This window comes from Onychomys torridus, chromosome 4 (genome assembly GCF_903995425.1).
Source record: "Onychomys torridus chromosome 4, mOncTor1.1, whole genome shotgun sequence".
NCBI lineage: Eukaryota > Metazoa > Chordata > Mammalia > Rodentia > Cricetidae > Onychomys > Onychomys torridus.
The window spans coordinates 45,959,669-46,074,811 of NC_050446.1; the positions used below are offsets into that span (position 1 = coordinate 45,959,669).

Here is a 115,143-nt window from a genome sequence, read left to right on the forward strand (position 1 = left end):
CATACCATTGTGTGTATGTGTGTGTGTGTGTGTGTGTGTGTGTGTGTGTTGAAATCAGCACATTGAGTAGGTCATACTACATCCTCATCTTTTGGATGCTAGTATCCATTGTGAGAGTAAGTGGCAGTGTGACATGGTGATAAAGCATGGAAGCACCAGCATCAGAGAAAGAAGTCTCACTCTCTGTGTGACCTTGGGCAAGTCTCTTAGCTTTACCAGGCCTCAGTTCCCCTATGTGTACTATAAGGATCAAAATAATACATATCTATATATGTTATAAAGAATTGTTATCAAAGTTAATATTCCTTTCTTTGTATATGTTTGTGTGGAAATGTGTGTGCATGGCATGGCACATGCATGTGTAGGACATGCACAGGTTGGGAGGCATGTGCTTGTGAGTGCTGGAGGAGGCCAGAGGAAAATGGCAGGTGACCTGTTCTATTGTTTCCCACCGTGCTCTCTTGAGGTGGTCTCTCAGTGAACCAGGCACTATGCTAACAGAAGGCAAGCCCCATCATTTCTCCTACCTCTGACCCCACTGCACTGGGATTACAGGCACACACAGACACATCCAGCTTTTTAGGTGTGTCTTGGGACACATGGTAAGCTCTCTGAACATGAATTCCTCTTACCATAAGGTGTTCAGCTAGGTCTCTATTGAAAATGTTTGGGTCATTCATAATTTATTACATGCTTTGGCTATGAAGGAAACTTCAGGGCAGATTTGAATTGCCTTTACCCTCCATTATATCTGGGCTCCTGTTTTTCCCAACTTACTGATATCCAACATTTAGTTCATGAGTACTTAGTACATGTACAAATTATTGTCAACTCCCTTAGAATGTGAAATAGTGTGGCGGACAGAGTCCTTTACAGTAGCTTGTTTTGTTTTATTTTGTTCTCTGTAGACAAGGATGCTGAAGGGGGGTTGGGGATTTAGCTCAGTGGTAGAGCACTTGCCTAGCAAATGCAAGACCCTGCGTTCAATCCTCAGCTCCACATACAAAAAAAAAAAAAAAAGGATGCTGAGCACAGCCTGAGAACGGAGGAAAAGGATGCCAAGCTTAAGTCAAACTTGAAGGCCTGAGCTGGGAAGAAGCCAGGAAATGAATCTAGGTCAAAAGCACCTAGCCAGAGGCAAATGTAAGCAGAGAGCTCAAGGATACTAAGGCACTAAATTCTTCAGAAAAAAAGAGTGTGTTAGGCCTTCTCTGTGGCTACAAATGAGTTGTGTTCACATTGATTCCAAAGCGATATGGCTCTCTGCCCATCTTGCTGACTCAGGGGCTTGGCCTCCAATTCCAAATGTCTGGGGCTTCCTCGTCTGCCCCAGAACACACTTACTCAGGTTAACCTGTCCTGGCCTCCTTGTCAGTCTCAGGCCTAGCTGATAGGAAACCCTGACAGAATCCTGCTATACCACCGGCTCCCTTCCCCCGCAGGGCTCTCCACAGGAGCCTTGAGGTAGGTGAGGAGCGTCCTCTCCCAAAGCTACAGGCAGACCCTCTGTGAATATGTTCTTCCCCTTTATCTACCTACTCACAATCTGTGCTGACGACCAAAGCCTACCCCACTGAGTTCAGGAAGGGAAGAAAGATGGAAAACAGCCATTCCTCCTGTCTTTTCTTCCTTTATCTCTCAAGTCCCTGAGGAACAAATATTGACCAGCCATTGTGATAGACTGAATGACAAGGTGGTTCCAATTCCCAGCCCTCTCTGTGTTTGTGTCCTTTAGCCAAGGGATTTTCAGTTCACTGCCCTTGAATCTGGCATGGCTAATGTGACTGGAGGGTCAGTTCCGAGTCTGCCCTTCAGAAGCCCTTGAGCTCCCACTAACTCTGTACTCCTCTGATGGACCCTGGAACTGCAGGCTTGGGCTACTGGTTAATAAGATACAGCCTCAGCCAACAGCCAGCCCAGCACCCCAGGAAAGCGGATAGCCCAGGCACTGCCCAGCCCAGCAGAGACGCGTCAAGGCCCTGTTCCTTGTGAGTGGGCCTAGGGAGAGCCTGGGAACTACCAGCTAACATGAGGATCTGTCAATAAATAAATTCTATGCCATTTGAAACTCCTGGCTTCTGGGTTGTTACACAGTATTGCTGTGACAAGAAACAAAAGATACAGTATTCTCCTCTCTGACCTCTTTGCAAATTCAAATACCCAGTCTGAGAAACTGAACAAATAGCCAAACCCTAATGGTCAATCTGGATCCAGCCAGGACATCCTGCCCAGGTTACTAGAGTCTGTGAGAGGGACACTGGAGCGTGGCAGAGACAGTTTTCTTTAGCAGATGGCCAGAGGCATAAGGAAAATCTAGCCAGTTTCTGGGAAAGACTCAGATGGGAAGCAGATATGTCCTGTCCCCTGCTGTTATACCAGATACACCAGTATGCTCTGGTTATGGCCGCATTCCTTTATGCAAACTTCAAGAGCAAGACCATCTCCCCCAGGTTCACCAAGAGTCTTTCTTTTCCCTTTTATTGTAAATAGATTTTTTTTCTTACATAGTAAGTCCTGATTATTGTTTCTCTTCATTATATTCCTCCCAATCACCACCACCATCACCACCACCTCCACCTCCACCACCTCCACCTCCACCACTACCACCTCCACCACCACCTCCTCTACCACCACCACCTCCACCACCACCACTTCCACCACCACCACCACCCCACCACCACCACCTCCACCACCACCACCTCCACCACCACCTCCCTCCTATCTGGATCCATTCCCTTTCTGTCTCTCATTAGAAAAACAAATCTGAGCCAGGCAGTGGCAGCACATGCAGAAGAAGCAGGCAGATATCTGAGTTCAAGACGTGGTGATCTGCAGAGTGAGTTCCAGGACAGCCAGGACTACACACAGAGAAACCTTGTTTCAAAAAGTAATAAAAAAAAAAGAAAGAAAGAAAGAAAGAAAGAAAGAAAGAAAGAAAGAAAGAAAAGAAAAGAAAAAAGAAAAAGAAAAGAAACAGGCTTCTAGGGTATGTAATAAGATAAAACACAACACATTGTAATAGAACAAAGCAAAGAACCAAGGAAAAACCAAGAAAAGGCACAAGAAACAAAGACCCAGGAATCCCATAAAAACACAAAACTGGAAGGCATAATACATACCCAGTGGACCTGTAGGGTATAAAGAAAGAAAAATATAAGTAAGATAAAGTCTTAACTGTCTCAGGAACTACTTTCCTTTGGTCCTTTATCTTACGTTTCTTTGTTTTATTCTTTTCCAGTTTCTTTTTATTTCATCTTATTTTATTTTGTGATTATGTTTTTAGATGCCTATTTGTTTTCTAACGAGAGAGAAATAAAGGGTGTGAATTTGGGTGGAAGGGAGGTAGAGAGAATCTGAGAGGAGCCGAAGGAGAGGAGACTGAAATCGGAATATACCGTATGAAAAAAAAATTCTATTTTCAATTAAAAAAAAAAAAGTCAGGAAAAATGGAGCAGGAACCTGGAACTCTGGCATGTCAAGTTTATAAAAAAAACAACAACTCTGAAACTAAGGAAGACTTTAATGGGAATGTGAGTTTCTTACCACTGAATCTCTTGATTATGGTAAGATTTTGTATCCAACTCCAGTCTCCTGATGGCTGCCCAGGGCTGTAGCCTCCAGTGCTGATGGCAAAGCCAGTGGAGAGACTCTTGTTGTATGTGAAGGCTGGCTCCTGACTTCACCTCTCCACTCCTGTGAACTCTCCTCTTTCATTGGTGCCTTCCTACACTTTTTCCAGGGACTTCCTAGAAAGCCTGGACCCGAGAGACAGATGAATGGAGGTGTGTCAGCTGGTGTAGATGGGATGCTAGGACACCTGAAGTGTTTGTGGGGACACTGTGGACAGAGCTCCTGTCAGATGGGATTCCATACTTCCTTGCCCACAAGCTAGAGCAAAGCTGCCCACAGCCTTGCAAATGACTGTCACAAGTCCCTGAACAGTTAGAAATCTAGGGACTGACAACTAGGAAAGCTGTAGAAAAGGCAATGATAAAATAAGTCACTGACAAGAGATTTCCAGCTCTGCTCATCATGTTGAGTAAAGAAAAATAAGGGCAATCACAGGCTTAAACTGATAGCCTCGCCTCTTTGTTCTGCTGGGCTGAGAGTGAGGGTCGGGGTTCAGTTAGGCCCTGTGAGGTAGTTCCTGAGTGTCTCACCTCCTGACAGTCTCTTTTGGACACGTCAGTGTTAAACAGTTCTGTAAGGGACTTGGGGCAGGAGAAATACAAGTTTGGTACTCCACGTGGGTCTGGGCCATTAATTTACATATCAAAAGCAGGGCTGCAGGCAAATTTGTCATCACTGGGAATTAACCTGCTGTGTTAGTTACTGTCCTTATTGCTGCAGCAAGGTACTTGACAAAAGCAGGGAGGGAGGGCCTATCTTGGCCCTGTAGTTTGAAGTACAGTCCAGCACGGTGGGAAGGGCGGAGCAGCGGGAGCTGGAGGACAGCTGGTCCCATTGCTTCTGCAGCCGGACACAGGGAGATGAAGGCTAATGCTCCACCCACTTTCTCATTTTGTTACAGGTTAGGACCGACCCCAGCTCATCTGGGGATGCTGCCCACATTTAAGCCAGATCTTTCACCTCAATTAACTCAATCTAGACACTCCTTCACTGACGTGCTCAGAGGTTAGTCTCTTAAGATGATTCTAGACCCTGTCAAGTTGACAATCGATGTAAACCATCACACAGCCCCATCTGGATCCAAGTAGGATGTGATATATTCACTCAAACCTTTTCTCATCAACTACAGAATGAAAGACAGCCATGACAGTCACTTTTCACCTCTCTAGCATGCATAGTTCCCAAAGGTCAGAGTAGCATAAAACACAGAAAATATAAGCCATGCCTGGACAGGCAAGCTGAAAAAAAAAGTGAGCTCCCACCATCGTTCTGGACATCCAGATTATGGGGAACTCTACATAGCTTCTGGGCCTCTTCCCAAGGCCTCAGTGTCCTGCCCTGTGAGTGTTTGCTGAACTGGTTCTCACCATCTCCCAGGGGCTCTTTTGACCCAGAGCTGTTCTTTGCTTCTTCAGGAAATAAACTGGATGAAAGTCCAGGGCTGGAACTTCCTCCTTGGTGTTTGACAAGGACTGACGTACTCCAAGCCCTTTGAATCCCGGAAGTCCAGAACACACCCAGCCTGATTGACTGCAGCGTCCAGAATGCTGGAGCATAGCTAAAAGACAAAGCAAAGAGCATTTCAACATGAGGGACCCACTGACGGATTGTTCGGTGAGTAGACCAGTGTGGTCTGTGTGTCTGTGTGGGGGAGGATTTTTAACTGCAGAAATTTGAGACAATCAGAAAGGAGGCATGTTTAGATGTTGGCTATGGTACAAAAGTCTGTAGTTTTTCTTTGGTTTAGTTTAAAATAGAGCTCTCTCGAAAAAGTGACAGTCATAGCTGTCTTTCATTCTCAAATTGGTGGGGAAAGGTTTGGATGAGTATACAGCATCCTTCTCGGAGGCAGACGGGGCTCTTTGAGAAGCAGTATTAAGGCGCACACCAACAGTGCCAACATTGTGTGTGGACTAGATATGAAAGCATGTAGACTGTCTGCAGTGCATTTTGGCTCAGAGATGAAGTCAGGGAAGAAGGTCCTGCCTCTCCACCCCTCACTCTGCCTGCACTTTTTAATCAAATCGCTTAATAGTTTAAGATCACAAGATCCCAAGCACTACAGACCACAGAACAAACTCCCACTCTGTCAGCCTGGTGAATGGTTCATCAATGTGTTGCTCCAGTTCTGAGAGAGTTCTCCAAACACAGAATTGATCAAAAGTCCAAAGACACAGCAGGGTCATTAGCAGTAGTGGCAGAGATTTGACCTAGGAGACAAGATGCAATAGGAATAAAGGGAAGATATATCTATTCCAAAACCGAAGTAATTGAGGATTTTCAATGTCTTACTCCAGGAAACAGTGTTTTAAAGCTCAAGTTGGTGAGCTCAGAAGCCAGGAATTGTAGTCATTGTGGTCAATGTAGTCATTCATATATTTTACTGAAAAAAAGCCTGTGGACAGGCAAGGAAGGTTCATAAAGAAGCCGTAAGACCAGCAGAGGGTTGCTTTCCTTTGGTTTATCCAAACGGCTAGGAAAGCATGGGTTTAGGAGAGATGGAATTGCATCTACTATTGTGAATTCAAGAATCACATGACTGAAGTGAGGCAAATGCCTAAATGCCCAGTAGATTGTAGCACCAGCCCCATTAAGCACAAAGAGATGTGCTTAATGAGGAAGCATTCCAACACTGTTTGCATGATGATACTGAGTGAACCACCACTGCCCCATTGGCACCTGATCCTCAGTCTCCTCTGCATTGGGTAAACTTTTACAGAAATTTGTTTTTCTTTCTTTGAGCTTGTTCCCTATTACATTTTTAAAATCTTCTCCTGTCTCAACGTAGCTACTTGATGATGTTTTTCTCTGGTACGGGGTGGTAAGGTGGGACAGGGATGGGATAAGTTGTGGCAAAAACCTGGTACTACCCATTATTTAAAAAGAAAGCCAATGCCAAGATAGTATAATAGACTAAAGAGAGGGAGACAGGAGACAGCATCAAGTAAGTTTTTAAAGAGGAAAGAAAGGGGTTTGAAAGTCTACCATCTTTTTTTTTTTTTTTTTTTTTTTTTGTAGGTAGCAAAGCTTATCTACCCCTCACCTCTATAGCAGTTCAAAGCTCTACTTCCTGGGGTGCTAGATGATGCCTTATCCTATTCTGAGTATCCCCAAGGATGTTTGTTCTTGTCCATAACTGAAAGCCATGTCTATGGGCCTATTGCCACTGGGAGTCAAGAAGAGGCGGATATCCCTTCAGCCTGAACTTCTAAACTCTCGAAAGCCTCAGAGCATTTATTTATTTATTTGCAATTGTTTCAGCTTTATCAAATGTTCAAGTGGACTTCCTGGCACAATCTCAGCTTGTACTTGGGGGAACAATGCTCCACAGTTTGGGAACATGCTAAAACAAGCGCATGGGTTTCAGATGAATGCTTCAGAAACACTCAGTGTTTTTTATAGAGAACCAAAAACTCCTACTACCTGCCAAATGCCCTATCCTATAAGGCCCTCGATTTGCACAAAGCACAATTAAACATCTTTATTAAGCTGTAATCTTAACTTGGTCCACACCAATGGATTTGTGTATCAATCTCAGTAGGTCAAGAGCAAAGTCAAATAAACAAATAAATGGGGTGAGGATCTATATTTATAGTGTTTCTAATTGAAATGTAGAATTTTCTTCAACTATGAGTATCCAATACTACTAACAGTGTCTAGGACTGTGTAAACAATAAAAACAAAACAAAAAAAAAAAAAAAAAAAAAAACCACAGATTTTTTTTTTTTTTTTGCCAGAGCTGAGGACCGAACCCAGGGCCTTGCGCTTGCTAGGCAAGCTCTCTATCACTGAGCTAAATCTCCAACCCCCAGATATTTTAATATAACAGTGTTATTGTAGGTGTCACAGAGTATTGCTTATTCTCAGCCTTATTTAGCTATTTTGATAATTCTTAAGACTTGTTATTTAGCATATTAATATAAACATCTAGCCTAATATCACAAGCTTAAAAATATATTTTTATAAATATACATGTCTATCAATGTGGTTCTGTTTCTTTATAATCCTGTGGTATTTTGTTTTATACATTTAAAAATAGTATTCTAAGTGAAACATGTTTAACCGAACTCTTAAAGCAGGCCTGGCACAAAAACACTTAAACTACCATTTGGGTCGTGCTTCTGTGAGGGAATGAACTGCTGCTACTCTGGGTCCTTCAACCTCCGGGAGTCGTGACGGTCAAGTCCGCTTTCAAATGCCTGTCAGGAAAGTAAGCTAAAGAGTGCTAAGCACTGCGTAGGGCTGTTAAATAATCACGAGGGTGTTGGAGCTTATTTTTTAAGTGTTTTTTTTTTTTAAGTTCTGATTTTAGAAACGAAAAGAATTGGCTCTCAGCCCTGATGCCTGTGAGCTTATCATTGACTCCTAAAACTATGCCACGAGAAATCTTCCTCAACTCCATGTGCAAGGAAGTTGATAGCATCAAATTCTTCCCAGAGGAAATGACTCAATTATGTTTAAAAAAAAAAATACCACTTTCTCCCTTCCTATGAAAGATCGTAGTAACTAAATTGAGCGATAGTTACAAGCTACCACCAAATGTTTGCATTGTAGGTACTCATAAGGAAGCCAGATAGGAGCCTGTTAGAGTATGCCTCTGCTTCCTACACCTTCAGCTTATTTGTTTGTGAAATCAGCTGCCAAAAGAAGACCAGGCTGCTCCTCAGCTTGGTAACCTGGCTCACATGCCAGCTTGAACGTCTTAGCCTGCTGGTTCAGCCTGGGTCACCAGCTGTAATTGGCAAGGACTCCAAAGGCACCAGTGCTGTGGTCCATGACTCCTGGGAGCCTCTCCTCCATTGAGAGATGGGGAAGGACAAATGGAGTCTGGCACAGATACTGTGAAGCCCATAGCATCTTTAGTATGTGTCGGTGAGATGTGTAATAAACAGCTTCCATCCCTTAGGCCTCTGTTTCATCAGCTGGAAAATAAGAGGAGAAGATAGGAGATGGTACTGTTTCCTTGGTACTCTGTTTCTCACAATTTAAGAAATCCTACCACAAAGCTTCGGATACCAAACAGATCTCTAATAAGTACAAGTAACCCCTTAATTTGAGGGGTGGTGCTTTGAAATAATCAGCACCAGTGTATGAGAATTCACATGGAATCAGTCGCACAGGCTTGGCATAGAAAGAGCACCAAAAAGCTTGGTCAGCTAAATTCAAGTCCGGTGTCAAGGCTTTTTGAGCTCTGTGAAGATCCAGTCCATATGAGCATCCACAGTAATAACATATTTTTCTAGAACAATTAGATTTAATCTTTTTCGGCATTCAAATGGTGTAAAGTCAGAAGGAGCAAATGGTCCAAGTTCAACAGCAGCGTTTTATTGTGTTTCCAGCTCAGATGTCTCGTCATTCCACATGCTGGTGGCCTAGGTGACCACATTGGGCTTTGCTATTTGTTTCTTTTGTAATAGCAACACTTAAACAACAGATTTTGCTTTACAAGTGTACATCAGAAACATTTTCCTAGTGTTGGGTAGGACATGCCTGAATAGAACAGCTGAAAATGTGAAGGATTTTTTTTTTTAAGATTTCAGAAATAAATTCTTTATAAAGGGAATTTAAATAATGATATGTTGCCATATGAATGAAGGTACAGGGGAGAAAGAGCATGCACAAAGAAATTCATGTGGAGCTAGGATATGAACATTGAGCTCTTCCCCGGGATGCATCTGTTGTAGGGCTGGGATATCTAAAAGCTCAATAAGGAGGAAAAGACATTTCAAACTTACTTTCCACATGGCTCTCACTAGAATGAATCCTTTTTCCACTTCTTGATGATATTAAGAAGCCATGTGTGCCACTTGTACCAGGGTATCAGCTCTCTGAGTAAGCTTAGTTTGATTATATTTATTAGCTATATGCAGACATTTGGCTGTAGTGGGTGGTCTACTTGATTTAACTGCCTGACATTTCTAAGCACAAGTCTCTCCTTAGTCTAATGAGGGCATGTTTAGCTCTTTGGGTCTTAACTCTAAGTAAGAGATTGGGCTTCTGTGCTTTCCATACTGTGTCCCATGGAACCTCTTCAGAGTCCCCTCTGACCTGTGGAGTGGGTGGGAAGGGGAAGTGAGACCGGAACAGAGGAGCCAAAGCCAAGGTGGAGAGATTTCACTGCCTCAGAGGAGAGACAGTCTGAGGTTATCTGATCTCACATTCACACACACACACACACACACACACACACACACACACACACACACACGACTAGATAGTCACAGGATCTTCTCTAACATTTAGGTAAATCTACTTTTAAAAAATTGTGTTTCTGTTCAAGTTTGAGTAAATGGTACATGATAAAAAGTCCAGGACCATTGACTCTAAATAAGGAATTCAGCTGAGTAGCTAGAAACAGTCTTAGTATCTCTTTTATTTATGGATGTCTCCTTTATCTCAGTCCGGATCAGGAATTCTGGGGAGTTGCCTGCACACTGAACGTCAGGTCAAAGATAAAGATTCTACCCCGTGTTGTTATAAAAGGAACATCCTTCTTTATCTGATCATTAAATTAAGAACAATACGATGCATTGTCTGGGCACAATGGATCTCAGGAAATGGTTTACTTGAGGTGAGGATCCCTCCGACCTATGATCTGACCAGAGTGGCTGAGGCAGCAGAACCATTGGCCTTTTCTCTGTCTGGAAGAACTTTGTCCATTCACCACTTTGTTCCAATACAAATACTTTCTGTGAAAAAAAAGTACGCTGTATTTACCATCTTCCAAACCCCACAGCTGACAGCTCATGGGTCAACAGAAGCCAGAACTGTGTTTTACTTGAGAAAACCCCTTTCTTTACAAGTTGAGTTGAGGTCTAGAGAAATGGCTCAGAAGTAAAGAGCACCGGCTGCTCTTCCAGAAGACCTGGGTTCAAAACCCATCACCTTCATGGTGACTCACAACTGTCTGTAACTCCAGTTCCAGGGGATCCAACACCCTATTCTAACCTCCACAGTCACTGGGCATGGTAGTACATACTTGGAGGCAAAACACTTATACATTTAAAACAATACAATAAATGAACCTAAGGAAAAACTCCAAGTTGAGATGAAATGCTTTTGAGGGAATAAGGTGTCAGACATCTGCCTTGCTGTAGCTCCACCACTGTAACTGAACACAATTGAGGTCTTAACCCTTAAGAATGTCCTGGCCTCCCAAAACTTGTCCCAAGAAGACTATAGGAAGATGTCTTATAGGGTTTTGAAGGCCGAAGAAACTGGAAACTGCAGTGACCCCAACAGCCCAGTGTACAGAAGCATTTTCAGTGATTCTTATTCAGATTAAGTGGTAGGGATGCCAGTCTTCCCATGCTCCCATCCTCCCACAGTCCCTATTCTCACCCCAAGGCTGCCTTGTGATGGTGATCTGATTCATCCTTTTCTTTCTTTTTCTTTATTCTTCCCTTACACAATATATCCTCCCTGCAACCTCCCCTTCATTCCCTCCTCCCATTCCTCCCACTTTCCCTCTCCCCTAGATCCACTGCTCCCCCATTTCCCTTCAGATAAAAGCAGTCCTCCCAGTTATATTAACTGAACAAGATGCAATAAGACTAGGCACAAACCCTCATATCAAGGCTGGACGTGGCAACCCAGTAGGAGAAAAAGGATTCCATGAAGCAGGCAAAGGAGTCAGAGACACCCCCATTCCCACTGTTAGGAGTCTAACAAAATCCCAAGCTAAAGAACCACAGCATGTATGCAGAGAGCCTAGCACACACCTATGCAGGCTCCATGATTGCCACTTAAGTCTCAATGAGACCCTATGAACCTTGCTTAGTTGATTCTGTGGGCCATGTTCTCTAGTGTCCTTGACACCTCTTGCTCCTATAATCCTTCCTCTCCCTCTTTTGTGTCTTCAGGGTTCCCCAAGCTCTGCTTCGTGTTTGGCTGTGGGTCTCTGCATCTGCTCCCTTCAGCTGCTGGAGGAAGCTGATGGCGATTGGGCTACACATCTCTCTATGAGAATAGCAGAGTATCATGAAGAAACATTTCATTGACTTTTGGGAGGGAGGGGAGTGAGTTGTGTTGGTTCTGAGCCATCCAGTTTCCGGTTCCTAGTCATCCAGGCAGTGTCAAGCATGGGCTTTCTCTGGCTTGGGCCTCAATTTAGGCCAGTCATTGGCTGGCCACTCCCACAAGCTCTGTGCTATCATTGTTCCATTATATGTTGCAGGCAGGACACATTGTGGGCTGAAGGTTTTGTGGCTGGGTTTGTGTCCCAGTCCCCCTACTGGGATCCTTGCTTGGTTACAGAGGATGGCTGGTTCAGGCTCCATATCCTCCATTACTGGGAGTCCTCACTAGGGTCACCCTCACAGGTTCCAGGAAGTTTCCACTGCACTAGGTTTCCACATTGCCCCCTAAATGTCCACCTATTCTAGTCATCTCTGCCCATACTCTCTCCCTCTGTCCCTCTCTCCCTGACCTGACCCCTCTTGTTCTCATCCCCACCTGCCCCCAGTCTACCCACAAAATCTATTTTCTCTTCCCAGGAAGATCCATATGTCCCACCAAGAGCCCTCCTTGTTGCTTAGTCTCTCTGGGCCTATAGATTGTAGCATGATTATTCTTTACTTTACAGTTAATATCTACTTATAAGTGAGTACATATCATATTTGTCTTTCTGAGCCTGCCTGGGTTGCATTGCTCAAGATGATTTTTTTTGAGTTCCATCTATTTGCCTGCAAATTTTATAACGTCATTTTTTTCTAACAGCTGAGTAAATACTCCATTGTGTAAATATACCACATTTTCTGTATCCATGCTTCGGTTGAGGGACATCTAGGTAGTTTCCAGTTTCTGGCTATTAAGAATAAAGTCACTCTTCTTTCTCGACAATTGGACTCCTGGAGCTCCACCTGGGGCCTGGCCGAGGATCTCTGCATCCACTTCCATCAGTTACTGGATGAGAGTTCCAGCATGACCATTAGGGTGTTTGGCTATCCGATCACCAGACTAGGTCACATCAGGCTTTCTCTCTACCATTGCCAGCAGTCTATAGAGGATATATCATTGTGGATTTCAGGGGACCTCTCCAGCACTCTGCCTATTCCTGTTCTCATGCGGTCTTCATTTATCATTAATAACTCTGTTATTCCTTGTTCTCCCTTTGTATTCTTGATCCAGCTGGGATCTCCTGCTCCCCTAAGCTCTCTTTCCCTCGAATCTTGCCTTTCATTTCTCCCACTGTCATCCAGTAGATGACATGTAGATCTCATCCATTTCTCTGTCATTGGGCGATCCCTATGTCTTTCCTAGGGTCCTGTTTTTCTAGGTAGACTCCCTGGAGTGTAAGAGTGTGAATTGTTGAAACCAAGATTGGAAAAAGCACAGGGACAAATAGCCAAATAAATGGAAACACATGAATTATGAACCAAAAGCTGTGGAGCCCCCAACTGGATCAGGCCCTCCAGATAAGTGAGACAATTGAATAGCTTGAACTGTGGGAGGCACCCAGGCTGTGGGACCAGGACCTGTCCTTAGTGCATGAGCTGGCTGTTTGGAACCTTGGGCTTACACAGGGACACTTTGCTCAGCCTGGAAGGAGGGGACTGGACCTACCTGTACTGAATCTACCAGGTTTAAATGAATCCCCAGGGGAGTCTTGACCCTGGAGGAGATGGGAAAGGAGGAGAGGGGCTGGGGGAAAGGTGGGCGTGGGGCGGGAGGGGGGAGGACAGGCTCCACAGAGAAACTCTGTCTTGAAAAAAAAAATTCTATTTAGATCTGTACCCCGTTTTTAACTGGATTGTATGGTTTGTTGGTGTCTAGTTCTTTTCTTAGGACAGTCCATCTTGGCAGTCTTCCCTTGTACTGCCAGTTCTCCTGGTGGGAAGAGGCTCTTATCCTCACTCTTGCTCTGAAAGTGCAGGCCCTCCAGTCCTTCGCCGGCCTGTGTCTGCTCAGCTCCAGCCCCAGCTGTAGATCTGCTTGAGAGCAGAGAACCTAGTAGGCAGCCAAGTCTAGCTTGCCTAAGGCCCCTGGCTTCCTTGTTGAGCCTCTGTGTCTGCTTTGCTATAAGCAGACAGCAGAAACGATACGAAAATACAGCTTAATCCCAGGAGTTATTTCTAAATTAATCAAATAAGAAAGCTGAAGCTCTTATAAAGAACCTGCTAAGTTTTATTGACATGAACTAAGATTTAAACAAATGGAAAGACTTTCACTGTGTTCTTGGATGGCAAATCTAAATGCCATTTTAAAAAAGTTAATTTCTTCTAATTCATATAAACACACAATAATACGATTTTGACTAGGATTCTGACAGGGATGTAAAAAAAACCTTATAATTAGATAAATATTCATATGGAAGAATATATGTCCATGAATAGCCAAAGAAATTATGAAAATGAAAAAAAAAAAACATTGCTCAGAAAGAGCTCATTAGAAGTTTACTGTCTCTGTAACTTAGAAGAGCATGGAGTATGTGTCATTATTTCCTATATGACTGTGATCTTTGAAAAACACAAAATGTTCCATCATTTACAAAAAGTTAAGGATGCACTTGAGTTAGAACCAGGGAAAAGCTACAAATTAGAAACCCTAAATAAAAATGTCTTTAAAAACCATTGTAGGACCAACCAAATGGCTCAGAACTACTGTCATACTTGTGCAAACCTGATACCCTGAGTTCTCAAAAGTTGTCATCTGAACACCACAATGTATGTCAGGATTCATAAGCATGCAACACACACACACACACACACACACACACACACACACACACACACACACACACAAACACGTCATCATCATCATCATCATCATCATCATCATCATGATAACCATATTAAGTAAAATCAAATTTTAAATACCGTTGTATTTCTCACACATACTTAGTCTGAACATAGAGAGTTGAAAGCTTGCATGTTGCCCTCCACACCAGTAGGGCCCCAGGCTCTTCATCTCCTTTGGATCTATGATCTCAGTTCATGGTGTCCCATGTCAAGACTATGTCATAGCAATGCCTATCATTCCTAAGTTCAGGAAGCAAAAAAGAGGAAGAGGGGCCTTCACTGAAACTGGCTTATTGATTTCTGACACATCTATCATAGCATTCAGCCGCAAGTAGCTTGATTCCAGGGTTGCTGCTGAGAGCTATGTATTAAACTCTGGCACTGAGGTATTTTGTGGGATGCTCTGGTACTGTAGGGAAAAAAGTCAAAGGCTCATGGAAAAACTTAATGAATATGCTACGTCACATGGGAATAAACAAGGACACTGGATACAGTGCTTTCCTGTAGGGCTTCTCTCACAACATTATGTGCACCAAAACTTTCCCAGCATGCCTAGAAGGAGACGAAGGAAACCTTCATGGTCATGTGTCTAGAGAAGACAAGTTAGTTTTGCTGAAAATAAAACCCAGAAAACTAAGTTCTGATGACTTTTAGCAGAGATGTAACAGGGGCTACAAACTGGAACACCATCACTGACTGGCTTTACTTACACTGAGGGACTTTGAAATTTGTGAATTGTTGGGTACAAGTTTTTTCAACTCATATTTCAAATGCACCCTTTTTTTTTTTTTTTTTTGACAAATTGGAAAACCTGGCTACACTGGGCCACATTTGCATGGGCATCTGTGGGCCACAGCAGTGTAGATAGCAGCTTCTCTAGGCTGTCTTCACCTTGCTCTCTATCCCTGCCCCCCATGCACAGCCATGCAGATGCCTGATTAATACCTGCAGGCACAGGAGCCTGCAAATAGGCTTCCATAGCCAACACATCACTTGTAAAGCTTTTTGCAGTCTCAACACACTTGGTGTGTTCCAGAAGTTTCAAAATAGCTGCTTGGTACTACAGGCTAAGTATTTCTTACCAAAATGCTTAAAACCACAAATATTCCAGATTTCAGTCTTCTTCTTCTTCTTCTTCTTCTTCTTCTTCTTCTTCTTCTTCTTCTTCTTCTTCTTCTTCTCCTCCTCCTCCTCCTCCTCCTCCTCCTCCTCCTTCTTCTTCTTCTTCTTCAGATTTTTGAGTTTTGTGAATGTATAATAAGACATCTTGGGGATGGGACCCAAGCTTAAATATGAAATTCATTTATATTCTCCATAACACTATACACATAGCCTGTAGATGAGCTTATACAGATCTTTATCATGCCTGTGTTTTGACTGAGACTCATCATTTAAATCAAGTGTGAAATTTTCTGTATATGGTACTAAATCAGAACTCAAGATTTTTATGTGTTTCAATTTCAATTTCAGATTTTTTTAGACAGCCTGTACTGTGGGTCTATCATGTGTGGAGGTTGGTGGGACAAAAATGTAGTAATGTGGTGTCCTATATAGTATGCTTTTGGCCTTCGCAAACCAGAAAACCAAATTCTGTTGGATTATTTGTATTTGACCTAGGACAATGTGGTAACTGAATGAGAATGGCCCCATAGGCTCTTATAGTTGAATGTTTGATTCCCAGTTGGTGGAGTATTTAAGGAGTAGGAGTGTGGCCCTGTCAGAGGAAATGTGCCACTGGGAGTGAGTCTTGAGTTTCAAAACCCCACATCAGGCCCAGTCTCGCTTGTGATCATGTTCTCTGGCTCCTGCTTGTGAACCAGATGTAAGCTCTCAGCTACTGCTCCAGGGCCATGCCCTGCCTGCCTGCCTGCCTCATGCCATGCTTCCCACCGTGATGGTCATGGACTCACCCTCTGAAACTGTAAGCAAGTTCCCAATTAAGTGATTTATTCTATAAGTTATTTTGGTCATGGTGTTTCTCCACAGCAATAGAACAGTAGCTAAGACAGACAGAAATAAACAGCCCAGCTTCAATTTTGGAAAAATTCCCTGGATTTTTTCATAGTCAGCCAGAGGAGACTTGATGTTGAGCTAAGCAGTCATCCAAAATGTGTGGCTCCCTTAGCCACACAGGCTTTTACGATGGCAGTCATCACTACAGCAGCATTCTGAATTATGGGTGTGCTATCTATGGAGGTGGTCATAATTTTCCTGTCATTTTTTCCCCAGTACAATAAAGTATACAAGAGCCTGAAGGAGTTTGCTCAAAATGGAGAGAATTTCTGCAAGCAGATCACATCCGTCCTTCAGCAAAGGTACAAAATGCACATTTGCAACAAGCTATTCTTCCTCTGTAGTTGCAGCTAGTGACATGTCTGGAGGGGTGACTAGAAGCTGTACCACTTTCCAGAACACAGTGTTATATTTTGGTGCTTGAAAAATTGGGTTGAAGAATGAACCTTCTCCGTTGAATATTTATCAACTGGTACCATAAAGATCAGTAAACCACACAGAGGACTTCTGCCTAGGAAGACTCAGCCAAGCCTCTTAGCCTCAAACTGACTTTATCATGCTCCCAGGGTCCCACTCTTACATCTGATGTATAAACCAATTATTGTGCTTTTCACATTGGCCTCGATTATTAGTTTATGTTTTTCCTTCCACCCCAAGGACAGGGCCTATGTTTTACCCATTGTATGAAAAGAACTTCTTAGAGCCTGGTCTTCAATCTTATAGTCATTTTCTAAAGAAAGAATGGATGGATATGAAGCCACCATTTTTACTATTAATATCTCCTCTTAATACTAAGCATGGCTGTGAGTAAAGCTGTTCACTGGGCTAAAATGAGCACATTTCGCTCAGGTAATAAAGGATGGGGTGGTGGGGGATCTGCTTAAAATTAAAGAACCAGAGAAAGGAGTTGGCTTATAAGAGGACATCTAGGTCTTTGCTCTACTGTAGACATCTCTATGATAAATATTCTAAACCACTTTGTAAGAGAGACTGTTGTGTTTTAAAAGGAAACAGTTTCAACTTTAAAACATTGTAGGGCTGGCAATGAAGCTCTGTGATGGAGTACTCGTGTAGCATGTGTGATACTTCAATCCCCAGAGCACTGCCCCCCCCAATTTATATATGTGCCATACAAAATGATACCATGAGTTAAGAGCATTCCTCATTAGCAAATCAATAACAAAAGAAAACATTAGCTTTATCAGAACAATGAATGACTGGGAGAGCTCTAACGACTTTTTATGAAGAAAAACACAAGTTTGTCAAATGGAATAAAAAAGAAAATAAAAGTTTAAGTGAGATATATTTCTATTCTAATAGTCAAACTGCCTTGATTTTCCAAAAATAAAAAGGGAGGGTGCAATCTAAGACAGTGTTTCATCTACAAGAAAATATTTTATAGGCCTCAAAGGAAATTATTTTTAAATAAGACCAGTTAACTATTCTATAAATCCAACTCTTTGCTTAGATAAAAGTGTCTTCTCCCTGAAAAGCAGGAAGAAATATATACTAATTAACCAGGCAGATGGCCCAGGTGGTAGTCATCTGGTCTTGATTATTTAGTGTCCAAGAGTTCAAAATTAGTGCCAGATAGACAGCCATGAAGACAGGTGACGGAGGTTAAAACAGTGTCCACAACTACAGCAGACTCCATGGTGGATTTCCTGGATTGGAGCAGCCAATGTTTCTCCACTCTCTTCTTGTTTTCCCTTATCCGGATGTTCACCTGATGCTTCACTTTCTTCTACAGCCACAGTCCTGGCTTCTTACCTGTGTTTCTCTTGAAGTCCCTTCCCAGGACCAGTACCCGTCCTTTCAATGTGTGAAAGCCGCCATCTCCACATTCTCACGGGGCCAACGTGGAACCTTTGGGCAGTAAAGACATCTCCTTTCATGGTCTTCCTTCCTTATGAACCAGATTTAGAATCTGAAAATCTATTGGATGCTGTAGGCTAAAGTTGCAAGCACATTTCTGAGTTTAAAAACTGCATGGCAAAGTATGGTTATAATAAGACCTGACTTTGGATAATGCTGAACAGCCATGTGGCAGATGTTTTGTAAAGCTAACCTGGAACAGCCAAATCATTTCCCTCAACCAGGATGCCACTGCTTGGGTACTTTATATTGGCTCCTGATAATTGTTCATTTGAAGTGACCCCTCCTACTTAAGATGCCCAAGTGCCTGGGCATGCTCAACTGTTTGACAATGCAGTTAACCCGAGAGAAATATATATCCAGAGAACTGTTTTCTAGTGGACATGAGTACTTTATTAATATATGAATGTTTTCCTCAGGGTGTGCTTTTAGTCTGCTATCTTATGAGTTAGTTAGCAAAGGTGGATGATGTGTCACACCCCTGGATCAGACCAAGTGATGTAATGTGGAGGTCACTACCTCTTCCTCCTGTGCTTGAGCTGACTGAACAAAACTAGTCCACAAGGCTCAGTAATTGCAGTGCACCTGACACATTCGCTTTCACACGCCTCATTCTATAACTTCAGAAATTACTTCCGTAATCATACAGAACACAAAAGGCTGGTTCTTGTTTAAGGCAGTGGTGGCTACCTATAATCCTAGCACTTGGGAGACTGAGGCCGGGGGATTACAAGTTCAAGGTCAGCCCAGGCTAAATAGTGAGGTTGTATCTTAAGCAAAACAACAACAACAAAATAACACACACACACACACACACACACACACACACACACACACAAACACAGACAGAAAAACAAAAACAAAGCTAAAGCTGGTCAGGAGGCCCAGGGGGTAAAGATGCTTGCTGCCAAACCTGAACTCTGTCCCCAGAGTCCAGATGGTAGGAGAGAACTGACTTCCAAAAGTTGTCCTCTGACCTGCACACACACTGTGGCACACTTGAGTACACACACACACACACACACACACACACACACACACACACACACGAGAGGAGGTGTTGGGTGTCAAAAGAAATGGTTATGAATAGCAAAGAAAGGATATTTATTTAATGTGGCCACTTTGAGGGGAGCAAATACAAATAAGGTCATCCAGTGGCCCACAAGACCACCTCCAGGGTGATTGACATGAGGTCGAGGCTGAAGCCGAGGGCAGGAGGTATGCGTAACTAAGCAGTGCTGGTCCAGGTGTGTCTTGCCCAGTACTGGCCCATCACTGTCTCAATTCGAGTCAGTTCTGCAAGGTGGTCTTACAAATCGAATAGTCTGAACTAAAACTCTATTTCAAAGGGACAAGATCCCATTCTGGTTAGTACCAGGGTCCCAGCCTTTACCATTTCTCAGTCTAAGGCTTTGGGAAATTTTAATTTCTTGAGGTTCATTGTTTCAATAGTTTGATAGCCAAAGAGAGGGGTACATGTATCTGTCCTTAAGGGTCTTCCTTCAGCTGCAAGGCCAGGGATGTTTCCTCTTAAATGGGTGGGCTTATTTTATACAAATCAATGATAGATTCCAGTTGCATTAGATATAGGTGAGAAAGCCTCATAAGGCAAGTGAAACAGCGTTCTTGTAGAACATGCATTTTGTAGACATGCAAAATGAGGGTGAAGACACAGGAAATCATGAAGGCGAATCCTGTGGCCAGTATATGGTAGACATCACGGCACTTGGTAAATATTTGCAGATCAGATGAATAAATATGTAAAAAATCACTGAAGATTTGTTTAATGTCATAGCTACATTATCAGAATAAGGATTTCAGTATCCTGAAGGTTTACATTTCCAGACACTTTGCCTGGGAATCTGCTTGGATGCAGTTCTGTTGAGCAGAGTTTTTCATTTAGGCATGCATATAAGTGGACTTACAGTGGTATTGCAACCCCAGATCCTGCCATCTTCTCTAGTTCAGCTGCTTCTTGCTTCCTCCTAATTGGAGGTGACAGGAAACCGCACAGGTTAGTGGAATGACGTTTTACCAGGATAGTCCTGAGCAGAGTTTTTCATTTAGGCATGCATATAAGTGGACTCACAGTGGTATTGCAACCCCAGATCCTGCCATCTTCTCTAGTTCAGCTGCTTCTTGCTTCCTCCTAATTGGAGGTGACAGGAAACCGCACAGGTTAGTGGAATGACGTTTTACCAGGATAGTCCGCCACAACTCGTGGTCGGCACACTCAGCTTCTTCTGCCCAGTGCGTTCCTACCATCTCCCTGTTTTGCAGTCTCAAACTCCGGTTCAACCAGAGACCCCCAGCAGCTCCTACTGTGCTTAAAGTCCAAGTGCTGGGGTTCACTGTAGCTCAACTGCAGGCCGTATTTAAAATGAGAAGGGCACGTTTCCAGGTGCTATGTGTGAGAGTTTGGCTTCTCCCATCACTGTAGCTAATGTTTAAACCAGCTGCGATGGGAAAATCAATTGTTCCGTTGCAAGGAAGCTCGGGAACAGGTTTTCAGATGGAAGACTCACCACCATGGACGTTAAAAGCAGAAGAAGGATACGTGTAGTAGACCGCAAGTGACTCATTGCAGATGTTATCAACAAAAGGGCTAAAAACATGAGAGGAAGTATTAGACTCTGCTCATTTTCTTCCAGCCTCGGCTCCCTTGCCTATTGAACTTCCAGACATTTACTGCAAGTCATTTCTAAAATATTTATTTATTTATTTTATTTGTTTCTTTGTTTCTTTGTTTTACGTATGAGTGCTCTATCTGCATGTATGCCTTTATTCCGGAAGAGGGCATCAGATCCCACTGTAGATGGTTGTGAGCCACCATGTGGTTGCTGGGAATTGAACCTGGGTCCTCTAGAAGAGCAGCTAGCACCCTTAACTGGTGAACCATCTCTCCAGCCCACCCTACAAGTCCTAACTGTGCTTCCAACATATATGTGACAGACTATTGGGTACACACACACTCCCACATGTCTTTTAGAACCACAGAGTGAGAACGGCCAAACAGCTTTTCTCCAAAGCAGATTCTCCTCTTAGACAGATGTATTAACAAGAACCTCAGGTATGCCTAGATGTCTCCATGATGTCTGAGACCATACCCAGCCAAGGCCTGTAGCAGAGATTGCCTGTCCTCATTCCTTCTATCCTCACCCATGGCCAAGATTTCCTGTCGTTCCTCTACATTCCCTTCCTAGCCAGAGGTTTTTTGTTTGTTTGTTTTTTTCCTTCCATGGCCTCCCTTATTGTTCTGGAAGAAGTCTCTTGATCTCTCTTCCTTCTTGGGTGACTGTCCTGCCACTGTGTGGCTCCCCTGTTTACAACAGTGCCTGACTGGCAGAAGCATGGTTGGAGGCAGAAGTGTAATCCGCTCTCCTCCTTTTTATTAAGATGTCCAAGGCTGCATCCTCTCAGAGGAACTCCTGTTTCAAATCCAAGCAGGGTTCTCTCAACTTGCTGGCTGAGGCCCTGTCCTTATCACTAATGTATCTTGTTATGCTGGGAACTTGGAACAAGGAGTCCAAGATGGCGGGCGGGGGGGGGGGGGCGGGGGGGGGGGGAATGTATTTATTTTTGGACCATGACTGGTTTTTAAAAAGTGGACAGAAACATATCAGGCAAATTCTGGTGGGTGTTAGAGGAGAATGGGGACCTTTTATAACGCTTGAGAGCAACTCCCTGGCCTCATCTCCTGGGACATATGTAGGACTGTGTTTGATTAGATAGGAGATAGGAAGTCCGCTGTCGTGTTGGGTAGTAAATTTTATATTGTCATTCACCCTGCCTGAGACCGGCCATTTAGAGTGAGGCAGCCAGGGTTAATAATTAGGCTCTAATTAAACATGACGTCACAAGTTACCGGGTCAGGCTCCATGCTCTAGTCTTGTCCTGGCTTACTATCCTGGAACCCGCCGTTCACACTGTGCACCAGGGCAGCTGGCTGAGGCAGAGTGCTAGAAAGGGAGGGACTGCTTTTGGATTTGGGGCCTCCTCATCTCCAAAGTATTTTCTATTGTGACCTGGATCCTGTCTAAGACCCTTCAGAGACTCCTTTAGGATGAAATTCAGACTCCACAGTGTTTACAAAGAACTTGAGATTTAGACTTCCCCTCTGGCCTTCTCTCTTCCTGCCCCTATGGTCCTTCCCCTCTCCTAACCCAGTCACTTACACCTCCCCCACATTAGCCCCACCACCCAGTGGGCCATTGTGTTATCACAGGCTCCTGTGTTGCCTGGTGGGTACAGCCTCGCCTTCAGCCTTCTGTGGCTGGCTCTGGTAAAACCATTCTTCAGCATTCAGCACATCACCATGGAAGGCTGTCCCTAACTCAGGTCTACGGGTCTCGAACCTCCTCCCAGTCTGTGTGTGGAGTCAGCACACACCTCTGCGGCAGCTCTTACTGCCCTCCTTCGTCTCTCTCTCCACCTGCCCTCATTCTCCCTGAACCAGAGGTCGAACATGGTGGGAGACCTTGTATCCAAAGGGCCTGGTACAGAGCAGGAAGTGTTCAATAGAGACTCCCCCAGTGAACAGATGTAGCAATGTCCGAGTTGGTTTGTACCTTCAGGCAGTTCTAATTAAGAAAGTCGTGTTGGACAAATTCTGACATTGATTCTGACAAAAATCAACACATGGATGTATCTTTGGCACTTGCTAACATGGTACTGTTTATATTATTTTTGAACAAAAGCTAGGAAAGTAAAATCACGGAAGAGGCCATTTATCTAGTATAATCTGTACACCAGGCTCTGCACTAAATGTATCTAACCTTGGTCTCCTTGGCTCTCACAAGTGGTGTGTACACATCTTTATCAGTCCTCCGTTAGTCTGTAACAATATACAAAAGGTGGTTGCTTTGTGCAAAGGCGCCCTTAAAATAGGCAGACAAATTTGGGGCTCTGCTAGGCAAGTCTCAACATGCCCAGGTTGTGCTGAGCCAGGACATCTGTGTCATGAAGCCCAGTGGTTTTTAACTCTGTGTCTCATGAGGTCCTTAAGGAACCCGCAGCAGCTACACTGGGGTTGAGGCAGGCTCTGCGGCTCTCCCGCTCCATCTCTTGGTTATTAAGAACAGTCTCACTTACGTGTGTGTGATAGTATTCATTTGGAGTAAGATTTGGGTTCTATCTAAAAGCCTCTAAAGATTTCCTGTCTTGTCTGCTTGTCCTGACTTCTCCACCGTTTTCTTCCTATTCCTGTGCACAGTGGACACTGAACTGAACTTGGCAATGAGCAGCCTCAGGATTAGAGACTTCTAGCCATTTAGCTTGAGGTCTGCATCCAAGAAGCTCTCCCAGGCACACATTGGCCTTACAAGCTGTTCTCCGGAAGCAGAATTAGGATAATGGATAACGGTCACATAGCTGGTCCGAGCACCGAGTCACAGGAGGGACAGAGCTTTGACCTGATTTTAATCGCCAGTAGCTACCCTGTTGGCTGCTAATTTTTACTTCTGGTGGTGCTGAGGGCCTGAACCCAGGGCCTTGTGCATGATGCCAAATATTCTCCCCAGCTCTACCTGTTAACTTTTAAGCTGGTACAAAATAATTGCACATATTTCTAGGTACAACGTGATAATTTGACATTATGTATACAGTATGTGATGGATAAATAAGGGTAATTAGCATCTGCATGACAGGGCATTTGCTTACCATTTCCTTGTGGGGAAATCCTTTGAAACCCTCCTTTCTAGCTATTTTGAAGTCTACATAGTTGCCTATAGTCAGTCTAGCATGCAGCAAAACATCTGCAGCTGGTCTTCCTGCCTCTCACACTGTGTCCTCATTAACCCCTGTCTCCATTCTCCCACTTTGCCCCCGTAACCGTCTTTGGTAACCTTTAGGAAGTGTGTAGAGTTTATTTGAACTTGAATCTTGCTCCCTATTACAGCCCAGGCTGGACTGTAACTCACTGTGTAGACTAGGTTGGCCTTGAACTCTTGATTCTCTTTTCTCAGCCTCTCCAGTGCTGGGATTATAGGCATGCACCATCTTACCCAGCCTCTGGTACCTTTTACATACAGCTGAATTATGAGCTGTGGCTACCTTTCTAAAGGAATAATGATAAGACTTGAATGGAAAACACCAGTATACTCAGCCCCAACTGGAAGTTGGTTCTGGCTCAGACTGAGAGGTAGAAGGTAGTGTGGGAACACAGTCTACTGAGATTGCTGACATCCTTAATTCAGAGGAAGGCACAGTCACCGGCTTCCTTCAGCATGAGAAGACCTTTGTTCAGTGTTAACTAATTCTTCACAGACACAGAGGAAACCAGAGTACTTTAAACAATTATTTTGTGTAAGTTTATTAGAGCAGAAACCTCTGAAATGAACATAGCCACCTATTCTTATAGCTTATGCTGCATCAAAACAACTAAATCTGAAACCACAGATTTTATGTGCCTTCTCTGGGTCAAAGGCAAGGTTTATTTTAAGATCTAGGTCAAACACTGGTTTTTGACTTATTGGTTGTTTCTCATTATTAGTAATAAAAATATATTGACCTGCCTTGCATGCTGAGAGGAAACTAAAATGTAAATGGGTGGAAAGTCAAAGTGTCATTTCCCCAGCTCAGAATCTTTAAAACTCACTGGAATGTTCTGAGCTAAAGTTAGCCACCATCAATTTCACACATGAAAAGGCCGTTGCTTGGGCAAGACCTCTTCTTCACTCCTGTTACAAGGGGTGTCTGTAGAGTGGAAGGAAACAATGGCAGAGGGTGAGAAAGGAAGCCCAGTGTGCTTCATGGCTCCTTCCTGGGTTGTTGTTTTGTTTTTTGTTTTGTTTTGTTTTGTTTTAACAAGGAATGAGGATTCTGTGACTTGACTGGAGATAAACTCTGCCCCTCTGGGTTCCTTTCAAACATGTATTGCTTTTTGACTGGGGAACATGATAAAGCAGCTCCCTTCAAGAGAGTGGATGCTGCTGCTAGGCAGTGGTGGTGGTGGCGGCTGATCTCTGTAAGTTCGAGGCCAGCCTGTTCTACAGAGTGAGTTCTAGGACAGCCAGGGCTACACAGAGAAACCCTGTCCTAGGGGAAAAATAAGGGTAAGGGAGAGAGAGGACGAGAGGGAAGGAGGAAGAGAAAGAGAGAGAGAGAGAGAGAGAGAGAAGAGAGAGAGAGAGAGAGAGAGAAAATGAATATGAAACCAGTGCTTGCGCTGCCTCAAGAAAATGCAAGGTCCAGTCTGTTCTGTAGGTAGCCTGAAAGGACTGAAAGATATTCTTTTAGGATGCCTGCACACACACACACACACACACTTATATATATACACACACACACACCTCAGAAAACCACGTGGTAGTCTTTGCTTCAGTTTACAAACTCTAATCATTCGGGCTTACGAAAGTGACAGATGTCACCATGCTTGTCTCTTAGAACATGACTTCCTATAAGAGTGAAGAATTTGGTCATTGGGCAGGAAATTGGTCATCACCTTGGAATGTAGTCATGGACATCTGCTAAGGTAAAAGCCACTGAGGGCCTGAAGGATAGTGTCCCACACCACCTCCTCCTTCCCCTCCTCACTGTAGGTCATTTCAGTTCCTTCTGATGCACACTCCTCTGTTGGGATGCCACAGGTGGGCACCAGAAGTTAGAAGGCAAAAGTAGATGGTCACAGCCTGCTCTGTTTGGCCGATTCTAAAGTCCTCTGGGGTCCTCAATAAGTTGCATGTAGAGATAAAGAACACAATGTTGCTGGTCAGAGACACTGGATGCAACTCAGCCTAGCCTCAATGAGCTAAGCTGATGGGGTTTGAGACCAGAGTCCCCCTCCATTGCCTCATAGCCAGATCCCCATCATCTCCATTCCCCACTCACCAACTGATTTACAACACATGGGTGCCTCAAGAAAGGCCCTGGGTAGGGGGTTTCAGAGGGTCTTTACATCTGCACTGGGACAGCTGGAAGTGGCATGTCTAGAGGCCACATTGTGGGAGCTGCAGTGAGTCACAACACCATGATTAACATTGAAGTGAACAGCGCTACAAGTTTTCAGATACACTTTTGTCTGAATCCCCTTGCACTATCTACAGCCATTCTCTGCATCTTGAGTAGGGGGAACAGCGTGGTTAAGCAGCAGGTTCTCTGGCAAGATTGCCCAGGTTTGAAAGCTAACTGTATCACCTTCCTGTCATGTGTCCTCAGTAGAGCGACCAACTCAACTCGGGGCCTGGTGTTCTCTCCCGGAAATAGATAGACAAATCATGTCCACCCCATGCAAGTCATTGTAGGTTCAACACAAATAAAAATGAGCCAGAGAGATGAGTCAGCGGCTAAAGGGCTTGCTGCCAAGTCTAACAATCTGACTTTGAGTCTCAGACCCACATGGTGAAATAACAACCAGCTCCATCAAGGTGTCCCTGACCTCTAAACCTGTGCTGTGGTGCCTCCTTCCCATGCTAAATAACGATAATAAAAACATTTTAAAAAGAAAGAGCTAAAATGCTTACCATAGTATCATGCGTGGTGTAAGGGCCCAATAAAGGTTGGGTGTTGCTATTTTGTGGACAAACAGAGCACAGGCCACGTATCTGCAGAGTGACAAAGTGGACCCACTTAGTGGTACAGAGGGCATTGTTTGGATACATAATCTTCATGTGACAGGAATTTTAATTCAGAAACTAACAAATCTGCCCTGACACTGATACCCATGCAAGAAAAGTCTGGCTTGGCAAGTGAATCTCCTTGGGTGGGTCTCTACCTTCTTGAGGGAAGGCCTGTGAAAGTTAGGCCACGTGGTACATGCCCTTAAACCCATCACTCAGGAGGTGGAGGCAGGAGAATTAGGAATTCAAGGTCACCCTGAGCTCTCTGTCAAGTTCTAGGTCAACGTGAGATCTTGGAGAGGGGGTGGGGAATGAAGAGAGAGGATGCATATGGGTGGGTGTTCAGGGGCAGAGACGGCCAGATTTGGAAACTGCCAATCATCTGAAAGCAAGCCAAGAGCCTCCTCCCCACACCCAAAGCCCGACACCCATCTTCTTTCCCTATGAATCTAATGAAGGTACTAATATTAAGGAAAGCAGTATTTCCTTGTGGTAGCTGTCTCTCTTTCCCTCAGTCTCTGAGCCTTTTTGTAGAGCCTGTGAGAACATTCTGGAAGTGAAATGGAACTGTGAGGGAGGGGCCGTTCTTGTCAGCATGCCCCTCTTGCCCTAGACGCCCCTATGGGGAGACAACGGCATAGAGGATTACACTCTTCCCCTGGGTTATCTCCCTCTGGATATCTAAAGATCCTTCTGATGCAGCATCATCAAATAATTAATATTTACCAATTGTTTTGTGCCCAGCACCATGAGTCAAGAACTATGAATCATTAGATTTACTGCTTTATAGGGAAGGCTCAGTGGATAAAGGCACTCATGACCAGGCTTGATGATCACCTGAGTTTGATTCCCAGGCTCTACGCAGTGGAAGGAGAGAACTGACTCCTTTGAGGAGTCCTCTGACCTCTGAGTGTGTACTGTGGTGTGTTCACACTCAAGTACAAACAAATAAATAAAATTAAGTTTTTTAAAAACTTAAGTGGATAGAAGTCATCTTTTAAAAAGAAAACCGGGATGGGGGAAAAGAAGAGAGAGAGACGGTAGTGCATGAGGTGAATAGGAACATAACTTCATTGTAGCTACAGATGGACCTATAACTAGGAAATGATAAATAATGTTAAAAAGAGAGTAATTTGGTCTCTCTAAGACCCAACGACTTCCTGCTATCTTGTTCTGCATAGAAAGTAACAGATAAGCATCCCAATAATGCCACTTGGGCTGGGCATCTGCTTATAGTCAGCTACTTGGGAGGTCAAGGCAACAGGATCCCCCTGAAGCTACCACAAGGTTAGTTCAATCATACTTACCATTTTATTTCCAGCTCCTAATTTAGAGTTTGAGCTGATGGGATTAGCAACGACTATGCTCCTCATGAGCTACGTCAGTCCTCTAGGCTTCTCCTAAGTGGTACAACCTGTGTGGCTTGAAGGACAAGACTGTGATGGTTCTGGAGACCAGAGGTCTTTGAGATTAAGACTGTTGGTTCCTGCTGTGGATTGACTTGGGGATGCTGTCTCATGTCCCTTCTGAGCTTCCGGTGATTTGCTGACAATGTCTTGGCTTACAGATCTTCCTCTGACAGCTGCTTTCATGTTCTTGGGGTCTTTCCCACACATACCTATCTCTGTGTCCAGTGCTCCCCCATCCATAAGGACACATCAAACTCATCTCTGAACTTGATCATCGTCTCCACAGAACCTACTTCCAAAGAAGATCCATTCACATAGCCTGTGTGTAATGGTTAATTTGATTGTCAACTTGGCAGGACCTAAAAATCACACAGGAGATGTACCTTTGGGCATGTCCATGAAGGCATTTTCAGAGGGGTTTAACTGAGGTGAGAAGAGCAAGGCATGCTGCGCAATCTCGTGGGCTAGGGTTCTGGACTGAGTAAAGGGGAGCACATGAGCTGAGCACCAGCTTTCGCTCTATCTGCTTTGTGACTGCAGACGCCGTGTGATGCATAGCTGCAGGATGTTCCTACCACAACGGACTGTATACTCCAACTGTGGGCTAAAATAAAGCCATCTCTGCTGACACTGCCTTGGTCAGGCCACACAGTGAAGACAGTGACTAATGCACTGTGGTGCAACAACGCAACCTCTTTGAGGGAGGCACCATCCAAGCCATAACACTGGCGGCAAGAAAGTTAAGGAGGATACTTTGGGGATCCTCTGGTAGTTTTAACAGTTTGCCGAAGGACAGGAGAATCCTTCTGCCAGTAGATACCTCCTCCTCATGAAGACGTTGCATTTTCATCCTGACCTTTTGTGTGTCAGTGTGTGTGTCTGTATCTCTGTGTCTCTGTCTGTGACTGAGTATATATGTGTGTATCTATTTATCTATATCTATCTATCTATCTACCTATCATCTGTCTGTCTACCTATCTATCATCTATCTATCTATCTATCTATCTATCTATCTATCTATCTATCGTCTATCTCTACCTCCCTCCCCCACTGCCCACCCCATGTGTGTCTTTGTCTATGTGTGGTCTTGCTAATTCTGATCAGTACATCCCACTTAACAAGTCCTTTGTTCACAGGGCAAACCTGGAGATTAACTATGCCAAAGGACTTCAGAAACTGGCAGTTAAGCTGAGCAAAGCCCTACAGAACACAAAGAAAAAGTAAGTACCGTGACAAAGCTAGGGCAAAAACCCTGTTTTAAAAAACTAAAAGTGAAAAACTCTTGCTCACAGCTTTTTCCCACACACATGGCAGGTACAATCCCCACAAGCATGGTTTCCAGATCTTGGGGATTTATTCTGGGCCAGGCACTGCCTCAAATGCTTAGTGGATGTTCCTATTTAATCCTCGTAACAACCCTTAAAAGTTCTTATGTTTATCCCTCTCACAGATGAGGACTTGAGTCTGAACAATTGAAATAGACTTCCCCAGTGATGCAGTTAATGGGCTGCCCAGCTAGATTCCTTCTAGGGCTTTGTGACTCCTGAGCCCACAGTTGGCTTGGTAATGCTATTTCATCTAGGAAATGGTGTTAAGCCAGAAGATCTTAGAGGCAGAAAGTGTGAATTCTGTATTATCTCTACTCTGTGACTTTTGACAAGGGTCTCAGTCTCCCTGTCTCCATTTCTTCCTGTACAGGGTGCAGACATGCTCATCTGGGTATTTGAGTGTGTATGTGGGTTGTATCGTGACATGCAGCCAGAATGATGAGTGAAGTAAACTGTGTGAAGGGCTTAAGCATGTGAGGCACAAATACTCAGGATTTTGCAACAGTAAAATGGTCCATTATTGATAATTTGCTAAGGCACTTCTGTATTAACGCATGCAGATGTGACTCTGAACATGCAGTGTTCTTACTGAGGCTTGTCATGGTGATGAAGAGAGAGGGAAAGGAAGCTTCTAGAACCACACTTCCCACTCCTGCTTTGGCACCATTGTGATGATAGCAAATTGCTTTGAAACAGCTCTGGTTCTTGCTCCATTTTTCTCTTTAGGGTGATATCTTGGTAGACTACAAAGGGGTCAGCACAGTAGTGTGGTTGGGTTTAGACCAACTTCTGCCTAGACTGCCCAGTTTAAACTCTACTTCTGCCACTTACCAGGTGAGTGGCCTGGGACAAATCCTCTTTTGTCTAAATGCCTCTTTACAACAGAAAGGAAGCTGAATGCAGCAGTGCTGAGGTAAATCAGCCGAGGCAGGAGGATTGCCATGAATTTGAGGTCAGCTTAGGCTACATAGGCAATTTCAGGTCAGTGTAGGTACACTGTGACACCCTGTTTGAAAGAAACATAAATAATGATAAAAAATATACTAACATTAAAAACAGAAACAAAACCCATTCCTTACAGTTACTGAATTAAATGAAATAATGCAAGTGTGCTTAGCAGACCACCTAATGAATGGCCATTTTGATTTTTATTCTAGTAATTCAGTCACCACCTAAATCCAACCATTGCAGCCCTGGCATCAAAACAGCAGACACATTCAGAATGGCCAGTGGGGCATCACTGGTGTGGTAGTTAGTGATAAAAGTTATTTGAGTTTCTCAATGTCAGAATCTATGTGAGATGCTTGCACATCCCAACGTGTTATTTTATAATTCCAGTTCAATGAGACTCAGAAGAGCTGGGTGAGTCTTCTATGGTTACAAAGGAAACCAGAGCCGGGACATCTGCTCTCATAACTGGGTTGTGGTCTCTCTGAAGCCCACATGATGCATTTCCCGCCAGGCTGTCCAGCAGCTGCGCAATCACCTGGGAGGTTCTCTCTGGTGAAATGTTCCTCATATCCTTAATACGCACAATTATATTTGGTTTAATTCACACGAAATAATCAGCACTTATTTGTTGTTGGAGTCAGTGTCTCATGTAGCCCAAGCTGATCTCAGATGGCCTGATCCTCCAGCCTCCACCTCCCAGTTGCTGGGATAACAGGAATGAGTCACCTCACCTAGCAGCATTTAACAGATGTGTACACTGCGTAACTAACCACCACCAAAGTCAGACATTTTCAAAACACCCCAAGTTGCTACTTCCTGTTTGCATCCCTGCCCTCACCAGCGCCAAACAACCACTGACCTCCTTCATGTGAAGGTAGAGTAGTTTTATCTTTCCTGTGGTTTCCTGTCATTGGAAACACATAGTAGGCACTCTCTGGTGCTGGTTTAGATTGTAGAAATCCTGGCCTTTGGTCTGGTTTTCCCATCATCCCAGTGCAGGATGCAAACTCGGCCTCTGGAGGACCACTTCTGCTCCATTTCAATTCTGGCTGGGGTGCAGCTTCCTCCCTTCCTCCCCATCAAAAGTGGAATGGGCTCTGTCCCTGCAGTTAACTAAGGCAATGTGTCCTGACTTCCAAGGACGCCTAACGTACTCCTGAGAGCTGACTCCTGCTATGGGAGAAGATAACATCAGGCCTCCTTGTCCTCCTGCTATGCCTCCAGGAACACAGCACCGACCCTCTTTGTGTTCACTGGAAGCAGGACCAGGAAAGATCTGAGGCTGTCTTGAAAGTCTGCATGGTGCGGTGCAGGATTTGGACTCCAGCCTCAAGAGCAGCACGCACAATGTGCCGGGGACTTGGGCTCAAATCCTGTGTCACTTACATCCTCCAAGGCTGGGTTTATTTTCTGTAAAATGAGAGACCTGCAAAGATTTTCTGTGAGGCTCTTCTGAGTTCCTCCTCCTCATCTGCTCCTTTCCTTGGCCACTTTGTTTCCCTAATTTTCTGCAGACATAAAACAGAAGATGAAAATCTAAATGGGAAAAAGGATTGGGGAAAAGCCATGTGGATAATGTCTATGGTGCAAATAAATATACTGGCTGAGTTTAATATCGCGGAGAAATTGAAACACCAGCAAGGGGATGCCTATGAGGATGGAGGCAGTTTGGGGGTTGTAATGCTTGATTTCTCAGTGCTCACTAGGAAATGACATCCGCTCCCCATTTTTGTCTCTAGCTGTCTCAGCAGTGCCTGGGCCTGGGCCTCAGAGAGCATGAAATCCGCAGCAGACCTACATCAGTGAGTGCTTCCAGTAACACTGTCCGGTACCCATTCCCACCTCCCCACACCCACACCTTTGCCCCTGCTCTGAAGGGAGGCGTCACGCATTTAGAGTGGATGGGTACCAATATTCCACTTCAAACCTGCACTGAACAGATAAGCTACACCACAACACTCATCTCCCCAGAAATGTATTCGGACAGTAGATGGAAACCCAAGACAGTGATATGCATCCTTATGTTCTGTTTCCAGAAAACTTGGCAAAGCAATTGAGTTGGAAGCAATAAAGCCAACGAACCAAGTTCTGAGTATGCAAGAGAAGAAGAGAAAATCGGTGAGTCGGAGCTTCTTCATCTCTTAAAAGCAAGATGTCTAGGGCTGGGTATAACTCAGTGGCAAAAAAATAAATAAATAAATAAATAAATAAATAAATAAATAAATAAATAAGTAAGTAAAATAAAAACCCCCAAACCACTTGCTTAGCATGCTCAAGGCCCTAGGTTCAAACCCCAGCATAATAAAACATTCCTAACAAACAAATGAACCAAACTCGTGAGGAAGAGGAAGGTGAAGCTGTGTGTTCTAGGCCAGCAACTTTCACAATATGGTATTAAATGAAAATGCAAGATGAAAGAAATCAAATAATAGGATCTCAGCTGGAAGATCCTTCCCCAAATGTTAATAAGAATTACTCTGCGATGATAAAATTAGAGGTTATTTTCAATTTTTGGTACTTTTTAAATGGTCTTTTCAACTTTGTTAACTCTATCACTGAGCTAAACCCCAATCCCATAAGCACAACTTGTTTCAAAAGATGCTTTTTTCCTTACTAATGTGAGATCACTTCTAGGTAATAGCTTTAACTCTCGAATATCCTTAAGACTAAAGGGCCACATGAGGCACGCCTCTCCAGAGCAGCTGGTCGTCACTAGAATGTCTTCTGCTCTGGGCATGCATGCACCTTCCCTTCAAGGACAGTCTCACCGTGTGTCCTCCCTCCCTCCTCAGTCTGTCACAGTGGGTAGCTGCTTTAGACAACACCTCCAGGCAACATGCAGAGCTGTTAACACGCTGAGCTGCCATGCTCCGATGTGGTGGGTTCAGGGCCAATGCAGGGAAGAAGTACCTGAGTCTTAGCAGGCAGTCCTTCCAAAAGGGAAACATAGTCACTAGAAGGGGTTTCAGGTTAGTTGTAAGTCACAAGAACTAAGGGAATTGGGAAAATTCAGATGGAAGATGAATGGGAATAAATGAAATATAAATGCATTAAGTGGAATTGGGAAGTAGAGTTGGTGTTTGTATATATACGCATGTGTTCCACCAGAATGGATGTCCTATCTAGAGCTACGGTAGTAGACAGAAAGTTACAAAGATTACTTGAAAGAAACATAACCATCTGCTTTTGCCAGCAGCTTTAGTAAAACTCAAAGCAAACCTATATTTTATTAATCATAAAATATTTTACATACCATATAGTAATATGATAATTACATTTAATACTAAAAATTAATTAGCGTTATTACAATTTATTACAACACACTTGGTAGTTGATGTCTTGGTCCTCCAATCATCTGTCTTTATTATCTCCTGTTTGGGGGGAAGAAGGGAGAGAGAGAGACAAAGAGAGAGAGAGACAGAGACAGAGAGAGACAGAGACAGAGACAGAGAGACTGGGCCTAGCTTGGGCTTTTAGGCCACACCTCCTAATCCTACTCAAACATTCCACCAACCAGGGACTTAGACATTCAAATCTGTGAGCCTCTGGGAGTCATTCTCCTTCCAGCCACCACAGGCTCAGCTCCATATACAAGGGCTCCACTCTCATGGTCCATCACTTCCCAGAGTCCCACCTCTAAATGCTATGATGCTGCAGAAATAGGTTTTAACCTATGAGTTTTGGTATTCATAGACATTTAATTAATAACAGTGGCTAAGCCAGAAAGCAACAATTTTTTCTTTCTGTTTTTTTTTCTTTTTGATAGCTTGATAATGAAGTTGAAAAGACAGCAAATCTTGTTATTAACAACTGGAATCAGCAAATCAAGGCAAGTATACACAAACAGCATTTACATAAACTCAGTTTTCAGGATGGGACTTTTTGCTGTTGTACACACATATTGGTGTGTCCTGATGTTTTTCTACATACCAATTGAAGAGAAAAATAACTCACCTGAGTTATCATATAGATGCATCATTCAACTAATCCAAAGCAGAAGATGACTCAAAATACGGTTACTGTTTCTGGTTAATATTTATGTGGCATTTCTTATGTGCCAAGAGCTGCATGTTTGTATATTCAATCATCTCACCAACCAAGGTGATACATGACTTTGGAATGTCAAGGTTATTTCCAAGGTTTTAAACCTGGTTAGTGGTTAAACCAAGAAATCTTAGAAGTTCTTAGACTCCAGAGTCATTGCTCTTTTCCATCATACTATATTGGCTGTCTCTCTGTGAAGTTTGAAATTTAGGGGAAGTAACAAACACCATTTTGGCTTTTCATTGGTATAGGGTGTTAGTGATCTTTACCCTTGCTATGGAGAGGGCATTGTAAGGAATGTGGTGATGTCAAAGGAACACATGTGTTGATTCTACAAGTGTACTTGGTCTACCTCCTGTATACACCACACTAAAGCCTGCTCCTGGTTTTCAGTTACTTCAAAAGTTAGTTGGCTCAATAACAAATGCAGGAAACAGCACACGAATCCTTCTAGATAAATTTTGATTTGATGTGAGAAGCTAGAGAATTCCATTATTGGTTCTTAAGCTGCAGGAACAGCAGATGAGGTCCATCTGTACAGAAGATTATTCTAGAATAATCCTGTGTAGGAGGAGTTGCTTTGAGTAAGAAGGATGAGAGGGTGAGGAATCTGCTAAGAAAACCCAATCATGTCCTTGAAGAAGAGGTGCATCCCCAGAGTTGAACTCTTTCTTTTCATCTCCCAAAGGTTAATGGCCCAACAGAACCTTTGCAAGTAAGCAGCAACCTATATACCAAATAACCAGAGACGCCCTTGGAAGCAGCTGGCCTCGGGCTTGTTTCTGAAGCTTCTGCTGAAATCGAAGACTCTGAGAACTGCTGTAGGCAGACAAATTCCTACCCTTGGGTAGATGTACTGATGAAAAGAGACTCACGAGAGTCACCTTGAGAACATATCTCAGTCTAAAAAAAGCATCCAAACACTTGTTGTTAATTTTGCTCTTGATTTTCTGAGTTTTTTTTTTTTAAAGAGGTTTGTTTTGAAAAAACAATTATCTATCAACACTGAGTTCTCACAGGAAAGTCAATACAATGGATCAAAAGCTAGAGACAATGTTCTATAGCTGTTTGCTTCAAAGAACAAAAAACACCTCCTATTATTCCCCTGATAAGCCATTTTTCTAAATAATATGATTTTATTGTTTTATGAAGAATGACAAAGTCATTATAGATCACATGGAATTCTTGAGCTGTAATCATTTCCTCCCTCATTTCAATGCAAGAAGGGGTTCCACATGTCAGTTGTGAAGTACACGTCTGCTTCAGAGACAAAATTGCAAATTCTGAAGGACTGAGTACTCTTGACTCACACTCATTTATCATCAGGCATGTGACTGGGATACTGAAGGGGCTGTGAGCAGCTTGTTCCTTGAGCTCCCTTGGGTAGCAGCTTCACAAGTTTCAGGGGAGACAGTAGACTTTGCCGCTGATTCCCAAGGACAGGGAGTCCTGGACTTTTCCCCAACATTGTTTCACTTTGTAGTCTGAACTCTTAGTCTGGGCTTGGTGGTAGAAGCCTGCAGTTCCAGCGCTCAGGAGGCCAAGGCCCCAGAGGAGTGTGAGTTCAAGGTGAGTTAGCCAATGTCTAACTCTCTTACATATGATACCCACTATCATGACAAAATACACAGTGGTTCCTATCTGAGTAATTGCTGCTGTAGTATCTGGGGCGTATTTTGAGATGAAGGATGGGGACAAAGAAGTAAAAAACTCACAATTATTCACAAACAGACCTCATTCCAAATTGGAAGAGCTTTTTTCTAAAGAGTAGTTTCTGCTTCTTTTTTTTTTTTTTCTTTTTCCCTTCTCTTGCTTGTATGTTTCTGTCTCTAGGCTAAGAAAAAATTAATGATGAGTACCAAGAAGCACGAAGCACTTTTCCACCTCGTAGAAAGCTCCAAGCAATCCGTGACCCAGAAGGAGAAGCAGAAGGTGAGCCATCATGGCAGCAGGTGCACACTGCTTAGCGATGTGGCTTCCTGCCCTCTGCAGGAATCCAGAGAGCTGGCCGGCCCCTCCCCCCATAGACATCTGTAGGTTGACCACGCATGAAGAGGGACTTCAAAGTTGCCTGTGGTCAGTCACTTAAGATTATCTAGCCCAACACTTGTATGTGTTCTGTATTGGAAACTAAACCATCCCACACTCTCTCTAACGTGAAGTTTCCCCAAGCAAAGCAGCCAGCACCATTACAGTCCCAAAGATCCTTAAAGGGGAAAAAAAAATTGCCATTGCAAGTGGCTCTATCATTTCATCTGAAAAAATTGTTAGGTGAGTAACTTGGATTCATTGTTGGCAAGAACTGGAAGGTTCTTACTTCTTCACATATCAGTCTTCACAGTTCAAAAAAACAATCAGACAAGTGTTGAATAGTGAGCAGCTGTAGAGGAAGCTAACTCATAATATGTGGAGAATCTCAGGACCAGGACATGTGCAAGCCTTCCCAGCCCTCATTAGAAGCTGTTAGTCCTTGGTGTCAAGCAATAGCAACCACAGAAGAGCTGGTGCAGCTGAGGGGGCATTTCCTCTTCCCTGGGAGGTGGAAGTTGGCAATGCCCTCCACCCACCTTCCTACAGTGGGCCTCCCATCGTCACTGGTTAAACTAGCCTCTGTTTTGTTTGTTTCTTTTGTCTTTGTTTTAAGTCCTTGAACTGAAGCCCAGGCCTGGCTTCCATTTCTCATGCACGTGGAAGTGCCCTATCATCAGAGTCTCCTCTGCACTACTCAGCAGTTCTTTCTATTTTCCTGCTTAGCAGTCTCAGGTCTCACCAGAAGCTAGCCTAGACCTCCATCCTCTTCCCATGTCGATCCTTCCCACCCACTCAGTCTCTTCTTTTAACCTTATCAGTTTCCCATTTTTAGTCCCTTTACTTCTCTGGATATTTTACCTTTGGCTCCTTTATGGATGTTATTTTTCCCACCTGGCCCTTATGTATTGCTGTACCTGAGGATTTCTCCCCAGAGCCTCTCTATTTAATTCCTTGTTGTGTCTCCAGTGTCCAACAAAAGACTTTCAATATCACGTACTCAATAAACAATAGGTTCTCAATGTATATACTCCCAAGGCTTCAACTCTCCTTTCCACACTGACAATGCCTGAATTTATATATCTAGCCATATCTGTTCCTAAACTGTCTCCTGGGGCCTCTAAAAATCATCTCTTCTACCTAAAGTAAGTCTTTTCCCCTATGTTTTCCAGGTCTCTGGATATCATTAGCTGCCATACCCTTCCAATTCTAACCCTTAAACCAATGGCTTCCTGAACTTGTTGGCATATACCTGTCTCCCTGTCACTATTTACCCTGGCCATGACTGTCATTTGCCTGAATGATATACCTAGCAAATGGGCTGACTTTGCCTGTCATGTTGGCTCTTGCTGTCACTCACATCCAGGGTGACTTTCCTGAAACTACTGTCATCTACACCCATTCTCTGCTGAAAAGTCTTTGAAGGCTTTCTAGTGCCTTCAGAATATGGCTTCTACTCTGTTCTGTGACCCAGTAAAACTTTCCCTGACTTCACCTTGTCTCCTCCTGCTCCACCATTGTCTCGGGCTGTTCTTCCTATGTCCTCTGGGCTCATCATTTCTTTCCCGTATCAGGGCACTGGATCATTATCAGGTTAAAATGCATAAGCTCATGTTTCTACAGATACTGTGGCTCATTACACCTGAAATACAAAACCGAATGTGCCTCGTATAGGTCATACATCACAGAACAGCAGTGTATTGACTGGAATAATAAAGTGAATAGTATTAATATTCAGCATCTTGAATGAATGTTCCCTATTATTGTAACATTAGCCAAAATGTCCTTAAACATAAAGAGGGCCATTCATAAAATAACAAAAAAAAAAGCCTCTATCTCTGTCCTTGAAACTGCTAACATCAGGAGGGCTTTCCATGTCCTTCAAGTGTAGCTGGAGGACCAAATGCATAAGAGTCATCTGAGGTCCTACTACAAACTCATTACAGAGCTAGCTAATGACTGAATATCTCTACTGGGAGCCCTAGAAGTTGCTACTTTACAAATACTAGTTCATACCTAAGAATATTAAAGCTGAGAATCACTTGTGCAATCCAAATCCTCATTTCTCAGAAATGGAATTGCTTGTCTGGACACTTTCATTAGCCATTTAAATTATTGTGGGCCCAGGGAGTTTTGATTTCCCAGAGGCTTAGCGATCAAAATAGCAATATGTCATAGATGGGACTGTTTATGGGACAGATCCTTGAAGAGCAAAATGAAAGGAAACCATGTGTCTACCTGACTTTAACTTGAAGCGAACATGGGCATGAATCTTAGGCTTAGTGTTGTAGTCAGTGTCGGGTACATGGTGTGATATGTCTCTCACATATATTACCTTATTGAATCCTCCCAACAACTCAGTGAAGTTGGAGAAGTCATGCCCATCAGGGATGTAAAACAATCCTGTACCTTAGGAAAGTGAAGTAACTTCTCCTGCTGCAGGAGACACTTGATCCATCATGCCTCATTCCAAAACTCTACTTCTAGCTTTACAATGACAGTCTGGTAGCCTACCATAGAAACAGGTTTAAAATTCATATGAGTTAACAAGTCTCTACTTGTCCTGGGAAGGAATGGAGAAACCTACAGATTGTGCCAGTAGATTGCTGTTGGAGATCCCATTGTAAATTGTCACATTTGGTCATTTGGCCTTCTTGATGTGAAGAGTGTTGACAAGTCACTTCATGTTTGAGAATTGATTTCTTCAAGCACAAAACTGAGGGTCTATTGAGAGGACATTTAATGCCCATTAATAGTTTTAAAAAATCTAGGTTTTGTCTTCTGCCATGGCCATTACTTATAAAGAGCTGTAAAGTGAGAAACATTGGGCCATGTATGATTCATGGAATAACAAGAGCCCTCTTGTAAATATGCCAATGACTGTGCAACACTGATATTTTACTTTAGCTCCTCAACAAACTGAAAAAATCAACTGAAAAATTGGAAAAAGAAGATGAAAATTACTACCAAAAAAACATGGCAGGCTATTCTACTAGACTGAAGTGGGAAAACACCCTGGAAAACTGCTACAAGGTAAGTTAGACGTCCATGGTCTTCTTCTTCCAATGGGCTTTGTGTAACCTTGGAAGTGAGGGTTGGATCTACAGTCACCTGATGTCTTTCTTAGCTATTCTACTGACTTGTAGTATGGAGCCAGACAGACCACGTTCCCCTCATTGTCTTCATTTCTGCAGGAACATGGTCCCCAGTGAAAGTTCATGTGCATCATTAGCCAGAGTTTCTGCCCCTAATTCTCAGAGGAGACTACACTAACATCAAAAAGTTCTATCTTAATATAAATTAAGACTTAGGTACTGGAGATTCAGAAAGGAGTGTTAGCTGACTCAAACAATGATCATGTATGGAGTTTTCTGCACCGGATGTTTTTGTTGGACAAGCAATATATAACAATAAATAACTCAAAACCTTAAAAGTGGCTGTTAGTAACACAAACACACAAAGAACAAATTCGGGGGGCTGGAGAGATGACTCTGTGGTTAAGAGTACTGGCTGCTCCTCCAGAAGACCCTGGTTCAGTGCTCAGCACCTACATGTCGGTTCACAATCATCTGTAATTCCAGGTCCAGTGGAACTGACTCATCATCTCTGCAGTCACTGCATGTGTGTGGTTCACATACATGCATGCAGGCACTGTACCCACACACATACAATTTTTAAAATCTTTGTAAAAGAATGTATTGTGTCAAGTGGACCAAGGTAGGCAAAGATTTGAATACACAGGTCACAAAGAGAAAAATCAAAATCACATGAAAACACATGAAAAGATAATCATATGTCAAAATTAGGAAGTGATAATGTCTAGTATTAACAAGGATGTTAGAAAATAAGAATTCTTGAACCTTTTCAATGAGATACTTAACACTATCTTAGAAAACAGAAATGTGGCTTTGTCCATAATACAGAAGTTCCCTTGTAGGGGTACATCCGAAGAAAGGTTTAACCTGTACTTTAATAGAGAGGCACAAGAATGTTTAATACAGGATAGTTTCTAATTAGATGGTGAGAAAACATTGCACTCAATCTTCATGCCCATCAATAGAACACTTTTAAAATGTGCTCTAATTTATAAAGTAGGCCAATTTCCAGCTATAAATAAAGTAAGCCTATATTTAAATAGGAATTAACATCAAAATAATGATATTACAGAAAACAAAACATTTATACATCCATGTAGAAAAAAATTTCAACTCATACCTAATGTATATTGAGTTGGTATGTTTGTAAACAGATATATAGTGTTCAGACCTGTGTTGAACCAGGGAAATAGCCTGGTGGGCATACAACAGGACTGCAGTATATAGCCACTCAGCTTGTGAATGACTCCTGATGGCCAATATAGCCACTTGCCAAGGTTAAAATACTTCGAATATGAATGAACAGCTTTCCTGATCTGTTTGTAAATCAACACAGACATTATCATCAGCCTAGTTAGGTTCCTATTGCTACAACAAAGCAGGATGGCCAAAAGCAACTTGAGGAGGAAAGGGTGTGTTTGGCTGACAGTTTACAGTCCATCATGGAGGACACCCAGGCAGGAACCTGGAGGCAGGAAGTCAAGCAGAGACCATGGAGGAGCTCTGCTCACTGTTTTTCTCTCTAGGGCTTGCTCAGATACCTTTCCTATACAGACCAGGACTACATCCACAAGGGTAAAACCACCTATGCCTAGACCTTCTCATTTTTATCGTTAGTTGACAAAATGGCCCACAGGCTTGCCTCTAGGCCAATTGGATGGGGGCATTTTCTCAATTAAGATTCCTTCTTCCAAAATGACCCTAGCTTATGGCAAGTTGACAAAATGAAACAAAAGCAAAAAATAACCAGCATAATCATATGAAACAATTATCAACTCTGGTTGGTAAGAACTTGAATATTTTTGTTTCGTTTTTGTCTATGTGTTCTAAGTTTGTTTTTTGTTTGTTTGTTTGTTTGTTTTTAGTGTTTAGAATAGTTACATTTGAAAGAGAAAAACAAAAAACAAACAAACAAACAAAACCAAGTAACCTAGGGTCTAACCTGTATCAAGTGTGTAGCATTCAGGGTTGAACTAAGTATGTTCATGTGCATTATATTTTATTTCACAACCTATAAGAAAAATAATAACTTCATTCCCCATTGATAGCTAAGAATAGTGAGGCTAGAGAGGTGAAGCTGCTTGCCCAACATAGTTTTGAGATTCCGTACTCTCTTACTCCAATCAGAACTGGGAGAGGGAAGGCTGTGAATAAGCAGGGACTGGAGGGCTGAATGGTCTTCTGAGTTTAGTCACTTTCAGGGACGGGTAGATGCAGAGTTAGAGAAGAGATGGGAACTCCAACCAAAGAGGAAAGGAAATGACACAAGAGGAAGCCCTTCTTTCATTCCTATATTGCTTTGTTGTTGTTGTTAAGATAAGGTCTCACTCTGTAGCCCAGGCTGGCCTTCAACTCATGACGGTCCTCCTGCACTAGCCTCTCAAGTACTGAGATTATAAGTGTGTACTTCTGCATGGGTAATTATATCAATGAACATAGGATCCTGGCACCTCCCTTGTTTATGCTGAGTAGATCCCAGATCTAGATGAGGAAGGATTTGAATACTTAACCCTATCCATTTAAGTCTGGGCTCTGACCTTTCCTCGGCTCCTAGGACTTCCAATGAAGCGATAGCTTTCCAGAAGGCCAGCTTCCAAGGACTGCTCTGGTGACAGATGTCTAGGCCCCCTTTAAGGTCTACAAGAACAAACTTATCCCCTCTATCTTCCTCACCCTCTACCTATGTCAATGCAGTAGATGACAGCAGCGGTTCTTCCTTGTCATGGCTGACGTCAGACTGGTTTTGGTGGTGTGAGATGTTGCTGACACTGTTACTATCACAGGATTTTACCAGCTCTAACTCCTTCATCTGTCCCCTTTTCTCCAGGAAAGAGCGTCCCGTGCCCATAATCCTAGCGCTCAGGAGGCAGAAGCAGGATGAGTGTCTCAAGTTTGAGGCCGGTTTGGTCTAGACAGCAAGTTCCAGGCCAGTCAGTATCATTTAGCAAGACCCCATCTCAGAAAAATCAGAGTCCTCCTCCCTCTCCACTCTTTCAGTAGTTCATTGTTTTATTTTAATTGCATCATTGTGGAAATTCTCTTCTTTCCCTGCTAAGTTATGCTATGGTAACAAGGTATATATTCATTTACATTCCAGAAGAGCTTCTTAAAGCTTTTTGTTGTTTTTTCAGAATTGAAGTTGTGTGCAGAATTGACTCAAAGGCATAACTCTCAGAAGAGTAGATCTCTTTTACTGCTCTTGTGTCCCAGCCCCACCGTACTGTAGGCCACTGGGGTCTGCTCTTCCTCTCCTGTAGCTGTCAGAGCCCCTGTGTTCCTAACTTCCTCTGAGCTGACTTCCGTCTTCTGAGCACCAGTCCACACTCACTGGACCTGAATGGAGACAACCTGTAGTGTTCTTCCGGCTCCACACCGACCCTCAATAATGATGTTCTCACTTGGCAATACCTTAGCTTCTATACACTTAGTATATAGCCACAAGTCACTGGCTCACGTGTTTCTGTACATTCTATGTCTTTCGTATATTTATAAATACAAGCACAAAAATGTTAAATCCGTGAAGACATGTAACACTGCACTGAAATGCACCAAGTCAGTGCTGATTATCTCTTAGTGGAAGAACTATGAATGGTTTTTAGAATGTATTTGTTGGGGGGAGGGCTTTAAGATAGTGTCTCAAAGCACCAGGGTGCCTGTTAAAAATCACTCAGACGTGGTGACTCAGAACCTCTGCATGATATTGGAAAGGATCCAGGTGACTTCTAAGCATACTGTAGTTTGAAGTTCTTGCTATGGAAACAGTATGATACATCTTCTGTTTGAAAGCTATTCCAATGAAAATGCAACCCTTCCAAGATCCTCTATTAGTTCCCTGAGGCCAGAGCAGCAGAAACTGGAGAGAATGAATGAAGAACATGAATTATATGAGCCCAGACAGGCTCTAAATCTGCCATCCCTTGGTAACTCTCTGAGACCACACTTCCTTTGCTGTGCTGTTGAACAGCGGGAGGCCCTCCAGAATGTCTTGTCTCTCTGTCAACTATTTTTATACTAGAAAGCAATAACTCATTAAATGAGATATGGATTTTCCCCTTTGCACAGTGGAATTTATTTCTGCCTCTTCTCATGAGCAAACACAAATCATTTTAATGATTTCCCTGAAATGTAATTAAAGCTGTTAAACATCCCCATCTCTACAAAAGGACACCAGTTATTCTAATCTCAGATTGATGCTTGTGGTTCTGTGCTTATCGATGTAAAGAAACAGCTAGTCCCCAGAATGCAATGTGTTCGAAGCCTGACATATTCCCCACCCCCACATCCTTTGCCTGCGTTGCTAAACTGGAACAACTGATTCCTGGGTTTTTAAAGTAGGGTAAGGACTTTTTTTTTCCTTTTAGAGGTGATCCAAACCAATGAACTGCATTTGTCTTACATGTTTGTTATGAGAAGTTTTAACTCTGCCTTAGAGGAATCAGTGTGTTTGATAGGCTCTTCTGTGTCTTTAATTCTTTACCTGGAAGACAAAAGGACAATTGGTCACATTCAATTTGCTGATGCCTGTGATTTTAGAGTCTCAGGAGACACTGACAGTTACAGAGACACTGGCTCCCATGACTTAAAAAAATGGTGTAGCCATCTAATCAGCTGGCTGTGCGGGTGTAACTCCAGGCTTCCCATCTACATGTCAATGTGGAGGATGGGAATCTACATTTGTGTTGGCACAGATGTGTTTTGTTGTTGTTGATTATTCAGTTGCTTCCATTTGAAGAAGCCTTAAAATGATCTTATACCAACAAACAAATAATAGCATATTATAAAATACTGGGATATCAATCAGCCTTAATCTACAACATGGACAGACTTTAAAGACACAGTTGATGATTCTTCCTGACATACATTAATTAAGTTCAGAGAGTAAGAAAGTAGAATAGTACCTGTCAAGGCTGGGAGGAGGAGGGATAAGCAGTTATTACTTTGTGGGTATAGAGTTTCCTTTTTTACCAGATGAAAAGTGGCATGGAGATTGGGCTGGTGGGGGATGCAGAGCAATGCAAATGTTCTTCAGAACAGTGAACTGTATCTTTAAAATGATGTTGTTTATATGATGTAAATCCGATCATACTTAATTCAAATTCAGATTGCAAATGTTGGTGGCTGTATACAGCAGATTAAATAATAGCACAAGGGTCTAGGAAGACATCAAATGATCAGGCCTGGGCTGACCTTTGACTTTATGCTACCCCACCTGTTCACCCAAAGCCTTGATACCCAACCATGCCTCTTCCTTGCAGCAATGGTACCCACCAATTTTCCCAGAGCTTTAACCTTATTAAAACAACCTGTGGAGAACGTTGTCTTAGGCACCTGCCATCTCTGTCAAAGCTCAAAGTCCTCTGGACATCTCTACTGCAGCCTGCACTGTTCCAACATGGCCAACATATCTCCCCTGAACACTTCACCTAGCCTCAGCTGTTAAACTTCTCCACCCATTCCAAAAGGCACAAAGCAGCAAATGAGTGCCTAGAGTCCATAACTCCCTTGCTCTAGAACGTTAGCAGCCAGTGAAGCTATCAGCGTAACCTAACAAGCCTAACCAGTGTGTGCTCCTTGCTTCCTTATTCACCCTTGTTAGCTAAAAGTCATTAAAAGCCAGTTGTGGAATTTTTGTTATCCCACGCAAAACATGGAGACCATGTTCTTACCTTTAATCAATAGACTCTGACGCCCCAGACATAATATAGGTTAGCAGTAAGAACTGATTATATATACCAACCACAGTTTTCCCTCTCTCCTCTCCTCCAGTTCACTCCCCGAACCTCCTTTCTCCCCACCCTCCCCCATCCACTCCTCAGAAAGGGTAAGGCCTCCTATGGGAGTCAACAAAGCTTGTCAAGTTGAGGCAGGACCAAATTCCACCCTCCCCACCCCCTACCTTCTCATCAAGGCAGGATGAGGCATCTCACCATAGAGAATAGGTTCCAAAAAGTTAGCTCACGTGCCAAGGACAGATCCTGGTCCCTCTGCTAGTGGCCCCACAAACAGACCAAGCTACACAACAGTCACCCACAGGCAGAGGGCCGAGGTCAGTCCCATGTAGGCTCCCTAGCTGTTAGTCTAGAGTCCATGAGCTTCTGTGAGCTCAGGTCAGCTGTCGATGTGGGTTTCCCTCTTATGATCTTGACCCCACCCCCCTTGCTCATATAATCCCTCCCTCTCTTCAACTGGACTCCCAGAGCTTGGCCCAGTGCTTAGCTGTGGATCTCTGCATCAGCTTCCATCAGTTACTGGGTGAAGGTTCTATGATGACAATTAGGGTAGTCACCAATCTGATTACAGGAGAGAGCCAGTTTAGGCACCCTCTCCACTATTACTAGGAGTCTTAGCTGGGGTCATCCTTGCAGATTCCTGGGAGTTTCCCTGGCACCAGGTTTCTCCCTAACCCCATAATGGCCCCCTCTATCAAGGTATCTCTTTCATTGCTCTCCCTCTCTGTCCCTCCCCTAACTTGACCATCCTGATTCCTCATGTTTCCACCTCCCACCCCCTCCCCTCTACCACCACCATCCCAATCCCAGTTTACCCAGGAAGGAGAGGAGGAAAGGAAACTGTGGTTGGCATGTAAAATAAAATTTTAAAGATTAATAAAAAAATAAAATGCAACAAAAAGAGAAGTTTCTCAAATGCTTATGGCCACTACTACTGCTACCATGCCATGCCTCTGTAGCCTCGAGGGGGCGCCCCATGATTGGTTAACTGAGGAAGAGAAGACTAGGGACTGGTTTACTGATGGGTCTGCACATTATTTAGTCACCATCCGGAAGTGGACAGTAGCATCATTACAGCCCCTTTCTGGAACAACCCTAAAAGGCACTGTCAGAGAAAACAAATCTTCACAGTGGGCAGGACTTCTGGCAATACGCATGCTCATAACATTTTTTGGAAGGAGAAATGGGCAGATGTGTTTGCTAACTGGTTCAATGGATTGGCTGGATGGTCCGGGACTTGGAAAGAGCATGGTTGGGCAATTGGTGGGAAAGATTTCTGCAGAAGAAATATGTGGATATATGCGCTGGCTATTCTTATATCAACTTGACACACAAAGTAGATTTCTCTGAAAGGGGCTAGTTGAGAAACTGCCTTCACAAGATCCAGATGTAGGGCATTTTCTTAATCAGTTACTAATGGGGAAGGGCCCAGGCCATTGTGGGTGGTACCATTCATAAGCCGGTGATCCCGGATTCCATAAGAAAGCAGGTGTCGCAAGCCACAGGAAGCAAGCCAATAAGCAGCACCCCTCCATGGTCTCTGCATCAGCTCCTGCCTAGCCCTGCTTGAGTTTCTATTCTGACATCCTCCAATGATGGACTATATGATATGAAAGTGTAAACCAAATAAATTGCCCCCACCCCCGCGCGCAAAAAAACCCAAGAACTGATTATAATTGGAGATTCCACTCTTATTAGATAGTTTCTTGAAGACTAGAGAATGGGGGCTGGAGAGACGGCTTGGTGGTTAAAGAGATCGTCAGGCACCAGACATACATATGTACAGGCAAAGCACTCATACACATAAAATAAATATGCTTACAACACCAAAGAATGTTCCCTACTAGCTATCTTTCACAGTGCTGGAATGTTCTACACAAAGGTACTAGGGAGAAAAGTAGTCAACAGTCTCATCCAACTATGAATGCTATAAGTTACAATAAAGATTAGCTTGATAATTGATATGATCACCGGTGTAGGAGTAGCATGGATATTTTGGGAGTAATCAAATGCTTTCTAACTGGATTTAAAGCCTGCTCCACCAGACAGAACTCATCCATGATACTGTTAACAAGGCCAAAATCCCAGGGCTAGCTAGGTCATAGGCCGTAGGGGAAACCCTAATATTCTGCTAAATGAACACAGCCATAAACTGCCCCTGGAGTTCTTATCTTTATGTCCATTAGATTAGTTCTCCTCTTGAAATTCATCAGAGAAGCTTCTTTTTGTAGTAAAGAGCTAAAGCAGAAACCCAAAACTGGTCGCAGCGCAGGGAATTGGATTGTGGAGTGCTCGGCCCTAAAAGGGACACTTTCGACACACACACACAGTAATCAGGGGTCATCGTGGAAGGGGGGCAGAATGACTGTAGGTGACAAGAAAACAGACATGCGCATCCAACAGTGTCGCTGGAAAAGACAGCACTGTTGCACACATGGACTCACAACAGCTGTGGCTGTGTGGGTAGGACCTAGACCTGATCAAGCCAGCCATTGTTCAGCGTGGATGGAGCAGGGGCTCATGAAGTCCCGCCCCAACTGAAGAGCTACTGACAACTGATGTCTTCTGGTTGACGGAGAGTCCGTTTTCTTCAGGGATGCAGTCTCTGACTCATGCTCCAGTACACTGTCCTACACCCAGGCTCATACAGGCAGGGCTGATTTGACTCAGTGGACTTAAAGCACAGCACATAAAGTTGGGAGCGGAAAGTGGTGGAGGGAGTAGGGAAGGGATGGGAGGAGAGGGAAACAAAGTGGATTTGAGCAAAACACATTAGACGCGTGTATGAAATTCTCAAACAATAAAAAAAAATTGTCAAAAAAAAAAAGACTATGAGGGCTGGAGAGATGGCTTAGTGGTTAAGAGCACTGGCTGCTCTTACAGAGGACCCGCATCCAGTTCCCAGTACCTCCTATAACTTTAGTTCTAGGGGATCCAACACCTTCTGGTCTCTGTAGGCACCTGCATGTAAACATAAACTCATGAAGGTACACACATATATACATAAATAAAAATAATAATAATAACTCTTAATTTAAAAATGCTGACACACACACACACACACACACACACACACACACACACACACACACACGAGGTGGTGGTACATACCTATAATCCCACCTGTACTTCCTGTATGCAGCATGTGAGGTAAGAGGATCAAAAGTTCAAAGTCATCCTACAGGTGTCATCCATAGCAAGTTTGAGGCTAGCCTTGGCTACGCGAGACCTTGTCTCAAAAAGGAAAGAAAAATGACAAGAGAATCAAGAGAATGTGGAACCTTTTTGTTCTTTGTCCATCTATTTATTTAATTTATAGATTTTTTTGCAATGAAAAATTAAAATACAATATCATTTTCTCCCTCTTCTCCCTCCAACCCCCTCCTATGTTATTCTCTGCTCACTTTGTCTCAAATTCATGCCCTCTTTTTCTTTATTATTCTATAGCTTATTCTAACATGTAATAGAGTCACAACCAATGAAAATTTCTAGAAGAAATCCCATGCTAGGAACAAAAACGGGCTGAGTGCCTGGCACTAGGTGGGGAACTTGCCAGCGGAAGAATTCTGCCCAAGAAGACTTCTACAGCTGTTCTGGTAGCTTACCTAACAGATGACTTATGGGTGCATCTTTTCTTCCTTTTTAAAGATGATTTGTTTTATTTCTGTTTATATTGTGTGTGTATGTGTGGTCTGCCTGATTTGGGTCCTTGGAACTGAACTCAGGTCCTCTGGAAGAGCAGCAAATACTCTTAAGCACTGAACAATCTCTCCAGCCCCCCTTTTTTTTTTTAGCTTTTCTACAAATTGCAAACAAGGCCAAGAAGAAGCTGAGAAATAAACCTGTTTCCTATCATCAATGTTTAAAAATATTTATTTGTGTGTGTGTGTGTGCGAGCACACATGTGTACATGCATGTAAGTGTACGCAGCACAACCATGAATTCTTGCCACCGAGCATGTGTGGAGGTCACAGGATATTTCTAGGACTTGGTTTTCTCCTTCCATCATGTAACATAGGTCAGACCATTTTTTTTTTAATCAGTCCTATCTCCAATCCTTCTGACAAATCATCTAATGATCCATGGATCATTACATTATCTGCACTCTTACAGAGACAGGCAGGAGAATGTACCCTGCTTATATTGTCAACAATTTTGGAAGTATTTGGTGTCTAACACCATTTCTAAGATATGAAGTCTTCTTGGGTTTTAGTCTCTTCTAAAACATCAAAGATGCATCTTAACGCCTTCATTTATCTTTTTCTCCTTTTTTGTAAACAGCAGGTAACTTGTAGCATCTGCCCACATGCTGTGTGCAGGCAGAGGATCCCAGGGAAGCTCATGCGTTAAATCCATCTTAAATGGGGGTATTAGAACAGACAGCAAGTCATATCCCTGTCCCAGGAATCCCCTTCTACTACAGTTTGGATATACCGTAGTGAGTGGCCCATCAGGACAGCTTGCTCAGGCTATCTCTCGGTGGGGTAGGTGACTGTGTGGGAGGGGGACCAGCTTTGCAGAACGCATGCTTGATCTTCCCTCATTTCTCTTCTCTTCTCTTCAGAGCATGCTGGAGCTGGAGAAGGAAAGAATTCAACTTTTATGCAATAACTTAAACCAGTACAGCCAACATATTTCTCTTTTCGGACAGACCCTGACCACAGTGAGTACTGCAGATTGATCGACCCATTTCCGGTGCGCACGGTAAAGGTGACAGGAAACAGTTCTTCACCGACCCCACTCTCCTTTGCAGAGCCACACCCAGATCCACTATGCCATCAGCAAGGTCGATGTTGAGAAAGACATCCAGGCTTTAATGGAAGAAACCGCAATCCTGTCCACAGAAAACAAATCTGAGTTCCTACTGACTGACTACTTTGTAAGTAAGGAGGGCCAGAAAGTGACCTTAACCAGGCCCCTTGGCCACGTTTTGAGAAGTCCTGCTGAAACAATGCTAATCCCCACCCTAGTCTCCTATAGCCAGAAGCTGGCCTTTGAACTCTTGATTTTCCTGCAGTGAAGGCTGGCTGAGTTTTAGAATCTTGCTGGGTCTTTGTCTTAGTGGGTCTTGCCTGCTGCCAGAACAGAATACCACAGACTTGGTAATTGACAGAGATAAGAAACTTAGTTGGATTATGGTTCTGGCAGCTGGGAAGTCCTGGATGACTGAGTGTGCCGAGGGTCTTCTTTGATGCATCAGAACAGAACAGGAAAATGACAACATGGGCAAAAGAGCAAGGGCTGAACTTACTTCTGTGACAAACTCATTCCCATGACAATGACATTAGTCTGCTCATGAGGGACAGCCCTCATCTCTAATCTCTCTGAAAGTCCATCTTCTCAGTATTTCTGCCTAAGGGGTTGTTTCTTTTCTTCTCTTTCCTTTCCTTTCTTTTCTTTCTTTTTTCTTTTATTCTCATACAATAGATCCCAACTGCAGCCTCCCCTCCCTCCCTTCTTCCCAGTCCTCCCACACACACACACACACACCTTCCCTCTCCCCCAGATCCACTGCTCCTCCATTTCCCTTACGAAAGGAGCAGGCAGCTGGGTGGTGGTGTGAATAATGCCTTTAATCCCAGCACTTGGGAGGCAGAGGCGGGAGGATCTCTGTGAGTTCGAGGCCAGCCTGGTCTACAGAATGAGTTCTAGGAAGGAAGGGAGGGAGGAAGGGAGGGAGGGGGGAAGGGAGGGAGGGAGGGAGGGAGGGAGGGAGGGGCTGGCCTCGGGATATCAACTGAATGTGACATGACAAGATGTAATAAGTTTAGGCATATGCCTTCATATCAAGGTGGAATGAAGCAACTCAGTAGGAGGGAAAGAGTCCCACAAGCAGGCAAAAGAGTCAGAGACAGGGTGTTTCAAGACAGGGTTTCTCTGTGTAGCCCTGGCTGTCCTGAAACTCACTCTGAAGACCAGGCTGGCCTTGAACTCAGAGATCAGCCTGCCCCTGCCTCCAAGATTAAAGATGCATGCCACCACCACCCCGTGTGGAGGGGTTGTTTCCATCTCATGAATTTTGAGGGGCATGTAAATCACGGCAGTCTTTTGTAAGAGTAATCCCAGGCGGGTGTGTTCAGTGATCTATAAGTGACCGTTGTATTAGTTTTCTACACAAATGGTAAGTTGACTCTATTTACTGGCTTAAACATTTGATATCTCACAATTTACACAGGTCAGAAATCCAGGTGTCACTTATCTGGGGTCTCTGAATCCCTCACAAGGCAAGGGTGAAGGACTAAATGTGTGTGTGTGTGTGTGTGTGTGTGTGTGTGTGTGTGTGTGTGTATTTAATCTTTGCAATGTGACTTTTTCCATCTCTCACCTGGCAACACATGGCAGCCTGCTTCCCTGCTTCCCTCTGGATGAGTGACCCAAGAAGCCAAAGCCAGAGCACTCAGAGAGCAAGCACAGTTCACCTCCCATCATGGTCTGTCTGCGTGTTAGAAGTCAGCAAGTGCAATCCTTACTCAAAGGACAGGAGATAGAAGTCTGGGCATGGGAAACATGGACATTTTTAAAAGATCTCTACCCTTGAAAACCAAGGCTCAAACCTGTTCTTAGGCCATTTGGGGGATTCTGCTACAGAATGATCTTTATTGCTGAAAACGGATCAGTTTCTCTCACCAGAGCCCAGTCATTTGCTTCTGTTCCTCGGCCTCAGCCCCTTGAGTGTTTGCATTCCAGGTGTGAGCTACACACTCAGCTTCTCAGAGTTAATTCTTTGTCCTCTAGGAGCTAGCCGATCTAAAACAAACAACAAGCAAAACCAAACTTCTCGGGTTTTTTTTCCCAAGCTACTACTGGACTCAGCTGTCCTTCATGCCTCAGCCTCACAAGTAGCTTGGAACTCCAGGCCCCGGGATCCTCCTTTTCCCTTTCTGTTTTGGAGGTTGGAGGAGTGAATAAGCCCGGGGCCCTCCCTGTACATGGGAGTCAAGCAGACGCCACTGAGCTACACACCTTGTATCTAGAAGTTGATGAGTAATGACCTGTCAAAATGACTTCTGCTCTTACCTGGGCTGACTGCTGGGACTTATTCGGGCTTCCCACCTCCCTCCCAGCTCTCATCTGTCTCTGAGCTACAGAACCAGCCTACTCACACTCTCTGACTGGATTAAACATACAGCTGACCCAGGGCCAAGAACCAGTACCCCTACTCCTCAGAGTTCAGGGGATGGGGGGACAAGAGCTCTGAATCCGACAAGATTAACCTTCCCCTGCTCCCAACAGCCACACAAGTAGCCAGTTGTTTCTTTAATGAGTGCCCCCCACCACCACCAGCCCCCCACCCCCTGCTACCTTGGCAAAGGTGAAGGGTGCTGCTGGCAGCCTTGTCTACTCAAAGGAGAAAGGGAGGCCACAGGAACAAAAGAGGAGGACACTCTTCTTCCCTTCTAGCCCCAGGTGGGCAGGTAGATGAGAAACACATCTGCTGTTTTCTTACAACGGGCAATGAAAATGCCTCTATCACCTAACTTGTCAATAAACTACGGATATTCTGGGAAATCCTAGGGTTCTATTGCATTCTCAGGAGTTAGGATGGTTCAGCTTTAATAGACACACTCATGGGAGCTTAAGATTTTTAAGAAACTTGACTGCCCTAGAATTCAACTGTATAGCTAAATCTGTCTCAAATGACTGACTAGGATTGCCACGATCTCCTTAAAGCTCAGCATGCCAGCATCTGGCTTCACAGTCATCAGCAGTAAGTATGAACTGACTTTTATCCAGTGCTGGGATGTTTATTCAGACAGGAACAAGTGAGACAGGAGAGTGATCTGAGCTCCTAAGGGCCAGTGACCAGTGTGGAGCTATTTGTAAATTCTGTAAGTTCCGTGTTCAAAGGATTATAGCTTTACATGCTCTTAGGACTGCCCTCTCCCAGCACCCACAATCCTAGATTTCCCCTCCTCTAACAACTCCTCCCTTCCTCTGTGGGTGGTCGTCCACTCGTGTTCAACCACCTCCTGACCCACGCGTCTTTTCTTTTCATCCGATCCTGAAGTGATCCATTTGAGAACTCACATACCACCCGGTAGTGTGACTCATGCCTGTGATACCAGAATTTAAGAGCCTGAGGCAGGAGGATTGCTGTAAGTTCAAGCCCAACAGACCGAACTAAATAGTGAGATCCGGTCTCAAAATAAAACCAAGCAAAACCAAAACACAAAACCTTGGCAGCTTCAGCCCTAACCTCTAGCCTAACCGACACACTCTCTTCCACCATTTTTGCTCAAGCAAATTGTGCTGTTGCTCCCGATGGACTCTCCAGAGAGCCCCCTTCCCTTCTCTGCACCATTTCTCCTGCAGAACGCTCTTTGCCCTCCTTGCACTTCACTGAGAAGTCCGGGCAAGTCTACAGTCTCGGCGCCTGCGCACACATGTGTCTGCACACGTGTGGCCTTGACTTGCGGGTCGGTTCTCCTAATGGTGTGTTTGGGGAACTAACCGGTAGAGCACCGTTTGGGGCTGAGCATGCGTTCTAGTTCTAGTCGTCCTGCCAACAAGCCAACATAGCATTCAACAAACACTTGTTCCACTCCCGAGGCAGTCCTAACCTTAGCTGAGGCGTGCACAGAGTCCTACAGTGGATGATTAAAATACCTGAGCTTGAATCAATATCAATGATGCCGTGAACCGTGAAGTATCCGGCAAATAGTTTATTTATCAAGAAGCTGAAGTCACCATAGAAAAATCTCTTCCTTCAGGAATAATTTGTTTTATTAAATAAAATGCTCAGCTGTGTACTGACAAGTTGTGAATGGGATGCGACCTTATTAGTCAGGCCTAAAACAGGTGGAACAATGTGTGTTACCAAAGATTATCTTCATTTTTCAATCTCATCCCCTCTGATAAAGTAAAAACCGTCGAATATAATGAGGGAGAGTCTCAGAAAAACTAGGAGTAGTGACACTCATTTTTTCCCCTTAAATTATTAAATGTCCTTTTTTTTTTCCTTCTAAAGGAAGAAGATCCAAAGAACACAATGGATAAAGAGAGACGGAAATTGTTGATAAAACCAAAATTGTTGAGACTGCAAAGAGACATTGAGAAGGCCTCGAGAGACAAAGAAGGTGTGTGATTTTCATACCACAGATGCAGGGCTAGCCTGGAACTCACGACATGGAGCAGACCAAGCCGCCTCGTGTTTGTCTCCTGTCTCTGCCCCTCCTGCACTGGGATACAAGCCTGTACCATTCCTGGCTCGTGACCATGTCCTTAGAAGCAGGATAAAGGAAAGTATTATGTCACACTCAGAAGCTTTCCTTGGAGTTAGGGTTTGTCTGCTTTTGTGGAGTAGGGCAGAGGTCCTCTCTTTCAAGAACTGCATAGTAAATTTATGTTGAATAAAAGTTTAAAAAAATTAAAGTCAGGTGTGGGGCTGTGGGATGGCTTAGTGGGTAAAGGCACTTGCCTTGAAAATATGACAATGTAAGGTGATCCCTGGGACCCATGTAAAGGTGAAAGGGCGCCAAGGTGTCCTCTGATTTCCACGTATACTCTGTGGCACATATGTCCACATGTCTTACACACACATGCACACACACACATACACACCATTAATAAAACATTTAGAGTCGGGTGTGGGTGCACACCTGTAATCTCTGCACTCAGGAAGCTGAGACAGGAGGATTGCTGCTGGTTGGAATCCAGACTGGTCCCCACAGTGACTTGAAGGCCAGCCTGGCATAGAGTGAGACCCCCCCATCTCGAAAACTAAGATAAACAAGACAAAAAAGTATACAAGGACACTTGGGTCCATCTGTAAGAACTATGTAAGTAGTTCACTGCTATGCTTTAGAAGTGCACAATTTTATTTTTCTCAGGATGGCTGGGATGAGAGATGACTTGTGTGATGTAAACATGACTTGGGTGTTTCATTTCTGTCCTCTTTCTGCATTTGAAATGTTATGACAATTACTCGGGTTAAATCCCATACTCAGGAGTCAGAGGAGCTAGCATGTGAAATAATTCCAAGGCAGGACACAGAACAAAACAAGCCTACATTTATAATGCAGTTTCTTGGCATGGACCACAAGATTTCTTTTGACGTAACTGGGAAACCCAAGATAGAGGCTGCAGAGGTTAAAAAAATAAAAAATAAAAACAAAAACAAGGAGGAAGAACCTAGCAGGATCCTGTAAATGTGGGGAATATTGGAATGAAATATGGAAAAGAAAACTCAAAGTCTTGTCTTGAAAAATCCAGTCAGATTCTTTGAGCACCAGCATTTCTCAAATTTCATCCAATAAGGGTAGCAATAAATGAACCGGATGTTCACTTATCACATCCATTGAGTATAGAAAGCCCTATGACAGCTACACTGAGAAGCCCCTTCCTCACTCCCCCCCCCCCCCCCACCTTCGTGTAGGAAGTCCCACGTGTATCGCTTCTAGCCTTCAGGATCTCTTTAAAAGTGACTGTTTCCTGCTAATGCCTCACTAGGACTGGGTGAAAGGTGGCCTAGAATGTGGTTTCGTTTCCAGGCCTGGAACAGAAGCTTAATGCACTCTCCAGCAACTTCTCCTTCTCTGACGCCAAGAGCCAGAAGGATGCAGCGGCCTTAATGGACGAGGTAAATATTTGCAGAGTGCATTTCCTGATGACAGGATTATTTTTAGAATATTTGTTTTTCAACCCACTTGTTCTGCCTGCCGCTCCTTCCTCCTGAACCAGAACAATTGAGTGAGAGGGCTGAGACAGCCAGCTCCTCCGTGGGTTGTTGGAGGGATGTGGAAAACTCCTACCACCTAGAAGTGTTTACTTTCCTTTCCGTAAAAGAGAGACACCATTGTGTTCTAAATAGAAGTCTCCAAAATAGATGCATTCTTTAGTGAAACCATAGGCAGGCACTTTGACCCTGACAAGTGACCGCAGTCACCAAATCACTGACTTGCCATTCACAGAAGCTGATCCTTGGAGTTGGCGCTGCTGGTCATAGAAACCTGGAATGTTACTCTTCCCATCTGCAAAATGGGAATATGGATATTATACCATATAGCTCTTTGAGGATGCATTGTTATCCAGAAAATGCCACCGCAGTGCTCAAAGGAGCTCAAAATCTGATTGACATCTTGCTCGACTTGATGATTATTTGCCTTTTAGGGTGGCGGGATAGTACACACACACAGCCATTTTGTTTTTCACTTTCAGTATAATGTCCAGTAAATTATGAGGGAATATTCTCCTTCTGTTATGAAATGGTCTTTGCACCGTGTGGTTTTTCCCAATGTAAGCTAATATCAGTATCTAATTATTCTTAGATCACGTCTTAGGTCTGCCAACCTAAATGGGGCTGTTCAGCGGGTGGGTTGAATGTAGTACATCAGTTCTCAGCTAACATTGGGCATATCGGGATGCTACCTCACTATGAGTGGAGGTGCAGCTGAAGTTGTTAATATGATTGATTCTACTTTCCATTTTTCCTTCAGATGACATCAGAGTCCTTCGGAAACAGGAAGATAGGTCTATAATCAGGAGGAGGACATGGGGGTGTGGCAAAAGGAGGGCGTGGGGGTGTGGCAAAGGCCTCTGAGGAAACAGAGAACTATTTTAGAAGAAAATTTTTGGAGGAATTTGGGTGGGACTGGGAAGGTGCTGGAAGAAGGCTGTGCTGTGGTTTGAGTGGTGAGAAGTGGCCTCCTGTTTACACAAGAAGAATCCCGGGAGAGCTAACAGTTTTAGTAATGTCTTGTAGGATACAGAAATCTGGAGAACTTTCTTACCTAACCTAACTCTCCTGAGGAAGTAGATATCTAACAATTCTACCCAACTTGGGAGTTTCAGTAGTGGTTTAGTGAAAGCCGGCAGATGCAGTCATATATATATATAATGGATAAGTTTCCTTTAGTGGGAAGGCTGATGCAGAAATGACCCAAACACTTTCTGTGAAAAGAAAGGTCTAAACCTGTTTGCTTGGGAACAGAGATCTGAAATACTACTGCAATGACATGTGGGTATAATTTACAGAAAATCATAAAACCCACTACAGGACATTTTGTTGTTGTTGTTATGGCACCAAATGTTCAATGAATGAATTCAATGCAAATGATATTTACCAAAATAAAGTCATAAAAAGCACAGCATCAGGTTCTTCTGTTGTCTGCACAGAGTCTTGCTGTCATGGTCAGCATCAGACACGCATTAGCATCATTTGCTCACAAACTAAACTAACTCACGTAGAAGTGAAGGGAAGAGTCAATCCCCAAGCTTGTGATGTCTGTGCACAAGCATGAAGCTTCGAGTGGTGGATGCCACATGCCACAGAACTCCCTTAAACAAGCTTCCCCCTGGGGGAGAGGAACACTGGTGGTGTTGACGGATTATTTCGTAGTATTCCTAGTCTTCGGGGACGGGTCCTCGGAGAGGAAGCTTGACTTATTGCAGAGTCTCCCGGAAGGGCCATACTTGATTCAAGAAAGTTGGCAAAGAGACATTCAGAGTAGATGATATCTGTAGATGCTGGGAGAGCACTACTCCTAAGAGAACTTGGTGCTTTCTCTGATGCTTTCAGATATGCCATAGCTGGGACCTAACACCAGAGGTATGGGGAGTTTCAGCTTAGGTGAGCCCATTCCTAGCAAACTGTGCCGAGGCTTAGAGGCCATTCCTCCAGAAAGTCACTTTCTATTTGGACCATGACAATTAGGAATACTATGCCATAGTAATGGAAAAGAGAGAGAAGGAGGGAGTTGCAGAAGACCCTTCCAATGTTTATTCTGTAATTTGATTGCTCCTGACTGGCCATAGCCTAAAAGGAAGTAATTAGGATGTTTTAGTTCCAGGTCAAAGCCAGAACAGGAAGAGACCAGGAACTTAGAGTCACTCCTTGTCTTTCTGCTCAAATACCCCAGATTACTACTGGAATGTTGCTTCCAGTTTTGAGGAGCATTGTTACTAAAACTTTTCTGGGCAATATAAGATGTGCCTCTTTAAATAAAAACAAACACAACTCCCGTATATGGTGGTAGGACATACTCAGTCCTTTAAAACACTGTCTCATGATTCTGAGAGTAATCAACACTTATTTCTTTTCTTGATTGTCAGGGGGAAAATTTGTCCAAAGTTGTTCATCATCACAGACTACCTCGAAACTTATCTAACTAGTTTCCTTTGCCCTAGCTACAGGAGTAAAGACTGAGTAAGACACACCAAGTCTTTCCCTCTACCTTGTGTTAAGGGGCTTATCTTCTCCGTGTTTTTCACATGTGTTTGTATGAACTGCATGTGTATGCTTCCAGAACTCTCCTTTGAAAGGTATCCTGAGATCCCTTTATCCACCCAGCTGTGCCACGTTCTCTTGAAACTTCCTCACATGACCACATGATGTGTCCACAGCACAGTTTGAAATTGGACCTTTTGCAAGCGAACTCCTACAAACTGTCATCAGTGTTAGCAGACCTGGAGCAAAGGCCGAAACCCAGCCATCCCTGCAGCACCTGCATTTTCAAGTGGAAAGAAAAGGTAACGCTGAGATCACTTGGAACAGCTTAATGGACTTGCCAGGTGGAAGGACTGACAAGAAGGTCAGGCAGAGAGCCCACCACGACTTCCAGGCTGTCCATGTGCCCCAGGCTCTTACTGCAGTGATTAAGATAAACTTACTTTTACCCTCTTGAGCACAGTGACAGCCAAACCCAACTAAACACATCCTTTGGAATGAGACTAAATCACTCAAGTGAAAAACTTAGGTGTTTCCTCTCCCTTCATACCTTTAGCTTTACAATGTGCTATTGTAAAAATTTCTACTAACTTGAAATTTTGGTATGCCTACAGACCTAAACTGTGAGATCTTATGCTAAGCATCAGGTTCATCTTAGCACAGTGTAAATGCACTCCATGTACCCAGTTTAACACAATATAGAAGGTGGATAGTATAAGTACAGTTTAGAAGCCCAGCACACACACAGGTGACTGCAGTGGTGCACGCTGGGAACTGTTATGTGGACAGCTATTGCTTGTAGCTAGTTTCGTTACATTCAGAAGGGGGAAGTGTAACAAACGTCCAGTGGCCAAGGGACAGTACTCTTTCCAAGGAGAGTTATAAGCTCTAAAATGCTCTCAGTCATTTTATTGGAGGCCTGTTAAACTTGGATTTCCAGAGGTATTGCTGTGAATGGCCCCATTGCAAATGGGAAGGCAGGCTATAAAACAGAGTAATCAGGGCCGGGTAGTGGTGGCACACGCCTATAATCCCAGCACTCGGGAGGCAGAGCCAGGCAAATTTCTGTGAGTTCAAGGCCAGCCTGGGCTACCAAGTGAGATCCAGGAAAGGCACAAAGCTACACAGGGAGACCCTGTCTTGAAAAAAACAAAACCAAAAACAAACAAACAAACAAACAAAAACAGAGTAATCATCTCATTCTGAAAATATTTTTCCTTTGGAATAAGAAAGCTTAAACACAGAAGGTCTTAGAACTATTTTGATTATTTATGCATCATCCCCATTAAACACACACACACACACACACACACACACACACATACACACACACACACACACACACACACACAAAACACACACACACACACACACACACACACACACACACACACACCCAAGGAATTGACATACAAAGAACAATGTTTTATGAATATTTATAACACGGTTGTTTAAAATTTCTTTTCTTTTTATAAAAACTATTTGCACAGGAGCACTCTCACACTTACGTTAAAATATCCCGGCCTCTTCTGACGAAGAGATTAGAGAAAGCTGTGAGCGAGGCACCTTCTGGGGGGCAGAACAGCCCTATCATGTCACCTTCAGGTAATCCAGCGCCCAAAATAATTGTAGACTGTGTCCTCGGCATAAAGTTCATTGCTACATTTAAATATGATTTCCAAGCCATATTTATCTATATTTACTATAAAGAAATTTACCTCTCATTGAGAGTGATGAATTTGTTAGAGCCTGTAGTTTTGTGTACAAATGTAGAAAAGAAGGTAGAAAGGAATCACGAAGATTGGGAGGCTGGGAAAACCTTTTTGTAACTTGAGAAGTTATGCATGCACATGTGCCCACACATATATACATACACACATGTCATTGTCCTGCAGCTACCCACCGTAACCTCAGCTCTCCAGCTTTTTTTTTTTAATTAAAAATGGACAGAAGAGTTTTAACAAAACCCAAGGCATTGAGCTCCACACAATCTACTCAAAATCACCAGTGAGTTTTTGAGAAACAGTTCCCTAATCAACAAGGGATGATACACACATACACTCCAAATATTCCCCACCTCTACCTGAATGGCAAAGCTACTGTGTTTTAAAAAGAAAAATGCAGCTACCACACTCATTACCTAATGATATCAGCCATGTTCACGTGGAAAGCAAATAATTTTAAATTGCCATCATTGTTATTAGTATAATAACAGTAATTTCCCCTCCAGAATTATTATTTCCTGTATTACAGTCTGGGTCTTGGTTATATAATATGCATAGTTTATACACATGTTGGGTATATTATAGATGCTTATTGAACCAAGGAATAAATATTAGATAAAATTATAAAATTTTAGAGAAAATTTGAACTATGCACCATATTGTTAAACCAATAATTTCTGATTGTGTCTATTTTGCCTATTGAGTCCACACCGTAACAACAATTTCATCCCCAACTCTAGCGTCTGGTGGGTCCCAAGGTAGCAACCATCTTTGCAAGGCCTTGTATACTTTCCAAGCCAGGCAAGATGATGAGTTGAATTTAGAAAAAGGTAAGACTTGTTCTCAAATGTTTTAATTGTGTTTTCATGTTGATATTCTTCCTTTGAATACAATCCTGTCTTACTGGGACAGCATTGAGTTGCTCTGGGCTGAGGCTTACAGTCATTCTTCTTGGAATATAAAGTGTACTAATCTAAGGCTCGTGTAATGATAGCTAATGATCATTCCATGTTTCTATGTGTCAGGCACTGTTGAAAGCATATCATTCAATTATTATTCACAGAACTGCCTGAGACAGACTATTTATTCCTGTTTCATAGCTGAGAAGAATGACACACAGAAACGTTCAGTACTTTGACTAAAATCACAAGCAGGGGCAGTGCAGGATTTGAACTCAGAACTCAGTCATGCCCTTAACCACACTGCTACACTGGGGCAGAATGCCACTAATGGGAATTCATTGGAGATATAGCCCCACCTTCTTGTTATTTAGATGGTAGAGTTGCAGAAACATGAAGTAATGTCTCCTTTAGTATGACAGAAAGTTCTCGAATCTGAGTCCACTGATGCACAGATTAATGTTTGTTCCCCTGTATCTTGGAAAAGAGCCTTGAGCCACTCTAAAGGGTCAGGTTCCTTAGTGTCAGAATATTTCCCAGGGAGGTGTTTTCTGGTGGATTAGATAAAATGACATTCTTAAATAAGTACAAATGTCCAGCCTCCACGTTCTGCATGTCTCTATAGATGGATGTCCAAGCTGAGGCACAGACCTAGGAATGTGCCCATGAGAAAGGATTATGCCATAAGAGAAAGCTTATTATCCATGACCAAGATATGGCTTCCAGAACAATAGAAAATCAAGTTGGATATTGTAGCAAATGACAGCTAACAGTCATTCCTTGTCTCTTTTTTCTTTTCTTTTCTTTTTTGGTTGTTCAAGACAGGGTTGCTCTGTGTAACATCCCTGGCTGTCCTGGAACTAACTCTCTCTGTAGACCAGGCTGACCTCAAACTCACAGAGATCTGCGGCCTCTGCCTCCCAAGGGCTGGGATTAAAGGTGTGCACCACCACACCTAGCCTCATTCCATGTTTCTGTGTCAGACACTGTTGCAAGCATATCATTCAACTATTATTTGCAGAACCCTCTGAGACAGATATTGTTAATCCTGTTTTATAGCTGAGAAGAACGGAGTGCGAGAATCTGGCATGCTTGCTTAGAGGGAACCTTCTAATTACCATCGGCTAGTCAGATTTCTTCTGGCAATTACTTTTCCTTTTCGATGAGTGAAAAAATACATTTCTCAGCGGGTACTCAAGAAATCAGGGGGCCGGAGTTTAACTTTTAAAGTTTACATTAAGCAATTATCTTGTTTGCATCAGTTCTCTATTGGTTGCAAAGTCCACCTATGTTTTATATTCTAAATAGTTCTTTTCAACGAGACATAGCACCAGAGGCTGCGGGAAGCTGACAATAATATTGCAAGTCGTTGGTTGGAATTTATCTAAATTTCATCATATAACCTACTGACTCGACTAAATTCTTGAGAGAGAGAGAGAGAGAGAATCAGAATGAGCTCCCGTGAGAAGAAAGAGAAAGATATGATAGGATGGTAACCATTACGGGTCCCTTCAGAACGTGACTGAGCAGGGAAGAGCGACCAAGACAAACACAGACCAGTGCTGAAGAAAAGCAGCTGCTGGATCCTGAAGTGGGGGTTTCTACTCTGATGGATGGGAAGCAGCCTGCAGTCAGCTTTTCAATGCTCTGACAAAATACGTGATGAAGAGAAGTGGTTATTTTGGCTCCTGGCTTTCAAGGTTTTGGTTTGGTTGGTTGTCTTTCAGGTCTGTGGAGAGGCGGAGAATTTTATAGTTGAAAGTTGCAACAAGGGAAGAAAGCCACTCAATCCTTGGTAGCCAGCAAAGGAGCTGGAAGGAAGGGGGTGGTGAGATGAAAGGAGGGAGAAAGGAGTGGAGGGGGCCAGGAACACGAGATAACCTTCCAATGCAAGCCTCTCAGTGACCTTCCTGCAAACAGATCTTTGAATAGGCCATTCAATATGAACGCATTAATGAAGTCAGCACCCTCGTTATCCAATTATCTCTCAACAACACCACTGTCTGGGGACTAAACCTTCAACACACAGGCCTTTAGGGGACACTTCATATACAGGCAATAATATGCCTGAGGATTAACTAAAGTATGCTGGGCCACCCATCAAGTTTACAGTTACTAAGATCATGGTGACTTTTTTTTTTTTTTTAAAGGCAATAGAAAATTAGATAAGAACTGTATTAGGAATTGAGCTTTACTCATTTCCTTAAAATTATTATCTCCAAATTGACGTGTTATTACTAAAGCTATCTAAATTAATGAACGGAGGTTAGATTCCTATGTCAAACTGCCAAAAGACTGAGTCCCAACGTGGCACAGGGGTTAGAGCAATTTTAAGAAAAAACTATTAGTAGAGACACACTTCCAATAGTCTAAACTTTCATGGCCACCAACATGGATAACCCTTAGGGTATGGACAGAAGGAAAGAGTTTGCTGACAACCCATCCACTGCACACGAAAGTGAGCCAGCTGTGCAATCCATCATGAGTCTGATTTTATGCAAACCCATGGCCTAGCTCAGTAGTTCATTATTTCACTCTTTTTAGCATTCTCTGCACTGTGGCTGATTTATGCAAAGCGCTCAGTAAATTTTGCTTCATCTGAATCAAATGCAGAAAGTGAGGTTACCGAGTAGTTTCTTGGATACAGAATGTTCTTCCAAACCCTCACCAACCTTTGCTTGGCATGTGCTTGAGTTGCACAGAACCATCTGTCTGACTCAGTATGTGTCCTCGCAGGAGACATTGTGACCCTACATGAGAAGAAAGAAGAAGGATGGTGGTTCGGCTCTTTGAATGGGAAGAAAGGCCATTTTCCTGCTGCCTATGTGGAGGAGCTGCCTTCGAAGGCTGGAAACACAGCTACGAAGTCGTAAAACAAGACTGGACATATGGGTGGCCTTACATCTTCTGTAAACAATGTGGTGCAAATAAAGAGGATGAGTTATCAACTTTTTCTTATGCTGTGTGTGGTAGAGACCTACCTGCATGTCACAGTGCTCGGTACTCAGGGTTATTAGCTGGAAACAGTCAAATAAAAGACAGTTGGATTGAATGAAGCACAGAAGTTTATGAGTTCCTAAAATCCTAAAATCTAAAACCCTAGAGATGATCATGACAAAAATGGAGATAGTTATCCAGAGTGACTTCAGCCACTTGCCCGAAGTTACATCATTATCTGGAAGCACACAATAATGAAGAATTAGGTTTCTCTTTTTCTTTAGTTTTGGGGGGCAACAAGACACAGCAGGCCTGTGAGGGGTTAAGCAAAGCCTGGGAAATAAGAAAGAATACAGACCAAAGCCAAAACTAGTAGTGACAGACAAGCAGAATATATATATGATAGACCTGGGTTGGGATGCAGAATAAAGGATCAGGAGTCAGTCCCCAAAGTCCACCAGGTTGGGGATGAGGGTGAGACAGTAAGTCTAGACTCTCAGCAGAGGATCTCAGGGCAGAGTGAAATTTCAACCAGAGCCCATGACCTTCTGAGGTAGTGACTTCTCAGCCCCTGCCCACCACCAACAGCTCTTAGAGTGAGGTCAAATGCAAGCCAGAGATGGCTTGGGATCTGAGGGGGGAAAAAAGGAAGGGCAAGGAAGAGGTGGTGTGTGAAATTTCACACCTCCTTTCCTGTCTGGAAACATCTTTCTTTCACCAATTGGGAAACTAGGTCATTGTGGAAGGAACACCTTAAGCAGCTTCCTACCGAAAGGAACTTTAATACCAGTAAGAACTTAGTTGGAGTAGAAAGTGGGACTCAACATTCTCCGTCGAAATGGAACTTTGGTTGTTGTTTGGTGTGTTGTGCAGTGGCGGCAGCAGGTGTGTGTGTGTGTGTGTGTGTGTGTGTGTGTGTGTGTGTGTGTGTGTGTGTGTTGAAACAGGATCTCACTATGTAGCCCTGGTCTATCTGGAACTCACTATGCAGTTCCTTGAACTTGTAGAGATCTACCCACCTCTGACTCCACCTCCCAAGTTCTGAGATTACAGGCCAAAAAGGGACATTCATGCAGCTTTCTCAAATGTCCTTTAATAAGAAAAGCTTGAGAATGAGAGCAAACTCCCCCAAGGGCGGCAGTGCATAGTGGACACGTTGTGGCAGCAGCTTGCAGAAAGTGGAGATCACACACTCCAGTGAATGGGAATCATGATGCGGATGGAGATCCCGACACATCTCACTTCTCTGCCAAACAGAATATCCTTTGAAAGCATCCACATTTGCAGTCATTAAAATCCTCCCATTGTTTTCCTGTGCCCTCCTTTTTTTCTTTAATTCACCATCTTTCTAAGGGAAATTTTCAAATCAGGGAACATCAATAGTGAATGTGTTGTTACATTCCTATCTAGCACGTAACTAACACAATATTTAGTATAGAAAGCAAACCTCAAGGAATTCGTAAAATTTATTATATGAAACGTAACACAAAACCTAGAAAAGCAGCCCCAAACTGTTCTTTGTTTATTAGTTGGTTTTTTAAAATAAACCTTATTATTCAAAAAAACTTGCAAGTAATAATAACCTAACACAAAATTAACCAGACCCGAAGTCCATACAACTCAACAGCTAGGCATCGAGAATGGGAGCGGTGAAGCTACATTTTACACTTTCACTATCAGATAGGCGTCATGCACTTATCCACCACCCAAAACAAAAAGCCCATGACAGAGGCGAGTGACTCATGTTCATTCCCTGTGTTCAGTCCTCCCCATCCCTTTGTATTTAGCACATCTGATGGTATACTACAAAGAAAGGAGAAGAAACTGTCCAAACTTTTCATCCTTAATGGCACGTTAGTGACAGCTCTCAGCACTTAGAGAGTTGGCAGGCCACCAGACAACGAACAGAGTTTGAATTTATTTCCTTTTGTATACTGCTTCACTCTCCTGAGCTTTTATGGGAAAAAAAAATGTGTAGCAAGTGACTGCAGGCTAGACTGTCTTGTATATAGGAAGTAAGATAATGGCGGTTTGGGATGAAATTTTCAGAAAGGGATCGTTCTTCATATATGGACTGTTTTGTGAGAACACAAAGGTTTCCTTGTTCGGGGATGCTGCTGAAAAACATTACTGCATCTGGGGTACGTAATTTTTTTAATTCCCTCCACCCCCCTTAGTATACTCCCTTTCCTCTGGCTTTTTCAAGAGTGTCCTGCAGACAGCCTGAAGAAGGGTAGAGTGACCTGTTACCTAGAGTGAAGAGGCTGAGTTCCAAGCTCAGTTCCTTTTTCCATGATACCTCACTGGTCAGGTCCCATAGCTCTCTGGGCTCAGCTTCTTCATTGATGCGTAGCAGGAAAGATAAGTGCTCCCATCTACTATCACAACTTCTTGTTTTAAATCTGGTGATCTGAGATTCATGTCACAGTTATAGAATGTGACAGATGAAACATGTGTAAGATTCAAGGAAATACTGTAAAGAGCATGTGCAGGAGTCTGGGTTCAACCTGCTCCTTCCAACTACTATAGCTGTAAACTAAATAAAATGCAAACATAGTTTGCTAGGGTAGACCTGTTTCAATAGACTTTTAACAGGGCAGGAATTTCCAGTTAGACAGATTGGGTGGACTTCTTAGATTTAGGGTGAAGAATACATTGGGTGGAAATTAATACATTCAAACCTTTTGCATAGACAATATTTTTAATATCAATGCTCTTAAAACTATGAGCTAGGCTTTTATTAATTATATTCCACTAAGCAGTGGAATATATGCACATATCTCATATGTCAGCAGTTTTTAGTACTGCTAATAACCTGAAATATAGGCCACAGAAACCAGAGCCAGCTCTTTGCTGATCATCTAGATTTTACTTTATGTGCTTTCCTTATTAACAGAGCAAAAGCTGCTGTGTCTATCATGTCACCAAACACAAAGATACACTAATTTGTTTCTTTCTAGCATTTTCCATGATACATAATTAATATTCATAATGGCAAAAGGAATTTTAATAACTTAAAATGCTTTATGATCCATCAAAAATGTCATATTCGATTTGGAGTGTATTTTATTGTACAGGATTACAGGCCTTTAACTAATAACTGAAGGACAGCTTAGTTATATTCTTCACCGACGTGAACTCGCTCCTTCTTGGTACCTTGATGAGCTAGGAGGATGACGGGCTTGATGAGAGGAAGAAGAGCGCCCTGGATCAAAACAGCAAGTCCTCCTGTCTCTGCAATTCACGTGGAAGGTACAAGTCCGAGGGGGAGAAGGGACAAGAAGGCGGACTCAGGCTCGGACCAGAGTGTGGGAACACAGACAGCAGAGGGCAGGGACCTTTTGTATCACATCTTCCTTCTCTGTAGAGCCCTGAGTGGATGCTTCTGTTTGATAGCCTGGAGACTTCTCAGCCACCCAGGTTCTGAAGCCAGCAGCTTTACCATTTGAATACTAGTTCCCGAGAATCTAGACATAGTCACCAGTTTACTCTGCTTCTGTTGTTTGGTTGGGTTTGGTTTTTCTGCCTAGCCCTAACTCTCCAGGAACTTGTTATGTACCCAGGCTGGCCTCAAACTAAGAGATCTGCCTGCCTCTGCCTCCCAACTGCTGGCATTAAAAGTGTGTGCCACCGCCACCCAGCGCTCATTTTCTTAACTGTTATATAGCTACAGAAACACAAAAGCTGAGTTGTAAGTCCAAATTTGTCTGCACCTGTTGACAACTTTGTTGTCACATAAACCAGGTGGTGCAGTTCAAGCACAGCTTGCAGACTCGGGTGTCACCTGAGTTTGAATCCCCGTTCTAATACTTAAGAGCTGTGTGCTATGTAAATGTTACATTTGAATTCTTATCTGCAGAATACGGTTATTAATGGTATCTATTTCACAAGTTGACAGAATACTAATGAGCAGATGTACAGGAAGGGTTTAGAAATGTTGGTCTCATAGCAATTGCTATAAAAAGTATTCACTTACTTTGTAGTCAACTGGTATTTGTTATGGCAAATACCTAAGCTTTCTTTCTGTTCAGAGAACACTAATTTTCCCGCCCGTGCTGGCTTGAATGAGAACGGTCCCCAGGCTTGTAGATTTGCATGTTTACTTCCCAGTTGGTAGACTACCGAGGAAGGAGGAAGGATTAGGTGGCGTGGCCTGGCTGGAGGTGTGTCACTCAGGGTTGGCTCTGAGGTTTCATACATTTTGGAAATTAGAGGGCTAATTTCTAAAATACATAAAGAACTCAAGAAACCAGATATCAACAAACTACATAATTCAACTAAAAAATGGTGTACAGATCTAGACAGAATTCTCAACAGAAGAATCTCCACTGGAAGAGAAACACTTAAGGAGATGTTTAATATCTTTAGTTATTTGGGAAATGCAAATCAAAACAACCCTGAGATTCCATCTTAAGCCTGTCAGAATAGTGGCGAGGATGGGGAACAAGGGGAACATTCCTCCATTGCTGGTGGGGGTGCAAACTTGTAAATCAGTGTGTCACTTCCTCAGAAAACTGGGAATCAATCTACAAGAACCACCTATTCCACTCTTGGGCATATACCCAAAGGATGCTCAAGCATACCACAAGGACCTTTGCTCAGTTATGTTCATAGCAGCTTTATTTGTAATAGCCAGAGCCTGGAAACAACATAGATGTTCCTCAACTGAGGAATGGATAAAGGAAATGTTGTACATTTACACAATAGAGCATCATTCAGCTGTTAAAAAACAATGACATCATGAAATTTGCAGGCAAAGGGATGGAACTAAAAAAAAAAAAAAAATCATCCTGAGTTAGGTAACCCAGACTGAGAAAGACCAATATGGTATATACTCACTCTTAAGTGGATATTAGCCATAAAATAAAAGGATAACTATGCTACAATCCGCAGACCCAGAAAGACTAGGTAACAAGGAGGGTTCATGAGGGGGGATGCCTGGATCTCCCTGGAAAAAGGAAATAGAAGAGATTTCATGAGTGGACTTGGGGCAAGTAGAGCTGTGAACTTGAAGAATCAGGTTGGGGAGGATAAAGGGGGAGAATACTGAAGGAGACTACTGGAAAGGGGGGGCATTTCGAGGTCAGAAAAAAAAACCTGAGGCTAGGGAATCTCCCAAGATGACCCCAGCTAAGACTCCTAGGTATAGCAGATGTACAGCCTGAACTGGCCATCTCATATGACCAGATTGGTACCTAGGCCAATTGTCATCAGAGAGGCTTCATCCAGCAACCGATGGAAACAGATGCAGAAGAGGGAGAGGAAGGATTGTAGGAACCAGAGGGGTCAAGGACACCACAAGAAAACCCACAGAATCAACTAACCTGGACCCACTGGAGCTCAGAGTCTGAACTAACAACCAGGGAGCTTGCATGGGACTGACCTAAGTACTCTGTATATATGTTACAGTTGTATAGCTTGGTCTTCTTATGGGACTCCTAACAGTGGGAACAGGGGCTGTCTCTGACTCTTGTACACACGCTTTTGGGACCCTAGGTCACCTTGCCCAGCCTTAATACATGGGAGGTGCTTAGTGCATCTAATGCTGCTGCTGTCATTGCCCAAGGACATTAACCTCTCAATGGAGACTCACATCAGTGACTCTAGTTCCCCAGCCTTCAGCCTTAGACTGCTACTATGTCACTGGTCTCCCTTTTTCTGGGGCTTCAAGTTTCATGGATTGAGGAGCTATTGAGTTCTTGGCATTTCTTGTATGCACACAGCTCTTGATGGACTACTCCATCTCTAATCATGTAAGTCAACCAAGCAAATCTCCTTTTATAATTATGTAATACATTGTTTTTATCCTTCTAAAGGACCACAATGTAGTTATTGTTGTAACCTCTATGTTTAACTTAACAAAGATTAATGAATTCTATGGATATATATTTCATTTAAATTTTTTTAAGTTGTGTGCACACATGCAGGCACACATACTATGACACAGACAGAAGTAACAATTTTGGGGAGTCAGTTCCCTCCTAATACTCATGGGGATTAAACCCGTGTCATCAGGTTTGGAGGCAGGTACTTATACCAAAGTTATCTCATCAATTTTTGCTTTAGTTGTTAAAGGGCATGTCTAGTTTATCAATTTCCCTCTAAGATTTGAATGGAAATAATTACAGATATACACCTGTGAGGGAGGAAACCATTTCCCTTCAATCCTCATATATTCATACTGAAAAGAGGGTTACAAAGTAGTTCACAAGAGAAAACTAATCGAGTTTATTAGTATGTGCATGCACACTGAACAGGAGAACCCAAACAAAAGAACTCTAAACAGGCTTAGAACTCACGTTTACACAGCATCTTCAACAGAGAACAGTTGGATTTTACAGACACGACAAGACGGACGGTAGGTTTGGCTTTTGGCTCCCATAGATGGGGAATTATGGAGACTAAATTTACGGGAATAAGTTAATGAAGCAAGCTTGTCCATTTCTCCGGTGTCATGTCTGAAGCAGTAAGAGCTCTCTTTAGCAGTTCACGTCCATCTTTCTTTGTGTGAATGAGGCCAGACACCTTTATCATTTCAGGTCCTGTGTTTAGGCAAATTGAGGGAAAGCGCAGCAGTTTTCCAACTCTGTTGCTGTTTAACTGTTTTTAGCTCAAGTGTTAATTATGTCAAGGGGGCATGTTTTGAAATGATGTACTATAGTTTCCTTCATACCACACAAGAACACGGAAGTACCACAGAGGGGCAAGAAGTGAAAATTATTTTAGGATATATACAATAACAAAGTAGAACAAACTGTCACCTACTATTTCTACATCAATTATAAACTGTAGCTATAAAAGCTTTCCGGACATTAGCAAGAAACGCTGAAAAATTGTTGGTCTTCCTGACTTTCTCCTGAAATTCTGCCAGGCACTCAAGATGAGGTGAGCAGTCGGACACTGGAAGACAAGAGAAGGTGCTTTAAATGAGGGCTCTCTGTACGTGTGCAGAAGTGTTTCTAACCTGGGCTTTAAGCTGCTCTGAACAGCAATTACACTTTACTGAAATGCTCTGAGCATAAACTAATACACTTGAATTTTATAGTTACCTTTTAGCCATTTTCTTTGCTTAATCCCTAAGTATTCAAACTTTCAGTATTACAGTCCCACCTTAAATCTAAGCATGGAATCCAAGAGACTGAGAGCTGAGTGACACCGAGTGCCATTTCCACCGTCTTTCACATGTACATTTTAACTATTAGAAGTCATTTTCTGTGTAAAACTGTAGTCTGACTTTTGTTTCTTGCCACAATATGGAAAAAAAAGCACAACTTTCAATGACGATCCTTTTTTTTCATTTTCCTTTCTTTTTTGGAGACAGGGTCTCACTATATAGGTGTGGCTGGCCTGGAACTCTATGTAGACCATAAACTCAGAGATCCATCTGCTTCTGCCTCTTAAGTTCTGGGATTGAAGGCAAGAGCAAACACATCCAGCCTCAATGCCAGTTCTTAGTAATTTATGATTTTTGAAAGAAATATCCAAGACTTTTACAAGTACAATGGAAGTCAGTAGGAAACATGGTTACTGTTCCAAGAGTGGTAGTTACAGAGTCCACTAATTAAAAGAGGCAAAGTCACAAGTTACAATGATCCTCATGTCAGCTGTACACACTGGTAGAACAGAGCAAATCTCCAGTGAGAGTTGCCAAGGAATGATCCCATCTTTCGACATCAATCATCTCCTTTGTTCAGGAGGAAGAACTTGACCACATTAGCTTTCTGGCTTTGGTAGAGTTTGCTTGGATAGGACCACAACTGAGAAATCAAGTACTTGGTTCAAAATTTATTCTGTATCATTTTAATACACTATCAAACACTCTGAGTGTCTTTAAGTTTTCTTTACTATGAATATGATACTCTGACAAAAACAACTTACAAGAGAGAGGCCTTATTCCAGCCCTCAGTTCAAAGGTCAATCAAGCATGGGGAAGTCAAGGCAGCAGAAGCTGGAAGCAGCTGGTCCCCTGGCAATCAGGAAGTGGAGAGCAATGCACACATGCTCAGCTCCCTTTCTCGGTTTCTCCAGCTCAGGTTCCCTGCCAGGAAGCGCCATCACTTGCCATAAGGTTCTCCTGCCTCAGTTAACACAGTCATGATAATGACTCACAGCAGGTGGGTAACTCTGGACTCTGTCAGGTGGACAGTTCACACTAACCATCACCAACAGACTATGAGCTAATACACAACTTAGAGAAAACTGGAAACTAGGAACAGGTGTTTGGGGTTTGCTTTTTGACAGCTGGTACTCATTTGATTCAAAGACAATTACTAAAGAGAAAATCCTCAAATAGTTTGTGAATGATGATTCTCAAAATCTGAATCCTATAGGATGACAGTGAATCATCAGGGCCTCAGAGCCAAGCAGCACCCTGGGTATATCTATCTGCCAGCTATACATGCTATAAAATGATATCACAAGTGAGAATCATTTTTATGAACGCCAACAAATTAAAGTGTATTAATATAAAGGACTAGAAGAATTAAAAAGGTACAAACATACTTCTACCTGCTTAGTGTTCACATTGTTAGCAATCACATACATTCCCTATGAATTAAAAGCTCTCTGACCTGCTGCAGAACCAGTAACTAACACACACTGTGAATGTGTAGGACTTTTCAGGATGAAACAGCCTTTAAAAAAAATTTGAGAAAAGTAAATCACCACATTTTGATTATTTTATACGAAATGACAATTACTAAACTATTCACACTACCACTCACAGTGTTAAAGTTCTCTACAAAGGTCATCAAATTTACATGAAATACAATGAACTTTGGTCTCAAGAGTTTTCAGTCCCCATGACACTGGTCATTCTAGAGAGGTGTTACTTATTAGGGCCCTAAATAAATCTACATGGCCAAAGTACTCTCACACCCTTTAGAGAACGGTACCTCAAGAAGAAACGCTGAAAAGGAAATAGCTTATGCCAATACTACTTTCCTGATTTTATATTATGAGTCAAATGGCAGTTGAGGGCAGTGATCCTAAACACAAGTAAGAGACAGGAAGACATACCTTCATAATCCCTAGCTTCATTTAGGCTCAGGGAAAACATATATGGGGTCTCAGGATTCTTGGGGTCAATACTGGTGAATATAAACTGCAGTTTATCACCTGAAGAAAGACAGTAAACCATTTAATATGAGAATACTTAGAATGCCAAGGCTCTTGGTGGAGATACACACACACACACACACACACACACACACACACACACACACACACACACACTGCCCAGACATAAAAAGGAATGAAGTTCTCATACCTAACTACAGTATGGACAAACCTTGGAACTACAATGCTAAGATGCAGAAGAACAAATACTGCATGATTCAACTCTATAAAATAGCTAGAACAAATAAGATAAACTCCCAGAAACAAAAGAAAAATAAAGGTTACCGAGAGCTTTTTAAAATTTAAGTTTGGGGTGATAAAAATATAGAAATCCATACTGGTTGGTGATGGTCATACAACACTTTAGATGTAATTAATGTATGGATTATACACTTTAAGATGCTTAAAACAGCTTAGTTTTACATTATATGTATCTTACTACAATAAAACCCATATTGTTAAATGAATTCATTTTATATTTTTCTAGTTACTTTATGATCAAAAAACCCCCCAAAAAAACAAAAACAAAACAAAAAAACCTTGAAATGCTGCCAAAGAAGTAAATTCCTGGCTGCCACAACGTATAAATTCACACACATTTTAGTTCTTCTACAGCATCCAAAGTTAAGCAATCTTATTTAAAATTCTTACTCATAAAAGGAGTCTTCAGAAAGACTTGACTTAATGCAACTTCACAATGAAGTAACTGCCAGTACACCGGAGTTGAGACTGCTAACAGTACTGAGAGGATGTGCATGCCAAGGGAAGAGTTAGATACACTCAGTTAAACCAAACGAAGGGTTGAATTTGGGGTTTTCTCTTCCTGAGGACAAAGAAGTCTCCAACAGGCAGAGTACTTTTGTGACTATTTGTGAGTTGGTACCTCCTCCTGCCAGGGCACCAAGCAATCTATCGTTCTGCAGTAGATGCCAGCTTTCAGCCCTTTATTCCCTTCACATCTGATACTCTCTTTCTTAAAGACAGCAGATTGTTGTCATCCATTCCCCTGGTCAACTGATCTGCTTGACCAGCTTTCACAGGTCAGGGAAACACTTTACGTATACTAGTTTATGATAAAGAATGCTACTTGGTTCCAAACACACACTAAGCCCTTCCTGCCATCATAAACACACAATACCAAAAATAAACAGCTAAGGGGGAAGGATGGTGTTGAGATGGCTCAGCAGGGAAGGGCACTTGCCACTAAGCCTGGTGACCTGAATTCAATCCCCAGAACCCATGAAGAACTAATTCTGCTAAGCTGTTCTCTGACCTCCAAAGAGTGCAATAGCACACATGCACTCACACAAATGGCACACATGTACACACACAATAAATGACTCTAAAAATACAATAAATAAAATATAAAAACCTATCTATCTTTAAATACGCACACGCAGAGGAAATATACATAGGATTCACAACTAAATCGTTCAGCATTCACTGCATGTCTTAAAATATATTCCCCATGAATTATGGAAGGTCAATATATACAGAGTCCCCTCAGTGACTCACCAAGCCTGATGGTGATCTTGGGAAGCCCCCAAATACTACCTATTATAACCACTTAACATATATGTATATAATAGCTATAAAAATATTGATGTGCTTTTTAACAGAGTAATTCCCCTCTGAGAAAGGATCCTCCCAAGTGACAAAGTATATGCACTATTTCTAAAGCTAGAAAACAGACAATTCAATTGCTCACAGCAATCCAATTGATAAAAGATGGAATAAATCATACTACATTAGTAGAATGAGTAATACACCAGCATTCACAAATCACCATTCCTAAGACCACGGGAGATGATATAAATGCCAGTGAAAACCAAGACACAGTTGTATGGTTTTGTTGTTGTTGTTGTTTTGACAACCATGTCAAACTACTTTCATTAGAATCCTAGATAAATGAAACAATACTTATATTGAGATGATTAAAAACAGCCTATTTTCTAGAAACCTAACTTTGTCTTTACTAGTTTAGCTGAAAATATCTCTTAGATTCTTCTCTTCTCTAGACACCCCTTTTCTAATCATCTATATACCAGTTACATCAAAAAACTTACCATGGATCTTTCTAATTTCTAGTCCAAGGCAATCTCTATACATGTCCGCTGACTTCTGCAGCCGTTTCAATCTCTCTTCATTAGCTTTGTTAGCAGTCGAAATGGCTGCGATTTAAAAAGCGTTAGACATTTCAGGTAGTTCTCAGTTTAAGGCTTATTGAATTAATTTTAAGAAACTAGAAAACTACTAAAAAAACTATGCCAGGCATATCCATCTGTTTATATTTATTCATTTTCTAACTAACAAATAACAAAAAGGGTTCCTGTTGAAGATGAAAGAAAAAAAAAAAGATTGCTTGAGATATGGAAATCAGGCCAGGGACTTGTATAACTAGCCTAGAAAAAGATTTCATTATTATTATTATTGTTGTTGTTGTTGTTGTTGTTGTTTGCTAGGTAGACAAATAAATACTAATTCCTTCATGGGAAAAATATTTTACTCTTCCAGGCATAACTGCTTCCCATGAGAATTCAGCCTTATTTCATGCTCGTTTACAATTATTTTAAAGTTACAAATAAATCTAATAGATGGCAGAAGAGAAGTATAAGTGCACAATTTAGTCTTGTATGAGAACTCTGTAATAGAAAGCACAAACCAACCTGCTATTTTCAAGAGATCTGAAGAGTTTGTAGGCCAGTAAATTTCCTTTCTCAATAAAGCATTTATTTGAATACGAAAGTTTTTTTGTTTTTGTTTTTGTTTTTTTTTTACAGAAAAAGCCTTTGTAGTATGAGTGTTTATAAACCAGACAGAGATTAAGAATCTTTTTTATCCTTCACACACACACACACACACACACACACACACACACACACACTCACACACACCATATGGATTTTCATTCTTTTTACTTCCTATTACCCTGTCTCATTTTTCTCTTGCTGAAACCCTGCTTCTTCCCAACAGGACCCTCCACTCCCCCACTTCACGTCATGTTTTTGCAGCTTGCTGAGTTTAACGGAGTTTTCTGTAGGAGCAAGGGTTGAGTTATCAGCAGTTACATCACTGAAGACAGTCATATCCATTCTCCCCAGCCAACACTGTCAACAATCCTTTGAGGGTGGGGTCTTACACTCTTTGTGATGCTCCCTGAGCCTTAGCAGGAGGAGATGTGTGATTAGACGACCTTTTTAGGGACAAGTACTGTAGCCACATAGTCTCTGTAGTCTCACCAGTTTTGAGTATGCACACTAACTGCCTGGCAGAGATTTTATGGGCCTTTTGTTGAATCCTTTAAGTCCTTCAAAGGATTCTTCAACACAGGTACGGCATGGTGAACATGCCTATAATCCCAGCACTCAGGAGGTAGAAGCAGGAGATATTCAAAGACATTCTTCACTACAAGCTTGAGACCAGCCCAGACTACTTAAGATACTAAAATGGCTTTGTCCAATTTCAGTTACAACCAGAGTAATAATGACATGAGGGTTTGGTTGTAACTGAAATTGAACAAAACCTTTTAAGCACAATAACCTCAAAAAGAAAACCAAGCCCACTTGGTTGACTTAAGTGACACCTAGCAGAGATGCTGGGCTGGCTATGCCCTAAAGTGTTTATTTAGACAAGAAGTAGAGCCAGCAAGATGCATACAACCATGAACCATTCTGCCTTTGAAATTCATCCGACTATTTAAAATGTAACCACAAACTCACTTTCCTTCTTCCTAGAATACTCTTCCTTAAGGTCCTGGATATTTGCTGTCAGCACTTCCAATTCCTGCTTCTTGTCTTTTACTTCATCAACCATCTTTAACAGGTTATCTTTCTTTTCTTGAATAAGCTTATTCTGCTTACAGAGCTCTGTAAGGAACAAATGGCATTAAAAATACATACGGCCTACTCTAACCTATAACTAAGAAAACCACAAAAAGCACAGCGTTCCCTGAGATTAATATACTCTTTTTGTGTTGTGTTTTGAGGACAGAGCCTATGTAAAGCTAGGCTGGCCTCCTCAGACTCATAATCCCTCGGCCTCTACCTCCCTAGTATAAAGAGTACTTTGATTGATAAACATTGAAGGACTCAAAAAACCAGAAATGTTAAAAGAGAATCTGCTTTATTTGTTGTCTTTAAAATAAAAAATGCCTCTAAAATTAAGAATACCAAAATAATTGACAGAATAGGAAAGGAGAAGATCATGACCCCTGCAGTTCGAAATAAGTCTATTAGTAAAGCTCACCACAGAAGATAGCCCAACTCTACAAGACAGCTTTCCATGGTGCTTTGCAGAAAGAGCTAATTCTAATGCCTTGTAAGTTTTTCTGGAATTTACTAAAGACAGAAGAAGATGGTGACAATTGGCAAATCTTACCAAGTTAGCATAATCCTGAAACTAAAACACAGCAGACACTACCGTGTCTCCACCCACAACTAGTTTTATTTAAAAATACAGTGACAAGGCCAAAGCAATGACTCGGGAGGTAATGGCGCTCGCTGCCAAGCCTGTTGAATTCAATCCCACATGGTGAAACAGGAACTAATTCCTGTAAATTGTCTGCTTACCTCCGACATGCACTACGGTACGTACACATGTGTATGCACACATGTATACACACACAAACAGTTAAGTAAAAAAGGTGTCATAAAGTTTAATAAATACTAACAAATGGGACTTGAGATGTAACTCAAGTGGTAGAGCTCTTGCCAACCATGTAGGAAGCCTTGGATTTGATCCCCAGCATCCCATAAACTGGGGTATGATGGTGCACACTTACAATTGCAGCACTCAAGGCAGAGGCAGGAGGTCATCCTCCACTACACAGAAAGTTACACATCCACAAATATTTGGGCAGTACAAATCAGTCTTGAAGGTTTGGAAAAAAGAAAAGTTGGGGGTGGGAGGGGAGAGAAGGAGGTGTGAATCTGAGAAAAGCTGGGGGAGGGGGTGAGTATGACCCAAACTATTATACAAAACTGTCAAGGAGGGGAAAAAAAAATCCAGGGACTTAGAAAGATGGCCTGGTGGTTAAGGGCACTTGTGTTCTTGCAGAAGACCTGAATTCAGTTCCTAGGGCCAACATGGAGGCTAACAACGCTTTGTAACTTTATTTCCAAGGGATATGATGCCCTCTTTGGGCCCACAAGGGCACTGAATGAATGTTTTACATACATAATACATGCAGCAAATATACCCATACACATAAAACAAAAACAAATATATATATACAATCCACAAAAGCAAATATGATTAGATACAATGAAGATAAAATATTAGCAAAATGTATCATATGAGCAGGCACTGGGAAAACATGTTATATATAAATTAAGTACCTACTCTTCCTGCTGAATTTTTTTATTGTACTAGGAGTACCCAGGCTCTCAAAAAATGCTAACCAAATACTCCACATCCCCAAACTACACCCCCAAGCCCTTTTAAAATTTTAATCCTGTGATAGGTAGGGTCTTACTGAGTTGCTCAAACTGGCCTTGAACTTTCAGTGCTCCTGTGACAGCCTTCCAAGTAGTATAGGTAGGTGCCTCTGTGACAACTCTGCCACTATAAACTATATAGTGGGGTCCATATTTTTAACATGACAAAACAAAGTATCATCTATAACTAGACAATAATCCACATCAAGAAAACAGTCTCTATAGAGAGAAAACTACAACTTGTCTCAAACACACAGCTGAGCTGGATTCTAGATGACACTGTGTCCTTCTAAAGTACTTCTAAGGTATCAGTACTTCCCAGAGTCTAGACATTACTGGGGACTCAGGGGAAGCAGGAGGCAGGCAACAGACCATCTGACAAGGACAACCAGTAAATGCACCTGACAATACACAGGTGAGAATAAGATGTGACCAACCTTATTAAACTAACAAGGAATGGAACTGCCCTGTAAGACACAGTACTCCCAGTGGATAGATGCACCTGACCCCAAGGAAGTACTACAGAACTAATACGCACCTCAGAGAAACAAGGACCCTGGAAGCAATTGTGGTGTATTTAGGAAGTTAGTATGACAGGAAAAATATAAACACAGCATCAAGAGGGTAGACTACTCTCTTTAAGCAGTGCTGGAATCGAAATAAATCCTGAATGCACTAAATACTTAAAAGATAAAATGAAAGCTTATAAAATCAGAAAAGTAGCATCTATAGGTACAAAATTACAAAATTAACCATGAGGGCAAAAGATCTGATTTAAAAATAAATCAAAGAGAAAGGCTACAAAGTTCAACATACAGGTAAAATAATTCACATTTGACTCAAATGAAAAGAAAAGTACTGAATGCTATGTTCCTTGCTAAATACCTCATAGTTGTATAATTTATTCAAGGCTAGGGTACTATTACAGAAGTCTCATTTTTAAAAACAAGGGTAAGGAGAGTGTGGCAGTGCCTGTAATCCTAGCACTCAGAAAGGTGAGGCTACAAGACTGAGAAGGAAGACCACAAGTCCTAGGCCAGCCTGGGCTATAAAGAAAGTGATGTCCCATCTCGATCAATCAAACCACCAAAGCAAAACTTCTCACAAAAACCCAGTAAGAGAACCTACGTGTCTTAAGGTTGTGAGGACTTAAAATGTGCAAACGGCTTAGACTTCGGGAACTAAGGGTTAGTTATTAAATATTCTGCAACTTATTAAATCACGTTCTTCAGAGCCTATACCCACATGGCATGCATTCCATTATTACTATAAGTATTACAATATAGTTTAACATTTTAACTATGGTCTCCCTGTCTTTATCTCTACTAAATTCTAAGAGTATACCTTATGCAGTTTCCTTAATCTAGGACAAGAGCAATCTTTGACCTTAGTTAAACTGTTATTTCTGTTCAACCACAGTGTGTGTGTGTAAGTGTATTCACACTGTGTGTTTCACAAGGGTTTTCCAGTTTAAGTGTTTAAAACATGGTGCCCCTAAACCAAATGTCTCTATGGAAGTTTGACCCATGGTCCCAGGTTTATGGCTTATGTATAAGGATTCAATAAAAGATACAGATCCAGCACAAAAATATCTGGAGAGCTATAGAAATGAGAGGTGAAGAGTGGTGGTTAAAATATGATTATTAGAACATTAACCAGACCCCCAAATCCCAAGAAACTCCAGGTTCCTTAGCTGGGATTTCCAATGTGAAAACAAACTTTTTTTTTAAAGGCTGGCCTTTACACATACACTGCTTAATTAAAGAGACAGAATACATTATAAAATGATGCCATTCATCTAGCATTCAAATATAATACTGAAAAAATTTGTAGTAGTGGAAGGTGTAAAGATATTCAACTTTAAGCTGGTGACGAGAATAGAATTTTGATGAATGTGTGTATGCATGTATGTGAATGTTTGAACACTTACTACACTGTCTTATTTGTGTGAAGATGTCACGATAAGGACATTCAATCTAAAAAACTGATCGATAGCTTTTCACATACGATTCTGATACTCCAGAAATGTCTCAACCATCCTTTCTTCTTCCTTTAGCTTCAAAGACAGCTTTTCTGCAAGACAAATCACAACAGAAGTGTCAGTTCTGCTGAAGTAACAGTAGAGAGTAAATGAGAACGTCAAGATGAGCGAGTCGGGAGTTGAGTACCTGAAAGAGCTCTAATGGAGTCCTTGAAGGCATCTCTAAGCCCCAGCACCTGACTAGGATTATCACTGAGGCCGTTTCTGAACTTATCTCCAAATTCATTTATGCTTTTCTCGAAGAGTGCCAGTTCGTCTTCCAGCATTGTGCAAGACGCTGCAAAACAGAGCACACATAGAACTGTTGTTACTGACACCAAATAAGCCGCATATTCTAACCGAGTATACGCCCGCAGTTTTGGCTTTGCTACGGAACGGTTAGTGATTCCACAGTTCAGCCAGCATAATGGCAGACGATAATTCCAGCATTTGGAAGCTGGGGCAGGAGGATCAGGAGTTAAAGGTCATCCTCAGCAAAACCCACGCACAGCCTGAAATACCTGAGACCTTGTTTAAATACATTAAAAACAGCAGGGCATGGTGGTGTACACCTTTCGTCCCAGCACTAAAGAGGCAGAAGGTAGGATATCTGAGTTCAAGGTTAGCCTGGTCTTAAAAAAAAAAATTAAACAACAAAACCCATCAACAGTCCGGTAGTTAGCAACAGGATAACTCCAGCCACTTGGGCGTAACTGTGGTGAAAGAGCAGCAGTCTGTTCTGAGAGCAGCATGAAAGGAGGTGGGGAAGGGAAAAACAGTATCAAAATATGTTGTATGACACTTTCAGGTCATTCTAACAGGACCTGGTGTCAGTCAACTTCTAAGCATCTAATCGCAAGCAAGGAGACCCTAAGTTCTTTTTTTTTTTTTTTTTTGCACTAGACCCCTCGAGGACTGGGAGGGGGCGGGAGGGGGGTGGGGACCGGACGGACGGATGACGCACCCCGAACCCCGCGGCTAACAGCGGAGGCCCGCGTTCCAGGCGCCGCGGACACACGCCGGCAGGCCCAGGCCCACTTTCCCTCACCGCGCGCCAGCGGCGAACCCCACGGCCCTTCGGAAAGGCTCCCCGACCTGGGCGGCCAGGAACGCCACCGTCTTCACAGCAGACCCGACCGTCCGGCAGCAACCAGCCAGCAGCTCCTCAGCCGCGCAGACTTTCGATTTCAAACGCTGGACCGCTGCTACCCGCCAGTCAACTCGCCTTCTGATTGGCTGGCAGCACAGGCTCCCCTTGCAACGATTGGTTGATATCGACCTGGGGAATTCTCGCGGACAAATATGGAGCAGGGCATTCTGGGGTTCGTAGTTTTTGTCTTAGACGGACTCGGGACTGCGTCTGTCGTGAGATAGCAAGAAGGACTTGCCACAGGACGAAGAAAAATGTAAAAATTGAAATTGAACTGCATTCTTTTATGAAATATATACCCCTCTTTTTTAAATTCATTTTATTTTGGAAATGATAAAATATTCCTGAACTGACTTCTGTTATGATTGATTAGGCAGCAACATCCTGAAAGTTACCAAACTATATACCAAAACTTACCCTCTGAACTTCCCTAGCTTCTCTAACATTGCTTTATCTTGAGTATTTTACTTACTTAATTTCTGTGTTTGCATGTGTTTTCAGAAGAGGGCATCGGATCCCCTGGAACAGTTGTGAGCCATTGACAATCCGAACTCCACTAGCCTACAGAGCCATTGACAATCCGAACTCCACTAGCCTACAGAGCCATTGACAATCCGAGCTCCACTAGCCTACAGGAACTCTTCACCCTGAGCCATCAAGGCCAGTCAGATGTTGATTTTTTAAACTTACTGGTCACGAGAACAAGATGCTCCCGGATCTTGCAGAACTTCAAAATGAATGGGACCAGAACACTACCAAAGTAACCCGTGCTCCTTGAAAATAGACAGGTAGGAGATACCGAGATATTTTAAAATACATTCTTTAAATATAATAGCAATAATAAAGACTTTAAAGTAGGATTTGTTGGAAGCAAACTTCCACGGGGAAGCGATGAAAGAGATGTTTCATGTTACAGATGAAACAGACTTGCTATTTGCATCCCTCTTTGTAAAACTGAGAAAAGTAGGGAATTGAGAATACACCCTCTAAAGAAAAGGAACTAGAGATGGTCAGTATCGAAAGATTAATTTATTGCTTTTTTCTTCTTTGATTATGATATTGGTTCTGAAAATAACTCCCTGCTGGAAGATCAGTGGTCTTCACCACACTGCTGGGTCCTTTAAGCATCCAAACACCAGCTACAAGATTATGGTATCTCAGGAATATAAGATTTGGGCCATTTAAACTCAAGAACTAAAAATCAAGACTTAGGAATCATGGCAAGTTATCATCATTTAGCGTAACACTGTGTGTGTCTGAAAGTCAGTTTCTTGCCTGGGACCTGTTATTAACAAATTTTGTTACCTTTGCTGAGGACCTGGTTTGCATTCACAGCACCCAAGTGTCTCCATGGACACTCACACTCATGTGTACATACGGCTCCAATTTTGTTTGTTTGATGTGTATGGGTGTTTTGCCTGCATGTGTGACTGTGTGCCATGTGAGTAAATAGTGCCCTTGGAGGTCAAAAGAGACCATCAGATACCTGGTACTGCAGTTACAGACAGTGAGTTACCATGTGGGAGCTAGAAATTTAACCCAGGTCCTCTGGAAATGCAGCCAGTGAACCACTTAACCACTCTTTTTTGTTTGTTTGATTCTTTTTTTTCTCCTTTTTAAATTTATTATATTTGTGTTTTAATTTTACACATCAGCCATGGGTTCCTCTGTCCTCCCCCCTCCCGCCCCCACCCCACCCCGCCCCCACCCCACCTTCCCCCCAGCCCCTCCCCTCCATTCCCATCTCCTCCAGGGCCAAGACTCCCCTGGGGATTCAGCTCAACCTGGTGGATTCAGTCCAGGCAGGTCCAGTCCCCTCCTTCCAGACTGAGCAAAGTGTAAGCCCAAGGTTCCACTTAACCACTCTTAACCACTGAACTAGCTCTCCAACCCCACAAACACATCTTTTTTAATTATAAATTATTTTAAAGATTTTAAAAATTAGATTGATAGAGTGCTATGAAAGGCCTTTAATTTTGAATGCTGCTGCAATAACATCTGGTTTTGGATATGTGGCAGCATCTACCTTACATTTTACATCTTGGGTGTCTCCGGTCTTTAGCTGAATGAGTGATAATGCATGTTCTGGGCTTTCCGCCGACAGTGGAGAGTCAAGGAAGGCGCTTACTGAAGCCCTGGGCCTGCTCACCTTTCACCGCTCTTCAGTTGACCTTGAGCGATGAGATTCTCTGTGGGCGGAATCTGGACTGAGAAAGAGATTGCCTCTAGCATCATGAGGTCTCAGAGTGCCCTGCTCTAGGATGACCACTGCTCTCTTCATGGGAGTTAGGGAGGTGGAGTTGTTTCTTTATTTGATCTTACTGTGTAGTCCAGGCTAGCTTTGATAACTCTCCCTTCTGCCCCCACCCCCCACCCCTGCCCTACAACCTCTCACTCCCTCTCTTTATGTTTTTACCATACTCAGTTTGGGACCTGTAGCCTGGCACATTCCAGGCAAGCACTCGACTCCATATCTCCAGTCCTCTTTTCTTTGTTTTCTTTTTTTCTTTTTAAGAAGAGTCTTTGTTGCTCAGGCTGATCTTGTAATCCTCCTGCCCCAGCCACCTGAGTAGCCCAGACCTCTGGCCTTGATCCCTGTTCTTCCTTTGCCTTAGCTTCCTGAGTGCTTGAGGTGTGTGAGTGTGTGTGTGTGTGTGTGTGTGTGTGTGTGTGTGTGTGTGATCACACCTAGCCATAACCACTGACGTTTTGTCCACGCTCCTTTTCAACTAAGGTCTGAGAAAGAAATTGCTATCGTTTGTCAAATTTTTCATATCTGGAAGACTGGGTAGAGAAAACTATCCCCCCATCCCCGCCGCTCATCCCATGGACTAGCTTTCTGAGTCTTTGAAAAGAGAAAGCACAACCCTTTTGTCACCATCCACGAACACTGTCATCATCTCCATCACTATATTTACATGCCATTCATTTCAACCCAAGCAGGACTTATTGTGAATCTATTAAGCCATGAGTTGAAGTGAGTGCTGCCTTCTCTGGAATAGATATGGTCTGGGACCCAAGTGGATTTCTTCAGGGTGGCAAGGAAAAAGATATTACATCATTACATCTTCCAGTGTGGGAATGGTCCTATGGGTCAGTTTGAAGGAGCCTTGTTCAACGGATTAGTCAGAGTTCTCCAGAGGACTAGAACCAACAGCATATAAATACAGCCATGAAAGTGGACTAATGGCCAGGCATCATGTCACACACCTGCAGTCTAGCACTTGGGAGGCAAAGGCAAGGTGATCTCTGTGAGTTTAAGCTCAGTCTGGTCTACATGAATTCCAGGCCAGCTAGTGTTACCTAGTGAGACTCTTTCTCAACACACACGCACACACACACACACACACACACACACACACACACACACACACACACGATTCCCCTAGACTCTTTCATCTTCTATGTTTAAAAGCAAAAAAAAAAAAAAAAAAAAAAAAGGATTTTCTGAGCCCTCCAACATGGTGGTTTGGATGAAGTCACTAAGAATGCTACCCTACAAAAGAAACATTGAAAGTTATAAAAATAACAGTCATTTCAAGACCCTGGAAATTGAATGAAAGGCTCACAGCAAGCTATTCATGGGGTGGGGGGAGGGAGCTTCCTAAAAAACATGCTACATGAAAGAAGCTAGATGTGAAGGAATATATATTATGTGATTGAACTTGTATGACATTATCAGAAAATGAAGATCCACCCAGAAGACAGTCGGGCAGTTGTGGGGACCAGCAGCAGCAGCAGCAGCAGCAGCTATTGGCTGCCAAAGGACACACAGGAGCCTTCTAGGTGACAGAAATGCGGTAAAATTAGGTTATGGTGATTGATTACGACTCTATAAATTTGCTAAAAAACTATTGAATTGTGTATTTAAGACAATTACACTAATAAATTACTCAATTAGAAAAGAAGGATGAATGATATCAGAGTGTCAGAGGGGGAAAGACAGGACATTTTTCAATACTGAGAAAATGTTCAATGCCAAAAGAAAACTACTCCGTTTTGGAAAATGTGGTAAAATGCACATAATTATTCTTTGCAACTCTAACTCTTTTTAAGCGTAGTAACATCAGTGCTGCATTAATACCATTGCACCACCACTGCTGTTACTCATATCTCCGTGTCCACTGAACAATGAATCCCATTCTCCGTCTCGGGGCACTGGCAGCCCCTCTTCTGCTTTCTCTCTCTAAGAAGCCGGTTGCTAGTCAGGCATGAGGGTTTGCTGTTCCCAGTACTAGGGAGACTGAGGCAGGAGGATTGCTGTGAGTTTGAGGCCAGCATGCGATCCTGTCTCCTGGAAGAGGAGGAAGAGAAGAGTTAAGAGTGCACTTCAGTGGTAGAGCGCCTAGCATGTGTGAGCTCACGGCTTCAGTCGCTGATAAAGCTTTTAATTGTCTCCGAAATGTAAAATGTGGTCATTTGAAGCCAGGCATGGTGGTTCTTTTCTTTAATCTCGGTATTCATGAGGCTGACGAAAGAGGGCTGCTGTGAATTTGAGGCCAGCATTGGCTACATAGTTGAGTTCCAATCCAGTCTGAGCTGTAACTCGAGACCCAGTCTCAAAGTAAAGGAAGGAGAGGAGGATGGGAGGATGGGAGGGAGGGAGGGAGGGAGGGAGGGAGGGAGGGAAAGAAGAACCCGAGTGGTTCATTTTATAGCTTTTAAATGCAGTCTACTAATTAACGCAAATATGTTAGCACAATAGTATTATCTCCACTGTATTCTGAAATGTCATTTTCCTGTCCAAGGCCCAGTCACATGCTTCCTCTTCCACACAACTTCTCCATCGCACTGACTGAAAGTTACATCCACCCTGTTCTCTTTCGCCTCCTCTCTCTGTTCCCGTCTGAGGGCATGGTGCTGGCATTTGTACAGCTACCTCACAGCCTCTACTAGACTACAGGAATCTGCATGCTGCATGATCTACTTCTGTCCTACCCAGGACAAGTAAAAATCAAAACCTGTCAGTGCTTCTCAAAACTAAGGTTCAACCCCCCAAAACACCCCCATTGTCTGTGAGTTCAGTAGACATGCCAACTCTTGGGCCCTGCTTGATTACTACTAAATCTAAGACTCTGGAACCAGGTTCCTGGGATCTTGGTTTGAACAAGCCCTCCAGGTGAGCAGGATGTGTTGCAGAGTAAGTGTTCCCTGGGCCATCTGACATCAGTTCATCTACATAACACCTTAGCTCCACCCGGAAGAAAATGAATGGTACTATTCCGTGGGCCGTTCTGTTGGTTTCTCCTGTGACCCAAGCCTCAGCTCATGGATGTATGGGTCATGATTAGTTCTAGAGAGTAGTTCATAATGAGACTGATGGAAGGGTACCTGAAAGCTGTGGCAAGATCATTTATAGTAGTGTCATTATGGGATGCCAGTGTTCCTGGGATGCTAGCCAGAATGGAGGTAATTATTTTCTAAAACTCACTAGAGTCTCAACTCTAGACTCTGAAATAAATCCACTTATTCTGCAAGGTGACACTGGAGAGTTCTCAAATATGATTTATTCTAGAAAAGGCAAATAAATTTGTTAGAAAAGGATAATGGCCACGAAGACATTAAAGGCCTATTTTTGTTTGCTGCCAACACATGAGCAGTGCCAGCCAAAGTCAGATGTGTCTGAATGGTGCTGAATCGCAGCAGGCACTGTAACTCAGAGGCAAATAGTTCATTTTCTGACAAGAACATGGCTTGTGGTTTTGTTTTGTTTTGTTTAAATATTTGCTATGGCAAAACATACCAAAAACAGAGTCTGCCCTGTGGCCTCCATGTTGCAGTCTGAAGCTTGTAGGGTTTACTTAAAAGCCAGGGACCATTTAAACAAACCGGAATGAGGACATTGTGGAGAGCTGAAAGTTACTAGAACTAACTTCCATTACTAGAACTAACTTCAAAACAGGGCAACAGTACCGGGTTTTGAGACTGGCTACATTAGTGAGAGAAAACACACCCACACAGTCATTAAAAGTGAGGAAATCATTAACACAAGCCAGTCATGCTGGGGAGAATGCAGTATTGAAGTCTCCAAGGAAACGGGAAGGTGAGATCCTGGGAGTAGGCATGCGGACAGTACAGGGGATGCCAGTGAACTTCATGTTGTACTTAATCTGTTTGGGTCAGGGGTTCCATTAGTAATCTGCCAAAAGCTGTGACCTTCTTCAAAGAAAAGAGTAAGGACAAACATTTTGCATGTGATTACAGGAAGTTCACTGACCGCTATATACATTGCAGATGACAGGTTTCCCAGTGACTGAAAAGATTTGGCCAAGACTGAACCCAAACCATATACTAAGAACGATGTTTTTCTCTTTTTCTACACAGAAATGCTTTTCTGGCATAGTAGAATTCTAATTGTTGGAAGCCTAGAGAAATCAAGTGAAGAATGATCCTACAGCAAGAAAATCAACTGATCCTGAAGGGATGGTGTACTTTTGAGGCCCCTTTGCTTTGTGTAGGAGAGGTTTGTGTTATACATATGTGGGTGGATATGCATATCCAGGTGGGTGGAGTCACTTCTCTCCTGCCATGTGTTCCTGAGCTTGAGTTCGGGTTGCTAGCTTGGCAGCAAGTGGTCATAGCTGTTGAACTATCTCACAGGCCCTGGTTTCATTTTTAAATGCAATTCAATGGACAATTCAACTTTGTTATGCCTGTTTTAAAGATGCCTTTGCACTTTGGCTAGAAAGTGTAAAGATAATGACCCATTTGAAGACTCAGATAATGCCGGAAGTCATTCAAGGTCAACCTTGATCCTCTGTTCAAACAACAATAATAGTGGTAAGTCTAGATAATTAAATCTCACCATTTGTGTGAAAAGGAGGTGAGATGGAAGGGTGATAGAGTAAGAGAGGAACACAAAGACAGGAAAGGAAGGGAGAGATGAGTACGGTGGGGACAGGTACTGAGGGAACACCATGTAAAGATACACGGAGATGGTGGCAGCCATCCAAAGGCCAAGAAGGGGCCACAGAGGAAACTGTAACAATAGTGACTCTCTTCATTGTAGACTTCTACTTTCCATGAGTATGAGAAATTCAATGTATATTCATTTTAGCCACCCAGACTGATACTCTCATGGCAGGCAGTCTTAGCAGAGGAATATGTTGCCCTAGAAAGAACACCTGAGAGAGAGCGATGGGAATCTGTTCAGAGAAGGCATTGCTGAGAAAGTGCACTGAGCAAAGACATGAAAAGACTCAGCAAACTATGATGGAATAAAAAGATTTAGCAAATTGTATTAAAGGGAAAAGGACAGCGAGATACTTTTCCTTCTGTTAATTATCCTATAATCTGCAGAACTGGAGCTCTCTGGAGACACAGAGACTGTCTAAATTAATATCTAAGATGAAGAGCAAATGGGCAGTCGACTTCATCACAGTCCATAGACTCCAAAATGTTGAATGAGCACAAAGTTTAATTTTTCATTATAAGACAAAATGCATTTGATATCATTTGTACCCTGATTTAAGGACAAGGCACTTCTGAAGAAAATGAGAATCATGAATTATGTAGCTCAAAAACTTCTTAGAAAAAGAATAAAGGGAAGTTATGTCTTTCCTCATGGCTCATTAAAGAAATTATGGAAATTAGAGAACCTGAATATGTAAAACAAAAAGGCCTGAAGGATAGACGTTGGTTGGTCAAGGCAAATGCTACATATGGTTTGTTTGAGCTCAGTCATTCTAAGCCCAGGTTCTGTACCAGAATCAGACTATTTTTATATGACCAACGCAGAGATCCCACCACCAAGCATTCAGTTTATCTGGGATGAGACAAGGTCATTGCCCCTGATAGCCTGAGGTATCTAATTACCAGTTAAGAATAATCCTTGTGGATTCCTGAGAATTTCCCTAGTACCAGGTTTCTCCCTCACCCCATAATATCTCCCTCTATCAAGATATTTCTTTCATTGCTCCCCGACTCCATCCCTCCCCAGCTCAACCATCCCTTTCCCTCATGTTCTCATCCCCCATCTCCTCCCCTCTATTGCCCCCCATCATCCCTGGTTTACTCATGGAGATCTCCTCTGTTTGTCCTTCCCAAGGTGATCCATGTGTCCCTCTTAGGGTCCTCCTTGTTTCCTAGCTTCTCTAGAGTTGGGGGTTGTAGTCTTTGCTTTACATCTAGTATCCACTTATGAGTGAGCACATACCATGTTTGTCTTTCTGAGTCTGGGTTACCTCACTCAGGATGATATTTACTAGTTTTATCCATTTGCCTGAAATTTTCATGATGTCATTGTTTTTTACAGTTGAGTAATACTCCGTTGTGTATGTGTACCTGTCAGGGGCCAGCCCCGACCTGTCTAAGGGTTCTTGAGGGGAGGAGTGAGGAATTGGGAAATAATAGGAAGAAATATAGATATAGACACAGGATAACTTCTGGAAGGCCCTGGGTCAATACCCAGCTACCCCAACTTTATTCATAATGGGCCTTATGAAATTCCCAGGAATCCACAAGGACGACCCCAGTTTAGACTACTAGCAATAGTGGAGAGGATGCCTGAACTGGCCTACCCTAGTAATCAGATTGGTGAATATACTAACTGTCATCATAGAGCCTTCACCCAGTAACTGATGGAAGCAGATGTAGAGATTCACAACCAAGCACCAGGATGAGCTCTGGGAGTCCAGTCAAAGAGAGGGAAGAGGGATTTTATGAGCAAGGGAGGTCAAGATCATGATGGGGAAATCTATAGTTCCAAGCTTGTAGGAACTCAGAAACTTTAGACCGATAACTGTGGAACCTGTATGGGACTAAACTAGGCCCTCTGCATATGGGAGACAGTTGTGTAGCTTGGTCTGTTTGAGAGGCCTCTGGCAGTGGGATCAGGATCTATCCCGGGTACATGAACTGGCTTTTTGGAGCTCGTTACCTATGGTGGGAAACCTTGCTCAGCCTAGATGAAGTGGGGAGGGGCTTGGTCCTGCCTCAACTGAATGTACCAGGCTTTGTTGACGCCCCATGGGAGGCCTTACTTACCCTTTTGGAGGAGGGGTTGGGGGGGTGAGTTGAAGGGGAGTGGGAGGAGGGATGAGAGGGGGATCTGTGATTGGTATGTAAAATGAATAAAAAAATTTTAAATAACAAAAAAAGAATAATTCTACTACATCAATGTGTGTTAGAAACAGGCCAGTCCTTCCCCCACCCCATTTTCCCCTTATCAAAAGAACTATGCTCACTGTAAGGTGCCCCAAAACATTTTAGTGGCCAGTTAATCCATTTCTTCCAGGGGAGGCAACAGAGGTCAGCAAGGTACCCATAGGGACTGCATGCCCATAAAACTGGTCCTGTAGAATGATGGGATAGCTCTAGAAGATCGTCACACCACAGCTGTAGCCAGTGAAGACAGTTTCTAGTAGAGTATGCTGGGATTCACAAAGACAGCTGAATGGAGGGATGAACTGAACTGGCCACACCTTCAGCACCTGGGAGGGTTTAATTGACCCCTCACCCACCCTACTAGACAGAAACAGAACTGCACTCTGAGGAGGACTCCGCCCTTGCACTCTCTTCACCCTGTGTATGCGTTTGTCTGAGTGTTTCTCACTTACTTCTCACGAGCCATTTTCAACAAACCAAATGGTTGAAAGCCCCTGACTGGAGGGAAGCCCTCGGTTGTCGATTTCTGTCTTTGTCATGGGTGCTGTTTTCCAAAGCTCGAAGAAGCCGTATTCTCTCATCCGTTCAAAGCAATACAGAGCCAGGGAGACGGCTCGTAGTAAGAGTGTTTGCTCCACAAGCCCGATTGCCTGGGTTCATGCCCTGGAACCCTCAGTGAAAACAGAACTGACTCCTGAATGTTGTCCTCTGACCTCTAGAAATACGCCGTGCTATGTGTGCACCCATAGACAGACACACGGACATACATACATTGTAATAATAATAATGGTTTAGTCCTAACACATTTCTATTACCCAAGTAAATCAAGGAAGTCTGCTCTTTTTTTTTCTTTCTTTCTTTTTTCTTTTCTTTTTTTTTTTTTTGGCCTCACAATCAAACATATAAACAACACATTCCCCCACCATGTACCCCCTGTAGCTTCTTCTTTGTTCCATACATATCCTGTCATTCTTTGATTGTGAAGACCTACCCAATCATTTGTTTTTTAAAACCTATCATCAGCAATTAATCTGTTGAATCATAAAAATCTTCAAATAAAAAATTCACCCTCTCATTTTCCCCAAAGACGCAGCAGAACAGTCAGAAAGCTAGGCAATCTGAAATTAAAACACACAGCTTTGAGGCTTATTTGACAGGGAATAATTATTTATGTAGTCTGCTAGCCAAGCATAGAGATTGCTAATGCCTGCCCTTGAGGGAAATGAACTGTGTGAAAAATTTCAAGCAAACACGATCCAACTGTTCACAGAAAAGAAGGAGGCCAAAGAAGTCCACTGTGCTCCCCTCCAGATTGCAGCGGATCATCATGTACTGCACCTTTTCCACCAATTAAAGTCACAAACAGATGAACCTTTCAAGGGAGGACCATCACGCTCTCTCCACAGATGGTCAGCATCACCTGTCACAGGAATGGCTCAGCACATCACAAGGGTGCCATATAAAGATGGGTGGACGCAGAGCTCTGCAGTTCCAGTGGCTTCTAGTTTAGACCCGCATCTTCTCAAGATGGATTTCCTTCACAGGAGTGGAGTACTCATTATTCAGCATCTACAGAAAGACTACAGGGCTTACTACGATTTTCTAAATTTTATGTCCGATGTTGGAGACCCCCGGAATATCTTTTCTGTTTACTTCCCACTTTGGTTTCAACTGAACCAGACTGTTGGAACCAAGATGATATGGGTGGCTGTCATAGGGGACTGGTTCAATCTTATATTCAAGTGGTAAGACTACTGATTTGTTTGATTTTTCCTAAAATGTGTTCTTAAATTTGTAATTTTAGCTTAACGATCAAGTTTCAGGCACATGTAGTTTGACTTGGAATATATTTCAAACAAATTGGTTACTTTGAAACACCAGGATTCATAAGTAGAACTTACAAAAAGTATAGAAATGTTTACTTTGACTGAAGTCTAAGTGATTCCAAACCCCAATAACACATATGCTCTGATTAGCCAAGAAGTTAGCAGTAGAGTGGTGAGATTGGTGATTCTAAGTCACTTGGAGAGTTACATGTTTAATCACAAGTTTCCACTTAGCTAACTGTTGTATATAAGTCATGTGAAATTTGTATGCATTTAATTACAGGATATTATTTGGGCATCGCCCTTACTGGTGGATCCAAGAAACTCAGATTTACCCAAATCACTCAACCCCATGTATTGAACAGTTTCCTACTACATGTGAAACAGGCCCAGGTAAGCAATTGAAGAAACCTCACTTCCTGGACGCTATTTTATGCACAATTAGCATCCTGATATCTAGGATCTCAGAGAAAATATCACGAGTGGGGGTGCTTAACATTTATTGTAAAAATTGCTAATAAGGAAGGAAAGAATTTTATGAGAAGTCAAATTCTATATCGCTATTTATGAAAGATTATGTGGGGAGAATACTTCCCAAACTATTTTATACTTGAGTATTTACTTTTTGAAGTAATGGTTTGGTATGAAAACAAATGAAAAAACAATAAGTTTGAACAAAATCCCAAAGAACTACATTAAGAGTTTAAAAATGGCTGGACATGGTAGTATACATCTTCAATCCCAGAACTCAAGAGGCAGAGGCAAGCAGATCTCTGTGAGTTCAAGGCCAACCTGGTCTATAGAGCGTGTTCCAGGACAGCCAGGACTTTGTTCTGTTACACAGTGAAACCATGTCTCGAGGGACAAAACCAAACAAAAACAAAACAAGGGGTTGGGGATTTAGCTCAGTGGTAGAGCACTTGCCTAGCAAGCACAAAGCCCTGTGTTCGGTCCTCAGCTCCAGAAAAAAAAAAAAAAAATAGAAGAAAAAAGAAAAAGAAAAAACAAACAAAACAGTCTAGAAATGTTGATGTGTCTGCTGTTCAGCAGCTTCATGGCTACAGGTCTTCTGAGAATCTCATGAATGAGGGAAAGACAGATGTTTTATAAGAAAGGTGAGGACTTCTTAGTATTTCTGCTGTCAGTATACAGTGTCTCTACCATTTTTTTTTTCCTTTTTTGCTCTTGACTGTATAGCATGTTAGCAGGCTTCTTAGGCTGTTTTTAACTTAAAAGAGTCTGTATTAAGTATGACATCTATATGTAGAAGTTGAATTTAAGAGTAAAAACTTGATATATGTATCATATATATGAATATATAATATACATTGCCTTAGCTTTTGTGAAAGTGTTGTATTGTACCATATAGTAGTTTGTTAAACAGCATAAAATTCTTGCCATTAGACAGTCCTTTGAAACAAACCCTAAATGCAGGAGCTCCTAATGAATTTTCTGAATATCTTCTTTTGCTCTTATAAAAGTATATATATATATATATATATATCAGCATTTTTAAAATATCATAATTAATTCTTTAGCTATCTGGCTGCTCCAACTATATGCCCCATTAGCCAAGGATTAAATGTATTTCATACTTGTGTAACCAGTATGTGATGAGTAGGTAGACGGATTGATGGGTAGCTTTGGGGGTGACTAAAATGCTCTTTTCTTTTATCCCCAAACTTCCTGGCATCTGTTCCATCCTTTTCACAGGATATGGGGTAAAAGAAAAAGAATTTCTACAGTGAAAAATGGGTGCATCTATGTTTAACAACAAACAAAGTGATTGGTGCTTTGTTTTTCCAAGATAGTTTGGTATGTAACCCGAGTGACCTGCTGGGTGAAAAGTTATGTCCGGCACGTAGGTAAAATGGTTAAAGTAAGCTAACAGTATAGGAAAGGCATCCATTCTGGTAATAAGGAACGGCCCGATGACAGGTGTTTTCTATCAAGATTCACACCCCCCTTTAGTGTCTGTGTGGAGTGGATTCTCCACTGGTTAGCAAAGATTCTCACAGCAATGGCCACAATATGCACATTCTGGCTTCCGCACACACACAGCAGTTGTTTGTAAGTCAGTCGGTAAACCACAGCTGACCAACGATAGCCTGTTAGCTGAAGGAAAATAAACCGACTCAAGATCAGTAGAAGTACTTTAATTTTCCTGTCAATTGAAAACAACATACGAAGAATAAATAAGATTGTGTTGATTGGAGCCATGCTCTTAGTTACACTTGGATATATTGATTTCAATCACCTTGAAAATCTGGAGGAGGGAGAGAGTTAATACGTAAAGCACTTTCATTAAAGAAAGTTAAGGTAGAATTACATAAAGTTATGACTGATTATGTATGTTGTAGGTTCATGTCAGAACGTCTCATGGCCCTCTTACATCCATGTTATGTGGAATTGTCTGGAGAAGTCACATTCCCTGTATTTGACACAGGAATTTTTAACTCTAACGATTATCGTCCAAATAATGGTCAAGTGTGGGCTGCTCCAGGGACCAAGAGGAAAATCAGTCATTCCTAGCAATTTTCTCTCTGTTCCTTCCTTTTGTTAAAGAAAAAAAAAAGTTTTTGAAATGGTGAATTTGAGTCTCAAATTGACTCAACCTCTACTTCTATTCAGTGTATATTAACCCATAACCAATGAGGCTTCTATTTTATTTTATTATTTTATTGCAATTTTCATGGGAAATATGACATCCTATCATCTCATTCCTGATACTTAATTAAGCACTTTTTGAACAAACACTGCTCATTACAGGAAGTCCCTCTGGTCACGCAATGGGCTCATCGTGTGTCTGGTGTGTCATGGTAACAGCTGCCCTCAGCTTCACTGTCGGCCGGCTGGAGAAGTCCTCTGTCACTCTGCACAGGTCAGCTCGCTCCAACTCCTGTGGCATTAACAAGACAGTATTGAATATGTGAAGTCCTTTCGAAATATTCATTTTAATACATTTTTAGTCATTCAATGAATTGTGTTATTCTATTCTTTCACAGCCCATGTAGCAGAATGAGTGGGAAATGAATATTCTGCTTTAAGATATTGTCCTAATTAGCTCACAGCTATTACCACTTTTATAATTGAGTTGGAAATGTTTATCTGATTAATGACTTGTTAAATACGCCTTTGGGATTCTGAAATTCAATTATTATTTTGATACTTCATAAACAAGTCATCTAAAATTGCACAAGGAAACATTTTTGCATTCACGTTCTCTTGCCTTAAGATTAACTTAAAATTTTAAGAATTATCGTTGCTCTTGAATGCATTGATTTATCTAGTGAAATTATGCTTCCTACTTTGAACACCCAATGCTTTTAAGATCACTAAAATATATTCTAGCTGTTAAAATCTGTGCAGTCTCTTTTAATTAAACCATTCTAGAGGCAAAATTAAATTCGCATGTTAGATTTACTGCCAACACATTTCTTAATGTGTAGACCCATATAGAACTTTAAGATAATACACCATTGTAGAAATTGGCCGTTTTCTTCTGTTCTTCTTCTGAAATTCTTTGTAATTAAAGCAATCGCAAACATCACTATAGACATAAATTGTACAGTTTTGATTAGAAGCAGAAACATGCAAGGAAAATCAAATATTAAAATCTAACCATTAAAAAAAACTGTATGGAATACCAGAAATCCTCAAATGTTATGTTGTTGACAAGCAGACCAAAATTTAGTTATAGAAAGAAAATGTGTCAACCTTTTTAAAAATCTGGCATACAGCCATTACCAGTATATGAAATTTCTCCTAAAATGAAGAATTATTCCACTTCTTAAGAGTAGTGCTGAATATGTAAGAAATAAGTCTATATGGGTCATTCTTCCCTTGAATTAACAGTCCTAGAAAAATATGTTTGTTCTAACCAATATTCCTATTCCTTTTTGACACTGGTAATGACAATATTTTCTTCATCTGTAAAAATGTAGTGAGTAGGGGCTAAAGAGATGGAAGGCCCAGTGGTTAAAAGCACTTGCTGATCTTGCAAGGGACCCAGGTTTGGTTCCCAGAACCCACACAATGGCTTACAACCATCTATAAAAGCAGTTCCAGGGGATCTGAAACCCTCTCCTGGTCTCTAAGGGCACCAGGGACACACACATGGTACTTTATACAGACGCACAGGCAAAACACTCATACACATAAAATAAAAATAAATTAAATCTTTAAAAGAAAATATAGTGAGTGCCTACACTTCACCCTGACATTTTCAAATCCTTGTTAACTCTTCTTGCCTTTGGAAAAACACTTGGTACCTCTTCTTTGACAGACTCATTTCTTCTTTTTAATCTTTGGTCTTGTTATAACTAAATTTTGGTCCAGTTGTAAACAATAAACCATTTGATGATGCCTGTCACTAAATACAGCTTTCTTTTAATTGTTTGGAGTTTAATATTCTACACTGTTTTTTTTTCTGTACATTTCTGTTTCTAATTGAATATATATGGTGTATTTTCTTGTTTTTTTTTAATTTTTTTATATCATACAATGATCAGGGCCCCTGAGAGTCTGTGAGATTACACACAGTGACGCCATGGGCTCAATGGAACATTCACGAGCTTTTTGCCTAAATGGACTCTGCTTCTCCAGTGTTTTCTTCAAACAAAGAAAAGCTGAGAGTGGAGGGCAGAGAGGAAGCACAAATGACAGGGGACAAAAATCTGTATGGTTTATCCTTGATTATTCTGGATACTAATAATTGCCCCCTACACACACACACACACACACACACACACACACACACACACACACACACATTCACACATATACACACACATTCACACACTCACACACACACACATTCACACACTCACACACATACACACACTCACACACATACACATACATTCACACACATACACACACTCACACACATTCACATACACACACATTCACACACATATACACACTCACACACATACACACACATACAAACTCACACACATACACATACACACACATACACACACATATACACACATACACACACATATACACACACATTCACACACTCACACACATACACACACTCACACACATACACATACATACATTCACACACATATACACACACTGACACACATACACACTCACACACATTCACACACATATACACACACACACACACACACACACACACTCACACACATACACACACACACACACCTGAACCCTCCTTGTTCCTTTACCTTTATTTCAAGGTCATCAAAAAGCCTTCCTCTTTAAGAATAATTTTTATAATAATTCTTGAGAATTTCATGCACTGTATCTTGATACAAATCTCCTCTCACCCAGCTTCTCCCAGATCCACCCCTATCTCCTTAGCAATCCCATTTGGGTCTCTGTCTCTCTGTCTCTCTTGCGTGCGCGTACTCTCTCGTGCTCTCTCTCTTTCCCAAACTCACCAAGAGCAAATTGTGTTACTCAGCTGTTCTTGTGTGTGAAGCTGACTGGAGCATGGTGGGCCTACCAGATGTCACACCCTTAAAAAAAAAAACCTAACTCTCCTCCTCCTCTTGCTATCAAATGCCAATAGGTCCTCTGTTTGGAGCAGAACTTCATGCCCATATCCCTCTCCTTCATGCTGGAATTTTGACTACATGCCTTCCTTTTAAACATTTATCAAAGTCTTAGGAGATAGCATTGAGGAATGTGAGGTCCTGTGCTAAAGCTTTGAAATCCCATGGAAGACGTGAAGGCATGTTGAAAACAAGACTCTAGAATTGTGTTATGTCATACCCGGAAGATTCCTGTAAGGACTAACAGGTGTCACACACCTAATTTTATGGGTGTTATGATTTCTTTGCTATTCATACCTGTGTCTATTCTTCCATCACAGACTGGCCTGGTCCTTCCTTTGGAGTGTTTTCTGGTTGATTCAAATCAGTGTCTGCATCTCCAGAGTATTCATAGCAACACATTTCCCTCATCAGGTCATTCTTGGAGTCATTGGTGGTAAATATGGTCTTTTATATTTTGTTGGTAACACCTTTGCATTGTTTGGTGCATTGTGGTATCAGATGCTCCCTGGTCATCAGTTTTCTTGTGTCAGAGGTAGTTCTATCAAGCCACTAACACAAATGCTACCATTGGGGGCTTAAGTGATTTAATACCTCTCCCCTGAGCCTCTGTGCACATGCTGACACAGTCTCTGTCACATGTGGAATGGATAACTACATGGTGAGATGGGCTTTGCTGAGAGGTGTAACTGAAGTGAAGGCCATCTTCGAAGCCATCTTGTCATGTACTGTGATTTGCGGGGACTTCATAACAACCCTGCAACCCACAGTCAAGACACTCTGATTTATCTAAGTTCTTATTGTGTGACTGCTTAGTGTTACTTAGTGTTCTGCCTGTAAAATGGGTTGTCATTCAATGATACTGACTTCTAACTGATCCATCTTGGCCAGTGTAGGTAGTGGAAAGACCATGGGACTATCCTGTTTTCAATTAATGTCTGAAAACACTTTAGGAAATTGTTAGAACCTAGGTGTCTAAAGCCCTTCCCAGTGCAGAGGGGAAAGATTCCTGAAAGACTCAGGGTCACACACTCATGGCAGTATCTCTTTGCAATCCCTAGGGATGCTAGTAGCAGAGGCCTTTGAACACACTCCAGGGATCCACATGGCCAGCTTGAATATGTACCTGAAGACCAACATCTTCCTCTTCCTATTTGCACTTGGCTTTTACCTGCTTCTCAGACTGCTCGACATTGACCTGCTGTGGTCTGTGCCTATAGCCAAAAAGTGGTGTGCCAACCCTGACTGGATCCACATGGACAGCACACCTTTTGCTGGACTTGTGAGAAACCTCGGGGTCCTCTCTGGCTTGGGTTTTGCCATCAACTCAAAAATGTTCCTTATGAGCTGCCGGGGAGAAAATGGCTGCAGGCTGAGCTTCCGGTTGCTCTGTGCCGTGACCTCACTGACCACATTACAACTTTATCACCTCATCAAGATCCCAACTCACACAGAACCTTTATTTTACCTCCTGTCTTTCTGTAAAAGTGCATCCATCCCACTGACTGTGGTGGCTCTAGTTCCTTACTGTATCCATATGTTAATGAGAGCCAGGGAGAAGAAGATTAAATAGAGCTGTGCCTGCAGTGCTCTGGGCTCCCAGGATCCCCTACTTCCTGCATTTCTCAGTAGAACCACAGAGCAGAGATGCTGGAAACATCTCTGCAAAGGTCACAACATGGTGGCTACAGGTCCTGCCCCACCCACAAACATAGATTTAGTGTGTTTTCCCAGTGGCATTTAAAATAACAGTATTTGACCAGAAGTAATCACATCTATTTTTTTCTTGACAAACCTGATAATATGGCATAACCCATGTAGACAATTGGCAGGGACTGAGTTCTGACTGTCCTAGTAATCGTGATGTCTCTGTCTCTGTCTCTCTCTCTCTCTCTCTCTCTCTCTCTCTCTCTCTCTGTCATACTCTGTAGCACTCCACAGACCCTCCAGTGTTTGATGCTTCTATCATGTAAAAACCTAGTTGCTTCTGGCTCCCATGGGCCTTTTAGAGGTGTCCACAGTCAAATCCTGTCTCCTCATGTGTCTGATAAAGAAATGGAGGTCCATTCAGATCAAGCAACTTGCCTGTAATGATGTCGTGTTAGAACCGGAGTTAGAACCCAAGACTTCTGATACATATCTCTATGACCATGATTTATTTCTCTATTTTTAAGAAGTTAAAAAAGTCAGTAAGAGCAGATAGATGTATTTAGTGTCTATGATTGCCGTATAAGACTCCTATACATCTATTTGACTTAGGTCCAGAATAGAGTCTTTTCCAGGCCAGCAATGACTGTGTATGTGACACACAAGAACAGCCAGGGCAAATGAGCAGAGCAAGCTCCTGTCTCTGCTAACTCTTACCTGCTGCTCTCTGTTTTGTAGTAGTGCTTGTCAGTGTTTCAGTAAACTGCTGGAGGCAAGCCACTGGATTACTGTTTACCAGAAAAGCCTCCTTTCTTTGCTGTGGCATCCCCATATTTTACTTTTAGGAGTCAAGTCTTTCAAAATCAGGAAGATCAAATTCTTCTGCCTCAGAAAAACTATTAAATACTTGTGCATTGGCTCATTTGGACTGATCTCTGTGCTTTACTTCAGAAAGTTAATTGTGGGTTATTAATGTTATTCTGACTCTCAGCAATATATTTTCTTCCTCATTGAATTCTAGACTTTAAGTTGATAACTATGTCTTTCTGATCAAGTTCAAAGATTGTGAGTCTGTCTTTGCTACATATTGATAGCCTGTGGTCTCCTACAATATACTCGGTGACTCTTCTCAAGAGTGTTATACATGAATTACTTCTGGTAATGATATATTAAATAGGTCATGAATATGTATGAAAACATACCAGTTGAAGGGAAGGCTATTTGATAGCAATCATGGAAAATAACATCTCTAACACCTAATAATTGGCTGTTTTCCAAGTGTGTTTACAGAAAATGTACTGTTGGTTTTATATGACAGATTAACTAGCGTTCTTTTTTAAAAGGTAATTGATTCCTTAGTTGGGGGAAAACCTAGGGCAAAAGAAGCTTTTACTTGAGAATAAATCCATCTTGTGTTGATTGGGGAACTGGGGAGAAAGAAGTAGGAGAGACTTGTTCCTGTTTATTTCTCTGCCGTTCCTTGCCACTGTACCTGCACAAGGCTACCATAGTCCTCAGCACATTGCGTTTTGTCTGCCCTGCCACATCTTCTGCAAATGGAAGAGGTCTGCTTCCCTCTGAGCCTTCTTTTGAAGTTTCCTATAGAGTCAGGAATGTTCATCTTGAATCCTCCATCCAAGCACACTCTGAGCCTTCTCTCACCTGGGCCTGAGGGACTGGGGCAGCAATAGGCAGGACATTCTGTTCTACAGGGCACCTGTAGGTTCCCAGAGGGGAACTTTCTTCAGCTACCCTACACAGCTGTCTGCTAGATGTCAGGTGATGCTCAAAGGGGAAATGGGATGAGGCACGGCTTATTTTCAATAATTAATCTCCAACAACTCCACCCCCGTCTACCATGAAGCCTCTGAGTCCCCAGTGAGGAGATTTGTTTTCTTTCCATCTAGTTGAAATCTCCTGGAGGAATCCATATGGAGGCAATTTGCTTTTGTGATTGAAATTGCTTAGGCAGCAGGAGGAACAGCTCTGTACAGCCTTGGAGAAAATGCCTGATTCTAATCATGATGGAGAAGACTTCGGCTTTCAATTTATTCACAAGAAATAAGCAAAATTGAGCTCATTTGACTTACTAGATCCATCTATTCACAGTGTCTACGCATCTGCATATTCAAGAGAAAAATGTCAATATCATGAGCTGTCAGGATGATAAAACCTAGACAAGTGGCTTAAGAAGCTGTCCCAATCAAACATGCATTTGAGGAGAAATGCAAGAGAATTTATCATTGTTAAAAGTAGCTACCAAGAGGAGTGTTGAGTCACTTTCTTTTGATAGGCTATTGACTGGGCTTCTGCCTTAGAAGGTCAAGTTGGTGCCATCTCTGTGTGCATGTCCCTACAACAGAGGGCTTAAAATGTCATAAGACATTCTTGAAATTCAAGACTCTAAGTTTTTACAGGTCCAATTTTTTTTTTAGCATAAAATTTGTACTAAATGGACACACACAAAAAAACTCTTGGTAAAAAAAAAAAAAAAAAAGTAAAAAATCATTTAAAAAGTTTTGATTCATTAAATATTTTCAAACTACTTTCCCCAGAAGTTTTTGATTGAACTTTTTAGAATGATAAAGGTATTTGCTTCTGTATAATATTGTAGTTACTGGCTCATGTGACCACTAAGCTCTTAAAATGCAGGTAATACAACCAAGGAAGTTTATTGTATTAGTTAGGGTTTCTATTGCTACAATGAAACACCATGACCAAAAGCAAGTTGTGGAGAAAAGGGTTTGTTCAGCTTATACTTCATATTGCTGTTCATCATTAATTAAGTCAGGACAGGAACTCAAAAAGGGCAGGATCCTGGAAGCATGAGCTGATGCAGAAGCCATGGAGGGGTGCTGCTTACTAGCTTGTTCCTCATGGATTGTTCAGTTTACTTTCTTATAGAACCTAGGACCACCAGCCCAAGGATGGCACCACTCACAATGGGCTGGGCCCTGTCCTATCAATCACTAATTAAGAAAATACATTACAGCCAGATCTCCCCCCCAGTGCCGTTTATTGAAGAAGGGGGGAGGTCTTAAATACAGGCTTAAAGCACAATGGGAGAACCCTGGAGGGCAGAAGTTTGCTTCTGATGTTTTACAATCTTACATCTAAGTTGTTAACGCCCAATATGCAGGATACACAGACAAGGAACTTCCCTTAAGCATTCAGGAGGGTGGAACCACACAGGGAATTAGCATAGGGAGGACATCAAGGTCAAGGTCAGCAAGCAAGGCAACAGTTACCCAAAACGGGGGCCAGGGCCCTGTGGATCCCCCCCCTTTACTAAAAAATGAGCTTCTGACTTAGGTTGCATGGGATGTCAGCAGGCCACCTTACCAGTCATGGAGACACCTGCCCAAGCAACACAGGCGCTCTGTCTTAGGTTGGTGAGCGCCCCCCAGGTATTACCTGTCTCTGAATACTCATTATCATACAGGCTCAATTGTGTGTGAGCTGCAGGGTTAACTGTTGCCAAAGATCTCCAAGTGACACTGGGCTTGCAATCTGTGTGTTGGAAAAGTCCTAACCCACCCATAGCCAGTAGGCTAAAGGCAACTGAGCCATTCCCTTCCTTAACAAGCCTTACTGCAAATTGGAGTCCTTGTAAGATGGTATCCCAAAAGCAAATGGAACTTGAGTTTGTAAATTTATAACTTTCAAAGCCAATCGAAGTGTATATAACTATTGATTTAAATTTGTCATGCCCAATAGAATGAAAGATTAACTAACTGTGGTAGCTACTTTTGCTGCCAGGGTCCCCACTGTGCTAGCTGTAGTAACCAATTATGAAATGGCAATCCTTGAAACAGTAGTAGCAGTGGTCACCGCTGTTATAATAGCAACAACGGCAGCAGCAATGTCAAATTCTCTTCTGGAGCATGTGGGTCTCCATTGGCATGGCCGCAACTCCAGGAACATGAACCACCAAGGCCCATTTTTCTTGATCCCAGCAAGACTTAAGCTGGCAGTTCTGCAAAAGAACAACTAAGAACCATAAAGAAAAAGCAGGCAGCTCACAAGGAGCAGAACTAATGGTCTCATAATGGCTATATTCAGGCTCACAAATTTTAAGATATCTTCAAAGGGGGCTAAATGAATTTTAGGAGGCCAATAAATGTTTCACAGAGCCACTCCTGAAAAGTAGGTACTACTCCAGCTTGAATAGGATTGTGAAAATGAAAATGCTTAGCTGGCATGCTACTGTTAATAAATGGAGGTCAGTGACCTTCAGGGTTATCCTTAATCTCCAAGGTGTCTGGGTGACACATTCTCAAACATACTTGAAAAAGCAGTTACCATACATTACCTTTTGGAGAATTCAGCCACATGGCTACAGTTCTTAGGCTTACATTAATGCTTGCCAAAGCTGGCCATATTGGGCTCTCAATCCCCATTGGCATAGGAAGGGGAGAGTTTTTCACGAAGGCCCAATAGGTCTCTGCCATGTTGGGCTTCAGCTGCAGTCACAGGGTGCACACAGCACTCAGGAACCCAATGAGGAACCTCATTTTCCTGAGGAAAGACATAAACAGAACCCTGGGCCCACACCAACACCAGATCGGGTCCCCTCTAAGTGTCAGTAGAAAGGTCCTTCCATCGCTCCAGAGGGTGATTTGCAACAGGAGCCCTCCAGTGCTTATCTGCAGTGGATACTCCAGCAGAATCCACTGATAAAAAATTTAAAATATATAAAACAAGGGAAAGAATAGAATGAGGAGAGGAATGATGAGTCCCTAGTTTCCCCTTTTTTTGCTTTAGCAAAATGCGTTGCATTACAGCCAGATCTTATGGAGACATTTTCTCAGTTGAGGTTCTCTCCTTTCAGATAACTCTAGTTTGTGTGTCAAGTTGATGTAAGAATAGCCAGCACAGGTAGTATAAAATGTAATTCTTAGTTAATTTAAATGTGTGTCTAGTACCTATTGAAGTGGGTATTACAAGTCCAACTCCACAGCGCTTTTCCTTGAAAACAAAGCAAAACAAAATTCATATTGTCTCCTATTCCCAGACTACATTAAGGTGAGGTAGGGAATCTGTAGCAGGTTAATATTGGGCTCTGCAGCGTTTTCCACAGGTACCTCTGCAGAGGCTGGACCCATTCTCCCTGGCTTCATCCTGTGAGCTTTGGCCGCCTTGGTCTCCCTGAACTCAGTTTTGTCGCTGAGGAGCCTGGCTTCATCCTCCCTGCACCTTGTCTGGGGAACCTAATGGCAACAAAACTGTGTGTTTTGCCCATAATTATGGCCATATTCTGGATAACTGGACAACCTTCTGACCAAGTTTTCCTAGTTTAGCATACATGTATGTCTGATACCAGTGCTTATGTGGTCATTCAGAAACTGCTCACAAACACTCTCCAAGTATCCAGTTGCCCTGAAGACTTTGTCCTTGTTCATAGCCTTGGTCTCTTTGTAAGTTGTAGGCAGCATTTTTGGATAAATACCTGAATCTAATGTTGCCAAGCAACTAAGGAGCTGTCCCTAAGCATCCGCTTATCTTTACTGTGCCATCTGATGACTCTCCCCGTCAAGGCCAGGTGATGCTACTCTATCAGTGCTTTACAGTCCTCTTCCTATTTCCATGAAAAGAACTTGAGTGTTAGAAAGATCCAGAAGCAACTCCAGTGACAACCCATGAGAAAATCCTAAGAATAAATGCTTCATTTGGGGCTCTGCAAAGGACACATGCAGTTGATGTCAAATGTGAGGCTGGTTTGTGAAGAGTACTAATTACTGTCTCTGCTGTCCTTTGATGAAGATCGCAATAATAATTTAAAAGGAACCACCACGTCTCATTTCTTCAGACAGCACAAAAGTGAGCTCCCTAAAGTAGGGAGAAAACTCAGAGATTGAGGTTATAAAGGTTAGCACAAAACCAATTAATTCTGTTCTGTTATAAATTTTGAATTTCTTAGGATCTTTTCTTTTCCTCCAACATTTTGCCACGTGATTTCTGAAGATAGTCTGCCTTGAGTTCAATGACTGTTGCTCCCTCCGAGAGAGGCTCCCAGGACAGGCCTGGGAAATGAAAGAATGTGGTTGGTGGCTGGTGTCCTGCTGGCTTAGGTTTGTGGCACAACCCAGGGGTTACATTGACTCCCAAAGCCCAGCATTTCATTAAGGGTGCTGGGCCAGATGAGGGCTGAACCCCTTCCCTGGGATCATCTGGGAACCATGTAGGAAGAGCAGGAGACATGTGTACCTGAGAAAGAGCCCACCCCTGAATGAAAAGCACAGTCCCTCTCCCAGCTCTTATCTACTGTAGCACACATTTTGGCTCAATCACACTCTGACTCTCATTCTAAAATTGACTTTCCAAGCCCCAGGCTTTGTTTTGTAAACAGTGTTGCCCAGGCTGTCTTCCATGACCAGGCATCCTGCTTTTAACTGGATGGTGTTTTACCCACCACTGCTGTAACAGATGCTGATATCTCTAAGTTTAGCAATTCTACATTAAAAACATGTAGTCCTTGAGATGTCTTTTCCTCACAATTATTCCTAGCTCTGCCATTAAAATTTTGGGTGGGTGAAAGAGTAGAGGAACTGTCAATGCTTTCTTGTCTACAGACTGCGTTGACTCAACAAAGGAGAAGCAAGTATTCTGCCTGTCCTGAGGTGTTACTGCGCATCTTATTCCCTTAGCTTTGGTGTGTTTCTGCCTTTCCCATCCTGGCCAATCAGGAGGCACAGTTATAGCTCAATTGGTGTATACCAGACAGCATTAGAATGCAGTGGGTAGATGCCAGCAAATTCAAAGGCAGTAGATGTACAAAGGACTTCATGGAGTTTAGCAGTCATCCCTTTGGACAAGCACCATCAGTCTTACATCCCAGTGTGGCTCTAGACTGTCATTCTGAGGCCATTTAAAAGGCAGTGTAAGTTTACTAAATATTTAAAAAATAATTTTGTTCTTTGCGAACATCATACAATGTATTATCATACTTCTTAGTTATTTTTCTCTTGCTTTGAAGAGACACTATGATCATGGCAACATATGAAAGAAAGCGTTTAATTTAGAGGCTTATGGTTCCAGAGGGCAAGAGTCTGTGGCCATCATGATGGGAGTGTGGCAGTAGGCAGACAGACATAGTGCTGGAGCAGTAGCTGAGAACTTATATCCGATCCCACAGGCATGAGGCAGAGAGAGAGAGAGAGAGAGAGAGAGAGAGAGAGAGAGAGAGAGAGAGAGAGAGAAAACATCCTAACTGGCTTTGGATACTTCAAAGCCCACCCCCAGTAATATACCTCCAACAAGGCCACGCCCAATCCTCCCCAATCACATCCACTTCAACTTCAGAGCAAGCATTCAAAGCTGAGCCTATATTCACTCCTCCCGTAGCAAGCTCTTCCAGATCTACCCCCACCTGCCTTCACCTTCTGCTCTGGCTTCCCGAAATGATGGCCTATAACCTGTAACTCAAATAAACCCTCCCCCCACCCCAGGTCATTTCCAGTTAGTGGTTTATACAACGACGGAAAACAAACTAGGACATTGAGTGAGTCCGGTTTGTGCGGCTGTGTACTCCTGAGTGTGAGGCCATGTACTGGAGCCTGGTCAACCTACCAGGGACCACAGCCTTAAAGACAAGTGACTTTCCCTCACTCAGAAGGAATAAACTGTCCATAGAGCCTCAGTTGTGGGTGGGAGACCATGAACCACACCCCATTCTCCTCCATGTAGTTAGAGTTTTCCTGCCTGGCCCAGTCAGGACAAATCTCTCTTACCCACCAGTCCCACAGTCGCTCAGACCCAACCAAGAAAGCACATAGAAACTTACATTGTTTAGAAACTGTATGGCCGTGGCAGGCTGCTTGTTATCTACCTTTTCTATCTTAAATTAACCCATTTCTGTTAGTCTATACTTTGCCACATGGCTTATGGCTTACCAGTGTCTTTACATGTTGCTTTTCATGGCGGCGGCGGCTGGCAGTGTCTCTCCCCAGCCTTCTACTTCCCAGAATTCTCTTCTCTCTTGTCCTGCCTATACTAACTGCCTGGCCACTGGCCAATCAGAATTTTATTTACACAGAGCGATATCCACAGCACCTCCATGCTAGAATGACTGGTTTGATCATGTGCAGGCAACTAAGCTCATGAATCCAGTAGTCCAGAAAACAGCTTTTTTGTCCCAATCCTCCTCAACCTCTGGCTCTTCCAGCTGCCCACCTCTTCTTCCTCTGTGGTCCCTGGGCTTTGGGAGAGGGGCAATTTGCTAGAGATGCCCCATCTTAGGCTGAGCATTTCAGTCACTGGTTCTCTGTGAGCAGTTTTGAGTTTCTGAGTTCACCACCATCCACTGCACAAAGAAACTTCTCTGATGAAGTCTGAGAAGTGCACTCATCTACAGATAGAGAGGTGTGAACTGAGAGGGCGATTTGATACTTCCTCCATTAAGCAGAATAATAGTTTCCTGAAGCCCTAACTAAGGCATGTAGTACAGACTCAGATCGGAAAGTTCATTCCAGCTGTGACTAGGGTTCACATTCAATCAAAAATGATATTCTCTGGCTCCCTATATTAGTCACTTCTCATCACTGCCACCAAAAGCCCAATGAGAACCAACTTAAGGGAGGAAAGACTTACTTTGCTTCCTGGTTTGAGGGGACACAGTCTCCATGGGGAAGGCGTGGCAGCACGTGGATGGATCCATGGTGGCAAGAGCTGGTAGCAGCTACTTGCTGTGGATATTGATCTGTATAAATAAAATGCTGTTTGGCCAGTAGCCTGGCAGGAAGTATAGGCGGGACAAGGAGAGAGGAGAATTCTGGGAAGGGGAAGGTGAAGGAGAGAGAAATGGCCAGCTGCTGATATGACAAGATGTAAGGCACTGGTAAGCCATGAGCCATGTGGCAAAATATACATTAATAGAAATGGGTTAATTTAAGATAGAAGAAGCAGATAACAAGCAGCCTGCCACGGCCATACAGTTTGTAAACAATATAAGTCTCTGTGTGTTTACTTGGTTGGGTCTGAGGGACTGTGGGCCTGGCGGGTGAGAGAGATTTGTCCTGACTGTGGGCAGGCAGGAAAACCCTAACTACAGCTACTTGCTTATGTTTCCATGAATAAGAAGCAGTGTGGTGACAGGAAATGGTTATCAACTTAAAGGCCCACCCCACCCACCACCCACTTTCTCCAGCCAGAGCCTGTCTCCTAAAGGTTCTATAGCGCACCCCCCATACATATAGCGCAAAAAATCTACAAACTGAGTTTATAGGGGGCATTTTAGATTCAAACTCTCGCGCTTTCTCAAATTCCTCTTTGGTTTGCTCTAGTGAAGCACTGTCTTGGTGGAAGACATAGGAATATTGTTGCCATTTCTCTATAAAAAGGAGCAAGAAAGATGATAGGAAAGGCTGAGGCAAATGTGTTTCATAGATACTGTTTTAATTTTACTTAATGAAATGAATAAGGCTATAAATTCTTAAAAGGGCTATAATCTGATTTGCAATTTGCTCTTTTGTTAAATAATTTTGGATCTATAAAATACATTTGGGCCTTTAAACATTCTGTACCAATTAAAATTCAAGTTTTAGAACTGTGAGAGAAAATACATAAAGATGTGAAATAATTCAACCGATATAATGAGGCAAAATTATTAACACGAGAATATTCATAGACTTCATGCCCACTGATTGTTCTTATAGTTAAATTACCAATTCCATTCTTCCTCGACACCTTAAGATGGAAATTCTTGCTAGAAGAGATACTTAGCAGATATAAAAACATATATACATTAGGATGAGTGAAAGAGAACTCTTTCGTGAGGTTGGAGATGTTTGCTGTGTGAGGAAAGTGACTCGGTTTGATCTAGTGTTTTCATAAGTTTTCTGATTATGCATCTCTCAACCAACTGGTTATCCAATATCAAATGATCAACCCTGAAAACATACATGCAAGTAGCAATATACAAACTGTGCAAGGTACATTTATGTATTTAGGAATATATAATATAAACTTGTGTATATAGCAACAATTATTGTGAAAAAAAAAACACCAAAAATTTGAAAGAGATATGGAGGGTTTGGATGGAGGAAAGAGAGGAGGGAAATGATGCAATTATTTTTATTTTTAAAAAATTTAAAAATATAAAGGTAAAGTAATACTTTAATTTTTTAAGCTGTTGAAAAGTGCTTCTTGAATGTAACAAAACTCTATCAGTTAATGTTATGATACCAAGGCATTTGAGAATGACCATGAAAAAGAAATATTAGAAAACATTTTCAAAAACTATTCAAAGATCACCTCAGGGTCAAATTGGGCTTTTCTTTTCTAACTTTCCAACCATTCAGTTAGCATTAATCAAGTGTCTTTGGGTACTAGAGGTGTAGGGATGAAGTCATGCCCTGGGGTCATACACAGCTATCATAGAGTACCATAGCCTTTACCCAGAGGAGTCTATTGGCTCCCAGCCATCTGCTGTAACCCTAATAGACCCTTGGAATACTCCTATCTTGGAGACTTGAGAGAACTGAATTGAGACCAAAACTGGCTATGAGTTGATTGGTAACGTGACTTCCTGTCTTTCTATCTATCCTTTCAAGTATACCCTCTCCTTCATATACTTTCTTTCCAATTGTTTATAACCTTTAGATGGAATTCAGATGTATGGTGACACACTGTGTACCCTAATAAAGCTTGCCTTGAAATGCCCCCCCCCCCCCCCCGTCTCAGTAACTTAGCCTAAGAAACGGCCTTGAGAGAGATAATTGAAAAAGTAACCTTGAGTCAAAGCAGGAGATATCAAACACCCGGTCTTGGGAGGAAAAAACCTTGAGTCAGAACAAGATATCTATAATTGGCTACCTGGCCTTGGAGAACAAACAGCTGCACATTATTGAAAATTAAAGATAGTCCCCAAGTTCACCCTGGCCTTATTTGAATTAACCAATGGGAACCCTGTAACTATGCTTCTCGCTTCTGTAACCGTGCTTCTGCTCCTAGGACTCTATAAGAAGTCCCCCTTCCCCTAGGAAGGCGCGCAAGTCTTCCCAGAGACTTTGTCGCCCCAGGTACCTGCACATTTGAATAAACCCTCTTGCTGTTTGCATCTGATCCGTGGTCTCGGCGTGTTCCTTGGGTTTGGGGTCTCCCCTGAGGGAAGATCTCCACTGGGGGTCTTTCAGCCTGAGGATCAGAGGACAGAGCCAGCCACTAGATTAGACATAGCAGCCAGGCAGTGGTGGCACGCACCCTTAATCCTGTCACTCGGGAGGCAGAGATCATGTGGATCTCTGTGAGTTCAAGGCCACACTGAAAACAGCCAGGCAGTGGTGGCACACAACTTCAATCCCAGTACTGGGAAGCACACTCGCCTTTAATCCCAGGAAGTGACAGCAGGGTGGAGAAAGGTATATAAGGCATGAGGAATCAGGAACTAAAGCAGTTTAGCTGAGACCCTTTCGGGTGAGAACTCAGAGGATTTCAGTCAGAGGATTCATGGAGTTTGTGAGGTAATAGGTGGTGGCTGTGGCTTGCTCTGCTTCTCTGACCTTTCAGCTTTCACCCTGATATCTGGCTCTAGGTTTTTTTATTATAAGACCATAAGACCATTTAAGATGGGAACAACATAGACGTTCCCAATGTAAGCCCAATACACTTAATGAGGCATAGAGAATATAACCATCATAGTTCCAACATGTCTTATGAAATACCTAATTAACAACTTCCTTTATTTAAAGCAGGGGAGGTGAAATATTTTTTGAAAAGCCACTAAAATAAGCTACAGGAACATCCACCATCCTTTCCACAATAGTAACTTACAAACAGATGAGCTGGTTCCTCCTTTATATTAGTAACTTGGAGATCATTCTAAAAGCCAGACCTGATAGCACATGCTAGTCATCCCAGCACTTGGAGATTAAGGCAGGAGAAACATGAGTTCTAGGTAATCTGAGATATATAGACTGTTCTGGGCTTGACTTAGTTAGATAACAAGAACCTGCCTCCAAAGACACAAAAAAATAAGCAAAAATCACTTTAGAATATCTCTCAATATAAAGGTCATATCTGAAGGTCATTTAAGCATAGTATAGCTTAGTTTTCCATATACTTATTCTTCGATATTCTCATAAATAAGAATCTGTTGTAAACCTGTGTTTATTCACAGTCAACAACCACAACAAACTATTCCAGGGCCTTATGCAAGCAAAATGTGCCTTTTTGTCTTTTATCAAGGTGGTTGAGGTAAACAGCCAAGGCTGGTGAATCAGCTAGGGGATACATGAACCAGGCTTTTTGTCTTTTTTCCTCTGCTACCGTAGTGTTCCATCGTCTTTGTCCAAATGACCACAGTATGGCTGCTTGCATCCAGACAAGAAGGGAAACAGCTGTTTTCCCTGCCCAGGCTTTATTTAGGAAGGAAAAGCCCACACAGAGCCTAGTGCCTGTGTTTCAGAAGCCTCCAGGATCACCTGACCGCTAGCTGCATGAGATTCTGAAAAGGTAATGAAACCCTGGCCCTTGTAATAGAGAAAACAAAGGAAAGCAGTGTAGCCAATCAACAGCACCTGCCATGATGGCTTCATGTATATAAAAAACAACAAATATGACCTCCATGGTGTCTGTCCTCTGCAGCCTGATGATTTCACACTAACATATTGAAATTGTAAAGGCAAGGTATACTCTCTAAATTACAAAATGCTTTACAGTCATGTGGAAATGATTATTAGAATTTTCAACTTTCATAAAAGTTTAAGACCTTGCTTATCTTTACTTTGATTCTGTACTTTGTATAATAGAACTCCATACTCCCAGCTAATGAACGCAATGTGGTATTTTTGTGCATTTTTTTCCTTTTTGTATTCTTTCATGGTGATTATGGGGACTTCCTGTTTCATCTTAAGTGCACATTTTTCGTTTTCTATAGAGGTTCTGTTGTTCTTAGATTTATCACTCTGTGTCTGAGAGTAGGAATTGCACCTGAATTATAGAGAGGAGAAAACTGTGGATTCACCAGCTGGTTATGTATCCTTCTTTTCTTTTATAAGGCACATTTCGTCCTAACTCTGATTTATTGGGTTGAGTAGCTACATCCGAGCAGCTACCCATGCCAATCACGTACACCCTGATTACTAATTATGAGCCTTAGGATACTATACAACTCAATAATGAGCACATTTTAATGCTGGCCAGTGCTAATTAGATGATAATCATGTGCATTATTTTATTTACAGTCTATCCATTTAAATTAATTGGGCATTTAATTGAACACAGTTTGAAAGAGATTGCAATTGAGTTTGGTTGTTTATTGAAGTTCCTTTCACTTGTCATCTCATATGCAGGTGAGATTATTCACTTGCTCTCGAAATTCAGAAAAATACAAATGAACATAACGCCTATTTTACAATGGTGCCTGTGTGTATGCAAATTGCTCTGTAAGTATGCTAGGAAACAGCAATGAAATTTGCAGTTCTTTTAAAATTCTCTACTGACATCTTTCTGTGGCCTGATTACAGAGAGATTTGCATGCATAAGAAATATATAATCAACCAAACCCTTAGGTAAATGAATGAGATTAGACCCAAAGCCAGCCCTGTGAAAATGTTCTGACCATTTCTTCTTCTTTTTTTTTTTTTTTTTAAAGGTGGATAGCTTTAAAAACTATATTTATGTATTTACTGTGCATGTGTCTGTCTGTCTCTCTCCCTCTGTGTGTGTGTGCACATATACACGTGAATGCCTTTGTGCACACATGCATGCACCATGGTATGTGTATGTGGGTCAAAGGACAACTTGTAGGAGTCTATTATGGTTCTCTTCTTCCACTATGTGGGACCTGAAGATCAAATTCAGGTCATCAGCTTGGCAGCAAGTGTCTTCACCCACTGAGCCACCTCACAAATCCACCAGTATTTCTTAACATAGAAATCTGAAATTTAGCTCTTTACTAATATATGACAAAATACTCTTAATTGGGATCCCATGCATTTTCCTCTACTAGGACACAGTATCAAATATTCCAGGCTCCCCATTTCTAAATGAATACTTCCATTGCCAAAGTTGCATGTTTGCATGCAGCTCTAAATTCATTGTCTCCTGTCACTGAGATGCTTTATTCCACATGCACGTGGAGCAGATGCAGAGCAATTAAAGTTGAAAGAGCTTTGGACGAAAGAATCAGGGGATCAGTTGTATCCATCAGGCTTCTATTGCTGCGATAAACACCACAACCAGAAGCAACTTGTCCGGTCTGTCCTCTCCTTCTCATCAATTACTTAGAATCACTTTATTTAACAGGACAACTTTATTTATTCCTCTTGCATGCCCCACAGATGCCTTCCTAGGAAAGAGGCAACCTCCCAGAAAACACCCCATCCTCTCCCTCTGCAAACCTAAATAAGTGAGTTGTAGTCTTCTTCCTTATTCAAGGGTTGAGGATGGGCCTGTGTTGACTACAGAGCTTAGTTCCTTGTTAGCAGTCATTTATCCTGAAATGTACTTGTCCCTGCTCTTTTCCTTAACTAGAGGTGTTCCTCCACCCTCTGCCTTCCCAGCGTGGCATTTGCAGCAATTCTGACCTTTCAGGTTAACTTGCTAACCCACCTTGGCAGTTATTTGCCAGGAAACACCAAATGACAAATAACAGCAGCGACAATAATCGTCCATTTCAAAACATCACAGCTCAGTCTTCCTCTGTCAGCAGAAGTTCATTTGGGGGGCACGGGCAGATGAAATTACAAGCTGGATGGACTTGGAAGGAAGGTGGAAGAGAGGAGGTGTTGCCATGACAGTATGGCCCATGGAAAACAGGCCTTGAGCTGTCCTGTTACTTTTCTTTTCTTTCTTTTTCTTTTTTTTTTTTTTTTTTTTTTTGGAGCTGAGGATCGAACCCAGGGCCTTGCGCTTGCTAGGCAAGCGCTCTACCACTGAGCTAAATCCCTAACCCCTTTTTGCCTTTTTTTTTCCCTGTTATTTTTCATTTATTTTATCATGAGCTGTTTCTACATATTTAATGTGTGTGTATGTATAATGTATGTGTGTGCATGCATGTGAGTGTCGTGTGTGTGTGTATGTGTGTGTGTGTGTGTGTGTGTGTGTGTGTGTGTAGTCATTTTCATAGACCTTTATTTTTATTTGAATAGACAGAACTGTTTTGTCTCATCTCAGTGTTTTCCTAATCTCTGCTTTGTCTGTTATCTGTCACCTCCTTTCTCCTGGTGCTCTGTTGTGGTAGCTTTTGC

The 115,143-nt window shown here is 42.4% G+C and overlaps 3 protein-coding genes across 6 annotated transcripts; 2 read left to right on the forward strand and 1 right to left on the reverse strand.

The window, feature by feature from the left end:
* Window positions 1-5,131: 5,131 nt before the first annotated feature.
* Window positions 5,132-64,239, forward strand: Nostrin (nitric oxide synthase trafficking). Of its 2 annotated transcripts, none has more exons than XM_036186321.1 (16): window positions 5,132-5,244; window positions 16,599-16,684; window positions 29,358-29,441; window positions 32,240-32,302; window positions 32,537-32,618; window positions 34,267-34,329; window positions 36,378-36,476; window positions 39,480-39,605; window positions 49,961-50,059; window positions 50,150-50,275; window positions 54,365-54,473; window positions 55,887-55,975; window positions 58,738-58,863; window positions 60,052-60,166; window positions 61,026-61,115; window positions 63,921-64,239. In XM_036186321.1, the coding sequence occupies exons 1-16, from the start codon at window positions 5,218-5,220 to the stop codon at window positions 64,055-64,057; spliced, it is 1,521 nt and encodes a 506-aa protein (XP_036042214.1). In that variant the 5' UTR covers window positions 5,132-5,217; the 3' UTR covers window positions 64,058-64,239. The 2 variants fall into 2 exon arrangements, with proteins under 2 accessions (XP_036042214.1, XP_036042215.1); XM_036186322.1 differs by having other exon boundaries at window positions 5,149-5,244; window positions 50,048-50,059; window positions 63,921-64,236.
* Window positions 64,240-69,562: 5,323 nt separating this feature from the next.
* On the reverse strand, window positions 69,563-81,884 carry Spc25 (SPC25 component of NDC80 kinetochore complex). 2 transcript variants are annotated; one of them, XM_036185601.1, is made up of 7 exons: window positions 81,789-81,884; window positions 80,842-80,991; window positions 80,681-80,746; window positions 76,958-77,104; window positions 75,305-75,409; window positions 73,140-73,238; window positions 69,563-71,021 (listed from the first exon to the last, which is right to left on the reverse strand). In XM_036185601.1, the coding sequence occupies exons 2-7, from the start codon at window positions 80,978-80,980 to the stop codon at window positions 70,897-70,899; spliced, it is 681 nt and encodes a 226-aa protein (XP_036041494.1). In that variant the 5' UTR covers window positions 80,981-80,991; window positions 81,789-81,884; the 3' UTR covers window positions 69,563-70,896. The 2 variants fall into 2 exon arrangements, with proteins under 2 accessions (XP_036041494.1, XP_036041493.1); XM_036185600.1 differs by having other exon boundaries at window positions 81,658-81,884.
* A 10,591-nt stretch (window positions 81,885-92,475) lies between these two features.
* On the forward strand, window positions 92,476-99,881 carry G6pc2 (glucose-6-phosphatase catalytic subunit 2). Of its 2 annotated transcripts, XM_036183175.1 has the most exons (5): window positions 92,476-92,693; window positions 93,058-93,167; window positions 95,544-95,655; window positions 98,629-98,744; window positions 99,370-99,881. In XM_036183175.1, exons 1-5 carry the CDS (start codon window positions 92,476-92,478, stop codon window positions 99,879-99,881), a joined length of 1,068 nt encoding a protein of 355 aa, XP_036039068.1. The 2 variants fall into 2 exon arrangements, with proteins under 2 accessions (XP_036039068.1, XP_036039069.1); XM_036183176.1 differs by lacking the exon at window positions 98,629-98,744 and having other exon boundaries at window positions 99,370-99,394.
* Window positions 99,882-115,143: the final 15,262 nt, after the last annotated feature.

Coding starts and splice junctions, on each gene's coding strand:
- Nostrin (XM_036186321.1), top strand. CDS start 5,218: ATGAGGGACCCACTGACGGATTGTTCG. Junction 50,060..50,149: donor TCGGACAGACCCTGACCACA/GTGAGTACTGCA, acceptor TCTCCTTTGCAG/AGCCACACCCAGATCCACTA. Junction 55,976..58,737: donor CAGCGGCCTTAATGGACGAG/GTAAATATTTGC, acceptor ATGTGTCCACAG/CACAGTTTGAAATTGGACCT.
- Spc25 (XM_036185601.1), bottom strand. CDS start 80,980: ATGCTGGAAGACGAACTGGCACTCTTCGAGAAAAGCATAAATGAATTT. Junction 77,105..80,680: donor ATTTCTGGAGTATCAGAATC/GTATGTGAAAAG, acceptor TGTTCCTTACAG/AGCTCTGTAAGCAGAATAAG. Junction 71,022..73,139: donor TGAAGCTAGGGATTATGAAG/GTATGTCTTCCT, acceptor CTTGTCTTCCAG/TGTCCGACTGCTCACCTCAT.
- G6pc2 (XM_036183175.1), top strand. CDS start 92,476: ATGGATTTCCTTCACAGGAGTGGAGTACTCATTATTCAGCATCTACAG. Junction 93,168..95,543: donor TACATGTGAAACAGGCCCAG/GTAAGCAATTGA, acceptor TGCTCATTACAG/GAAGTCCCTCTGGTCACGCA. Junction 98,745..99,369: donor CATTCTTGGAGTCATTGGTG/GTAAATATGGTC, acceptor TGCAATCCCTAG/GGATGCTAGTAGCAGAGGCC.